Source organism: Triturus cristatus, chromosome 5_2 (assembly GCF_964204655.1).
Source record: "Triturus cristatus chromosome 5_2, aTriCri1.1, whole genome shotgun sequence".
NCBI lineage: Eukaryota > Metazoa > Chordata > Amphibia > Caudata > Salamandridae > Triturus > Triturus cristatus.
This window is the reverse complement of record NC_140588.1, coordinates 1,128,121,888-1,128,266,066: the sequence shown is the minus strand read 5'-3', so window position 1 is coordinate 1,128,266,066 and position 144,179 is coordinate 1,128,121,888. Positions and strand designations below refer to the sequence as shown.

Here is a 144,179-nt window from a genome sequence, read left to right as displayed (position 1 = left end):
TAATAAACACAACGGCTCTTTTTAGAGCCCCCTAATATCTAAACACTTAAACCTGAATTTCATTTTTTTTTTTTTTTTTTTTTTACCGTACGCTTACCGTAAGCTTACCGTACGCGTACCCCACGATTTTTTTTTTAAATCAATAAATGTTTTCTTTGTACTTTTCTGTCCTTCTTTGACCCCCTTACAAATGTTAGGGGGTCTGTAACTCTCTCCCTTGCCCCCTTTTCAAGATATCACTCTTTTTTACCGGAGTGAAATACACAAAATGGCGGCCGCCGCTTCCTGGTTTCGGCCGATTCGAATGTTTACTAAGATCTAACAGCCAATCAGAATCGCGCTCGCGCACGCCACCGTACGCGTACGGTAAGCTTACGGTAAGCGTACCGTAAGCTGGCTCAGATATATATATTGATTTAAAGGCTATTTTCTCAGAATCTACTGAACAGATTTACACCAAACCTACAAAAGGCACTTCCTTGACCTGAGGACTACCTCTCTGCCAAATTTCTAGTAATTCTGTTCAGCCGTTCGGGCTGTAGCCCTGTCTAAAGGTCCTATGGAAAAATGCATGGGAAAAACGCGTTTTGGGACCCCCCTTTTATCTCAGCCCCCGCTTGACGAATCCCCCCGAGACTTTCAGGGTAGGAGCGGAGCGTAGCGCCCCACCTATTTTGAGAAATTCGCGAGGATTCGTCGACCGGCGCCAAAGTTATTCAAAATAGAATGTTGCGGATTTCCTATGGAAACAGGGTCCTAACTATAACTACCTACTGGCAACCGCCAGTAGCTAATATATATATATATATATATATATATATATATATATATATATATATATATATACACACACACACACACACGCACACGCACACGCACACACACACACCCCCCCCCCCACACACACACACACACACACAATCCTTTGGTGAATATGTAGTGTTGGAAGGGGTCCACAGGGGGCACAGCGGTGGGGAAACGAGTGGGACAGAGGGCAAAAGGGAAAAAAACGAGTGGCGCAGAAGGGCACAGAAACACGAACGGAACAGAGGGCAGAAAGGCACAAAAAACGAGGAAAAACGAGTGGCACAGAGGGCAGAAGGGCACAAAAAAACGAGTGGAACAGAGGGCAGAAAGGCACAAAAAAAAAAGAGGGAAACGAGTGGAACAAAGGACAGAAAGGCACAAAAAAAGAGTGGAAAACGAGTGGCACAGAGGGCAGAAAGGCACAAAAAAGAGTGGCGCAGAATGTGGTAAATAAAATATTACGCTCTCAGAATTTTAAAATATAAATAAGATCATGCATAAAGCAAGAGGCTGAGTCTGTGGTATCAGGTTCATAAAGGGCTTTATTCCAATAACTCGAGTCAAAGGGAGAATATTACCATCACCAAAAAGGATCTGGAAAGGGACTCAAAAGTATTCTCAATATTCTCAAAACATTATTCACAGAGTACAGTATATATACATTTCTCAATTGTACGTAAGCAAAAGAGCAAGAGAGAATGAGATAAGAGCATGTGGGCGTGTAAGTAGGCGTGAAGGTGGGCGTCCATGTGGGCGTCCACTTGATGATAATGGGTAATTTGTCATGTGTGGGTGGATACCTGGAGGGGGTTGCGTGATCTGCTGGAATTGTACTGGAACTTTGCCTTACTTGTGCTCAACTCGAGCATGACGTGTAACTGACGTGGGAAGGGTTGCTATGCAACCGGACAAGTCTGGAAGTGAGGCCTTCAGTGAGTGAGGCCTTCAGTGTCAGGACGACCAGCACATCTTGTATTATCCGATATCCGATGTCTGGAGCAGGGACTGATTTGTGACATAGGTTGCTCATCACCAAGAGCCGATGTGGCATCTATTTCTTCATTTACTTCATTTACTGCAGAGGCCTTACATGGGGGCTATGGGCTTTTTACTGACGTGAGCTTTGCAATCTCACAAAGAGAGACAGTAGGGCTGGGCTCCCTCCTTGCAGATGGGTCGCGTTCATTCCTCCTTCACCAGGCAAGAATGTGGTTTCAGTAAGAGTAAGCAGATAACCGTGCTCAATACTGTCTCGGCACCTCGGTCGGGGCCCCTTTGGCTGAGGCCCAAGTGTGCAAGGCCAAGGATACGTAGCTGTAGCTTTCAGAGCGTTCTGAGGCATGAAACCTCTTTTCGGCTCTGGCTGAGCCATAAACATGGGCTTCATGAAAATGCAGGAAAACATGATGAAAAACGTGTAGGCCTCAATACAGATTTGTCGTTTCTCTCATGGGAGACTGGATGATGGCAGGCCACGTTATAGCATAAGCATCATGATAGAAAGGCCATGGAGGGGAAATACATAGGTTACATGTATGTGCATATAAGCGTTGGGGGGGCACATGGGGACACATAGGCCTCATAGATTTTTATTTTCCTCATTCCCTCCTTGTACCCTAGTGAACCCCCTATGTAACGTCTATTTTCATGAGACAGTCGATCTGTTCTTGCAGCATTATTTTTCCATTTTCAATGCTTTGTAAATAGGGATGTGGAACACATGCAGTAGCACACAGGCCACAAATGACCGGGCCACACTGCAGACATAGGCAACAACTGAATATCATTAATAGTATCAACCCACAGACGGTCAACACTTTCCATCCCCAAGCCGATATTAATCCCCAGAGCCAACCGGACCATGTCCACGTGCCTGGGTCTTGATGTATGTTTTGGGCAATCTTGTGGAGCCTTGTTATTGCTTTGTATTCTTTGGCATCACCGTTGATGGATGTCATTAAGGCAAACCATGCTCCGCAAGAACCATTATGGGAGAACGGAAAAGGAAAAAGAGGCAACACTCCCTTTACCTTCTGATCAGGGGAAATCGGCCACAGACCCAGCAGTCTGTAGCATTGCTAGTCTGATGTGAATGGTGCAGCATCTGAATAAAGGTATTGTTGCGTAAGGCAAGTCGATATGATAGCTCATGGGAAGGCAGATCACTAAATGTGTGCTTTATGGTATCATTAGTGGAGGAGTATAAGAGTGAGGCAATAGGAGGAAAAATAGCATGTAGTATTAAGCTGATACATATTATCGTGATGCACAGAAGAGATAGAAAAATTACAGTCACTATACATCTACCACGTAATATTTTACAGTATTTGTTTTTTTTATCTTGCTCTTTTTATCAATGTTATTGTCCAAGATCTTATGCAAGCCAGAATACATGTTCAACCGCTTCACCACCTAGTGGACTTAATTGAACAAACGGGTTCTGACTTTTTAGATCTAAGTTTAGCTTTGTGGAAACTGCTGGGGAGTCTCCTCTTAGAAAATGGTGTTCAAAGTCTGAAAAAGGTATTTTCCTTTGTAAAAGAGTGGTGAAGGTGCAACCATCCTTTCCGCCCTTTGACTTTAACGGCCGTCCCCGTGGTCCAGAGCACTGACTTTGGCGCCTTCCATCCAGGAGCGATGGAGTGTTCCTTGACCTGGGTGTTGTCAGGGAAGGCGGCAGCAACCTGCGAACAACAAGAGAGTAGTGCAGACATCAAGGAAGCCAGGTAATCTGTCAGCATGTTACTATCAACATCAGTAATCTTTTAGGCATTGGAGTGCCCCACATATTTGGTGGTCTACCAAAGACCACTTCATAGGGAGATAAGCCTGTTCTAGAATGAGCTACCATTCGCATGTAAAAGAGGGCAACCGGCAGGGCTACCATCCAATCTACACCTTTGTCTGCGCAAATTTTTAATGTCTGATTATGTCTTTCTACAAGGCCTGCTGCTTCAGGATGTCGCACACAATGGAATTTCCAGGTATACCCTAACAGAAGGGACACCTGCTTCATTAGTACCAGGACATATTTGTAACCTCTACATCTGTTTATTTGGATATAATCCATTTGGAGCACTTCAAAAGGGTGGTCAGGTGGATGGAATCCACCTTTTTCCATCGGAATGCCTTTACCTGGATTGAATTGGCAACAGATCATACATGTTCTGACCTTTTGTTTCGCTGCTGCACGCAGGTGCTTGTTGAACCATATATTCTGTAAGCTATCTATCATTGCTTTCTCTCCTAAGTGTGCAGGACTATGTGCGGTATTTATAATCACTTGTACCATCGAATCAGGAAGAAACCATGTGGATTTGCCCTTATTCATCCAACCCTGATCAGTCAGTACCCCTCCTTGTTCCGACCATTTCTTTAATTCGTCCATAATAGCATGTGTCTGTATGTCTTGTACATCCTTGGAAGGATCCCTAACTGTCATGGCTTTGGACAGTGATAGTATCTGTGATTTTGTCATGTCTAGTGGGGTCTGAGCTGTCTGTTTAGCTGTTCGGTCTGCCAGATCATTGCCTTGGGAAATGGTATCTGTGGCTCTAGTATGTGCTTTACATTTTAGGATAGCTATGGCTGTTGGTAAATGTATTGCTTCCAGTAGGGCTTGAATAAGGGGGCCATGCTGTATCTTGGCCCCATGAGAGGTCAAGAAACCTCTTTCTCGCCACAGAATCGGTGTAAATGTTTACTCTCAGGTGCTTAGCTCTTATGCACGCTTGTGTCAGGGCGATGAGCTCTGCTGCTTGTGCTGACAATATGTCTATTCTTTTAGTCTCTATTATTACAGTATCAGTAGTCACTGCATATGCTGCCACTAATTCTCCCGCCCCTGTCCTCATGCATGAGCCGTCAACTTATAGTGTTAGGTCGGGGTCTGGGAGTGCAACGTCTGTCAAGTCTTGTCTTGGTTTAGTCACGGTATGTATTACTTCAACACAGTCGTGTGGTGAAACGCTTTCTGTACTGGAGGGCAAAAGGGTAGCAGGATTCAGTATGTTGCATCGTCTGATCTCTATGTGTGGTTGAAATAACGTTGGCTCATAGCCTGTCAGTCTAGCTACAGTCAGGTGTTGTGTTTGTGTCCGGTTCAAGAGAACCTCTACTGCGTGTGGTACTTGTACTGTCAGAGGGTGGCCCAGCACTATCGAGTCACTTTGTCTTATGGCTAAGGCCGTTGCTGCAACTGATTTTAGGCACGCAGGCAAAGCCTGTGCTACTGGGTCTAATGTACTAGAAAAATAAGCACAGGGCTCGTGTTTTCCTGCATGATCTTGTGTTAGGACAGATAGTGCTGTTCCATCCCGCTCTGTCACAAAAAGCATAAACGATTTGTTGTAATCAGGGTTTGCTAAAACTGGTGCTTGACATAAAGCTCTCTTTAATTCTTCAAATGCCACAGTGTGTTCTTGTGTCCAAGGGAGGACTTTAGTAGAAGCTGTATTAGGGGCTTGGACTAATTCCCCTGAAAGATCACAATAAAACATGAGAAAAAGGAGAAAACACCATACCTATTTCCTCGGCTTAATTTCTAAGGGGGCTAATTTCTAAGGGGCTTAATTTCTTAAGGGGCTAGCGGGAAGCGAACCTCCTCAGGGCCCAGCAGAAAGCCAATATTCTCCTCCTTCCCCCCCTTTTTGACAGGAGGAAATCTGAAACAGATTTCACTGCTGTCAAACACTATCAAACCCTGTGTCTTGTCAACACTATTAATCCCTGTGTGTAGCTACTGGGCGTAAGCAAAATTATAGGAGATACACAGCCTAATAGGAATGCTAAATTACCTAAATATTCGGAAAACCAAGTTTGAGAACAGTTGTTAATGTTGATAATTAATAATTCATCTGCTAAAGAAATCCGTCATTTTGCAATAATTTCCACCTACACAATAAACAGCCTAATTTAAAAACAAGTCAACTTTTGGGGCCACCACTTACAAGAATGAGCTTACTAAAGCAAACTTTAAAAAGGAAATCCCGTCAGATATTTTCTCATTACCCTAAATACCGAGCCTCACTTGTCACTCTGGGGTGGCAGTCCTTATTTAAAACAGGCCTTTCAAGAGTTAAGATGCGAGTGCACAGATCATAATGGTTCCTTAATGTCCAATCTGGAAACATATGACCGAGGCTGCCTGTCTATAAGAGAAAGGCAGTCATGTGATACAAATTGTAGTCTTGCATAACTTTTTTCTTCTTTTATTCATCTCCAATACCAATTAGACATACACTGATAACGTGTTGTCTGCTATTTTGACAGCATGATAAAGGAAATATCATGTCTGTGAAATTTAGTAATTGTGAACAAGTTCCAGCCAAGCGCAGTGCAAAGATTTACGTCGTCACGTCCATCTCTGTAACGCCCAGGAGAACTTGTATTAATGCCAAACATACTGGTCAATACAAAACAAAAACAAAACATATATAAAATACATATGCCAAGCCATCAGTATACCAAGCACAGAAAGCATAGACAATTACACTAACATATATAAATGAGCAGCGATGCGCAATTACAGTACCTACAGCTCAGAGGCGAACATTCTGGCCTGCTTAATTTGTCAGGCTTATAATCAATAACTGATTTACCTGCCCTATACACCCCCATCTGAAATCACCGTGTCAAGTCTGACACCCAGAATCAGCAAGAATAATCAAAAACGAAGAACACACGAACCTGTTTGTTTTTTTTTCATAAAAATGAGCTATGCATCTTCGTCAACACAATGTACCCTAATGTCCCAGACGAAGACGCACCTCTCATCTCTCCTCACAGACTTTTAACCACTGGATCATTTATCCAATGCAACTGGTGGCAGCTTGTGGCCACAATTAAAAAATGTCTGAATTTGAAAATCGTTTTTATATAGGCATATAGCCCTTAAAATTCCAAGCAAGAGCAACATTTTACTTTCTGGCCAGAAGCAATATAACAATTGCTAAAAAATAAAACAAATCTTCTCCATAGACATTTCCTCGGGGCACTGGTTTTGCACAGAATAGAACAAGGGAATCCTTCTCGACTTACATTTCTCAGCTGCCCTGTCTTATCAGAGAAGCTAAAAATAGCCCCTCAGCGCGGCTTGAGCCTGGGCTGCCAGCCATCTTTTTTTTTTTTTCTTACTCCTGGCCCCCAAGGCTCTCCGGCTGCAGGCATTACACAGATGCGATGTCAGAGAAGCTTTCTAAGCAGTGCCTCTGTTCTGCTCCTCTCACCGGCCCCCACCTACACTGGCTACAAGGTCAGAATCTGTCTCCGATTTCTGTATCACATACTGCTCTACACAGCCCCCACCTTCTCCTCACTCTGAAGCTGTCAAAGACAAAAAGACTACTCAATTCCATAAAAACTGCAATAATTCTCCCAATTGAAAAATTATTTTTACATACAATTTGCACTCAGGGGGTCATAATCTTACCGACTTGACCCAGCACATTGGCTCACTGGACCACCAAGAACACAAACTTGTATTCTTGAACAATTTGCAAATTCGAAATACCCACAATTCTTTTTTCAAGCTAAACTTTTCACTAATTTTTTTTCATTAACACTTTGTACATTAGGGGTGTCATCAAATCACAGGTGTTGCTCCTTCTCCAGCTACACCCCTCTCAATTTTCTTTTGACAACGTAATCAAATGTTGGACCATGAAAACACCAGCTATGCGCTGTTCGTTTGGTGGGAGGCTCAAGAACCTTTGGGCTACTATATCATTATTATATGTATCGTGGTACTTGCGGTGGCACTCTAACTGGTCTTTCTACTGGGGCCACTCTTGCTAGGTCCTCTGAAAGGACGGGATAAATACCAGCAACGTCAGTATTTCTTTCTCTGTCAGCCTGCGCTCATTTTACCTGCTCCACTTCCTCCTGTAACATCTTTTCCTTGGCTTTTCCAGACTCCAGTCTACTTCTCTCTGCTTCGTGAAACACTTACTCTGTCCTCCTATGTGACTCCTTGCGCCAAAACTCAATGGCATCCTTCCGAGCTGGTCTACATTTTCTCTTTCATAAGAGTGTTTCGTTGTCTGTCTACTTGTTCTGCTTTTACTCGGATACCTTCCTCAACTAATACGTTTTCTCGGGCTTTGTCTGAATCCTCCCTACTTTTCTCTTCTTTTCTGAGCGCTTTCTCTGTGCGTCTATGCAATTCTTTACGCCATAATTCAATGGCATTTTTCTGTGACTGTCTGGCTGTCTTTTTCCATAACTCTTCTTCTACTCTCATGATGCAATCTGCATCCCAGGTCCCAGCTGCGGGCCACCTCTGACTTTCTGGTAAATCCTTGGTGTAGTCCACCCATAAATCAAGAAATAATACGGCATCTAGGCCATGCTTATGATACATAAAGTACCCTGGAGTGTCCCTAGGTGGAATGGGAACAGCTTCCTCGAGTACCCCTTTTCTAGTTTTGATCTGTCTTAATTTTGAAAAGAACGGCATCTTTAAACTTTGCTACTTGATTTTGAACACAATAAATTACAATAAACACAATAATGAACACTCATTCATACCACAATTTTTAAAACATATTAAAACATTTAACATTTAACGAACGATGATAACTAATAGGAAACTAGTTACTGACATAATACTAACACTAGAGAATACTGAATTATATGCAAGACATACTAGATATACTGCTAAACAGTACAGATACACTGCTGAAACAGTGCAGACCGGATTTGTGTACCCAAACCCGTCTTGACCGGCACAACCTAATGTGCACGTCTAACTGCCTCCCCAGCAACGGTACTCACCGGGTAGCACGGAACGGAAGGCCTCGGAACTGAACTGGACTAGACCAAACTGGACTGGACTGGACTCGACTCGTGACTTGGATACTTCGGAACTTCGGAATCTGGTGGGCCTCTGTATACCTCGGACACAGCTCTCTCGCAGGTGGGCTCTGGGTAGGACAATCTGCGTTCCTCACCGCCTCGTATGGATGCCTGGTCGCAGTCTGTCCCCTTCGTTGGCCTGAGGGAGTTGGCGGGAAGACCCGCGACGTGCGCGCTTGAAGTCCGTCACGGCTATGGAAGGGGGCAAAACTGGACCTTCATCTCCGGCGTGTGGGGAAAGAGATGTCCCTATTCGGGCGCCATTATGTGGTAAATAAAATATTACGCTCTCAGAATTTTAAAATATAAATAAGATCATGCATAAAGCAAGAGGCTGAGTCTGTGGTATCAGGTTCATAAAGGGCTTTATTCCAATAACTCGAGTCAAAGGGAGAATATTACCATCACCAAAAAGGATCTGGAAAGGGACTCAAAAGTATTCTCAATATTCTCAAAACATTATTCACAGAGTACAGTATATATACATTTCTCAATTGTACGTAAGCAAAAGAGCAAGAGAGAATGAGATAAGAGCATGTGGGCGTGTAAGTAGGCGTGAAGGTGGGCGTCCATGTGGGCGTCCACTTGATGATAATGGGTAATTTGTCATGTGTGGGTGGATACCTGGAGGGGGTTGCGTGATCTGCTGGAATTGTACTGGAACTTTGCCTTACTTGTGCTCAACTCGAGCATGACGTGTAACTGACGTGGGGAGGGTTGCTATGCAACCGGACAAGTCTGGAAGTGAGGCCTTCAGTGAGTGAGGCCTTCAGTGTCAGGACGACCAGCACATCTTGTATTATCCGATATCCGATGTCTGGAGCAGGGACTGATTTGTGACATAGGTTGCTCATCACCAAGAGCCGATGTGGCATCTATTTCTTCATTTACTTCATTTACTGCAGAGGCCTTACATGGGGGCTATGGGCTTTTTACTGACATGAGCTTTGCAATCTCACAAAGAGAGACAGTAGGGCTGGGCTCCCTCCTTGCAGATGGGTCGCGTTCATTCCTCCTTCACCAGGCAAGAATGTGGTTTCAGTAAGAGTAAGCAGATAACCGTGCTCAATACTGTCTCGGCACCTCGGTCGGGGCCCCTTTGGCTGAGGCCCAAGTGTGCAAGGCCAAGGATACGTAGCTGTAGCTTTCAGAGCGTTCTGAGGCATGAAACCTCTTTTCGGCTCTGGCTGAGCCATAAACATGGGCTTCATGAAAATGCAGGAAAACATGATGAAAAACGTGTAGGCCTCAATACAGATTTGTCGTTTCTCTCATGGGAGACTGGATGATGGCAGGCCACGTTATAGCATAAGCATCATGATAGAAAGGCCATGGAGGGGAAATACATAGGTTACATGTATGTGCATATAAGCGTTGGGGGGGCACATGGGGACACATAGGCCTCATAGATTTTTATTTTCCTCAAGAAGGGCACAAAAGACGAGAGGAGCAGAGGGCAGAAAGGCACACAAAAAACGAGTGGAACAGAGGGCAGAAGGGCACAAAAAACGAGGAAAAACGAGTGGCACAGAGGGCAGAAGGGCACAAAAAAACGAGTGGAACAGAGGGCAGAAAGGCACAAAAAAAAAAGAGGGAAACGAGTGGAACAAAGGACAGAAAGGCACAAAAAAAGAGTGGAAAACGAGTGGCACAGAGGGCAGAAAGGCACAAAAAAGAGTGGCGCAGAAGGGCACAAAAGACGAGAGGAGCAGAGGGCAGAAAGGCACACAAAAAACGAGTGGAACAGAGGGCAGAAGGGCACAAAAACGAGTGGAACAGAGGGCAGAAGGGCACAAAAACGAGAGGAGCAGAGGGCAGAAAGGAACAAAAAAAGAGGGAAAACGAGTGTAACAGAGGACAGAAAGGCACAAAAAGAGGGAAAACGAGTGGAACAGAGGGCAGAAAGGCACAAAAAACGAGGAAAAACGAGTGGCACAGAACAAGAGCGCACTGAAGCTGACGAGGAGGGAGTGGGAGGGGGGAGTGTGGGAGGGGGGAGTGGGGGCGGGCGCAGTGGTGCGGGCCGCAATTGTAAAAGGCAGGGAGAGGGTGAGATTGAGGAAGGGAAAGATAGGGATCAAAGGAAAAAACAAGGGGGTGGCAAATGGTGTGCACTTTGATGTCCTCAGTGGCCGCGTGGCTCACTGAGGACATCAAAGCAAGTGATCAGGCAGTGCTTTTCAGGCTGCCAAATAGTGCGCGCGCCCAGGGCACATGCACTGTATTTGGAGGCCTGAAAAGCCACTGTTTGCACTTCCAAAACTCGCTTACTATAAGTCTCGCCAGAGCAGCGCTAAAGCGCTGTCTCAGACGAGACCTAAAAAGGCAAAGAGACAGCACAAGGGAAATGAAACGAACCTAAGGCCACCATTGGCCACCAGGGATGAGGCGCAGGTGGAAGCCTGCGGGTGGTGGAGGGCCTCGACTTCTCTGGCGGCAGCGGCGACAGCGGGGGTGCAGGCGGAGTTGCAGCGGGGGGGGCACCTACCAGAATGTCAAGGGTCGCTCTCCTCACCGCGCAGCGGCTGCCATATATGTGGAGGTGGGGAGGGAGGAGCAGCTAGGAGGTGAGAGGCGAGGGACGGGAGTGGCGAATGGGTGCGGAGTGTGCGGGGCCGCAGGGGAGGCAGCGGCAGGGATGGGGGACAGGAGACCGGTGAGGTGGTACAGAAGATAAACGGGGCACAAAACAGGGTCACAGGCACAAATTAAGCACGCGGACAGCGAGGTGGTACAGAAATAAAAAGGGGGCACAGAAGCGGAGCGGCGAGCGAGGGGCAGGGGGCACAGACAGTCACAGGCACAAAATCAGGGTCACAGCGGCAAAAAGCAAAGGAACAGCACAAGGGAAATGGCACAGAGCAGAGCGGCGAGCGGGAGCAGGGGGCACGGCCAGTTACAGGCACAAATCAGGGTCACAGAACCAGAAAGGCAAAGAGACAGCACAAGGGAAATGAAGCGAACCTAAGGCCACCACTGGCCACCAGGGATGAGGCGCAGGTGGAAGCCTGCGGGTGATGGAGGGCCTCGACTTCTCTGGTGGCAGCGGCGACAGCGGGGGTGCAGGCAGAGCTGCAGCGGGGGGGGAGAGACCTACCAGAAGGTCAAGGTTCGCTCTCCTCACCGCGCAGCGGCTGCCATATATGGGGAGGTGGGAGAGAGGAGCAGCTGGGAGGCGGGAGGCGAGGGACAGGAGTGGCGAATGGGTGCGGAGGGTGTGGTGCCGCAGGGGAGGCAGTGGCAGGTACGGGGGACAGGAGACCAGAGAGGTGGTACAGAAGATAAACGGGGCACAAAACAGGGTCACAGGCACAAATAAAGCATGCGTACGGCGAGGTGGTACAGAAATAAAAAGGGGGCACAAAACAGGGTCACAGGCACAAATTAAGCACGCGGATGGCGAGGTGGTACAGAAGTAAAAAGGGGGCACAGAAGCGGAGCGGCAAGCGAGGGGCAGGGGGCACAGACAGTCACAGGCACAAAATCAGGGTAACAGCGGCAAAAGGCAAAGGAACTGCACAAGGGAAATGGCACAGAGCAGAGCGGTGAGTGGGGTCAGGGGGCACGGGCAGTTACAGGCACAAATCAGGGTCACAGAGGCAAAAAGGCAAAGAGACAGCACAAGGGAAATGAAACAAACCTAAGGCCACCACTGGCCACCAGGGATGAGGCGCAAGTGGAAGCCTGCGGGTGGTGGCTGGCCTCGACTTCTCCGGCGGCAGCGGCGACAGCGGGGGTGCAGGCGGAGCTGCAGCAGGGGGGAGCAACCTACCAGAAGGTCAAGGTCAAGGCTACTTTTGTGTAAGTTTACTACTTTTTGGTATTCACAAAAGTAAATCTAGACCAAAAGTCACATTTTTTGGTCTAAGTTTACCTTTGTCACAATTGAAAAGTAGTAAACTTACATAAAAGGGCACGTTTACCTGTGTGTATTGGGCCATAAACTTCTAAGGAACATGAGTCAAAGATAGATTACCTATGATAAGCTTATCAAATGCAAAAATATGGTAATTTACTAAATAAACACTGAAGGGCATATCAGCAAGAGGCCGCAATAGAATTATCACCGCTTTAACGTCCGTTTTCGGGCGAAAAGCAGTAATAATCCAATCAGCAAAGACACGCTAGCGCGTGTTCTCATGCCTCAGCGCCCTGTCCCTTAACGCCCAGCTTTGCATCTCTTATGAGATGCAAAGTGGGCGTTCCTCACCAGAATAATGTGGTAAATGTCGCTAACCGACATTTCTCCTATTATTAATCTGCACGCTAACCTGCACTGCCATAAGAAAAGTAGCGCTAACCGTGCTTATCGCTACTTTCCTTACGCCTGGTTTCAATCTAACTTAGCCATTATATCCAATGGAAGATGTATATTATGGCTAAGTCTGCCCTGCCCTATCATCAGGCTATCGCCTTTCGCTGTGTGATTATCGCTGGATTTCCTGCGATAATTGCAGGTTTAGCAGCTATCGCTTGGATTTTTATCGCTTTGGAGATAAGCGTCGCTGATAGCACCCTATCTCAGCGATAAAATCCAGCGATAGCCGGCGATAATTATCCTTGCGCTAAGCGCGCTCAGCGGTAATCATCGCCGGCTGTTACTGATATGCCCCTGAGTGCTTTAACCATGTATACAAGAATTGGTTTATTACTGAATTTGTCAGTAAACAGTTAATGAGTTACAAAATCTTTTGTGTATGAGGGTTTCCTTACATATCTTTGACTTTTCCTCTTATCATGCACTTCTGCCTCATTTTATCCTACATCCTTTCCATCTGTTGGTTCATTTCTCTCATCACCTAACATGGATTTATGATGAAGAACTGCAACTCTATTTTTATTTGCAATCCTGCATTTTTGTGTGTTACAGTATTGTTCAAAAGCTTGACAACTTTCAAATCACAGCATTCTTCAAATTATTCCACTTGTCATAATTTTCTTTTCCTTTTCTTTGTAAGTCAGTCTGTGTCTCTCTCCTCACTGGGAAAATTACCTACACCTTATGTTCCATGCCATCCACCCAGTGCAAACCTTGGGACATGGGGTCCTCCCCTCGAACATTTTTACAGGAAGAGTTCCCTGATATAGAATGAGCAATATCCTGCAATTCTTTGGAACAATCAATTCTCTAAAATGGACCTTTTGCTCTGGCTAGTTGTATGCCTTCCTCAGATATTGTAATCACTCTCTCAATAGCACCAGGGGGTTGCAGATGATATAAAGCTAATTTCTTGTGAATTATACATACCCACTCAGATATTCTTCTATCTCCCCAGAACAGAACTGCATCCTGTTGTTGGTAAGTAAAAATCCGGGGTAGTTTTCTTACTTGAATATATGTTCTACAAATCAAATCACTGCTGCTGAGGAAATGTCCCTTATAGATGACATTCTTTCGCTCTAAAATACAAATCAATTTGAACAAGAACATAGTTTTCCTTGTATATGTCTCAAAAGATCCCTGGGGCCTTCTTTCCATGGGTAGGAAGGGGGTACTCAAGCTGTTCCTCTCAAAAGAAACTTATTGTCAACTGCAAACTTCTGTCTCAACAACCACCGTAAACTCTCCTTCCCAGAAAACAATATCATAACTGCCTTTAATATATAATCCTTTTCAACTTCCTGTCTCCATTCATCTTCTTTTATGACTACTTGAGTGACTACATACACACTGATGTTTTCTTTTTCAAACACTCCATCATCCACATCAACTGTACCATACGTGTCCACAAATCTTTTCAAACAATCTGCTGAAAAGTTTCCAGCACCTGGGACGCACCTCACTCTAAATTAGTATACCTATAAACCTACTACCATCTACATATATGTGAAGAGATGCCATCAAGACCTATTCTCGTCAAATCACTGCTGCTGAGGAAATGTCCCTTATAGATGACATTCTTTCGCTCTAAAATACAAATCAATTTGAACAAGAACATAGTTTTCCTTGTATATGTCTCAAAAGATCCCTGGGGCCTTCTTTCCATGGGTAGGAAGGGGGTACTCAAGCTGTTCCTCTCAAAAGAAACTTATTGTCAACTGCAAACTTCTGTCTCAACAACCACCGTAAACTCTCCTTCCCAGAAAACAATATCATAACTGCCTTTAATATATAATCCTTTTCAACTTCCTGTCTCCATTCATCTTCTTTTATGACTACTTGAGTGACTACATACACACTGATGTTTTCTTTTTCAAACACTCCATCATCCACATCAACTGTACCACACGTGTCCACAAATCTTTTCAAACAATCTGCTGAAAAGTTTCCAGCACCTGGGACGCACCTCACTCTAAATTAGTATACCTATAAACCTACTACCATCTACATATATGTGAAGAGATGCCATCAAGACCTATTCTCGTGAAAACTTCAACTAAAGGTGTGTAATTCCATTTTTACTGAACTCCACTCACCACACAAAATGTTTGAGTGTGCAGTACTCTGCAAGTGACTCAAGCTCAATAAGTGATTAGTCATACTCAAATCGCTTGGTAGCACTTCCACAATTAACTGGTTTCAGACAAGGTGCACGGCTGAGTTCATCTTTAAATGAATGAATGAATGAAGCAGTATTTGTAGAGCGCATAGCTACCCGTAGGCATCCCAGCACTGGCAAATGACAGAAGCTTCAGGGAATCACTTAGGAAAGAGCCATGTTTTCAGCGGCTTGCAGAAGACCAGGTGATTGGGTTCCCTTCATAGCTAAAGGGGAAGGGAGTTCCAAAGTTTGGCAGCATTATGTGAGAATAGCCGACCACCACTTCTGACTCTCTGAATTCTGGGGACGACTGCCAGGTGGTGCTCATTTTAGCATAGTCGCCTGTTAGCTCGATAGGGCTTGACCATAGAGGAGATAATCTCTGGTCCTTTCCCTCCTATCAGTTTGTGGGTAATGCATAAGGCCTTAAAGTGGATGGGCGGGGAGCCAATGGAGAGCCTTCATGGCAGGTTTTGCAGACTGCCGGTTCTCAGTCACCATAAGGATCCTTCAAGCGCAGTTCTGTACTGTTTGTAGTTTGGCGAGGACCGAACTCAGGGCTCCAAGGTATAGGACGTTGCCGTAGTCCAGGCATGAAAGAAGAAGTGCCTGGACCATGAGCTTTCTTGCATGAAAGGGGAGAAGGGGGAGCACTTTACGAAGCATCCTTATGATGCCAAAGAAAGAGGCCACCACCTTTCTTGCCTGGACTTGAAAGCTAAGGTCGGATTCCAGCCAGAAGCCCAGGCTTTTTATCTCTGACTTGGAGACAGGTACCGCGCCCATCGAGGCTGGCCTCTAGTGTCTGCCTTAAAAAGAGAGGGGTTGCCAAGGAGCATAGGTTCGGTTTTATCGCCATTCAATTTCAGATAAGAGTGTTTCATCCACTTGTCTACTTCTTCAAGGCAGGTACAGAGGCAGGTGGAGGCCCTGTCTGAGTGGTTAAGTTCAACAACCAACTGGGTGTCATCGGCATAGGCCACAATGTGCATCCCATAGGGAAGAACAATGTCCGCAACTGGCCTCATGTAGGCATTAAAAAGTGTGGGACTCAAGGAAGATCCCTGAGGAACTCCTCAGTGGAGGGGCCAGGATCTAGAAGTGGCCTCACCCTCAAACACCTGAAAAGATCTTCCCTCCAGGAAGGATTGCAGCCACGTTAAAGCTACTCCGGACACACCCAGGTTTCTAAGTCAGTGAACCAGAATGAGATGGTTGACCATGTCAAAGGCCATGCTGCGATCTGAAAGGATCACGGCAGAGGAGCCTCCTGCATGAAGTATCTTTCTGGATTCTTCCACGACTGCTAATAGAGCCGTTTCTGTGCCTTGGCGGGGGCGAAAGCCAGTCTGAGAGGGATGAAGAAGATTATTAGATTCAAGATGAGCTGAGGGCGCCAAGTGGGCATGTTTCTCCAGTATTTTGCTAATTCCTGGGAGGAGCGAGATAGGTCGGTAGTTGCTCAGACAGTCTGAGTCCAGGCCAGGTTACTTCAGAAGGGATTTGACCATGGCTTTTTTCCATAGTGCAGGGACTAGAATGACCAAACCAACTGATTCTGCCACCTGGTTCAGGATCTTAGGCGGAGCTGGGTCTCTGGGAGATCTGCTCTTATTGAGTGCAGAGGTGGTCTGAAGTGATTCATAGTTCATTAAGGGAAATGTCTGTAGAGAGTGTTCCTTACTCCCTGTGTGTGAGTCCTCTGGGTGAGGGATCGTGTGGCTATCGGTTGGGGCGAAGGATTCGTAGATAAATTGAATTTTGTTATAAAAATATTCAGCAAGTTCGTTGCAACGTTGGTGCCGTGGCTGAGGGAGTATCGGGGAGAGAAGGAGCTCTCAGTAATTTCTTTGCAATTTGGAATGCTTCACGGGGGGAGTTGGCTGCTAAATAAATTTTTTCCTTGAAGTAAGAGGCCTTGGCTTTTTTTAGTTTTGAGCTTGTAGGTTTTGATAGCCTCCCTGTATTCCTTTTTCTTGTTCGGGGAGAAGTCCTTTCTTGAGACTCTTTCAATTTTTTACAGGCTTGTTTTAATTCTCGGAGTTTGGGGGTGTACCAGGCCGTTCTGTTGGGCCCTTAATGTGAATGATTGGTTGTTTTTGGAAGAACCTGGTGTAGCGTCCCCTCAATCCAATTGTTGAATCTCTCATTAGCCACCACCGGATCGGTGTCAGAGAAAGGCTTCTATGGGAGGTTTTGACCAGCGGTGAGACTTAATTTGCATTGGCCGAGTTGGGGGGACAGCATGGGTTGGAGACCAGCTGACCGGAATGAGGAAGTGATCCGACCAGGGAATAGGGGTTGGTTTCTGACAGGAAAGCTCCTCCAGATTAGAAAAAATGGGTTCAATGAGGTGCCCTTTTGAATGTGTTACATGTAGCATCTTCTGAGTGAGCTGAAAGCCTGCTAGGTCCAGGGACAGCTCAGATGCAACTTTCAATGTTGGATCATCAAAGTGGACATTGAAGTCGCCCAAAATAGTAAAATTTGCGGCGGTGCTAGTCAGTTTGGGGACCATTTCAGAAAGTGATTCGCAGAATTGGCCTGTAGGTCCAGGGGAGCAATAAATGAGGATGCCCGATAGGGAGAGCGTAGGCGTAAATCCTATTGTGAAATGGAGGTTCTCCCAACCAAGGAAGGGGCTCCCAAGAGATCGACAAGTGAGGTGGCTTTTCCAGATGATGGCAATGCCACCACCTTTGCCAGTTGCTTTAGCCAGCCTCTGTATTGTGTAATCAAGGGGGAGGGCCTGGACGATGTCAGGCTCTGAGCCCGCGTTCATCCAGGTTTCAGTGAGGAATAAAACATCAGGGCATTCATCCATAAGCAAAAAAGACAATTCTGCTGAATGTTTAGGCAAAGATCTGCAATTTAATAGGAGCAATTTAAAAACTTTTTCAGACGATGCTGCAGCACAGGCGGTGGAGGAAGGGGACCAGGATCTTTAACTCAAGTGAACCCTTTCACACATTTTGTTCCCTATATTATTTTATTTTATAAGGTTTCCTCACCTTGTGGGTTTTACTTGTGAATTATTTCACAAATGTGCTGTAGTATTCTATCATGTCCAGAAAGGACAGCAATTCATCTTCATTTGCTGGTTCCTTCAATGATGTGATTCCGTCAAACATTTCTTTTTTGGATGTTGCACCATCGCCGTTATTTTGTACCCACATAATTCACTTTATTGTCTCTGAACACACATATTTTTTTTACAAAGCTAGACTTTGCTCTTGCAATTTTTTGAGTACCTCACATACTGACTCATAATGCTCCTCCACATTCGAGCCATTATTAGAATATCATCCTGGTAGCACTTGACCCCAGGAATACCCTTCAATACTGATATCATTACTCTTTGAATGCAGCTCAAATCAAATAAAATCATACCAAGGGACATCCCTTGGATCTCACACTCTCCCATGGAGATTGCAAACGCTGTGAGATCTTGAGACCCCTAGTCTAGTTCCACATTATGCTACACAGATACGAAATACAAAGTTGTAAAACATTTGGCTTCAGAAAAGGTAGATATAACACCTTTGATAGTCTTTGTTGGGTGTAGAAGTCGAATATTACAGCTCCCTTTACGAGCTACAGCTGTGCAAGGCAACCTGTTTGCCGCTTTCACTAGTTCAGTGTCACCAAAATTGCTCAACTCTTCTGGTTCACTGGTGCCTGCGCTCTCTACGTTTAGAGAAACCCACCTTGCCTGAGCCACAACTGCTGCTGCATGTTTTACTTCTTATTTTGTGCTTAGATCCTAAATGTTTACGAAGTTGTTTTCTGAAAAAGACTCTCAAACCCCCTCAGAAATAAGCTGTTGTTTGATACTACTGTGAAAAGGAACAAGGGGAACATGTAAGTCGGAATAGACCAAGGGCAGCAGGGTACTACTAGAGACAGCGGTCCCTTTCAAGGAAAAAATATAATCATAACCACAAAACTGCAATCAGCGTTGGGTGTCTTATTGTCCAAATGGGACATATTGCATTTATTTACATATTCAATAAACATTAGACAACATACGAAAAAACATAGCGAGCAAAAAGTGACGGGTTCTGGAAATCAAAAGATTTCCTGACCTCAGGCATGTAGCTGTAAAGTGACTTTTCAGTGATATCGAAATTACAGTCAGGATAGAAAGAACATCTAGTGCTCCACATCGATCTTAGGGATAAAATGGAGTTAAGATGTATTGGTCGAAGACGTTTCGATCCCCAACAATGCTTATAGGGTCATCATCAGTTGTAAGAACCATCTAGTTAACTCTACTTCTTGTAAAACTGAAAGATATTTGTGAGGAGACTTCTTGACTTCCACAATGTTAACCAGCACCACTGATTTATTAGACCAGTTACCATGGTTACTTAGAGTACTCTCTCTTTGTATGTTTTATTCACCTACACAAGTAAATTGCTGGGCCCTTTATAATGTAGGCCGCCACTTCTCCTTGAGTCACACTGTGACCAATCCTCAAATGATAACTGAGAACAAGGCTGTTGCTGTTTTGATGTTTTTCTTTGACATTCTAAAATATGAGTTCCCTTGTTGTCCACGGATAGTCTGTGAAACATACAAAAAGGCTGAAATGTCATCAATATTGCACAACTAAATCCTTCCTATTTTGTTACTGATCTTCATAATGAAGCATATATAAAGAAACTCTCCTCTCTTTCCAAACATCAGCCACTCAGTATTGGTTGGTATTTTCTCTGTGAGAGATGTTTCTGAAAAATTACTGTAACAGGCACCACTCTGTCCTTTTCAATAGGAATCAGTCCTTACTCCATAGAAAGAAACATCATCCTGTCTCAAGATGGCTGCCACGTATTCTAGTGTGATGATGTGTACCCAACAAATCAAGAGCTGCAGTGAACACACAACTGAAAACTCAGCAGGTCTGGCACATACACAGCCACGGCTAGCATGTGTTAACTCTCATTTTGCTTTAATATTTATTTAACTCTGACAGGCACACTACACATCAGATGTGAGTGTGTTGATTCTTCCTCCCTCCCTGCAGCCTGGAATTTTCCTGCAGCTCAACCTTCTGTAAGACGTCGGCTTGGAAGAACATGGGCGGTTGAGAGACTCTTCTTTTGTGTTGAAGTGTCCACATAGATACAAAGAGAACAGGAGTCCAGGTCATTTCATTTATCATTTATTCAGATACCATAACCGCTTCAAGTGGCAGCTATTTCTCTTCTCCTCACACAGTTTTGCATCGCTCTACATGAGGAACACTCCTATTGCTATGCCCGTGCATTGGTATATCATGCCTCAGACACCAGTGGCGTCAGCGGGCAGATATAATGCAGTGTCTGCCTGCTTATTGCGGTATATGCCTAGTGTTTTGTTTTTACGAGTAAACCATAATATTATGTCTCAGAAAGAGATGGAATATCGTCATTGCCTGCTGTGTTCCAGATAGGTACCCCAATATAGGCTCAGGTAATCACCTAACCTTTCACCTATATTCTCACTACCACTACACTACATAACGGATCTTAGTACTGACCTTTTGCCTAGTTACGGTAATGTCCAAAGATGCCATGGGGTATTTCCTCTGAAAAGCTTAAGCCTCATTCATTATGCATGAGGATTCTTGGAATCACAGTAGAACAGCAGGCCTACCATCTCCTGCATAATACGTATGTATAAGGGTCATTCCTTCCGTCATCCTAGTCCGACATGACAGAGCAAGGTATATCCCCAGGGGGTACCACTTTAGGTATATAAACACCATATCCTTCTGAGGTAGTCAGAGGAGAAAAGGACTTCCTTGCCGACACAGTGACGCGGGACTCTAAGGCTCCTGCAGGCAGACACTCCAGCTCGCAGTGGTCTGACATCCCTTGCAGGGTATCCACCTCGAGGCCAAGACAGGGTCCCACAGTCTCTCACTTCAGGTAATGGGGTTCAATTTATCCTAGAGGGATTCTTGGCTACACACCCATATACATGCTAAGTACACTTAGGTACATCTAGTTAGGATTGCACCGTAGCAGTACGTATTCTACTGTCATGCATTTCATATACTTGCCTGTATTCATTGTTTTAGCATGTTGGTAGAAATCTAACATCCTTTTACTCTGTTAGGGGCACATTATCAAGGGCCGGAGATAAATATCGCAAAAGCGCTTAGTGCTTGCATATTTATCGCCGGCTATCTCTGGAATTTATCGCCCAGTTAGCGCGTTATCAACAACGCGCATCGCCGAGGCGATTAAAATTCCAGAGATAGTGGGGATATTGCCATTTTCCGTGGTGGAAAACGGCGATATCCAAGATGATAGGGCCTGTGGTCTTAGCCACACGATTCACCCCCCATGTTAGGTATGCCTTAGTCAGGAATTCAACAAACGTTAAATTCCTGCGTTAAGGCATACTTAACGTGATTTTAAATATCGCTAACCCTCGTTGCCAATATGACGAAGCTGGGTTAGTGATATTTTCCCACGCCTCCTTTGCATCTAATTAGCGATGCGATGGGAGGCATGCTGACAAGGGCGCTATTGCCAGTAAACTGTTGCTAACAGCTGTTAGTGACAGCTTGCTGATAGGGAGATAAAAATATCGCCGCTTTAGTGGCAAAAAGGGCCGCTAAAGCAGTGATATAGCCCTTGATGATATGCCCCTTAGTGCTTATAATCATTTATATCTGTTACTGTCCAATGTTTGTTTCAGCACCCCTATTTTTCACTAGAATGACGCTGGTTCAATAAATTCTTATTGAAAAACGTCCCCACCGTTTATGCTGAGTATCTCTCTGAGACTAGGTGAGCACGAGTGACTGAGCGAAATGTGTCCAGACACCTATCCTAAAGTGTATGTTGTCTAAACGTGCAGATCTTATACATGTTTATAGGAAATACATGACATGGTGCCGCCAACGTTGGTTTGGTACTTATTTAGCAGTCAAATCTGAGTAGTTCAGTCGTGCTATTCTCAGAGACCCCGACTCACATTTCCCCACAGGCGTCTGGAGTGGGAAGGGAACCTTCCTCCACAGCTGAGGAGGCATATCCTATGTATGGACAACAGGTCCTATTGTGCATAAAACCTTATCTCAGTTCCCTTGAAATTTCTTCTTTAAAAAAACAATGGCTGACTAAAACGCTGCTTGTCTAGCACAGTGTGCTTTAGTCAGGAAGAAAGAAATAGAAGGGGAAATAACATTTCAGAAAATGTTAGAAATGCCCTTACTCAAAAGCTAACAGACTATGGAGTCAAAGCTAGGGGTGGGACAGTAACTTTCGTGATTGAGGCTCACGAATCATATAGAACAGAGGTATTCTATTCATGGGTTCAATTCCATCCAGCAGATGCACAAAGACATTTCATTCTTACACTGAAGATGAAACACCAAATGAATACTGTCTGGTTGAGGACATTGGAATTCCGTAGGGGTGTCTAGAATCAGTCCGGACACAAACCCCAAAGTGTATGCTGTCTAAACGTGCAGATCTTATATATGTTTATAGGAACTACACGATACATCCATCTCTAATTCGCCCTAAACAATGCATGTGAAAAGATAGTGTTTTTCTTTGTAGCTGCAAGTTTACATGCATCGAAGAAAGTACAGGGAAACACACAACTGGTGATTAATTCCCCATGACTGTGGCCCTGTAAACTGAAAGATTATTTATCATCATCTGAACTGCGCACCTGCAGTATGCTGTTGCAAAAATAAAGATTCGCTAGGCCGCCTTGAGGACTACTTTGCACTATACGTGAAAGGCACGGCTGTGATCCATGGAATGACTGTTGGAAAGACATTGCATGGAGAATGGGGCTGGATAAAGGGAGCATTTCCTGGGTGCCATGTAATAGTGGTATATGCTGCTTGACCCTGCGCTGTCACCGCATCCTTTTTAGGTCTAGCTAGACCGCAAATCTGCTGAAATCAGAGTGTGTGCTATAAGTGCATCCTTTTTCTTGACAATGCTTTTTATTTGTCTATGTCAGTTTCCTTTTAAAATCCCTGCTTGCTAGTGGTCATTCCTGCCTCTTTGTCCCTCCTTTCTCTTCTCTGTTCTTCCCACAGTGCGGGGACTTAGTACTGTCTCATTCCACTATACTTCTTTATCTGTTTCTTGCATTGCTGCTCTGTTACTGTTTGTCTGTTTTCAGCTTCAGCTTGCTTACATTTAAATATAGCACTGTTTCTACTGTTGCCTGAGATTTATTTATTTAATTTTATTTGCTTGACCCAGGGAATGAGATTAAGGGCAATATGTAGGTAATTTCTATTTACCGATTCCTAAATACCGAATTTTACCGATTCGGTATTTAAGAATCGGTAAATAGACTGTAGGTAAACAATACATTTTACCGATTCGGTAATATTCGTTATTACCGATTCGGTATTTACCGAATCGGTAATAAGGAATACCTTCCCATTCATTCCTATGGGCCTGGAGGCCCATAGGAATGAATGGGAAGCCATTCACTATTACCGATTCGGTAATAGGGGGAGCATATTCAAGGGTGGCAGGGTGTCACATTGACACCCTGTTGCACCCCTGAATCGTGCATGTGTGCACATGTGGCGCACATACATTCCCTAAGGGCATGTATGTCTGCCACATGGCACTTTTAAAAAAAGCACAAAATTGCTTCTGAAAAGGTATTCGGTATTTACCACCAACTTGCAGGTGGTGGTAAATAACAAATCCTTAAACCAAAAATGCACTCACTTGAGTGCTTCCTACATAGGATTTAAGGATTCGGTAATTTACCGATTCATTAAATTAAGGAATCGGTATTTTACCCATTCCTTAAAATATTGAATCGGTAAATTACCGAATCCTTAAATCCAGCCTCCTACATCGCAAAGGGCTAAATACCGGTCGGTAACGGGAAATTTACCGATTTTTGGCCGTTACCGACCGGTATTAGCCCACCTACATATGGCCCTAAGTGTTTTTTTACAGAATGTTGAAAAAACGCTGAGGCTGGAACCCTGTTTCCAAGCTCCAAAGTCGGCAGCTTTGGATGCTTACCCAAGAACTTCAAGATAATTTGCTTTTTTAGAGGGTTTATTTCCCACCATGCATTCACCCTTAACCCCTTCCTTCTTTTTGCTTCTGTGAGCTCCCTGTGAGCACATGGGTAGTGTGTTTCCTTCATAACACAAAAGTGTAGCAGCAGCGCTTTCATTTTAAATGTAAAGAGCCTCAGACCTGGAGTCTCTCTTCCAGAGCCCCTCCCTGCCAGTCATCACAACCTCCACATGCTGCGCATTAGACAAGATACATTTTGCTTGATCTTTGCCCTGGTATCAGATTGCTTTACATGAGCACCAGATGCATTACAGATGGACACATTCATTTTTTTAGGCACCAGGAGATTAAATGATTGGCTCTCCCAAAGCTGTCACCAGGCTACAGCATCGTGATTCAAGGCCATCCTCACGTGTACAGGGTAGAGAGAAAACTGCCATTGGTGACTCCGTCCCTAAACAAAGCAGGCACCAGGACGCATTGTTGACATCTCTGGACAGATAACAAATGCACTGTTCCACACCAGCACCAACCTGACACTGAGTATCTGGGTGGCTACCCACCCCCTAAACTTGCCTTCTTCCTCCCTGTGAGGGTGGCTATCTCCCCCACTGTCAGGGCTGTCAGACCTCTAGTCAGGAAAAGGCTGTCAGTGAACACTGTTGTGGTTAAAACCAGAGGAAGAATCAGGAAGGCTAAGGGGCAATACAAATTACAGGCAAATACAGATTCAAAGATGGCCGCCGATAGTCAACAGTCAGGTCAGCGGGTTAGCGCTCTAGCGCTCGCTACCAATTATGAAGATCCAGGTGAAGCGCCCGTGCTGTGGCGCACTTCACCTGAGAACTGAGGAGGAGAGAAGCTGCATTTGAGGAGCGCCGCGAAAGTTAGTTAGGGAAAAATACTTCGTTGAGCGTAATTACCGTGTTATTGGGCAAGTCTGGAATTCCAGTGCAGACGTCTGTGTAGCACGGTAAGACTGTTCCGAAAGAAGCATTGGGAAGCATGCGCAAGGATTGTTAGAAGGGTCGCTCGTGCGGTCATGCGCATTTGGTAAAAAGAACACTGAGAGGCTTAGAGCGAACACTAGTTGAACCGCGTAGTCATTCTGAGAGAGAGCAAAAGCAGAGTCAGCACAAGTTGCGAGTTTACCTTTGGCCGCGCTTGCAGTTTACATTTGCCAAAAGAGACTCTATGCTGACAGAATATTATAGAAAAAAATACCGGCTGGTAGAAGATACATAGGTAGGAGTTTAGCAACAGTTTAAAACAAGTTATAGTTAGAAATACAGAGAAAAAGAACTAACAAAAAACATTGAAATATAATACCTCAAGTAAGGTGAAGCAAGACTAAATTAAAGAGATACTTACCAACACAGAATCCAATTATATGCCACTGCTGTAGCCCAGAATAGGTGAGGAAGCTGTAAAAGAAAAGATACAATTAAGAAAGGGAGCAAACAACCATCAATAATTAACACATTTTTAACCTTTAGTTACAGCACACAGAAGCAAGAAAAAACTACAAATAGAAGAGAGGCAAGGGTCACACCAAGACGGGGTAGGTGTACACATTAGATTAAGTTAGAAAGGAAGGCTAGCAGATAGGGTATAAATTAATTAGTGTCTTTTATCTTACAGTCTAAAAGAACTTGTGTTAGCCAGAAGAAGACAAGAAGGAAGTTCGAGAAGCTGAGGAAAAGATTAGCAGCAGTGTGACTGTCTCTTCTCTGTCCCATCCCCTTTCCCTCCTGGGGTTTGTTTGGCATACACTCTACAACTTGCGGGTTGCTGAAGAACCCTGGTGAGGCATTGGGAACTTGCGACATTCTGCTCCTGTGCATTGAATCGAGCGTGGTTTGACACCCACCCTGTTAGGGTGGCAGCCCGACCCCTGAGCTTGCCTCCCCTCTTCCTGTGAGGGTGGCTACCTCTCCCTCCCTGTGAGCACTGCTGCCTGCCCCCTAAGCTTGCCTCCCTCTTCCCTGTGAGGGTGGCTGCCTCCCCCTCCCTGTGAGGTTGTTGCCTCCCCCTCCCTGTGAGGGTGGCTGCCTCCCTCTCCCTGTGACGGTGGCAGCCGCCTCCTCCCTCTGAGCATAGCTGCCTCCCTTCTCTCTGTGAGTGTGGCTGCCTCCCCCTCCCTGTGAGCATGGCTCCTTCCTCCTCCCTGTGAGGGTGGCTGAAGAATGCCACCAGTAATGCTTGCAGGTATTCACAGAGGTGTTCCAGGACATCCCCTGCTAGCCATTAACGGCTGACTGGCGCTACCCCTTCACGGCTGGAGCTTTAATATTCTTTCATTTAATAGATCCTGTTCCCCTACTTGTTTATTTTACATATGAGTCCCAGATGGCAGAAATAGCCATGGCTTATAGATAAGGCTTGGGCGTTCGTGGCCGTTCAGGGAAGGGCGCGGTGGGCAGAGAAGGAAAAGGACTCTCTCTTACTTCGTGCTCAAAAGGCAAGAGTATCATCCACTTCTCAGGGCCGGACTGGGAACCGAAATTGGCACTGGCAAACCGCTGCCTGAATACGTCCGGACGTCGCGTACAAGCTGTTCCGGATCAGAATCGTAGGTATTTTTTCCACGTACGGTCTTTTGTACGATTCGTACGGAAATAGGCTTTCTGTACGAATCGTACTTCCTAGGTTGTAGGGTGCGAGTCGAAAACGCTCTGTATGACGATTCGTAGGGCATTTTTACAGGATCGGAATCGACCCCTAGGTGTGATGAAGACATATTCATGCTTTGCTGTTTGCTTATCCAAGTCTTTACTTTTAGAGTTGAATGATTTGTTATCATATGCCATAATAGATATGCTTCCCCCCCTGATTTATGCCTTAAATATATCCGAATGGTTCACAAATGATGGATTAAGAAAAAAATAATCATGTAGTGCTGGCAAAAGTATTGGTTTATTTTGATTGTTAAGGACAGCAAGACCTCTGACCTCCTGGTCAGGGACCTGCTCTCGCCCCGCAGCTCTGCTGGTAAGTGACACCGCTCCAGGTACTGTGACCTGATCGCTCAGGCAGGTGTTTGAGGCCCTTTTTCACCCGCAAGCTCCTGCCTGCATCTCATCCCTGGTGGTCCAGTGGGAGAGCATTGCTCTTCTGCTGGCCAATGTTGTTTGGTTCTGTCTCTGTGCCACTTTGCTGTTTCTGACTCTTTTCATGCCCGTGTCTGTCTCTGTGCCACTTTGCTGTTTCTGACTCTTTTCATGCCCGTGTCTGTCTCTATGCCTTACTCTGTTTTTGTGTCTGTGTCTGTCTCTGTGCCCTTTCCTATTTATTCTGTCTCCCTTCTTCCCGTTTTCTGCCTCCTCTCTGTCATCCTTCCCACTGCTGCTGCCCAATGGCCCCTCCCCCCACCGGTTCCAGCTTCCCACCTCCCAGCTGCGCTTCCCTCCCCCTCCCCACTTAATGGTGGCTGCTGCGTGGCCGTGCTGCTGACGCGCCAATGGCACTAAAGGCAAGCCCATCTGCACCCGACCTTCACCAGTGCCAGGGACCCTGGTTCTCAGTCTCAGACCATCCACTGCTACAACTCGGCTGCCCTCCTCACACTTAACACCGGAACAACTGCCAGAGATTTACACCAAATACCATCCATGGCCAGTTCTCCTGTTGACTCTGCCGACAAACCTTCACCATCAACAGCCCCCCAACAACCTCTGAACCCATGATGTGCATCCGCACCCCAAAGCCCAGACTGGCATACTCCTCAATATGTGGTCCCTTCACAGACAAATGCAAAAACAAAAGTTGATGGACAGAATGCAGAACAATGTCATACATTCACCCCAGTACAGAGATCTGGGCCTAAATCCATCATTTTGTTTGCTCACCATGCCATTCCAGTTTGAACCCAGCCATATGCATATCAGTCTTGACTCTGTGCCTCATGGGAACAGTGCAGCCCGAACTGCCAAGCCAGATCCTCCCTGGACTGGAAACAAGCATCCTAGGACCGGTTTCGGGGTTTCACCCCTCTTCAGCCAGGATAGCTTGATTCCAGTGGCATGGAGAGCACGGGACCCACGTCTGGGCATACCCGTCCCACTCGGGGTGACAAATGCAAAAACAACAGTTGATGGACAGAATGCAGAACAATGTTATACATTCACCTCAGTACAGAGATCTGGGCCTAAATCCATCGTTTTTTTGCTCACCATGCCATTCCAGTTTGAACCCAGCCATATGCAAATCAGTCATGACCCTGTGCCTCATGGGAACAGTCGAGACCGAACTGTCAAGCCAGGTCCTCCCTGGACTGGAAACAAGCATCTGTAGAACAAGAGCGGGCAGAAGAGCCTTCTCCTACAGCACAGCAAAGACCTGGAATGAGCTCCCAGAATGAGCTCCCAGTCGACATCAGACGGTCCCTCACTCTGCACACCTTCAGGAAGAGCCTCAAGACCTTGCTCTTCGACTGATCCGGAGCTGTACCCCCTCAGCACCTTGAGACCCTCATGGGTGAGTAGCGCGATTTATAAACCACTCATTGATTGATTGATTGATTTGTATTTATGCACCACTGACATAATGATTGCTGGGTGGAGTTAAGTTGTAAAGCACATGGAATTAGCTCATGATCGGAGATATCAATACTATGGATAGTTGGATCAGAAATTGATTGGATGGGATATTAACAAATAATCTATTCGAGGTCGGAATTATGAGGATTAGAGAGACATGTAAAATGTTTCTTAGTTGGGTGGTGCAAGCACCAAATATCTACCAGTTTGGTACTTCCCCAAAAGGATTCATAAGTGAAAAATCACCTCCAATATTAAATTGAACATTACTTAATTTCAGCACCTCAGAGGTGAAAAGAGTCTAAAAATGAGGTTCATCGTTTGTTAATCAGGCGTGAAAAGGTATTATATAGATTTAATTTTTTTGTAAAGAGAATAGTAATTCAATTTTGTTTGTTAACCATAGGAGAAAAAACAACATTAGCAACCCATTTTTTGTTGATGTAGGAGAATAATCAATATCAGCATCTTGCTAGGTAATCTAAAACTTTAGTATGTTTAACAGGGTGTTGTAAACCTTTGACACTGAAAGAAACAATTTTAATACCTTTAATGTTATATATTTTCATAAAAAAAGAAGGAAAAATATAGTCTGGAAGTCAAAATGCCAGCTCTAAAATAGATGAAAGGGGGACAAGACAAACATAAAAAGGACAACAGAGTAACATAAATAATAGTCTGGAATCGCACACACGCATTTATAAAAAGGACCTGCCAAGACAATGCCCTCATGAAGACACTCAGAATAATAGGCTAGTTGGAAATAAAATTATAGCAAAGGAATCAAGTGTCAGTCTCATTCGTTTCTAAGGAGAGTGGAGAATGTTGATCCAAAAAGACACAAAGATCATCAGGGTGTTGAAAGGGTTTGGAGAATTCATCTTTCCCAATCCTCATAGAACACAGGTCAAACATAGCTTCTTAATCTTGGTCTTAGATCAGTGAACTCTTTGCAGATTTTAACAGTGTCCTTGGCAAAATCGTGATGAATGAAAATGTGCTTGCCTTTAAAGACAGAATCTCTCTTGCTGGTTCCGTATCCTCACTAAATGATGATGACGCAGAACTTTCAAGATATGTTGACGAGGTTTGTTATGACTTAAACTATGATTTGATGGAATTCTGTGCACCTTGTTAATTTTTTATTTTACTGGAATTTTAGATGCAAAGGACCAGGTAACAATTTTTCCAAATCCTTCCTGCAGTCATTGCTTTCTACGTCTTCTTGTAAATTAATGGTACACAGGTTGTACTGTTGAGTACAATTTTCAAACCAAATAAAAGGTTACTCATTGGTAAAATATGTGCTTTCATCATCATCAGACTTGCAATTTTTGATTTGTTATCCTGAATTTTTATTGCATTGTCAGATACTTGCATAGAAAGACTAGCCAGGTCTTTGAGTATATTTTTAACTTCTAAAGCAATATTATTTGTATTAGAACAAAGTGTTTGCTGTTCTTCCAGTAGTGTGGATAAAAAAGGCTCATTAGAATCCACAATGTGTTACTTGACTGGTGGAGGAGAAGTTGTTTGTTTGCATTTGGTATTCATGACATGTATATGGTTCCTTTCCATAGTAATAAATAAACTGCATTAAAGACAAGCACAATGAAAATTGAGACTATAGGCAGGTATACACGAAAGTCACCACGACAGTGGACTGTGCAACTGCTAAAACCTGGTGAGGGAGCGATTTAAGCGTCAGTCACCCCCTTTCCTTAGAGAAGCTCCGCCCTCCTGACAGGAGGAAGTACCTGGCTTGAGAGGCTTGAGGAGAGATCCTCTACCACAACTGCAAGATGAGTCCCAGCAAGGGTATCTCTAGGAAGCAGTGGCCAGAGATCACTAGCTAGGAGTATTTAAGTATTCCTTCACAGAGGAGCAGCAGGAGGTGGCCGTCTTGTTTTGCTCAATCAACTCTGCAAATGCTAATTTTAAAGGCGCATTAAAATGTGTTTTCTGAATTGAAAAGAACTAGTATTTTGAATGTGCAAAGAAACGAATGCCTTCAAGCGTCCTAGCAAACACACTGGACCCTAGGTATGATAAAGTACTTGTTGACACTTACAGTATGGGCAATGTTTGTCAGGAATGGGCCAGTGCTCATCCATTAGACACTTTAGTACAACATATAAATATATTACAGGAAGGAATAGATTTTTTCTAAGAAGTATAAAGCAAAAGAAGAGCACACAATTAGAATTGAAATCACTAACTGTGATGGGTGTAATGTAAAGCTTCACTTGAGTTGCAGTCTATGGAACTCTAGTGATGATTTTGTATATACTGAGCAATGTTGAGCAAAATGACTGTACATATGGTTTGGAGGCAGTTCTGGAATTATTTATTGGAATACCAATCAATGTGAGGAAGTTGACTCTGGCCTTAAAGGAACATGGCCCAGGAGAGGAGCCAGCGCAAGATGGACTTGAAGTCCCGCAGGCTCTAAGGTTAAACAAAGCCCCGGCGCCCAGTTTTGTGGTGGGAGATGGCATAGATGAATGGTTTGCGGCCTCTGAGGTGACTCTGCATAGATCACGTTTAAAGGGAGAGCACAGGCACTGTACTACTAGTTAGCAAGGGTGCAGTGCACAGAGCTCCTCAGCCAGCACATCTCTGTGTGACCACACAAAGGATGGTCATTTCCTACACTGTCGCACACCCGAATACAGCACGGGGTCAAAGAGGAGTCAATAAGTGTTGACTCTCATTCATTTAAGGGGGACAGACTGAACATGGGGCATTTACCCATAAACCATCAGTTAGTGTCTGCCTAGTCCATGTTTGGGGTTGGGAGACATGTATTTTCTTCTCTCCAAGCAGCATTTCCCAAACTGTGGGTCACAAGCTACTATTGCGTCACCAGCCATATTCCCAAGGGGCACGAAAGAGAAATAAATAAAGATACCTTTATATTTTATATTTCTTTTGTAACATGTGTTATGCTTTGAGGAGGTCAAATGTCAAGCTATGTCTTCTGGTTATTTTAGGGACTGGTGTTTTCTTTCTCTGACTACAAAGTAATAGGAGCTTTATAGTGAATTATCTGCCACCCTTGCTGGAGTAGAGGAGTACAGGAGTATGGGGACTGTGGAAGTAAAATGGGCATGGTGTGATTTTTTGTTTGTAAACACACAATGTAGCCATAATGAGGGGGGAGTAAGAAGACACACTGGGTTCATTGCAAAAACGTTGACACCAGCCTAGCAAATGAAGGCGAACCCTTCCTTGGGAAAGAAATACGTTTTCTTATAAAACCCTCCCCCCCTTGGTGGCATGCTTCACATTCGGGTCCATCCAGTTCTGCTGCAAAGGGGGGCGTGCTGCGACCTACAAATATATTCATAAAGAAGATGGTGTTAAATAGGATGTGAAGGTTTCTACAGAGTGTATCTAAAAATACCTGGTTAGTTGATGTATCCCATTTACAGACCACTAATCAGTATAGTTAACAAGGGAAAGATTTAGGAGACCACATTAATATGTACCTAGTACCCTAAATGGTCAACATGCTTCAAGCTGTGCCACTCTTGGCTGATCAAGAGGACCTATTGAGGTAAGCTCCCTGGTACCACTCCTGTAATGTCACTACAGACGCATACTAGTTAAGGGGAAAAGGTGTAAATACAGTTACCACCCACTTTAGAGATCACTGTCTCTGTTTATGCCAAATGTTTTAATATCTCATTATGGTTCCTCCAGGGGAGAGGAAAACCTGTAGTCAGACTCAATCCAAGCTTTTTTCCTCTGCCGCCACAGAACACACCTTAAATACCTGTCAATTAACTGTATACACATTTCCACTGAAGCCAAAATCCCTTAAAAAATTGAGGGTAAGTGAACATTCCACTTGGAACCTGAACCCCTAAAATGTAGGGAAAGTAACTACATCACTTAGATGTTCACACAATCGTAACATGTGGTATGTGCTTTTGATGCCATTTGTGGAAAAACACATTTCATTGAATGGTTTATATCCTTCCTCCAAAACCGCTCACAGAGAGTCCTCATCAACGGTGATCTATCTGCCCCCTCTCCGGTTTCTTTTGGAGTCTCCCAAGGATCAACCCTCTACCCTACCCTCTTCAACCTTTACCTTGAACCTCTCACTGAGGTGCTTTGGGCCGCCAACAACTCCTACCTTATGTACACTGACGATACACAGGTCTACATAAAAATCTCTTCCCCTGAGGACATTTTCTCCCTAAACAAGGCCCTGAAGCTGACAGTCCGTTGGCTCACCGCCAACGTCATCACCGCGCCTGGAGGCGCATATATTCACGGACTTCCCCGGCAGAGCGGGTGTCCGTGTTAGTTGCCAGCAGTGTATTTCGGGAGCCACTACCTGTCCAGCCCTCGTCCAACTCCAGAGCAGAACCAGGGGAACGCGACTCCTCCCTGCCACCGCCGCAAAGGACAATCCTTCGTGTGGCCGCAGTGCGCAGGGGGGATAACAACTACAGTCCCCAAGCTCCTCCGCGGCGGAAGGCCGCCAACGTCATCACCGCGCCTGGAGGAGCATATATTCATGGACTTCCCCCGCGACGCGGGACGCGCGCGGGCGTCGCCGGGCTAAGCCCGGGCCAAGGGCGTGCCCGTTTGAGCCCGTTCGAGGCCGGACGAGGCTGGGATGGGACACCCCCCTGTCAACACACAATAAGGTCAGTGCCATTACAAACTTCATGTGCGAATACATGCTGCATTGGTCTGTTCGCGATTGCTAAAAGTGTGCTGGATTGTATTAGCACCGTGTATGATAATGGCGAGCACAAAATCTATCATGGGAACGCTTGACCAATTTCTGGTGAGAGTATCCTCGATTCTCGACAAAGAAATAGTCCAAACTGAGAAAAGACTATCCCTGGGTTCTGTGATAGAAAAGCGCTCCTCCCTGGGCCGTATATCTAACGTGAAATCCCCGGTACCAGTTGTAAGAGCGAGACCTGGCCATGAGGCTTCTTCGGCGTCTTGCGAGATTATAAATAACCTTGCCTCCGATGAAGAGCATTCTCGTTGCCAACCCTATTCAGAAGGACTAGATTTGAACTCAAGACTAAGAGAAAGCCAAGTTAACTGCCATGAAAAGGATAGTGTCTCTGCTTGTGTCAAAACTCGATCCGCCAAAGAACTCTAAAGATAAAACTATAACGCCGACTAATAGGGGAATCAGCAAGACCCAGAGACCCAAAAGGAAACGCGGCGACCCACCAAATGGCGGACAAAAAGCAAAGACCAGACGAACTATCCCAGATGAGAGCTGTAAGGAGAGCCAAGCTCCCACTGGGAAATCCATTCCCGCTTTGCAAGATGTTGCAATAGCGCACCCCCCTCGAGTCCCATCTCCATCTTTGCTGCAAGTTCACGACAATGAGTTCTGGGGAAAGATAGAATCGATCTTCTATAAAACGTGTCTCCCAATATATGATAGACTAGACGCTATAGAGAATAGATTGGCTTGTCTAGAGCTTTCTTATGCTTCTGTATTGTCAAAGTATAAAAATGCAAGTAATGGTCTAGAGCCCACGATCGCACTTGTTAAATTGCCAACTAGAAGTTCTCCTACAGTGAGTACTATCCCTATCCCCACTTCTACTCCAACTATTTCCAACTCATTAACATCAGGTCAGATAGCTCGAGGAGCAACAAAGGATATAACCTGTAATACGACGGATACAAGGGGGTCAATAGTAAAAAAAGTTCTTGTAGAGAAGGCAATGAGGAGAGACCTTCCTAATAAGACAGTTATAAAATTCCCTAGATTACATCTTCCCCCAGAATCCACTCCCTATGTGGTGATTCTGGCAGGGGTTAAACCTTTAAGTGGTGATAAGCGAGAAGACTATTGGGAACTGAAAAACAAGTGCATCTACTGGCTAAATCAAAATCGCCCCTTACCTCTGAATGTCTCAACTGAGATACTTTTTGCCAGAAGAGTGGACTGGGTAGGCCCCAAGAACAAATCAATAAAGGGAGATTGTGTCGTAATAAACTTTAGAGACAAGAATGCAGTTGAACATATTTGTAATTGGCAGAGATCCAATTTTAATTCACCTATTCTCTCATTACCTCTGTCTTTCTTTTATTACGGCCATCCACAACCTATCCTGCATGCTTCCGGTTTATTAGACCCAGCTAACGAAGTTAGGACCCACTGCCACCCAAATGTACAGGGTGGGTTCGATAAGCCCTCTGGTTTAGAGGATTGCGATTGACGTCAACCCCGGGCTAGGAAAGTACCACATAACATAGACCAAGACTCCCCTACGAATGCCCATAGACGCAAATTCATTAATTTGAGTGCTAATATCAGTGATTTCCGCCCTGGTAGCGAAATTAATTCACAGACTGCCGCATTACTACCGTATGCGAACCAGATAGGGGCAGTACATGGAAAAGCATCAGGGGGAAAAATGGGATGCCCAATACACTCCACAAGCAGTTTAAGTGGTCTGCCCAATATGGGTACATGCTTGGAAGATAGCTTGGACTACTCTGAGAGAGGCAGCCAAAATACCCCATTAGGGAATACTGCACCCAATAAGGGGGGAAGGAAAGGAAAGAGCATTTTGTCTATTTTGTCGTGGAACATTGCAGGCCTGGGTTCCAAAATTGCAAGCCCAGATTGGATGGCCTTCACGACAAGATATGACATCTGCCTCTTTCAAGAGACTTGGGCAATTGACCCTATACATTGCAACGGTTATCTTAATTTTTATGTACCAGCCAAAAAAAGCAAAAGAGGCCGCCCCTCTGGTGGCTTAACTGTATGGGTAAAGCAGGATATGGGGAACCACATAAAAGTAGGTCTCAAGTCTAGCAATGATATTATTTCAATAAGATTGACCCTTCAGTCTGGTCATAAAGTGGAACTCTTCAAGGTATATGCACGTGGTCTTCCGGGGGGGAAAAAATCTCCTGTTGTACAAGAACTTGAAGATATTCTAGACCTCCTGCCACCCAACACGCTGCCCCTAGTAGCAGGTGACTTTAACACTTCTTTTGAGCCTCTTGGCCATGATATATTACAACTTACTGAAGAGGAAGACTCTAGATGGGGAATCCCGTCCTTAGAAATTGCTCCCATAAAAAAATGGACAGAGGCTGCAATCCAGCTAAAAGGTTTGTGCCTAGGAAATCACCTGAGGGCCGCCAATGGCAGAAGTAAATCAGATAAATGCGCTAAGAATACCTTTGTCAGCGGCCGTAGGGAGAGTCGTATAGACTACTTTCTTATTCATGTAAAGCTTTGGGCAAATCTTATCGATATGATTGTTACTGACCGTATCGAGAGTGACCATCAACCACTTGCGGTGCTGTTTGACCAACCTCCTAAAGGTGGACCTCCAGCACGTCAGATGAATCCTGTGCCAAATCAATTTTTGGCCAACAACCTGCGTTATCTAAAATGGGATAGGATTATAGAAGATCCAACTTCATTGGTTGCAATTAAGAAAGAAGTAACTAATGTTTTACAATTCCCCGAAACTCTGGCAGAAGACATGTGTCCCCATCAGTCTGTCGTAGTAGCACATAACAAACTCTTTGAGGGATTGAAGAAATACCTTATCAAACCCACTTCCAAAAGACATCCCAAACACCATAATACTGTGGGTTGGTACAACGCTGATTGTAAGGAAGCCCGAGCCAAACTTGGGAGAGCTTCTTCAGTAAAATTGGCAAGGACGAAATACAGGAGAACAATATATAAAGCAAAAAGAATGTGGGATAATGGAAAGTGGAAAGATCTCCTCGAAGCCTGTAGATCTAGGAACAATAAGCAATTCTGGGATATCTATAAGTGGGACAGGGGGGGTCTCCCTGAGCGGCCCCAGAACAATGTGGCTAAGAATTCCTGGATTGATTATTTTAAACCACAGTATGCAGCTCCTAGAGAAGAAGTATACTGTGGCGATACCCATTGCCATCTGTACTATGCAGAAGAAATATTTATTTTAAGTGACATAGAACAGGCCTTAGACAAAGTGATTAAGTGGAAAGCCCCCGGGATGGATGGAATTCCTGCTGACGTGTTCATCAGTGATAGGCACCTATGGTGCAGATATATTCTGCGCCTTGCTAATGCAATTGCTCAGGGTGCCGACATCCCTGCCTCTTGGAAAGGAGCTGAAATAGTCCCTGTATTTAAAAAGGGGGACAAGTCTATTGCAGCTAATTATAGGCCAATTAGCCTTATAGACTCAATCCAGAAGATAGTGGCCCGCCTATTTCTACACAAGGTCCTATTATGGGTCTGAGAACAGGACATTTTAAGTCCCGCACAGGCGGGTTTTCGCAAGCGGACAAGCACAATCGATCAAATCTTCCGTTTTGTCATCTTATATTGGAAGACAGTGATCTTAGGCAAGGGTGCATTATACGCCGTTTTCGTGGACCTAAAAGCAGCATTTGATTTGGTTCCACGAACCAAACTCTGGGCTGTTATGAGGGAGATGGGTTTTGCACCTGAACTCCTTTCTGTAGTCATCCACTTGCATGAGGGTAACGTGGCCCGGGTCCGATGGGGGGAAGTGGGAGAGGTGACGGAAGACTTCCCGGTTGACAGGGGTGTGAGGCAGGGGTGCGTTTTGGCGCCTACCCTGTTCTCGCTCTTTGTCAACGGTGTGGTCGACTTTCTCTCACGGACCCCCACCGATGCACCTGTTTTGGCTGGATCACGAGTTCCCATCCTCATGTTTGCGGATGACACGCTGATTATCTCCAAGACCCCAAGCGGCCTGCAGAAGGCACTTGGACGTTTCGAAGAGTTCTGCAAACAGAGGGGTTTGTTAGTAAACACCGAAAAGACTAAATTCATGTCCTTCAACGCACATAAATCATTTGGGGGGAAAATATTTATGAATGATTTACCCCTGGAGGAGGTAATCTCCTTCACATATCTAGGTATCACACTACAGAAGGAAATGCGTTGGGACTCCCAAATGGACCGAGTGATACCAACACATAAACAAAAATCAGGTGCCCTTCTAACTAGATTTAATAGATCATATACAAAACCAATTTCCCCAGCTCTGGAAGCATACGGTGCAATGGTACTGAGTTCATGTTTATATGGGTCTGAACTTTGGGGCTTTAGCAACTTGAACAAACTGACAGTGCTTGAAAATGCATTTTTGCGTAAAATCACAAGCCTCCCTGCTAGTACACCACTGCGTCCTCTATTGCTAGACCTAGGGAAAAAACCATTGGCACACCCTGTCAAGCTTCGTCCACTGCTATATTGGCGTCGCCTTTGGTGCACAGATGAACTTGAGCACTATAAGTGCGGCTTCATGGATATAATTAAATCTAACTCATCACATAATATCCACTGGTTGTGCAGCATCAAATCCCTCCTGAGCAGCATAGGCCTGACCGAACTATGGAACGATCCAGAAAATGCTACCTTCCCTTCTAAGAACAAACTGAAAGCTATCTATTGGGAATGGGTCTATATGATAGAAACCACGCAAGGCCTTTCCTCCCATTTAACAGGCCGCTTTCTCGATCTCAAAAACAGCCCACTACTCGAAAGTTACTGGGATATAATAGAGAGGCCCTTTGACCACAAGCTATACTTCCAGCTACGGGTGGGTGCCCTACCGGTTGCAGAATTTACCGCTAATTGGCAAAACACCCAAAATAAAATCAATAAATGTTATAACTGCACAGAGGAATGCGAATCTGTAGAACATTTGCTATTTTTTTGCCCAATGTACACACAACCCCGTAAAACTTGGATGAAACCTGTATGTAAATCGTTGGGCATTAGGAACTATCGAATAGCTCTTCGCATTTTGAGCACTGACCCTGCTCCTCTTATCTGTATAGCAGTGGCCAAGTTCCTAGGGTGGGCTTGGGGTCTACGATCTAAAGCATTGAGACACGATGGCAACCTGTAGAAATTGATCGTATTAGTGCAAAATTTAATCAAATATTTATTTTTATGATGGAAACACATACATAGGTTTTTATATACGTGTTATTTTATTCTGTGAATATTTGTATATGGTTTTAAATCGATTTTAGCTTATTGATGGTTGAAATATTGGATTTAATGCTTGTCTTAAATATTTTTAGGTAATTTATATGTTATTTGTGTGATGTTTGTTTGTGCTTTTATGACTCAACTGTCGGATAAAGCTTGATTGAAGTAAAAAATCTCTTCCCCTGAGGACATTTTCTCCCTAAACAAGGCCCTGAAGCTGACAGTCCGTTGGCTCACCGCCAACCAGCTTAAATTCAAATCAAACAAAACGGAATTCCTTCTGATCTACCCACCCAAACCCAATCCAGACATCCAGGAATGGATCAAGACCATCACTGCACTAATCTGCCCTCCTACCATTGTTGATTCGATGGCCAAAATGGGCTAGATTCCACCTGAACTACCTAAGAAACCTAAAACCCTTCCTTGATGTGTCCAACTTTAAAACTGCAACACAGGCCCTAGTCATTTCCAGACTTGAATATGGATGCTCTACTCTCGCAGGGCTACACAAGAACTCTCTGGCCCCATTGAAAGCCTGCCTCAACACCGTCGCCAGACTCATATGGGTTCAAAACAATTTGACCACATCTCTCCCCACCTCAAAGCTCTGAACTGGCTTCCCCTGGAGGCCAGAATACAATTTAAACTGGCCTGCATTACTCACAAAGCTGTGTACTCAAATTCACCTATATTTCTCGCACAAAAACTTGTAATATCCGGACTTGCCAGAAACTCCGGATCTGCCAAAAACCTACTGCTGCAGCCAGTACTCTTCCAGAAGATTAAAAACCTACAATCGAGCCTTCTCTGGGGCCGCTCCAAGAATCTGGAACTCTCTCCCACCCCCCATCAGAAGACTTCCGTCCTTGGCACACTTTAAGAAGGAGACCAAAACTTTCTTAATGGGAAAATATCTCATCTAATGACTACTTTACAATCACCTCATAGACTTGTTCCACCCTCCACCTTGGCATTATCCACGGCCTCCACGGATGATACATTTTTCTGCACTCCTGGGCATACCTCCAAGAGCTGAGACTGCGTGCCTTCTTCTATATTATAACTACCTGCTTTAATTTTTATTACATATGCAGCTTGGAACTTAGACGGCTTGTACCCCCTGTATAAGGTGGCCTCCTTGTGTTTTTTATCTACCTGCTTTAATTTTCTCCCTCATGTAGCTTAGACTTTAGACTGCTTGCTCCTCCCGTATAATGTATGCTAATCTCTCTCAATCTGATCCCTCCCATCCTTATGTTTGTATTCCTTCGCCTAAATCCTTTAAAGCGCTCTGATACCCTCACGGGTCTGGTTTGCGCTCTATAAAACTATGAAATAAATAAATAAAATAAATACATTTGGACACAATGTAACAAGGAGAAAATATTAGGGCACTCTGTCTTAATTTGTAGTGCTTTTGTGGTTTGTAAACCTACCCCTGTTTTTCTCCACAAACAGCTTATATTGGACAGACTGAAGAGGTACAACCTTCCTACGTACAGCACAAGTCTGGTTAGGAACCTGACACACATGGGATGCTGGTTATTCGGATGAAGGTCCAAGACCCTTGTTGGGCAACAGATAGGGGCCAAACATGCTGGAAGAACGTATGACAGAGATATGATCTACCTGATTCATTTATTATGTGCTTTTAATCCTGCCTGGTATACCCATCAAATAAAGGGATATCTACCGTTTTTACACAAGGCAGTTTTAACATTTATATGGATCCTAATTATATTCAGTATTGATCTCTTGATTTCCCTCACCTTGAAGTAGAGACCATCTTGGTGGTATTATCCAGCCAAGATGGGGTGGGTCATCTATGATTAAGCATGCCAAAAAGATGTGGGTGAGACCTTCCCATCTATTCTTCTCATCTGATCGTGTTAGGATAGTGGCACTCCTGTCAATTCATACAAGCTTTATTTGATTTTATAGAAGAATCTTAAAAGCATTACAGGCATTATAAAACTATCACCAAAAAACATCAATATTACGATTAGTACAATTCATAAAACAGTTGTCCCTTATGGTATATTAAAACATTAAGAAACAAACTCTCCCCCTTATTCAGACCTCATTCTAATTGCAATTTAATAGAAAAGACTGGGCAATGGGTCCTCAATAGAGATAACAGAAATGTTGAAGTGTTTTCTTATTGGTGTGATGTTATAGGGCAGAAAATAAAACAAATACATCTATGTATTAATGAACTATTTTGTTTGTAAATATTTTTGAGTTTAAAATAATTATTTATTATAAATGTATTTATTATTTCATTTTATATATTGTTTGTAGGTTTTTGTTATATGTAATTACTATTATACTATGTTTAATTTGTATATATTTAATATTATTTGATTTTTCATTTTTCATATATTTTTATTTATATCTTATGATTTTTTTAAAGAAATTATATTTTTTATTTTTATTTTAATTGTTTGAGTGTGATTAGTAATTTTTGTCTCTCCGCTATCCAACACTTTCCCTATGGTTGCACTCACTGGAGTGGAAACAGTAATTTTTACCCCTCCGCTACCTAGCACTTTCCCTACTATTGTAGTCTTTGGAGTGGAAATAGTAAATTTTTCCGCTCTGCTATCCAATACTTTCCCTACTGTTGCTCATACTGGAGTGGGAATAGTAATTTTTACACCTCAACTATCCAACACTTTCCCTACTGTTGCACTCACTGGAGTTGGAATAGTAAATGTAATTCCTCCGCTATCCAACACTTACCCTACTTTGCACTCTCTAGAGTTGGAATAGTTTTTTTTACCCCTTTGCTTTCCAACACTTTACCTACCGTTGCACTGATTGTATTGTGAAATGTAAGTTTAAATATTTTTTAATAGTTTTATATTTTAATTTATAATAGATTTTTGTTTTTTATATTTTAAATTATTAATATATATTGTAATGTTTTATATTATTTTAAACATAAATTAAAAATTATAGTTTATTAATTGTTTTCAAGTAAATAGTTGTATATGAATTAATGTGTTTGCATGTTTAAGTTTATTTGTTATATTTTATCAAAATGTACATGAAATGTATTTTAGTTGGTTAAAATTATATTTAATATTTAATATATATTATTTTATTTTATATTACATAAAAGTTGATGTGTTATACATCAATATTTTTTACATTGATATTTTTTAGTCGATATTTTTGTAATCACTTGTTTAAGTATAGGAGTCGATATTTTTGTTGTCTATAATTTTTTACTCAATAATTTTCACATCAATATTTTTTACTTCGGTCAGTGCACCCATTTGCTCTATTGTCATAAACTGGTTTCATTGCTTGCTGGGGGAAATTAGAAGGATTAAGATCAAAATCAGTTAAGTTCAATCCCTGAAATGTAAGTTTAAGATAACTGAAATAAGAAATGGAATCAATTGAATAAAAGAAGACAATTTAGTATAATGGATGTTTTAAATTCTAATTTTGAGGTAACTCAGATCTTTGCCCATAATAATAAGTAACCCAAACAAAGCCTGTCTTCAATGTGCCCTAAACTCAGGGACATAGATTAGTTTTTGGGTACCAATAGAATCTATCGTATTGGAGTGGTCTCTCCAACCTGGAACTTGGTGCTGTTGCTATAGCACCAAACTCCTGCCCCATAAGAAGCAATCATAAGGCATTTTGTTTAATATAAGGTAATCATCTCTTTGACGGAATTCTGACCCAAATGGGCGGTGAAATGAAAAAAGAGCCTCAAAAGGTCTAGTGCCCGTATAGTTCTTAGTACCACTGGAGGATCCCAAAAGAGCTGGAAGTTAAAAACAATTCCCAAATAGGAGAAATGTGGAACATTCCCAACCACTGTGCCCTGTACCTTTACTATTTTGGGCTTAGCTCTCTTAGGACCACACACCAAATATATAAATTTTTATAATTTACTTTTAAATCCAATGATTCCATCAAAAAAATACAAATGCATCAAGGGATTTCTGTAAGCTATTTGCTGTCCTAGCTATTAGGACAGCATCATTCACATATAGTAATGTAGGGATAAAATCACTCCTAACTTTGGGATGGTCAAGTTTTTCCTTCAACAAGTGGCACAGTAAACCGTTTGTATAATTAAAAAAGGGGGCAAAATACAGCCTTGCCGAACTCCTTAGTGGCACTTCTGTAGTTGAGATAGTGCTAATTCTACTACCATATTACTTTAGGAACTTTCTGTTGGACCTGGCCATCTTTGCAGGGATCTCCCTAAACCATGTGCTTTCAGTTGTCTTAATATTTTTGCTGCATTTGAATTCTGTGCACTTCGCCACTGCTAACCAGTGCTAAAATGCTTGTTCTCCTTCCACTAAACATGGTAGAAATTTGGCGCATCAAATTTGCTTGTAAGTTCCTGGTAAAGTGGCCCCCCATGTACCCAGGGCCTGTAAATTAAATGCTACTAGTAGGCCTGCAGCAGTGACTGTCCCACCCACTTAAGTAGTCCTGTAAAAAATGCCCCAGGCCTGCCATTGCAGCCTGTCTATGCATTTCGAAACTGCCATTTTGACCTGGAAAAAAACTTCCTTTTTAGTTGCCGATTCCGATCCGGGTCGGAAAGCACTCCGACTGAGTCAGATCCGGAGTGTTTTCCAACCGAGCCGGACCCCTACAGTCCGAACAAGCGAGTACGATGCGCACGTATGCTGTCGGACTCGGTTCGGTTGGACTCCCATAGAAGTCAATGGGAGCCGGTCGTACGATGCGTACATGGGCTCCCATTGACTGAATGGGTACGTCTCGAACAAGTGCACCCCCTACAGTGGGTATGCGTCGGTGCCACCCGCGCCATACATGCCTGTGTTGGGGAGACCCATAGATCTCCCCCTGTGTCCGAGTCATAGGGCTGCGGGTGTCAGGGGGTCCGAAGCAGACCCCCAAAGTCCGACTCCGGGAGCTTTTGCGAGCCGGACACTCTGGCTCGCACAGGCTGTCCAACGCATGCATCGTACTGGCTCGGTTGTAAATTGCATCCATTGCACGCCACGGTTAGCTTCCGACCGGTACGTACGGAGCGGTTTGGACCCGGAAACGACTCGGTCGGTGAAATTCATGTAGCTCGCATCGTACTTGCTCGCTCATACAGCTGTACGAGTCGGCCGGAAAACACGCGTACGGCTCGTAGTTTTTCCGGCCGAACCCGATTCGGTGCCCTTCCGACCGAGATCGGAATCAGCCCCTTAGTAGAAATAAGTCACCCCTATGGTAAGCCCTGAACTGCTCAGTGGGCAGAGTGCACTGTATTTAAAATATTAGGCATGTGAGTTTAAGTTTTACACACCTTGGTAGCAAAATACTCTTGAATGTGTTTTTTACTACTGCAAGGCCTAACTATCCCATGGGTTAACATTCGACTCCCTCATTACATTTAATAGTTGTTAACTTTCAATTAGGATGAGATTGGCCGTGCATATTTGTGGTATAAAGAATTGTAATTTAATGCCCTCGTTAATGGTGAGTTCAGATTTCTTTTTTTTTTTTTATTGGGTATTTATTAAGCGTGCAGCTACTCCAAAGAGTGTCCCGGCGCTGATTTAACCCCTGCACAGAAAGCAAACTGTCATCTACTCCCATTCTAGTTCTGAAAGAGCCAGGTTTTCACACCCTTACGAAAGTTTAAAAGGTCGCATTCCTGTCGCAGCTTAAAAGGGAGGCTATTCCAAAGCTTTGCTGCGACCACCTGGAAGGAGCGACCACCTTTACGGGAAAGGAGAAATTTGGGCACATAGAGTAAATGTTGTGAGGATGAACGAAGTGTTTCTAGTCACAATCTTGAAAATTCCACTTTTAGAAAGTTGATATTTTCTTGTTCTAACCATTTGGTGTCTGCAGTCTGTTCCAGGATCACATGACTAGGTGTAGCTGGCAGTTGTTCTTTGTGTATTGATTACAGACAGTGAGAGAAAGGGAAGCTAGGTGTTAGCAGGAAGAGCCACTCTGAATTAACTAGGTTGAGGAGCTGTCTCCTACCACACTTGCAGATCACAAAGGCTGTGCCTGAGCATCCTCACAAAGAGTTTGTCACTAGTTTTGATTGCCCCAGGCAAGCTGGGTCCAAACTGGGCAAGAAGGGGATTCCTGACACCTCAGAGGGTGTAAACCTCTAGGAACCTCTCCTACTTCAACATGGGCACCAGGTATCAAAATGTGACAGTAGACCCCAACTCTTCAGATACCCATCTGGACCCATGGAAGACTCAGATAAAGGACTGCTATGCTGCAAGAAGGACTGCCACTCCGCTGGCCAGCGGTGATGCTCTGCTGCCTTACTGCCATAGTAGGATAGACTAAATCTACATCTTGAACCCAGGACGACCAGAGTGACTCCAAAAGTTTGTTGGCTGGCCTTCTGATCTGAAACCTCAGGGACAGAACAGCCTTTTTCCATCTTGAACTCAGCAATTGGACTCTGCCAGCTGTGAGTCCTTTTTTTATCAAGTTGTGCCATCCCAGACCTGGACATTTGGAAGTGGGCCTGAAGGTGCTCTGCCACCCCAACTGTGGTGCTAGTGAAACTGACCTATCGCTACATCAACCTCCACATTGGGACCACTGCTTGATGCATCCCCAGCACAGGATTTTGCAATGATTCCAGCAACATCCTGGGAACCACTGTTGCACAATGCATTCTCATTGCAGGCTTTCTGATCGTAAGCCCCTCAGCAGCGACCTCCCCTATGCATTGCAGCAAGCCCCGCAACTTCTTCAGATCCAGCCATTTCATGACATATCTTCAACATAAGACTCAGCACCGTAAGCCCCTCAACAACAGCATCCTTGACAACTACACAAATCCTTGCATTATAGCCTCACAGCTCCTAGGAACCGCTGCTGGGCAACGCACCCTTGACACGGAACTCAGCATTGCAGCACAGCTAACCGAGTTTCTTTAGCTGACCCATGCTCCAACATGGTCATCCTGAACGTATGTGACTTTATCCTGGTCCAGTTCAACTAGATAACCACAAGTAGCAGTTTGTGCTTTTTGGCACTATTTCCACTTAAATCGTTATAATTGCATATCTCCGGTTCTGGTGATAGGATTCACTTTATTACTGTTTTTAGTGGTGGTTAAATACTTTACACATTGCTTCAAAGGTAAATCTGACTGCTGAAGGGTTAAGCTCTGATTTATTTGGGGTTTGCTTGCAACTTATCTCTGACAAGGTTTGCAGATGTTGCTTGAGTAAGGTTTTACCCCCTCAAACAGGACCCAAATTCCAATCGTGAAAGAACTTTGTTCACAAATCTTTGGAAGGTGGGAGGTGCATTTTTTACTCAAAGGACATTAAATACTTTGAACTGAAAGTGGACTGCAGGAGTTGAAAAGGTTGACCTCTCCTTAGCTCCTTGGGTGAGGGCTATCTGCCAGTAACCTGAAGTCAAGTAAATTGTATTTAGGCACCCCAACCTGTCTAGAAAGTTATCAACTCTGTGCATGGGGTGAACATCAGTCTTGGTGACTTTATTTAGACTTCTGTAATCCACACATAACCTCATAACAGATGTAACTCCCTTGGGGTTTAGATTGGGCCCAAGTACTCCTGGACTGGCCTATGGACTAGTACAGAGCTTCACCCCATCGCTAGCATCTTAGCTACCTCAGACTTGATGTTAGCTTTGACCTGATCTGAGAATCTCTACATTTTCCTTTTGACAGGGAAGATGTTACCTGTTTTCACCTAATGGGTATACCACGTTATAAGACTTGGGGTCCATGAAAACAGACCTGCAAACATGGCCACAAGTTGTGATGGTTACGAGCAATTAATATTCGAGAGGAATGCAAAAATGCACACAGGAAACATTAGTTCCGAATTAAAACTCGCATTTAGGAACTCGAAGAAAGCCATAGTTTGTCAGTCCCAAAGCATGTCTCAATTGACGAGCCTCATCAATATACACGAGGCAGGTTGCAATTTGTGACCCATTGGGAATGACCTCTTATCCCAGTGATGGTAGCCTACTGGGGTCAGCTGGCCACCATGTCTGTTATTGCTTTTTAAATAGAGCAATTTCTTAAAATGTAAATGCATCCTGTTTTGCTTAAAGGAAAACGGGATGCGGTTCAAAAATAAAAATGGAAAGCTGCCATGGGACAACTTTTTGTTCTTAAAGAATGTTGGCACCCACATTCACAAAGCAGCGGGAAGGTGTCCCTTGGGAACCCCTTCCTGTTTAAAAATGGGCTACGACCTCCTTCATGGAGTCGGTGAAGTATGAGTCTGCTCACAAAACACTCATACATGCCCCTGCGACCCGCTATTAGGGAGGTACACCCTTGAAACATCCCTTACTAATACTGTCTCGCAATCCCTATTTTGTGAGTTGATAATAGGTTACGACTTCAAAAATAGGGTGAGCACATGCCAAACGACTCTTTAGCATTTGCATTTGCAAACTGCCTGATTCTCCATTTGCAACCACTAATACGTCTTGTAGATGTGGCCATAAGTTATTTTGGTAATTTACAGCATTTTGAAAGTATATTTACTATTATATTACAAAATACCCTATCTTATGTCTGCTAAGGTTAGGTGGGTCACAAATGTTTGTCGTTCTAAAAAGTGGGTTGTGGTTTTAAAATGTGTGTGAAAGACTGCTCTAGAGACATCCACAACAACCAATCAATCAATCAATCATAGCATTTGTAAAGCGCACTCCATACCCGCGAGGGTCTCAAGGTGGTAGGGGGGGTAAGGAACGCTGCTACTGTTCAAAGAGCCAGGTCTTGAGGAGTCTCCTGAAGGTTAGGAGGTCTTCGGTCTGCCGTAGGCGGATGGGGAGGGTGTTCCATGTCTTGGCAGCGAGGTGGGAGAATGATCTGCCACTGGCAGTCGCTCTTCGGATGCGGGGTACGGTGGCGAGGGCGCGGTCTGCGGAGCAGAGCTGGTGGGTGGGGATGTAGAGGCTGAGTCGGCTGTTGAGGTATGCTGGTCCAGTGTCTTGGAGTGCCTTGTGTGCGTGGGTGAGGAGCTTGAAGGTTATCCTCTTGTTGATGGGGAGCCAGTGCAGGTCTCTCAGGTGGGGTGTGATGTGGCTGCAGCAGGGGATGTCGAGGACCAGGCATGCAGAGGCGTTCTGGATGCGTTGGAGCCGTTTCAGGAGTTTGGACGGGGCTCCTGCGTAGAGTGTGTTGCCGTAGTCCAGTCTACTGCTGATGAGGACCTGGGTGACCACCCTTCTAGTTTCGGTGGGGATCCACTTGAAGATCCTGCGAAGCATGCGGAGGGTGCTGAAGCAAGCGAAGGAGACGGCGTTGACCTGCTTCGTCATGGAGAGGGTGGAGTTGAGGATAACCCCTAAGTTGCGTGCGTGGTAGGTGGGTGTAGGGTGTGCTCCTAGTGCAGTCAGCCACCAAGAGTCGTCCCAGGCCGAGGAGGTGGATGATGGCCTTCATTCCTTCGTGGAGGTTGGTTTTGGTGGTGTGGGGGTCGTTGGTGAGGGAGAGGATCAGCTGGGTGTCGTCGGCATAGGAGATGATGTTGAGGTCGTGCCGATGGGCGATGGGGGCGAGCGGAGCCATGTAGACATTGAACAATGTGGGGCTGAGGAATGAGCCTTGGGGTACGCCGCAGATGATTTTGGTGGCTTCGGAGCGGAAGGGGGGGGAGGGGGACGCTCTGAGTTCTGCCGGAGAGGAAGGAGGTGGTCCAGTCCAGGGCCTTTTCTTGGATTCCGGCGTCGTGGAGGCGTGCTCTTAGTGTGCGGTGGCAGACCATGTCAAAGGAGGATGACAGGTCCAGGAGGATGAGGGCCGCGGTTTCTCCGTTGTCGAGCAGGGGCCTGATGTCGTCGGTGGCGGCGATGGGAGCAGTTTTGGTGCTGTGGTTGCTGCGGAACACGGACTGGGACGGGTCCAGGATGTTGTTCTCTTTGAGGAAGCTGGTCAGTTGTTTGTTGACGGCCTTTTCGATGACCTTCACTGGGAACGGGAGCAGGGAGATGGGTCGGAAGTTCTTGAGGTCCTTGGGGTCCGCATTGGGTTTCTTGAGTAAGGCATTGATCTCTGCGTGCTTCCAGCTCTCCGGGAAGGTCGCTGTTTTGAAGGAGATGTTGATGGTTTTCCGGAGGTGGGGTGCGATGGTGCTGCTGGCTTTGTTGAACATGTGGTGTGGGCAGGGGTGTTCCGGAGATCCGGAGTGGACGGTGTTCATGATCTTGATGGTGTCGTCATTGTTGATGTTGGTCCAGGCGAGTAGGTGGTTGGTGCGTGTGGTGGTCGTGGGAGTGGGGGTATCGGCAGTTGCCGGGGTGGTGACGGCGTCGAAGCTTTCATGGATGTCTGCGATCTTGCGATAGAAGAAGGTGGCCAGCAAGTCGCACAGGTCTTGTGACGGTGGAATGTCGTTGGTGTTGGAGAGTTCCTTCACGATGCTGAAGAGCTCTTTGCTGTTGTGTGCGTTGTTGTCTAGGCGGTCTTTGAAGGCGGACCTTTTGGCGGATCTGATGAGGTGGTGGTTTCGGCGGGTGGCATTCCTGTGGGCTGTGTGGCTTTCCGGTGTTCTTTCGCGGGTCCGGATTTTTTCTAGTTTCCGGCAGGTTCGCTTGGATTCCTGGAGGTCTTTGGTGAACCAGCTGGCTCTCTTGCTGGTGTGGGTGTTGGGGGGTTTCTTGAGCGGGACAAGGGTGTTGGTGCAGTCGTCAACCCATAGTCTGAGGCTGCGGGCTGCGGTCTCGGGGTCGGTCGGGTCTGCGGGTGGGCTGCGTGCGAGGGCGGTAGTTAGCTGGTCCTCGGTGACCTTGCTCCAGCTGTGGTAAGGCATCTGCTGGGTGTGATGGTGTGTGGTGGGTTTCCGTAAGGTGAAGTGGATGCAGCGGTGGTCAGTCCAGTGGAGTTTGATGGTGCGGTTGAAGAAGACGTGGGTGCTTGCTGAGAAAATGGGGTCAAGCCTGTGGCCGGCGGAGTGGGTGGGTGTTGTGACAAGTTGTCTGAGTCCGAGGTTGGTGAGATTGTCGATCAGGGTGGAGGAGTTGGAGTCATTGTTGTTCTCGAGGTGGAAGTTCAGGTCCCCGAGGAGGATGTAGTCCGTGGAGGCGAGGGCGTGTGTGCTGATGAAGTCGGCGATAGAATCGCTGAACTGCGGTCAGGGTCCGGGGGGTCTGTAGATGAGGGTGCCTCTGAGGGTGGTGTTGGGGTCAGTGTGGATCTGGAAGTGCAGGTGTTCGGCGGTGCTGAGGGTGTCGTCAGCGTTTGAGAGTGTTTCTGTGGACGATGGCAATTCCTCCTCCTGCTCCGTTGGTGCAGTCCTTGCAGGTGATTTTGTAGCCTTCCGGGATGGCTATGGCGATGTCGGGTGCCGAGGAGGGGGTCAGCCAGGTTTCCGTCAGGAAGGCGACGTCTGGGGTGTTGGTGTCGAGTAGGTCCCAGAGTTCGACGGCTTGTTTGCAGGCGGAGCGGGTGTTGATGTTGAGCAGGATGCATCTGAGGAAGTTGGGTTCTTCGGTGGGTGGGTTGGCGGGCCAGGTGCTGGTGAAGCTGCAGTTCCGGCAGGAGAAGGGTCCTTGGGTGCGCTTCGGGGTGGCCAGGCAGCAGGTGCGTGATCATCCGGCTTTGAGTGCATGAAGGGTGCTGGAGTCGTAGTGGAGGCGGGCATCGTGGCGTTCGTGGGGCCAGTGGTCCTGGCGCTGTGTGCGGTAGAGGTGCGTACGGGCGCAGACGGACCGCTGGCACGCCGAAGGCATGCCCGCTGCACGTGGCTGCTGTGCGGCCGCTGCGCGGCCTCCATATGAGGGGCTGTGGGAGGGAGGAGCAGCTGGGAGGTGGGAGGGGGGTGGCGAATGGGCTAGCAGGGGGTGGGGCCGCAGGGGACGTAGCGGTGGGAATACTGAAGTGGGAGCGGGCAGGGGTCACGGAAGGCAAGGGGACACAAGGAAAATGGGGGTACAAGAAAGAAAAGGGCACACAAGGGTGGAAAACAGGAAGAGAAAACAGAGGAAGCACAATAGTACAATTACAGCAAAAATGCAGGCTGTAGACACAAACCAATAATGAGTGGCAGCAGCACAGGGGGGCTCGGGTCACACAGGGGGCTGCGTGGCAGTAAGGGGAGCGACCTGCTTGGTGACAGGGTCAAGGGTCACTCTCTCTACCGCTGCGCGGCATCCATATGAGGGGCTGTGGGAGGGAGGAACAGCTGGGAGGCGGGAGCGGGGTGGCGAATAGGCTTGCAGGGGCGGGGCCATAGGGGATGCAGTGGCAGGAATCCTGAAGGGGGGAGTGGGCGGGGGTCATGGAAGGCAAGGGGACACAAGGAAAATGGGGGCACGAGAACAAAAGGGGGCACAAGGGTGGAAAACAGGAAGAGAAAACAGAAGGAGCACAGTAATACAGTTATGGCAAAATGCAGGCAGTAGACACAAACCGAAAACGAGTGGTAGCAGCACAAGGGGGCAAGGGGGGACAAGGGTGGAAAACAGGAAGAGAAAAGAGAAGGAGCACAGTAATACAGTTACAGCAATAATGCAGGCAGTAGACACAAACCAATAACGAGTGGCAGCAGCACAGGGGGGCTTGGGTCACACAGGGGGCTGCGTGGCGGTGAGGGGAGTGACCTGGCTGGTGACAGGGTCAAAGGTCACTCTCTCTACCCCTGCGCGGCCTCCATATGAGGTGCTGTGGGAGGGAGGTGCAGCTGGGAGGCGGGAGCGGGGTGGCGAATGGGTTTGCAGGGGTGCGGGGCTGCAGGGGACGCAGAGGCGGGAATCCTGAAGGGGTAGCGGGCGTGGGTCACGGAAGGCAAGGGGACACAAGGAAAATGGTGGCACAAGAAAAAAAAGTGGACAGAAGGGTGGAAAACAGAAAGAGAAATACAGAGGGAGCACAATAGTACAGTTACAGCACAAATGCAGGCAGTAGACACAAACCAATAACGAGTGGCAGCAGCACAGGGGGGCTCGGGTCACTCAGGGGGCTGCGTGGCAGTGATGGGAGTGACCTGCCTGGTGACAGGGTCAAAGAGACATCCACAACGGCCAAGAGAGTTGAGGCATTCACCCCCAAACTGCCTTGCCGAAAAGCTATTAGGGTCTTAAAAAAATCTAAGCCTTGGCCAATGATAATGTGCAGGGTAGTGTGGTCATAAAATGGTAATACGTAAGTGCAGACAGATGCTTTACACATCCCATCCCACTTGTTTTACCAACATGCAGGGCAGGGTTTCATGGCTTACCTGAGCTCCATGTCCCACACTCTCCTAGCACTCGAGATTGCACATTGTGATCTTAGTACTGCCAGCTCCTCAAAGTGATCCTAATACTCAGATAACAATGTGTCATGTGAGCCCTGTGAGAGCTGTGACCCACTGACAGCACACACCTTTCAAACTGCTGAGATCCCACTCTGTGATGTAAGTGCTGGAAGAATTGTGACAAGATGACAGCTCACAACCCTACAGCACTCAAAGCACAGATTGTGATCTGAGTGTTCAGAGAGACAGGATCCCTTCTCAGAATCAGTGCGTCACTACAGCACAATGTAAAGAGCTGCCATGGAGGTGAGTATGGGCGGACATGATAAGCCCTCCTAACCATCTCAACTTTCCATCAAAATGCAGTGAATAGCTGACAGTGCATCAGACATTGCTGTACTTGCTGCACATGCCTGTATCTGAAGCTAATTGCAGGGCAACACACTTTTTATGATTAGATAATGGTTTCCTGACACAAATTGCACAGCTTCTTCACTCAGATGTGTGCCTTTTACAAATGCCATTTATTTAACCTACTCCAAATGCATAAAACATCTCATGCAATGGTTCGCATCCATTTGCATTTCTGTGTCATAGCATTTGTATAGATCTGAATTCCCAGGTGTGCAATTGGGAGGCGTGTAAGTATTTGTGTGTGTGTGGGTGCCTGCTTGTTTGTGTGTATGGTGTATTTATCTTTATATGTATGTGTAGGTCCATGTGTGTGTGTGGGTGTGTGTGTGTGGGTGTGTTTGTGTTGGGGCCTGTGTGTGTGTGTGTGTGTATAGGGCGTCTTTGTCTTTATGTGTCTGTGTGGTTGTGTGTGCATGTGTGGGTGTGTGTGTATATGTGTTTAAGCAGCAGGTGTCTTTGTCTTTATTAATATGTGCATGTATCTTTGTTTCTTTACTCTCCCTGTTTCTGAGTTGGGGTTTATGTTTCTGAACTTGCTTCTGCTTTGACACCAGGTTCCCAGCTCCTTCTGCAGCGAGAGCTGCCCTCCTGGGTTCAGACAGGCTGCGAGGAAAGGGGAGCCCATCTGCTGCTTCGACTGTGTCCCCTGTCCTGCTGGAGAGATTTCTAATGAGACAGGTGAGAATAAGGTCTTACTAGTAGTATATGTCTATCACACAGTTAGGCCAGCATTGACATCTTGATAAGCTGATAGCATGGTGGTATAATGCTGAGTCCATGCAAGCAACATAATGCCCCTGCCTTGTCTAGGCTTGGAACTGTCAACTCAGCAGAAGGAGAATGACAGGTCTGGGAGCATCAGATAAACTGGACTGGAGATGTTTCTTGTGCTCTTTACACATAACACTTGTCTGGAATCAGCTCCATTTATAGACACATGATGAAGAAGACCCCACCCACCCCCTTCCTTTACCCTTCCCAGGGTTTCACTTACTGCTAATATTACTACTTTATCCTACTCCTGTGCTCATACAGAGCTGGGTACACACTCAATAAGGCAATACAAAGATAAAAAACCTGCATTAATAGAAGTTGGATGATACAACCATAAATATTGATACGCTGATAACCTGGCTGCATGGCGCTGAGTCCATGCAAGAAACATAGTGCCCCTGCCTTGACTAGGCTTGGAACAGACAACTCAGCAGAAGGAGAATGATAGCTTTGGGAGAGTCAGATAAACTGGACTGGAGATGTTTCTTGTGCTCTTTACACATAACACTTGTCTGGAAGCAGCTCCATTTCATGGACACCTGAAGTAGAAAACCCCTGACTCCTTTCTTTACTCTTCCCCGGGTTTCATTTACTGCCAATATTACTATTTTATCAGACCCTTGCATTTTAAGCAGAGCTCCACTGATTGCCAGGTCAGTTCACACTCTATACGTCAATACACAGATATAAAACCTGCAATAACAGAGGGCGAGCCACCGTCTCCGCAGAACGACCATACATCAACATGTAATGTTAATGAAGATGTACTGCTTGGAGTGCTGGAAGGAACAATGGAAGCAAGCTCCCATGAGAAGAATGTGAGAAGTCTGTCGGAGTGGGGTGTGTACAGATATTACCAGTGGCACAGCAAGGGTGTCATGGGCCTCAGTGCAAGCAAGGATAATGCCCACTCCCAACTCTTGGGAAGGTAATGAGCATTATTCCGTGGGTCAATGTGCCCCTCAGGACTCTGGGCCCCATCGCAGTTGCACCTGCTCCATCACTGGTAGCTCCACCCTGGACATCACATGGAGGATTCAGGCCAGTGGGTCACATTTATTTATTTATTTATGGATTGTTTGTAAAGCAGAGTTTCACTTATGTAAGAGTCTCTTGGTGCTAAAGGTTACATAGTACTTGATGCTGCTGCAGAACATCAGTTCACACCTCATAAGGCGTACAGACAGGTCACACTCAGTAAGTTCTGCAGGGAGGGTCTTAGCACCTCCAAGGATCTTCTTTCCTAGCTGAAAGATTTTAATTTTAGAACATAGGGAGGACAATAAAAGAAATTTCATAGAAATGGCAACAAGGTGCTCCATCTGTCACTGGGAAACAGATTTGTAAGAAATGGATAAAAGAAAATATGTGAATGGGACATAGCCATGAGCACAAAGGAGCAGGTCACACTTCAAGGGTGCTCTGGCTTGGCCAGCCCCAAAGAGTGGCTAACATATTTACAGTGACTCCACAGTGGACACAGAGGGGCCCAGGAGGGTCCTGCATTGAGTGAATTTGTAAAAGCTGCCCTGGGGACCTAACAGGCCCCCCACAACAGGCAGTCTTATACAAAGTGGGTAGAGGAGTAAAGAGGCCATGGACCGCTGCGACGACCTCTTGTCTTGGAGACTGGGAGTGACAATGGACCTGTGATGCAATTGGGAATGATCAAGTGAGTGCCCACTGGTCTCCTCTCTTTCACCCAGTCTTTAGAAAGTGGAGCAGAGAACAAAGGAGAAAGGCAGCATGCCAACATGGCAGCTACCAGGCAGAGCAATAGGCGGCCATGCTGTGATGAGCATCTGCAACAGAGTCGTGGGGCACAGCAGTAGTCTGAAGTTTCAGAATTGAACAGGAGCCTGCTGGCACCCTCACTGCCTGGACAGCTGAAGGCCCCACACATGGACAGAATTACCTCCAGGTTAAGAACAGGTAGAGCTAGAGGAGGGATGCCCAGTCAAGAAGAGTTACAGGCCAAATTACTGCCACATAATAATGTTTGAACACAGAGGTACGGTGGCCAGACTGTGCTCCAAAGGTTGACAACAATAGGAAATTATTACCTCAAAAAAGCCAGTCCTTTTGCAATGATAAGTATTTTGGGCGGGAGCTGATCAAATGTGATTCATTGATTAATTAACAGACAGAGAAAGCATACATATGGAGGCCGCACCTGGGGAAACATCTGAATGGAACAGCAACTTCAGTAGATACTGACTGAACAGTGGCTGGGCTTACAGGGAAACTGAGATTGTGAAGGCTGCCCTAGGGATGCATAGTTCTTGTTGGCACATGGGCCATGGAAAACAAGCCACAGAGCAGGAAGCTTGTTCGCCTAATTGTTCAGCAATAATAAGACCAGCAATGAACACTCACCAAGTGGCTGCCTAGACAAAGACAAAATGGTAAGTAACTAGGTAGGGAAGGCCAAGGTTGGCCACAAATAAGCTAAGGTGAAGCAAATCAATTAATATATGATGGCTAGGGCCCTATAGTCCAGGGTTGTTGTGCTGAAAGGACACAATGGCACATTTGAGGTCAAACTACTGTTGTAAATTGAAACAGCAATATGATTAAGCATTTACTAAAGACATTAATGCTTTCCCTTTAGATCATGTTTTCTCCGTTATGTTGACCGAAGTTCGGAATCCATTTTGTATTATCATGTGCCACGTGTTCGCCACGAGGAGAGTCCGACCTTTGTGTTAGTTGCTCTTGTAATCTGCCTAGTAACAGTTTATAAATAGCTCTCTCTTGTCCATCTGGCGCATGTCCAGACTTGACCACATCTGTTATAATTAGCCTTGCTTGACCATGTGTTTCGCGGGCTCAAGGAGTGTGCTGGCTCCGCCCATGTATTGATTCAGTATCGAGAATGACCATAAATGGTAATGTTCTTCGGCCTCATGTTGTATCCACCCACTTATGAGCCCCTCTGTTGTGTATAAAAGGGGACTGTGTACGCAAGTTCTGTGTGCTACTCCATGCAATACTGAAGGGTGTTGTGTGGATTGTAGGACCACCCTTAAGGGTTAATAAATACTGTTTTTGTACTTTGCAGTTTCCGTGCCAACTTCCTTATAGATTCCGTTACAGGAGAGCGAACCCTTGTGCCTTGCGGGCCTAGCTGGGGCCTGTATTCATCAATTGGCGCCCGTCACGTGGGGCTCATCGGCGACTCGGATGCTCGAAGGACTGGTCGCGACGAAGGTGAGGAGTTTGGCCGGGGACGTGATCACTGCCAGCGGCGTCTTAGCCCTGGCATCCCGAGGTTTTTCTTCCTTCCCTTCCGAGCTGACCGTCTGGGTGGCGCCGGTCATCGACTGAGACCTCTTCTGTCGGTCCTGCCGTGAGAGCCGTTTGGGCGATTGTGGAGCTTGGCAGTTGGAACCTGGACTCTTGATTGGTAAGAACCGTTGTACGGTACTTGCTCCGAGTTTTTGAAGCCTGGGTTGGCTATTTGAGTTTGATTGATGATGACTAGTCATATTTTGTATTTGTCTTTGTGAAAATATATGCGTTGCAACACATATAGGCAGGTAATGTGGAGAGATTTCTCCAGAGCTGTGTAACTTTGAACGGCGCGACGATTAGGCGCCATTTTTTATAATATTGCATATTTTGCATTTTTTCTGAGCATGCCTGCTTTCAGCGCACTCCGTAAGTGGTGCTGCTGTTTTGGAAACCGGTTGAACCTCGAGGAATCTGCTCCAGCTCCCCCAGAGGGGACGCCTAATAGGGATATGTATGTGAAGCATGGTCTTTCTTCCATAATGTACAGCACAGTATGGAGGAAATACACGAAGAAGGATCCTGAGTTGCGATGGCCTTTGTATGGATCGTTTGATATACGTAAGATTGAGTATGTGGAACAGTGTATGTGTAAGCGACGTGCTCATCAGGATATGTTTGAGTGTGTGCGATTATGGGTGAAGGAAGTGCGTGAGCGAGAGAAGCGTGAGAAAGCGCTGTATGATAAAGACCAACGGAAGAATGATCATGTGCGAGCACAGGAAGCGAAGCGTCGGGAGGACAAAGAGCAGGCGGACAGACAAGAGAAAGAGCGTAGGCTACAAGTTTCGGGTCAATATGTTGTTCGCCAGCCACTTTATCCTGTCCTTAATAATCCTGATGATGATTTTTATTTACTAGATCGCTCTCCGCCCCCTTATGTTGGCGCATCTGCTCCGCGGCCGCAAGATTCTGGCCCGGCTTCGGGTAAGGTAGACACACGGTCCATGTTATCGGCCGAGCATATGGCTGAGCTTCGGAAACTTTCCCTCCGTGCACTTAAGGGCAAGATGTCTAAGGAGGAGTTGTTCCATACTTGGGGGTCGTGGCAAGATAGAGAGAGGGGGTATTTTCTGTCTCATTTCGCGGATGAAGTAATTGCTGCTTTCCGAAAATATTCTAGTGTCCTTGAGCCTGACGAAGTGTCTTCGGATGCCGGAGCATTACGTAATGGTGTTTTTTCTCCCCCTAAGGCTCCTGAGGCGGCTCGGCGGTTGTTCGCTTTGCGGGACGAGGTGCTGGCCCTTAGAGAGAAAGCACGCCAACAAACGGAGGAGGAGAAGCAGTCGGATTCTTTTGCAGCAGGGGGCCACCCATCCACCTTCCAGTCAGATAAGGATGACGTAGTGCATGCTAAACCAATGCGAGAGGCGGCGCCTTTGTATGTTCCTCCTAAAGGAGCGGGGACTAGCTCGGACATTAACTCCGCCGATGCTAGGGGATATTTTGTGTATAATTGGGTTTATACTCCATGGCATAGGGCCGATGTGATGGCGTTAAAGAATGCATTGCCTGACCCCCGCAAGAATCCAGCGGCCTTCTATGAAGAAGTCGAGGGGGCCTTGAATTCTTGCATTATGACCTTAGCGGATATAGACCTGTTCTTTGGTCTTATTCTACCACCGGACACGTGGCGGTCTGTCCGAAAGGTAGATGATGCGGTTGCCTTCAAGGCCCGGTGGTCTGAGCTTGAGGATGAAGACAGGGAGAGGAAGCCCGCACAGAAACCACCCCAGAATATTTTAGATCTCCCTGCTGCTATTGTGGCTAAGTTGAAAACAATTATTCCCCCTAAAAAGATTGACTGGAATATGTTAGCTGCATGTAAACAGAAAGTTGACGAGTCAGTGGCAGATTTCTTCACGCGCTTTGAGGAAACGTTTCATGATTTTAGTGGCCAGTCGCTTACTGACGACACGGGCCGCCACCTTTTCGCGGACAAATATGTGGCTAATCTGCTACCGGCAGTTGCGGCCCGTTTAAAAGCGAGCGAGAGTTCCTGGTCCTCCGCGACGCCGACGGCCCTTCTGACTATCGCTCAGTATTATGAGCGTCAGGAGCACGAGGCGAAGGGCAAGGAGGAAAAGAAATCGAAAGATCTTAAGACTAAGGTAATGTTGGCACAAGTATATGGCCCGCCCCGACGGGGTAATAATAGAGGAAGGGGAGGATCTTATGGTCCCCCTTCGGGCCGATCTGATTTGAATAGGAACCAGTGTACGTATTGTAAGCAATTGGGCCATTGGGCCAGGGATTGCCCAGTGTTGCGTGCTTCACGTCAGGGGCATACTCCGGGTGGCCCGAGAGGTAGAGGGGGTTCCTCGAACTTTAGAGGGAATTCTAACGATCATGTTCGTTTCGATACCGCTGGGCAGCACCGAGATAGCTCAAATGTTTTCGATCGCCAGCATCAGTATCACGTATCGGAGATTGATCGATCAGGATATCATGATTCTCAGCATGCATAGGAATGCGTTGGATGGGGGTCTGAATCAGTTGAGGTGCCGGTCGATCAGACGGGTCCTTATGTATCGGCTGAGGTTTTAGGTTCTACTGATCAGTTCCTAGTAGATACAGGAGCGACACGTAGTGCATTGTCTAGGTACTTGGTTCCGGGGGCTCCCCCATCCGGCTCAGTGGTTACATCGGTAGGGTTTGACGGTACACTCTCCCGAAGCCCTCTTTCACAGCCCCTTACATTTAAGGTTGATTCTTTTTCTGCGCCCTGTCCCTTTCTGCTTGCTCCGTATACACCGGATAACATTATGGGCCTTGATATGTTAAAGCACTTTAGGGCTACGATCCGCTGCTCCCCTGAGGGTGTGAGGGTGATCTTAAATGACAACTACCCCCGGTCAGGGCGGATGTGTACGATATCAGAGGATGCGTTGTTGGCCACCCTCCCTCGAGCTTTATGGGCGACTTCGGACACAGATGTGGGACAAATGGTGATTCCTCCGGTCCACATTAGTGTCCAGGAGGGGGCGGTGTTACCGCGCCTCCCGCAGTATCGTATTTCCCAGGAGGGCGAGGAGGCTCTCATACAGATTGTGCAAGATTTGATCGCAGTGGGAGTAGTGGAAGAAGTTCCCTATAATATCTGTAACAGTCCGATTCTCCCTATTCTGAAAAAGGACACGGATGCAAAGGTCTATCGGATCATAATTGATTTGAGGGAGGTAAACAAGATCGTGATACCTCAGTACCCGGTGGTTTCCGATATCACGACGTTGCTTACCTTGGTCCCGCCTACGGCGACCATGTTCTCAGTGATTGATTTGAAAAATGCCTTCTTCTCTATTCCCATTCACCCCGATAGCCGATTTCTTTTTGGGTTCACATTAAACAATAGATCTTATCGTTTTTGTAGAATTCCCCAGGGCTACACAGAAAGCCCTAGTATTTACAGTCAGGCTTTGAAACGACAGTTGGATTCCTTTGTTTTACTCGAGGGGGTCGCCCTCATTCAATATGTCGATGACATCTTGTTGGCGGCTGACACCCTGGAGTTGTGTGAGAAAAGCACGTTATCCTTACTTTCCTTTTTAGCCTCCCACAATCATAAGGTATCTAGGAAGAAATTGCAATTCTGTAGACCAAAGGTGACTTATTTGGGTCACCTTTTGTCTAAGGAGGGACGTGCACTCACACCAGATCGTATCAAAGTAATTTTGGACACACCGAGACCATCCACGCAGAAGGATGTGCGTGCATTTTTGGGCCTTGTTTCTTTTTGTAGACAGTGGATATTGGGGTTTTCACACATAGCTAAGCCATTGTTAGCCCTTTTGACAAAGGATACGCCTATCCCAATCCCTTGGTCAGATGAGTGTGATGCTGCTTTTCAGCAACTGCGACAGGCCCTTTGTTCAGCACCAGTGTTAGGGACCCCTGATTATGCAAAACCCTTTTCGTTGTATGTGCATGAGAAAGATGGATGTGCATTGTCAGTTTTAGTGCAGATGCACGGCGACAAGCAGCGCCCCTGTGCATATTTTTCGGCTGTACTTGATCCTGTCGCCCGAGCATTACCAGGGTGTTTTCGCTCGGTTGCGGCGACAGCTGTGTCAATACGCCAAAGCGAGGGAATTGTGTTATCTCATAAGCTGTTGGTATTAGTCCCCCATGCTGTTGATGCCCTGCTTAATCAAACAAAGACGCAGCATTTGACCAGTGCCCGTTTGACGGGATATGAGTTGATGCTTTTGGCTCCTCATATTACGTTGAAAAGGTGCGTAACACTAAACCCGGCAACATTGTTGCCATACCCCGAAACTCAGCCTGAGGCGCGGAAAGCGCATGATTGTCTTCTTGTGACTGAGGAACAAACAAAGGGTCGTATTGATCTCCAGGATACGCCCTTTCCAGATGTAGATGGAGAACTGTGGGTGGATGGATCCTGTCTGAAGCTACCAGATGGTACGACTTCAGCAGCGTATGCAATTACCACGTTGCAAACGATAGTGGAGACAGCACGCATACCACAGAAATCAGCTCAAGCAGCGGAACTGATAGCATTAACACGAGCATGTGAGCTCAGTACAGGATTATGTGTGAATGTTTATACAGATAGCCGCTATGCCTTCGGAGTAGCGCACGACTTCGGCCTACTCTGGAAGGAGAGAGGGTTTCTAACGTCACATGGGGTGCAGATAATGCATGGAGAGTTAGTTCACAATCTTTTAACCGCATTGACATACCCAAAGAAAATTGCCATTGTTAAGTGTAGCGCCCATAGGAAAGTAGTTGATAAAGTTGGAGAAGGGAATGCGTTAGCAGACCGAGTAGCGCGGGAGACTGCGATGCAGCCCGGTGCTACTGCCATGTATGTAGTAAAGTCACAGGTGGAGAGATGGCGTGATGCGAAGGAGGAAGTGCGAGAAATGCAAAGGACCGCTTCTGACAAAGAGCGGGAACAATGGGCTAGCGAAGGAGAACTGGATGATGAGGGCTGCTGGAGAAATAAGCAGATGGATAGATGGAAATTACCCACGGCCTTTGTACAACCTATGGTTCAGATGGCACATGGGCTAGCACATGTTGGAGCTTCCGCAATTGTGAAATTGCTTACCCAAGTCTGGGAGCATCCAGAGATTGCTAGCACGGCAAAGAGGGTGGTGCAGACCTGTATGATCTGTCTGAAGTATAACCCAGGAAAGGGTACTCGAACTCCAGCAGGAGGATTTGCGACGCCCACTGCACCCTTTGAGGTTCTACAGATGGACTATATCCAGCTTGAGCGCTGTAACAATTTGAAGTATGTTCTAGTAGTGGTTTGCGCCTTCAGTAAATGGGTTGAGGCGTACCCTACGAAAGACAATACTGCAATGACCACGGCGAAGCTACTGCTAAAAGAGTTTTTCCCTCGATACGGCGTCTGCATACTTCTGTGGAGTGATAATGGGCCTCACTTTGTAGCGGATGTTATAAAGTATGTCTTGAAGGGCCTAGGCATCACTCAGAAGTTCCACGCCGTGTTCCACCCTCAGTCTGCAGGATTAGTCGAGAAGTATAATGGTACACTGAAGCTTAAGATAGCCAAAATCCAAGCTTCAACGTCTTTGACTTGGCCAGACGCCCTGCCACTGGCGTTATTGTCAATTAGATCAGTGCCACACTCTCGAACCGGCCTTACGCCGTATGAAATAGTATTTGGACGCCCAATGAACATTTGGGGTCCACCAAGGCCTAAGGATGTGTATGATGTACCTTGTGTAATGATGAGCGATTATCTGGCACAGTTAACGGATAACTTGGTTTCTATTCATCAACAGGTCCGAGAGGCGCTCCCTGATCGGTCTACCGGTGAAGGACATGGTCTCCGGCCTGGTGACCATGTCATGGTGAAAGTCTTCGACAGAACGAACAGTTTGGAGCCGAGATGGGTGGGCCCTGAGCAAGTCCTCCTTGCAACGAGGACGGCTGTGCGAGTCTCGAACAGGAAGAATTGGATCCATTCCTTGCACTGTCGAAAGATACCGCCCGGATTGGTGGAGTCTGCCGTGCTGACCGATCAACGAGAAATCCTGGCAGCAGAGACAGGCCGTGCTGCGGAGCCGGGTGACACTGAGGAGCTCTTTCCGGACCACGCGACTTCTGGAGGAAGGCGATATCATCTTCGACCGAGGAAGTGAGGTTTCCAGTACCGGGACATACTGTCAGAACGGCCCTTGGGTTAGTGAAACGGAGAGCCGATGAGGCAAGGGGGGGGGATCAGCCCTGCATTAGTGTAGTGACACCCGTCTTGGCCCGCTGGTGAAGAAATCAACCGCTGCCCAAGGGGAAGAGTTCTGACAGACTTTTTAGTTTCAGGAAGATATCAGGGTATTGTTTCCTTTGACATGGAGAAGAAGAAAATCCTTTGTGCGTTGGGGTTCATGCTAACAGTAGCTATTGTTGGAATAACAACATGGTTTGTAGAAGAGGTAACTCCTGCTCGGAAAACACTTGTGTTGACGACTCCGGTGCCTGCGGAGCACTACTTCTATACATTGCCGTATCAAGAGTTGAAGCATCGACAGTCTTATTTGAATAACACTTTTATTCAGATGCTGCATCATACCCACGTTGCTACGAACGCTACGAACTGTTGGATATGTGGGATGATGCCGGCCCATCAGAAGAAAGGAGGTACGCCATTCATACCACTTCCTTTCTCTCATAATGGCTCTTGTAGAGCATGGTACACCTTACTGTTTGCCACTCGGAAACCGACAGTGGGACGATTGCTTTTCAGACTTAATAAAGAATGTCATCAGGATAAAAATGGATATCCGCAAGCGAATGGGACAATTTGGGAATGGGAAGAGTACTGACCAGACAATGAATCCATTCCCTATATCTTCACGAACACCAGAGACACTGTGGGGAAGGACAAATTCGTGATCCAAGTGGCACAGGCTCAAGCGGACCTGTGTGTCCAGAGTGTGGGTTTTATCCCTGTTGGTGTCAGTGATTGCCTAACTGTCTTGAACATTGATGGATTGAATAACAGTACCTTCCTAGCGTCCCATAATACCTATTTTGTGTGCGGAAATAAAGGTTATTACCGTTTGCCGGCTGGGTGGTCTGGGGTATGTTATGTATCCTTCCTATTACCTCCTGTATTCCTAGCACCAGCATCTTATCATAAGGATTTGAAATTGTTGAATAATGTGACTGTAAATAGGTATAAACGTACTTTATCGATTGATGATGTGGATCAGACTGATACCAGCCTGCAGCAGTATATTGATTTTAACTTAGGACTGTTTTTCTTTGTTGGAGCCGCTTTGAATAGTAGGAAGATCCGAAGATTAACAAGAGTGGTAGAAGCTGTGACAAATCAGACTGCTGCTGCTCTTGGGAATTGTAGTGAGTTCTCTCTGAATACATACAGGCATTGTTAAGTTAGCATAACCACGTTAGATGTTAGAAAGCCATCTTTTTGCTTTTGCACACGGCACTGCGTTTACATGTTATTTCTTAAAACAGACTGTTGACTCGAGACTTGCTTCACACAAGCGCGATCTGTTGCTACTATCCCAAGCTCTGCGCAGCGACCTTGGCCTGTACATGGTGTGACAAACAGTCTGAGGTATTACACAATGCATGTTTTTCACTCTAGGTTGATCGGCCCACTATTTAGCCATAACACACGCGCAGCTGCAAATGCCTGAAAATTAGTGCTTTTAGTATCACAGACATCATGTTTATTATTCAGACCGAAGACGAGCCTTCCTGCGAGAAGTCTCCTGATGCTCCTGTGATGTGATTTCACTAAGCTGATCATTGAGGTATGGGGTCCCCTATTCAAGCCTAAGAGACCTTCTATTAGCATAATAATAATATTAGCTTCTTAGTAAAGGGAAGGTGGTAGTATCCACTGTCATTATAATATGATCACCCCTTTTATATTCTATGGTATTGTAACTATGTTGCTGGTTTTGATATTAATCATTTGTCTGCTTGTATTAGCCAAAGTACTGCATCTTAGGACACGTGGTCTATAAAAATAAACCCCTTTTTATTTACAACGTGTCTCTGTTGATTATTGTTGTGGACTGATGTGAGAATAATATACGAACAGGTATTTCCGATTCCCACCATTCCTGAGTATGTACTGAGTCGCTTGTTCTGGGTTGTCTACACATTGGGACCGCCGAGCTAAATCTCGGATAACGAATGGGACACTTATGCTAGCCGGATACTGGGTTCTGGGTTCTGAGGTGAGTTTCTGGTACACCACAATTCACTGAGGTCCTGGGGTTCTTCGCATAGTTCTGTGTATCAGCAGAATCCCTGCAACATGGCGCCCAACGTTTGGTCTATGAGTTGAAACGCCTTAGTAGTGCTTACATTTAGTCCACAGCACCCTCATTCTTGTTTCCGGATAACAAGTCTGACGGATTTTAAACCTACCTAGTTCTATTGATATAGGTTCCTTCAAGCTTGATTATTAAAAAGGTTATTGAACCCTTGTGCTACTGAATACTTGAAGTGTAGCTTGTCCTTATGGCAATTAATATTGCGGCGCATAGCCGTGCGGCCCTGAAACGTCACTTGACGCAGTATGGGGTGCCGGACGCGGGCATGGACGTCATCTTTGTGGTGGGAGCCGATGCGGCTCACCCCTTTGAGTTGTTCTACTCTTGGGTGACGATTCCGGCAGTCAGTGGTAATGATAATACATTTCATTCTTACACTGCCACTGCCGTGCCTGCCGCCTATGCGCCTTATAGGACACAGGAGATACCAATATCTGCTTGGCAACATCAGATTTGGTTTAATGGCGCCCTCCCCCATGTGGTTATACCGCCGAGAATGGGCCCTTTATCAATTGCGGGGGCCACTTGGCCGGTACTAGCCGGATTTACGCCTCATCCCCGTTACCTCACGGTGACGGTGGATGAATTGCGTGTACTACACACTGCCCTTATAACAGTATATAGGGCGTTAGTGTAGTATGTGTCGCGCACTGTACAGGCGGGGGCGCCTGTTAGTGCGGGACAACCTAGTGATCGTCACGCGGTGGTCATTAGTCCTGTTATGGTCAATTCTGTTGTGGGCAAGCGCCCCCTCACAAGGGATGATTATCCTTTTTGGCTTGCTGAAAAATTTGACCAAATAGAGGCGGTTTATCCGCATACAACTCCTGTGGAAAAACACAGGATCCTCACCATTAGTTTGCCTAAAGACTTAGTTCCCCATATAGATGACTGTGTATCCTGGGGTAAGATTTTTGCTGCGACGTACGCGCAGTGCTTCGGCACCCCGTCTATGTTACAGCTGCCCTCCATCATTAAACAGGTTCAAGAGGACCATGGAGCGGAGTCTGCGATAGAATTGGGGATGCGGCTCCTCGGAGATTTTGGCCTGGTGGCTACCATGATAATGGGAAACCTTAAGGGTGATGCGTTGCACTTTCAGGTTCGTAATGAACTGAAGAAGGTTGCTGAAGAGGACAAGCCGCAGGAATTTGCTAAAATAATCGCAGAAGCATATCGTGATTTGGGTCGTAGCTCTTTAGGAGTTAAGCCTGTGATCAAGAATCCCGATTCTAAGCAGCAGGGTAAGGCAGGAACTTCTGGTAAGGATGAACGTCCCTTTTTTCCAAAACAAAAGTGGCCGTTTAAACAACAGGGCAAGCAGCAGCAGAAACAGGGCTCTCGGCCTGCCTCTCCCGTACAGTCAAGTAGTGAACGCACTTATGATCTGCGTGATCGTGCTACTATTAAGTCTCCTGATAGATTTCAGGTTTCTGAACCGCGTTCTCCTCGTTCTTCACAGGAAACATCGGCTACGCAGTCTGGTGGCGGAGGCGGTGGCAAAGGTCGGGGTGCTCCACAACAGCGTGACCAACCCCGACAGACTGAGGGTAAAGGCAAGCAGGACGAGTTTGCTCGACAAAGACCCCCGTTTCAGAAGAAGAAAGTGGCGGCTCTGACGGCAACATATGCCTCAGATAGTGCGGACACAGCTTCAGAACCGGACATGGGCGCTGACGCTACTAGACAGCGCAGCGGAAATTACCATAGTCCGTCAAGCTCTGCGTCCATTTCTGGCGGCGACAGCAACTGATGTATTGGTTACTGTTGAAACAGCTGACACCAGAGTGGCTCCCCCTGATAGACTTTATGAAATAGTCTTATTAATAGAGGGTGACATACAACGTACTATAAAAGGGATTTTTTGGGATAATCTGACCACCACCTATGATATCCTCCTAGCGGAGGCAGATTGGCCCCCGGCCTTCATTTTGGAAGCTCCTAGAGGGGAGGAGAAAATCCTCCCGTCCTTTGCGCACACGGTGCCTAAGGACCAAGCTGAAATGTACGCTGGTGAGTGGGCGCTGGCGCTTGCGCCAGCGGTATATCGTACTCAGGTGGGTTGGGACCGGTTGTCCCCCTGCCATGAGATTCCATTGCGGTCTATGCCCCAGCCTCAGCCCCAATATCCCATGCGTCGTGAGGCTAGACCTCACGTCGCGGCAATCCTTGAACAATTGGAATATCAGGGTGTAATTGAAACATGTGTGTCCCCTATGAATAACCCTTTATTCACTGTGACGAAGCCTGACGGCTCGTACCGTTTAGTTTTGGATTACCGGCACCTAAACTCCCATTGCCGGACCTGCGCGGTACAAAATACACATAGCTCGGCTCTAGTCGACAGTCTCGTGCGTAAACGATTTAAAACGACACTTGACATTTCCAATGGCTTTTTTAGCCATAACCTGTCCACACTGAGTAGCCAGTGGACAGCGTTTACTTCGGGCGGTAAACAAAAACAGTTTACGAGATTAGCCATGGGCTACAAAAATAGCCCTGGCGTCTTTTCCGCTCGCGTGGTTTCCCTCTTAGAAAGAATAGACCCCGAGGCATACTCCTATGTTGACGATATCTACCTCACGGATGACGAGCTGTTGCCGCATCTGTCTCGAGTCGACAATATTGTAGTGAGTTTTGCTGACTATGGCTACAAATTTAATTTTGCGAAGTCTCACATAGCGGAATATACAGTGTTGTTTTTGGGCTACGAGCTCAATAATGAAGGAAAGGGGTTAGCTCCCCACTTTCTGGAGAAGTGCGCATGCTTGAGTGCGCCAACGACACTAAAGAAATTACAATCTCTACTGGGCTTTCTGAATTTCGGCCGTACGTACATTCCTGATTATGCCCAGCGTATCAAGCCGCTTTACGCCTTGGTACAACCCACATTTTCGAAGTCTAGCTGGCAGCTGGAACATTCTAAAATTTTACAGTCTTTACAGGCTGACCTTCTTGCTTCACAATATTTGCTGACACGTGATAACCACACCAACCTGGTAATAAGAATAGTGCCAGGCGCCGTGGGTTTCACGTATTTGACGTTTAATGAGGGCGATACAGTCCCCATTGCGTACAAATCCCACTTGTACACCTCTGCTGAATTACGTTTTTCCGCGGTCGAAAAAGTTCTGACTGCTGTACAGATGGCGATCCTTAAAGAACGCGCACTGTCACATGGGAAACAGATTCTGGTTGTAACACCCTATCCCGCCTTAGAAGCGGTGACAAAGGCAAGTGTACCAAATTCTAAAGCTTTGCATCCTCGGTGGATACAATGGGCCACAACACTGACGTCGCCAGACGTCACCTACATCTTTGATGCCTCATTACAGACTCAAGAGTTCTTGCAGTATGAATTCGTTCATCCGGCTCCTCTGTCTTTGCGCCCGCTCGAAGAATACCATTGTGTCATATACACTGACGGGTCTGCGCAGCCCGCAATTGGATCAAAGCACGCCTATTCAGCGGCTTGCGCAATTGTCGTAGGTACTTTCGTAAATGGTGAATTCCAATCTGATGCAGTGCATACGCAGTCATTGGGCGATTGTACCGCGCAATTGGCGGAGCTTCGGGCTCTAGTGCTTGCACTGGAGTTTGCCGATCCCCGAGTCACTACTCTAATTGTGAGTGATTCTTTCTACTGTGTCCAGTCCTATAATGACAATTTACACTTCTGGTCTCAGAATGATTATCGAGACACAAAAGGTGGCACAATTAAGCATAAAACGCTTTGGGTTCGAGTGGCAGACTTTAAAGAACGTCTCCCACTCGTGAATGTAATTCACACTCTTGGTCACCAACGACTTGGTGTCCATGCTGTCGGCAACGGCTTGGCTGACGAGGCAGCAAAAACAGCAGTGGCTACATACTTAGTGGCAGCAGTAACCAGATCAAAGAGTAAGATTGATGATGACATCTTGGCAGCTATTGCTGCTACAGAAAAGGGAGGCGATTACCCGAAGGGTTTTCCTTCTCGTTACATTTACCATTTAAGTCCTGACAATGTCCCATTAGTGAGGATTAACGACGTTGGTGACAGAATTATTCCCAACGCGGACTGCAGACCCGCACTGATTCTGGCTGCTCATGAGGGGTTGGCGTCAGCCCACGCCGGAGTGTCAGCCACTATATCTCTGCTACAACAACGTTACTGGTGGTTCGGTTTATATAAACAAGCGCGCGCTTATGTTCTCGATTGTGACATTTGCCAACAGATTAAACCTTCTACTGTTGCGCGCCCATCACAAACACAATTGTACATATCCAATAAACCATTTGGTTGTGTTTATTTGGATCACTGCTGTCCTTTTTCTTCTGATACTGCGTACAAGTACATCTTGGTTGCAGTGGATTCGTGCACACGTTTTCTGTGGGTATGGCCACAAGGGAGTGCTGACTCGCGGACTGTCATCAGAGATTTGCGTGTCTTTGTGGGAACTTTTGCGTGTGGTACCTTCCATTCTGATCAGGGCCCTGCGTTCGCCTCTAAGGCTTACAAGGAGGCTATGAGAAATTTGGGGGTCCTAGTCAAATTTTCGTCCCCCTACCGACCTGAGGGTAATAGTGTGGTGGAGCGAATGAACCGTGACTTAAAGCAATCATTGACAGCCCGTGTTTTAGGCACAGGCCGAAACTGGCTAGCCCATTTGTATAACGTCCAACGTGCACTTAATAATCTCCCTAGAAGGTCTCTGGGTGGGCGGACCCCGTACATGATGCTCTTCGGAATCAGAATGTTTGTACCAGACCTTGATGGTCTAGACATGGCGGCGTCAACCGCACCCTTTGACGTAGATGATCACTGTGCTGTTTTACAGACTCTGCAAGAAGCCAGAGACACTCTATCGAAGGAACACATGCCCTCCACATCTGAAGCTGAAGTTCAGATTCCGGTAGTCGGCTGGCTACCCCGAGTTGGTGATCTGGTCCGTGAGAAGGTGGAGAACAAGAAGGAGTTCGGCCCCTCTTATCGTGCACCAGTTCCAGTGCTTGGAGTGCAGGGTACAAGAACAGTCATTTTACCTCCACTTCCTGGTCGCAAAGAAAACAGGTACATCTCTATTGACAATGTCAAACTTCAGCGAGTGGCCGATACTTCTTAGTGTGACTCCAGCAGTTTCATGCCAGACGATGCAAAGAAATTCGATGTTGACTCTTGCTTCTAACACCTTGCCTGATGTTGCCATCGAGATGCACTCGGTTACTGATCCCTTGTTGATACCATCGGCTGGTGGTTTGCCCGAAGAGACTGAGTATGCTTATCCTACACGTGGTCCCTCACCTGTTTTACAATCTACGGCGCTTGGACAGTCCCGTTTCTCCTTTGACACTAACTCATTGCCCTCAAGCCCCCCATCGAACATTGCAGTTTTTTTCAGCTGGTTTAAGAGACATTTTTTGATTGCCCCTTGGACATACATTTGGCTGTTGCTTTTCAGTGTTTTTTTGTTTATGTCCGTTGGATTTGTAATAGTTTTTTTCCGTCTTGTGGATGGCCACTATCTGAGTGAGAGATCGACAATTAGACTTATCAATGGAACTTTGGCCCCCCACTCCTCGTCCCACATCATGAAGAGGGACCAGACTTTTGTGAATATTACTGCCTGGCCCGTCTTGGATGGAATCGCATGGGATGCTGTTAAATTCCAAATTCATGGGCCTACAGAGGTCATTAATGTACCTAATGTATTTCGTGTTTCTATGGGTGATGTGGTTAGGCAGAACATACGTTCTGATGATTGGGATGTACACGCCATTGAATCACTGTTTTCTGATTTGAAATATTATGCCGCTTTTGATGCTGAAGATTTATACGAAAATGCGGCTAATTATGCGGAACAGTATTGTTTTCAACATTATGGCAATCATTTCCTGCATAAAGCAAATACATTTAGAAATTTTGTAAATTTTACCCAATGGGAACACTGTCCTACTCCCGAATTCGGAAGTTCACAAACACTAGTTAACAAGTATTCATATTTTACCGATTTCAGTGTTTCCAACCCGGCAGCGTTTTATTTTAAGGTGCTGCCTGAGTCTGCCGCAAAGGTTAGACTCACACACACGAAGCTACTTTATTCTAAGTCCTTTATGGACGAGTTGTCAATCAAAGGTTATGATGTATGGAAGGCTACTATTGATCTAAAGTCGGTTTGGGGTTCCAAGCCGTGGCAGGTACAGGGTACAGAGGCTTTACATCGTGCCTGTCTTATACCAAATCATATTTTATTTTTAAATTCATCCATCTTCCAAACCACCTGTTTCGGATTGGCTACTTCTAAACAATTAAAGTCACCTTCTGTGCCAGATCTGGGCGCTTATCCCAATTGGGATAACCACACAGATCTGTCCCGCGCTGCTTTGCAATCCTTAGTTTCAAATACATCTTTCAATATTTCGAAAGTTAATAGTGAGGGTTGGTTAGTTTGGCAAAGCAGTTCAGATATCTGTCAACGACGTTTTCTGGGACTGAAACCGGGGTATACTCAAGAACGTGTAGACCCTCGGTTTGAGTCGTCACATACTGTCACTACATACTCTGTGGGCAAGTTATGTCAATCTTGGCTACGACATTCCACTTTGGCGTCTGTCAAGGATCACTTATCACAATTACATGACAGAATAGATTTGAATGATTTTGTTAAGGGTCCTGTGGGCGGCAGAACCAAAAGATGGGCGTATGCTATTTACAACGAAGTCTGGAAGTTGTCACAGATTGAGGCGGCTTCCAGATTGAGAGCTATTGACCAAGCAAACATGGAGAAGGTTTTAGCCGTTATAGATAATAGCATTAGCACTCTCTCTTCTAGGATTTATACATTAGATAATATTGTTTCGTCAGTTGTTGATATTGTGCATGATGATATGTCTGTGTTATATCATGGTCAAAACCAGTTGCGTTCTGTTATGCAGTTTGCGTGGACATTGCAGACGTTAAAGGCAGGGAGGGTCCCTTGGGACTATTTGAACACTACATCGTTATTCCTTCCCTTTAACCTTACTGACAAGCAGCGCTTTATGTCCATGAAGGATGCTACATATTCATTGTTACATATTGAAAAATTAGAGCCATTGCCCTTCTCAGTAGCGGAGATCAATTCGGCTACGTGGCTAGCACACGGATTGATAACTCTCCCTTTTGCGCTTTTTAAGTTTACGTCTTGTATGAAACATTATGCTTTAGGAAGTTATGAACCGCTAGGCACCGCTTTCATACACGAGGTTTGGTCCCTCCCCTTTACGTATAGATGTACTAGGGACGGAACTGAGGTTTATTTGAAAGGCGAGGAATGCACCACGTCACCAGACCATTCCTTGGTTTGTAGGCACATTCAATTACACGGCGCGTGCAATGTACAAGCCCCGAATTTAGCCTGCGTTCTGCGAGGTATCCCAGTGCCTGTGATTACCCCATCTTTCACGCTGCTTGCTAACGGTAGTTATTTGATTTTGAATAATGAAGCTTGCTGTGGGATGTTAGTGGGAATCCCATACATAGTAACTGTCTCGCAGAAAGTTGTCTGCTGCAATAATGTTCTCTTTCCACCCCCGCATGGGCGGCTGGATGTTTCTATCTGGCCTTCGATTCCAACCTTGAAAGCAGAGTTCAACAAGTTGAGCAGAATAAGAGCCTTATTGTCCCAAAAAGAGGTGTCTTTGACTTCCTCTCGTGAAACATTCGACCTTCACGTTGCTAATACGCGCACAGAGGTACAGGCGCTTCTGAATACTGACCTCCCCCTACATTTCGGCTCTTTGATCAAAACTATTTTCAATGCCTCGTCCACGACCGGCCTGGCTCATTTTTTTAAACTTGTGGGCTCGGGTCTCGTGACCTCCTTCCAAACTATTTTTGGTGTGGTTCCGGGCTTTTTTCATTCCCTTTTTTCGAGCATCTTTGGAGGTGTTCCGCTACTTCTGGCGCTAGTGGCAGGTGTGCTGCTTTTCCTTTTCATACTACGAAATGGCTGCTCCATCTGTGCCACTCGTGCACCTGTCCCGCCTGCAGCTTCTTCGGGATAGGATGCTTGACTTTTATGGAACCCTGCCGTTGGCGACATTAAGCCTGGCGTATGGATTGTCCTTCCGGTATTGCTACTTCACCTGCGTACAGCCTGTGCTACACTGCCTGGACTGCCCCTTTGAATGGCCTTTGGATTTGTGCTTGACCAGCCTGGTGTCTCCGGTGCCGGAGTTCGATCGACTAATGAGGCCCTTAGTGTCTCACGAGTTGACCTGTTCTGGTGTCCGGATAATGGCTTGTGGAGCAGCACATGGGATCCTGGGTAATTGGGACATCTCTACAGCTGCCTACAACTTCTTGGCTATGAGCTATTTGGAGGAACATTCCGGGTGCCCTCTGATCGTGCTGGAAGCTCCGCTGATTGAAGAACACGTGTGTTCCTTCTCGTTGATGGATTGGATGGCTGAGACTTTCGCTGGCCCTGCAAATGATTTTTTGTTGGAAGCAGTTGCCACATATGCTGCCTATACATTCATGGATTGACTGAACTATCGTCCTTGGCGCCTGTCGCTCCTGGACAGCACCCTGCCGCGGCATATACACTTTTTTATTTTCTCCCTGATGGTTGTTTTGAGTTTTTTTTTTTAATTGATTATATTTTTTTTCCCGGACTCCACAGTTGCCCCTGTTGCTTTTCAATTTTTTTCGTTTCAGACTTTAACTCATTCTGAACCTTTGAATTGGTTACGCCTTGTTCTGCTCTGACGAAACTGAACTCTGCGTTCTCTCTTTTCTTGCCTACTAAATAGTGCTTCGATCAAGGGGGCGTGTAGTGAGTTCTCTCTGAATACGTACAGGCATTGTTAAGTTAGCATAACCACGTTAGATGTTAGAAAGCCATCTTTTTGCTTTTGCACACGGCACTGCGTTTACATGTTATTTCTTAAAACAGACTGTTGACTCGAGACTTGCTTCACACAAGCGCGATCTGTTGCTACTATCCCAAGCTCTGCGCAGCGACCTTGGTCTGTACATGGTGTGACAAACAGTCTGAGGTATTACACAATGCATGTTTTTCACTCTAGGTTGATCGGCCCACTATTTAGCCATAACACACGCGCAGCTGCAAATGCCTGAAAATTAGTGCTTTTAGTATCACAGACATCATGTTTATTATTCAGACCGAAGACGAGCCTTCCTGCGAGAAGTCTCCTGATGCTCCTGTGATGTGATTTCACTAAGCTGATCATTGAGGTATGGGGTCCCCTATTCAAGCCTAAGAGACCTTCTATTAGCATAATAATAATATTAGCTTCTTAGTAAAGGGAAGGTGGTAGTATCCACTGTCATTATAATATGATCACCCCTTTTATATTCTATGGTATTGTAACTATGTTGCTGGTTTTGATATTAATCATTTGTCTGCTTGTATTAGCCAAAGTACTGCATCTTAGGACACGTGGTCTATAAAAATAAACCCCTTTTTATTTACAACGTGTCTCTGTTGATTATTGTTGTGGACTGATGTGAGAATAATATACGAACAGGTATTTCCGATTCCCACCATTCCTGAGTATGTACTGAGTCGCTTGTTCTGGGTTGTCTACACATTGGGACCGCCGAGCTAAATCTCGGATAACGAATGGGACACTTATGCTAGCCGGATACTGGGTTCTGGGTTCTGAGGTGAGTTTCTGGTACACCACAATTCACTGAGGTCCTGGGGTTCTTCGCATAGTTCTGTGTATCAGCAGAATCCCTGCAACAGAATCTTACGGAAGAGTTACAAATAACTAGGATTGTTGCATTGCAGAATCGTATGGTATTAGATGTAATGCTAGCTGATCGAGGTGGAGCCTGTAAAATTATTGGAAGTAGTTGCTGTGTGTTCATCCCTGATCATACGCCATCCGTTTATAATGCCATTAACAAGCTGCATAAAATAGCAGCTGAAATCCACACAGAAAACGGCACTTGGTCCTTTTCTGGATGGTTTTGGGCATTGGTTACTGCCTGGGGATGGAAGGTCTTAACTGGTCTCTGTATTATTATGGCAATTCTGTTCTCTTTCTGTATGTGTGTTCAATGTGGACCATTGTTCTGTTCCGTATGCATTTCGTTCTGCATCCCGGATAAGAAAGCTATTGCCGATGTTGCTCATCAGAAGCGTCTAGCCAAAGAGGTTAAAGGAATGATGATAATTGACATATATGATAATTTTTGGAAACCGGATGTCTTCAGTAAATGCTGAAAGGGTCGTCTGTTGTAAATTGAAACAGCAATATGATTAAGCATTTACTAAAGACATTAATGCTTTCCCTTTAGATCATGTTTTCTCCGTTATGTTGACCGAAGTTCGGAATCCATTTTGTATTATCATGTGCCACGTGTTCGCCACGAGGAGAGTCCGACCTTTGTGTTAGTTGCTCTTGTAATCTGCCTAGTAACAGTTTATAAATAGCTCTCTCTTGTCCATCTGGCGCATGTCCAGACTTGACCACATCTGTTATAATTAGCCTTGCTTGACCATGTGTTTCGCGGGCTCAAGGAGTGTGCTGGCTCCGCCCATGTATTGATTCAGTATCGAGAATGACCATAAATGGTAATGTTCTTCGGCCTCATGTTGTATCCACCCACTTATGAGCCCCTCTGTTGTGTATAAAAGGGGACTGTGTACGCAAGTTCTGTGTGCTACTCCATGCAATACTGAAGGGTGTTGTGTGGATTGTAGGACCACCCTTAAGGGTTAATAAATGCTGTTTTTGTACTTTGCAGTTTCCGTGCCAACTTCCTTATAGATTCCGTTACAGGAGAGCGAACCCTTGTGCCTTGCGGGCCTAGCTGGGGCCTGTATTCATCACTACAAGTGATTCTTGACACCAAAACATAATTGGAGACCGAGTTTGAAGTGATAATTGTGAAGTAACCCAACTCCAAGAAGACTACAAGAAGCTGATTGAGAGGGTCCCAATTAACATATCTACACTGTCAGCGCTTTGATCTATGATATGATAGCTACAGAACCAAAGGAAATGTCTTATTGAATGAATTGAGGCATTGAGAAAAAGAGTGGCTGTTACAGAGGCTCATTAGCATAGCAACAATGTGTGTCTTGTGGGTGTCCCTGAAGCTGTAGAAGGCTGAGATGCAGAGGAGTATTCAGAGAAATGCGACACACAAAAAATCTTTACCAGTACAACTGAAAGAGCCCACAGGGTGCCAGGCAGGCGTCCGTTACAGGGGGCCCACAGAGACATTTATTTGCAAATTCGTGAATGATTGAGATTGCAAACAAAGATTATAACTAGCCAGACAACATTGCCTGTAACTGATTGAAAATGTCTCAATACATATATTTTCAGATTGCATAGCATAGGGCAGTGGCAAAGGAGCGCTAGTCTGATTATTAAGCAATGCCCGCAGGTGCTGAATATTTGCTTTGGCCCAACATAACATGCAAGGCTACAAACTGAAGTTAAGGTTTACAAACCTGTGAAAGAGACACAGACCTGGCTTGAGAGCAAAGGAGTGACTCACATTGATTGGGTGATGGAGCGAGTAGGCAACAATCGACAAAGAAAAGGCATAGGCAGAGAGATATCAAAAGTCTGATGAACACTAAAAAAAATGCAATAGAAAGGGCCAAATTTGTTGAGGATGGGAACGTCCAAAGAGGCAAGAGCTCATTGGATTCAGGGTCAGAGCATGAGATACAGCCTTAGAAGACAACAGGGATGGTCAGCACATGTAAAAAGCATGTTAGAACTTCTTGATCAATGGATTGCACAACAATTGTTGAATGGATAGTGAGACGACCTGGAATGTGCATGCTATGTGTATAGTTGTTCCTGAGGACAAGCTCTAACTGAATGTCAAGGAGGAAAATTTGCATAATGGGTTGAAGGAGCAGTTCCACAAACTGCAGCCAGGGGAAGGGAAATACAACTGAAGGCATTATTCAAAAACTTTTCTGCTAATCTTTGAGCAATTGGCATATGTATGATGGAAGTAGATACTAATACACTTATCAGAATCAATGCTGTCGGCTGAAGCTGGTGAATTGGGGTGAGGGTAAACAACAGCTAACTAATATATGAGCATGTCCAGGGGTAATGGTTCATTGAGGCAAAATAGATGGCACAATGAGGAGGATATAATTGTCTCAATCGGAATGTCAGAGGGCTAGATGCCCCAGCAAAGAGACTTACACAGCACAGAAACCCTTGAATCAGACACAATATTTAACTGAACTGAATTCAAAACTATCCTCAATGAGAGATAACACGAAGGTCAGATCCTTGCAGATGTAGGGGGCCCCTTGCAGATTGCATGCCAAGCTTTTTTTGATTTGGCAGAAGCAGTGGAATCTGATTGATATATGGAGGGAGGGACACCCAGGACTCACTGTGTTTTCTTTCTAATCACTGATACACAATGTATGCACTAAGCTATATAGTCTGGGAAAGGTCAATTTTGCTCACTTTACTAATTGAAAAAGATTAATTTTGTTGGGAATTTGGGGGGAATGCTTTGCCTGTAAACTGTTGCATCCAAGATACAAAAAACTGTAGGAATTGTTTTTATTTCCTGAGACTTTCGTAAATTTTTAAATTTGAGAGCACTTTACTCCTCGTTCTCTTGGATGTATTTTCTCTGCGAGGCTATTGCGGGATAGCGACCATCTTGGACACGGCTCGTGCTCATCGCGGGCAGTGTTCCAGTTGATGTACGCTGCACACCGGCTTCACTCACACCCTATGTAAATGGCGTCTGCTCGGACGCGCAGCGGGCGAGCGCAGCGGGTGCATCTAAGGCAAGCCCGTCTGCGCCCGTCAGCGCCAAGTCAGCGCTCAGGGCGAGCCATTCTGCCCAATTTGAATCAGGGAGCAGGAGTGTTATTAGTTTTTTCCAGCGAGTTATTAAAATCTCACAGATCTCTTCCGTGCTTGTCACATAACAGCAAGTTGGTAGAGCTCACAAGGGACTATGTTTGTGTGGACTGAGGGTTCAGATTCATACCGGAGCCACCTCCGAATGTTATGTCTGTTGATACATCTAGGCCTGGGAGCATTAGTGCTTGCCTCATCAATGCTAGATCATTGAAGAAGCACTATGTAGACATTGCTGATTGGATTCTTGACAACTGCTTAGACCTATTGTTTATTACTGAGACTTGGCTTGATGTCTTCTCAAATCCTATCATGGCCTTGGCTACACCTGCTGGCTTTAAAATCCACCGGGTGGATCGCCCAGTAGGTAGAGGTGGCGGCTTGGCTATTGTGTATAGGGAATGTTAGACTCTATATAGTGAACTACCCACCCGTGGGGGAGACAGTGGGGCCCTGGATTTTAGCCTACAACTTTCTGCCCATTTTACCTTGGGGGGGGTCCCTGATTTATTGGCCACCTGGTTCAGCCAGTGTCTTCTTGGATACCTGTAGGGGATGCGTTGGCAGAGAGTGCTCTGCGTTTTTCGAATTATGTGCTTCTTGGGGATGTTAATCTCCACTTTGACCATACTGAGACGAATGACTCTGCAGCTTTTATGGACTCCTTGCACTTGGCCAACCTTTCACAATGGGCCAGGTACCCTACCCATCAAGGAGGCCATACCTTGGATACCATTTGTTCAAATGTCCCCATATCGGTGGTGAGGCCGAGGCCGGTCGCTTGGTCGGATCATTTTCCCATATTTTTCTCATGGGATATTAAGCACTCTTCATGACCTGTTAATTGCCACCGCCCCCCTTCCACTAGGAAATTGGACCCCGGGCAGGTTAGTAGCTCCCTGACAGCCTCCTGGCCCTCCCTTCTGGGGGACCTGGAGGAAAATCTGTCACAATTCGCTGACTGGATTTCAAGTTCGGTTGCTACCCTGTCGGCACCATGTCAGCCTAGGCTGAGGAGAGAGTCCCCCTGTAAGCCTTGGTTCACTCCTGAGCTGAGGACTCTGAAACATGCGTGCAAAATATTGGAGAGAGTATGGCGCTCCAGTGGCTACGGCTCTACTGATAAACACACCCTTAGAGCCAAACAAAAACTCTACTCTGCGGCTATTAGAGTGGCCAGAGGCCAGTATTACTCCGCTTGCATTGATCAGGCCAACAACAATTCAAAATAATACTTTGCTTTTGTGCAGAGCTTCTTAGCCCCTAGCACCCAGGTGGCGGGAGCTCCTATCTCGGAGACTTGGTGCAATATTTTGGCGAAATTCTTCAAGGACAAAATAACTAGCATCCCAGAGAAATTTTCGACTTCTCCCAGGAAGCTTATAGGTGGTTTGTTGGCGTGACTGATGGTAGCATCTGCCTCCACCTTTTCCGCATTTAGATTGGTCGATCTGCCCAGCTCTCTCAGAATCCTTAGGGCATTAAAGTCGGGTTCACCTAACGACCCCGTGTGCTGCCAGGCTTCTGTCTGATGTGACAGATACTATTAATTCAGAAGTGAATTTAATGGTCAGCCAATCGCTTCGCGAGGCGCATGTCCTCTCTCATGGAAGCAGGCGCTGATTCTTCCCCTCCTCAAAAAGCCGTCACTTGACCCTCTGCTGCCTGAGAATCACCGCCCTATCTCGGTTTGCCTTTTACACGCCGGGAGACAGCTGCGCTCGTCTGCTCAGCTGTTGATACAGACCCCTAGGTTTAATCGCCAAAGACTTGGCGGGAATTCCTTTGTGCAAAAAGCCAGTCTGGCTTGGAACAGGCTGCCTTTGGCTCTTCGGGGCACCCAGGACCCACTGCTGTTTCTGAAGATAGCGCCGGGACACTTTTGAGTAGCCGTGCGCTGTATAAATTAAATATAACATAACATAACATATGTTCTATGTCATATGGGCATTCAAAGTTCACCATCAAAAAATAATTCACTGATATTGTCCATTAAGTTGGTGAGCTCAGATCCCAGAGGTCTACTTGGAGACTGCAAAGTTGAAGCCCTGGAAGATGCTGCTCTCAGGGTGGACGTGGGATCCCACATTGACAATTATTTTAATTAAACTGAGGGTTTTGTCTTGAATGCATTGATAGTGTGGGATGCCTTCAAACTGATAACACGGGGGGTGCAATATAGGGAATGTTTAGCTAGGCAGCACTCAGAAGGAGAGACATTGGGACAACTGCTTGCATGGTTGGTACACACTGAAGCAAATGAAATCCCAAAAAGTGCCATTCATTCCTCTTCTGGGCACGTAATTCATACGCAGCAACAAATAGATGACACATTTGCTACCTACTACTAAACCCTATAAGGGAAGGTGGTAGGTACCAATGGACATGACTTTATATCATATCTGAGATTGATCTCGCAGCCCACAGTGTCAATAGCTCAACTAAAAAAACTAGGCTCACCTATATCAGCACGAGAGAACAATGTGGCTATGAATGAGCTAGAAAAAGGGAAAACACTGAGGCCAGATGAGTTACTGGTGGAGTTCTACGCAACATATAAATGGAAGACTGATCTCAAACTCTTAGCCATGCATAACAATGCTAGGGAAAGGGGAAGACTCCATTGCACAGTAAGCGAGACAACTGCAGTGATATTACCCAACCGTGATGGGGATCCTATCGATGTGAAATCTTACAGGGCATTGTCATTATTGAGAGTGGAGTCAAAAGTACTATGTAGCGTATTGGCCATTTAATTGGCACCACTGATGGGTGATCTGATCCAAACAGACCAGAGCGGTGTTATACTAGAGGAGCACACATGACATGTGTGTTTGTAAAGCACATGTATGATTCAAGCTAGGGTCTCAGGGCACTGAATAACAGATGTTTATTGCTACCCAACTCAATGGTACTCATTTTATCGACCTCATATGGATGAAAGGCCAGAGTGGACCCACCAGGATTTTTACCTGTGACCATTAGGTGGAACACAGGCCCATAGAGTGGACACATTAGTCCACTAAGCCACCAGACCCGACATGAACTTACAACAGCTTTTCTGTATCTTTTTACGTTTAGAAAGCTTTATTGGAAATGATAATCATAGTAAAACATCAGTACAAAAACATGTGGCAATAAATGAAAAATGAAATGGTATTAGAAAAACAGACATGTGAGTCTGTCCCAAAAAAGAAGTAATAAAAATGTACTAAGGTAAAGAAGCCTTTTAATGTTTGGTTTTTTTAAACGAGGATGGGGAAAGAAATAGAAAAGGATAGGGGGCAGAGAGGGGGGTGTCAATAAATACATAATCAATAACAGATACTATTATAGACGCTCAAGAAAATACAAGTGAAAAAATATCAGTGGGTACTTTAGAAAAGAAAATGGGTGACTCAAGAAGCATATCTGGAAAGAAAAACGGTTAAAGGTGACCATAACAAATCCTTTTTAATTAATAGGGGTGTTGAGGTGGCATAGGCATGATCCAGTCTGTGATGATGGCATAACAGGTTCCACCAAGCTTGGTGGGAAATCTTTGAAGTGTCTTTCCAGTTGGTTATAAGGATCTGAAAAGAAATAGCTAGGTAAAGATCTATACATTTACGCACATTACATGGAACAATCCATAGAGGTGAGGAACCTCCCAAAAATATATGTACAATCTCAAAGGGGAATTCAGTGGATAGAATATCATTTCATTTTGACCAAATATGAGACCATAGGGATTTAACCAATGGACAATGAAAAAACATATGGAGAAAATCACTAATGTTGCAAGAGCAGGACCAACACTTCTTGGACTCTAGAAAACTATATTTGTGCAGTTCAGAGGGAGTGAAAAAGAGTCTGTTGTAAATATAATATAAAGTCTGTGTTGTACTAGCAGAGCGAGACGAGGTATGCATTTTGGACCATATAGAATCCCAAGTCTGAATTGAAAACTCCTGGACTAGATCTTTTTCCCACAAAAGTTCCAAGTTAGATTTAGGTCTATCTTCAACAGGACGGGAGAGTAATCTGTATACGGTAGCAGCCTTGAGGGGGATTAGAAAAGTCTAATGAAGGGGAAGAAGCATGGACAGGAGCGAGAGACGAACAATCCAGGGAAAGGGCATGAGTCAGCGAGGACTTCAATAAAGGATATTGGGAAGAGTACATGTTAGAGATGCCAAACGAGTCACGAGTATCTAAAAATTCCTTCGTTGTTTTATCCTTCAGTATATGGTGAAATGCGATAATACCTTTATCAATCCATTCCTTCCAAAACAGGGCCCTGTTATTGATCCTTAAGGATTTGTTATACCAGATTGGTGTTTGAGCCAAAAAATCATCATAGGAGAGATATGATCGGTATATGGAAAGAGCACGGGCTTTGGAATGATTTAAAATGGGAGTGGAAAAACGTTTCAGGGGCTGAGACAGGCGAGTGGCTATGAAGAATGAAAAGGGAAAAGTTGCACGAGCTCTGAAGAACTCCAAGCAGTTAAAGGAGGTGAGGAGGAGTCAGTTAAAAAAGGCCATATCTGTTTTAACGTAAAGGCAGAGTGATATCGATTGAGGTTAGGAAAATTTACTCATTCCTAAATCTTTGGATTGTTGAAGGTGGGAAAGAGAGATCCTGGCTTTGCAATTGTTCCATAAAAATTTAGTAAGGGAGCGATTTATGGTGCTAAAAAAAGAGAGCTGAAGGGAAACCGGGAGCATTGAGAGATAAACAATGATAATGGGGAGAAGCATCATTTTGATAGTGGCTAATCTCCCCCACCAGGATAAGAAAAGAGGGGACCATCTTTCAATAAGGGCAGAGAGTTTAGTAAGTATATCTGCATGGTTAATTTTGATTGTTTCTTTAATAGTGCTGGCATAGAGAATGCCTAAAAATGTAATGCTCCTGGGATTCCATTCGAAACCAGAACCATGGAACATATGAGAGAGACGGAATTTATTTAAGGGTAAAACTTCAGATTTATCAATATTTAATTTGTAACCGAAAACTAAGGAATATTCATGTAATAAAGAGAAGAGAGAAGGCAGGGAAGTGGATGGATTAGAGATCAATATTCTGAAATTGAAAGCCTGTATAGGAAGGGGAACGTCTTATTTTTTCCAAGAAGGACTCTAAAGCGAGAATAAAAAGAAGTGGGGAGAGGGGTCATCCTTGCCTAGTACCTCTACGGAGAGGGAAAAATTTAGATTGACAACCATTTGTCCAGATAGAGGTAGCAGGAGCGGAATATAACAATTGAATATATTGAATAATAGGGGGGCTAAAGCTGTGCCATCTCAGTGCTCCGAACATAAAATCCCAGCTTACTCGGTCAAATGCTTTCTCGGCGTCCAATGTGATGGCAGCAACCGGTGCATCCATTTTAGAGGCAAGGTGGATAATGTTGAGGAGAGTTCTCGAATTATCAGTGATTGATCTACCTTTAACAAACCCAGATTGATAGATGTTGACAAGGTCAGGGATGACTTTGTTGATACGGATGGCAAGTAGTTTAGCGAAGATTTTGCAATCGGTAATATTTAGGGAGATAGGCCTATGATTCTTGCATAGGGAGGGGTCTTTATCCTTTTTAGGGATTAAGCATGGCATTGCCTGGGTAAAGGATCCCTTTGATTCTCCTATGTGAAGAAAATGATTGATCAATGCAAATAAGTGAGGTATTAAAATGTTTTTAAAACAGAGGAAAAATCGGACAGTGAAGCCATCCGGACCAGGTGTTTTATCTTTAGGTAAGAGGTTAACAGCATTGATTATTTCCTTTTCTGAGATAGGGACATCTACGGTGTTAGATCTGTAGAATTATCAGGAGATTTAGGGATAGTATTGAAAAAGGAGTCTATTTGTGCCGAAGAGGGAGTAGACTCTGGGTTGTAGAGAGAGGTGTAATATTGGACAAAGCAATCAAGAATTTTATCCTTAGTGGTGTGGCGGAGTTCGGAGTGGTCTGTAATAGCTGCAATTTTGGATTTCTGCCTTTTGATTTTGAGATAAATGGCGAGAGACTTGCCTGCTTTATTGCGTCCACCATACATTTTAGCATTAAATTTGAGGAGATTATTACATGCGGAGTCCCAGGAGTGTTTATTATATTGCATTTTTGCTTTGATAAGCAACAACAGGGTATCTGTAGGAAATATTGATGTTTGAAGCCTCTGGCGGTAGCCTTAAAAGCATCCCAGATGAAATGGAATTGAGAAGTAGAGGGAAGATTGTTATGAAAAAATTCCTCCATAAAGGTTTTAAATTGCTCAACAAATTGGGGATCTAAAAGAAGGGAATTGTTAAAGCACCAACGGTGGGATATAGGAGAAGGTGAAGGGAAATCCATATCAAAGATAACTGGGGCTTGATCTGAAATAAGAATAGAACCAATTTCTGAGTTCGTCATGAATTGCAGGGCGTGCTGAGTGAAAAAAATGTAATCAATACGTGAATGAGAGCTGTGGACAAGAGAAAAAAAAGAAAATTCCAGTGTGTCAGGTTGAGTGGTTCTCCATGTGTCTATGAGACCCCTGGAAGAAATAGCTTTGTAAAATGTTTTCTGCATCTTGTTCGGGACATATTTGGTTTGTGATTTCTGGTCCAAAAAAGGGTCCAAGAGTTGGTTGCAGTCTCCACCAACAATCAAATCATCAGCTGCATACGAGGAAAGAAGGATAGAAAAGTAATTCCAAAAACTTAAGATCAATGCCATTTGGACCATATACATTACAAAAGGAAAGTGGGGTAGTATTAACAATAACATTCAAAAACAACCATCTACCATTCTCATTGTGAAACTCATTAAGTAATTGAACATTTATAGACTTATTAAACAGAATAACAACGCCCTTTTTGTTATTCACTGACTGAGAACAATAAACATCCCCTACCCATTGTTCACCCAGTGAAGACAAATCTTGCAGTTTAAGGTGTGTTTCTTGTAACAGTGCAACATGACATTTCAGTCTCGCTAATTGAGATAAAACTCGCTGTTTTTTAACAGGATTATGGATACCTTTAACGTTCCATGAGATAACACGAAAACCAGTCATCAAATGGGTTTAAGTAATGATAAGCATGAAGATAGAAACAAGTTAGAAAGAGGATAAGAAGGAGGAGATAAAAACAGAAATGGATGAAAGATAGAAGGTAGCAAGGGGTATAGGAAATGGAAAAAATTGTGCGATGTAGCAATAAAAAAACAGATAGGATAAATAGGAAAGTACCATCGGCTGGAAGTGAAAAGATGGAGAGGTAGACGGAAAAAGAGCGGGAGAATAGTGCGAGAGAGAGAAAAAGGAAGGAAAGGAAGAGGAGGGGACAATAGACGCCTGAGAAAAGTTAGAAAAGAATAGATGACAGAAAGCCGGATGGCTTTAGCCATAATAATAAAAAAAAAACATTCATGTGGGAGGGGGGACGGTAAGAACCAGGACGACCACTCCACTGAGAAGAGCACCGAGAGGAAATGATATCATATACTAAGACATTAAATAAGGAAGGGAGAAAGACTCCAAGAATAAAAAATAATAGACAAATGAAACAAGGAGGAAGGGAACTTACCAGACATTAGGGGACAAATCAACGGGATGACTCATAGACAACAGGTGGTATAGGCAAAAATCTGCAACATCAGATCAGCAAGGTAACCTAAAAGATATGAATAAGACACATACAAGAGGATTAACATAGAATACAACTAGCAATAATCCTAAGGGAAAAAGCGAACAAGGATAACAAATAACGAGACATTCAATGTTTGCTAAGTTCCATAAGTTCTTCTCGATGAGTATGAATGAACTTCCGATGGTCAGCTGGATCCTCAAAGGAAATTGTTCTGTCTTTATAAGTCACTTTGAAGAAGCAGGGATGTATGAGGCCATAACAAGCCTTCATGGATTTCAAGGCTGGTCTGAGATCGAGGAATTTCTTGTGTCTGCTGGCTGTTGGTTTAGAAACATCTTGACTAAAAAAGATTTTGTGACCGGACCATAGCATCTGTTTATGTTGTTTGGCAGCATTGAGGATCGCCATAAGGTCAGAATACAACAGAAAATAGACAATGATACCTCCGGGTTTGGTGGAGGAAGATGCATTCTGAGGCCCTAATCTGTGTGCTCTTTGGATATTAAATCCATTGATTTTGGAAGGCCAACAAAGTGCAAGACTTGACATTTCAGGAAAGAGATCATGACGGAACCTTCGGAACCCTCCAGAATTCCGTAAATGCATAGATCGTTGCACCGGTTGCCATTTTCTAAGTCCTCTGTAGTCTTACGTTTGATAACTTCTTTGGTGAGGCTGTCAACTCTAGCAATAACGTCTTGTGCATCACTTATCTTCTGCACGACATCGGAAAGTCTTACATCAAGACCGGACCATTTCACTCAATTCTTTGAACGGTAACGTTGGTGTCCGACATAAAGGGGCGAATGAGACGCAGTTCATCCATGATATCCTCCAGCGTAAGAGGAAGAGGCGATTTAGAAGGAGAGGAGGGGTCCTTCTTAAGTCACTTGCTGTTGTTAGCTGTTGAGTCTTTACGACCTCCAGAAGAAGCCCCTGAAGCCCCATGAAATTTGTTAGACTGCGGTTGATCCATGGTACACACGGGAATGAAGCAAACACAAAACACAACTTGTGTAAGCAAGGAAAATCCAACAAGTCACCATAAACACAGTCAATGAAGAGCAGAGGCAAAATTGCGCAGAGCCAGCAGCCCAAAGGAATATTGCACAAAAGGGGGACCCCACAGCAGAGAAGATGGCCACAATGTAATAGGTACTAAAGGGCGAAGCAACCAGCAGGAACATTAATAATTTGCAGTCCCAGTGCAATACAGGATGGTTAGTTGCAACCAATATTTAGTGGGTCCAGATTATGCACGTTAACAGAGCATTGTAGAGAACCCAAGAAGACATGTCTTAAATGAAGCAACTCCAACACAAAAAAAACGAGGAAAATTCACCAGCTGACAGGAAATGATGAAAATAAAGAAGCAGCGCCCTCATTCTGTCCAGAAAAAAGAGTTCCATATTGTGACCAAAAGCAAGAAATCATTAAAATGCTGAGAGGTTGCTCTTTGTCATGAACTTGGTGGAGGCTGAAGCAGGAGCAATACCAAAAAAAAGCTCAACATGGGAACACTGAGGAGGACAGAATAACGATTAATTGCGCGCCTCAGCGAAAATGCACAAAATGGCCGCCGCAATACTGATGGCACTGAGGCAGAGAAAAGAAGAGTCACAAAAGGGGTCTAAACGATCATAAATGCAGTCGGAAACTTGCCCATGCACTCCTGGCAGCTTCCGACGTGCTGACACCCCTTCATGAGCAGCAGCGTTGTTGGAGAAGGGTCCCTTCCAAAGGAAACGTAGCTCGGCGCTACGGAGCTTCTCAGGTCGTGACCATCTTTTCGCCGCCGCTGCGCGCTCCTCCCCTTTTCTGTATCTTGAACACAACTCTGAGATCTCTGGAATGCCGATGGTAGTGTCCTTGGATATAGAGAAGATGTTTGGCACATCACTAAAACATTGTCTGTTTGAAATATCTAGAAAGATGGGGTTGGAAAGGGTTATTTATGATGGGTGATACTGTTGTACACAGACCTGATAGCCAAGGTAAGGATAGGATATATCTTTTCTAAAGAGTGGAAGATATCCAGGACTTTGAGGCGAGCTGCCTTCTCTCACCATATTTGTTAACCATGGCAATTGAACCTTTTGTGTCTCCGTTTTGTGGTAGGGTGGGGGTCGATTTCAAAGATGTTCTGCATGTGTGTTCGTTGTATGAAAATTTAGAGGACCCCTAATATCTCACTGTGCTAATCGAACTGTTGACGGGACACAGGGAAATATTAAACCTGGGAGCGAATTGGGGCTAGTCTGGATTGTGGGGGTGGGTGGACTCCATTGATCCGGTTCTCCCCACAGAAGTAATTGGGGTTCTGGATATATCATGATAACGAACAAACGATTAGGAGAAATCTCAGAGGAGTGGTTTCTGGAATTCGAGCCTTTCTATCCTTCTGGAGCAAGTCCTCACTGTTTCTGAGTGGAAAAGGGGGAATACCCAAGATCATAAACCTGCCACGACTGCTGTACTTTTTACAGGTGCTCCCACAATTGATCCATGGATGGATTTCAATAAGGAATTGAATTTGGCAGACCTTCTCTAGGCTGGGGCTAGGAAACGGACACCTGCAGGTAGATTTCATAATCAAACTGGAAGACACTATGGATGACTGGCAACTTGGCACACCCGATTGTGAAATCAACAGCTTTATCAAATACCCATTATGTGTTATGTAGTAGTTGACCCACAACTGCGAAAGTTTTTAGGAATGCTGAAATATAAAATTTTAACACCTGAGGTTAGAGTGGTTTTGGAGAAGGTTCAAACTGTAGGTCCTGTATGACTAAGCATGTAGTCAGCACCCTTAAGGTAAGTTTTCATCTTGATAAAACAAATCAACACATTTTTATGAAGGTTCCTGTTGTGTACCTATGTGAAAACAAGAGGTGAGCCCTGTTTTTGGATGTCAGGGAGAGTTTTCAAATACAGGATGTAGGGTTATGTGATACCAATCATTCAGATTCCCTTTTTGTCATGCACCCAGCAGTGACACAATCTGAGACACATGGGCTCATTATGTTGGCAGGAGGATCGTCACCGCCGGGCCGGTGGTGGCGATCCTCCCGCCATCACAATGTGAATCACCCACCACCAAATTAGGATGGTGGTGGGAATCAAATGTTTTCCCCGGCAGACGAAAAGTTCATCCGCCATGGTCCCACAAGGCGGTCCTATACCACCCACTTTGCGATCCCAGAACCGGGGCATCTTTGCAGCAGTGCTGTGCAGGCACCGACATAGTGATCAGGATGAGCCCTTCCGCCTGTCTTTTTGTGGTGGAAATCCTGCCACAAAAAGACAGACGGAGACTGGCTTTGGGGGCCTGTTGCGGGCCCCCTCTGTGTGGGCATGGGGGGTGCACTGGGGGGTACCCATGGTAACCCCCTACATTTACATACACACAGTGCCAGGTGCTTGCCACATTGTGCATGGAAATGCACATCGTGGCATTTTCACATTGCGAATGGTACTGCAGCCAGCAGCTCAATCCGCAATCTAAAAAGGGCAGGATGCGCCAGCCAGTGTGGCGGGTACATCGTAATTGGGCTGATAGGACCGCCGCACGTCTGGTGAGCGGTCCCATCACAGTTATGATGGCGAACAGACTGATGTCTGCCCGCCATCATAATGAACCCCGAGGTTCTGCATGCGTAATGCAGATGGCAACAGTTAATGATGCCTACATATCCTGATGGCTTGAATCATCAAATGTGTCTAGGCAGGAGTTCGACATTTGCTCTTTGCTATATATGGGCATACATTGACACATTTCTTGCTCAAAAAGTATGGTAGCAACTTGTTATGGGAACGGTACAGTTTGAGACATTTTATTGTGTAAGCAAAAAGGACACAAATTGAACCTTGTTACTTGTTCCACTCACTCTACAGGCCAAGCCTTATCATCACTGAGTACCATAGGAAAACACTAAAGAACAGAAGGGACTCTACATATAGAGGATGTTCCCATGTTCAACTTACTGGTGACTGGGGCAAGGGAGACAGTTTTTCTAATGTTGCATGCCACTAATAGGCTACTACTCCATCAGCTAATGTCACATCTATCACTTGAGTACTTATTTACTGGTCGTTACCAGCTCTACTTGACTACCTCTCCCAGAAGCTAATATATATTAAAAAAAAGTGTAGGTGGTCCACACACTTTATCTGTGGCCCATTAAAATAAACTTCCAGAGGAATCGCTGTCTGGTGACTGCTGTACCTCTGCCAGACTTCTGTGAGTTGCACCCACCACCACAATGATTTGTTCTCTGTGTGGTGGTTGTCCCACATGCAGTGTTCTAGTGTGTTTTCATCTTATGAGAAAATGACAAGCACAGCAACATATGCTGTCTTTAAATACAACGCAGCAGCATGCAGAGACTATCACGCTGAATCCAGATGAGGTGAGCCATACTCCCTAAATGGCAGGAATTTTATACTGGGGGCTACGGGACCCAGGTATAGTTTCAAGGACCGATTTGGTGTTTTACTAACAGCTGTGAGTGTGGCATAGTAAGAACATCCATCATAGCAAAGTACATAGAGATTGGGATTGTGTTAGTACTGTTTTGACATTCCTGGGTGGGTTATTAGTAGTGGTAAGTGTACACCTACCACTGACAATAAGTCCACTGATGCAGTTGTGGGTCCTGAAAAGGGCCTCTATAAATTAGTCACTTGCTCTGCTGGTATCTGACATGGAGCAATCAGGCTTAATTTAGGAAACAAGCATGCAGAGCATTTAAAAATACCAATACAAAAAATAGGTAAGACACAACACACAATAAACATCCCACACCAATTTATAGAAATAGAAAACATGTTTATCTGTAAAATGACAGCAAAAACAACCAAACTCCAATATAAGGAACCGGAGATATGAATTTTTAACGAATAAACACTTTCTTGTGCTTAGAAACCAATAGCGCCACTCTGAGACATCTGATAGCTCTTGACCAGGAAGAAGTAAAAGTGTCAGGCTGACCATGATTGGGCCCTGTGCAGATAAACTAAGCGGAAGGCACTGTCAAAATGTTGCCTTCACACTTAAAAACTTTTCTAGAGCTTTTCTTCTGAGGGCCCCTGCTGCTCTTTAGGAGGGTTCAGCGGCTTGACTTTCAGAGGGCTCCCAGTCAAATCATGAAAGTCGGACCCCAGAGCTCTTTAGCGTGACAAACCTATAATCCAGGCAGGGTTAGGTTGGAAGGTGGCCGGCTTGGCCCTCGTGCTCGGGTCGGTTACCTTATAGAGTTTTTTTCTAAAAGTTCCCAAAACCTTCTCGAACTTCAGAAGGTCCTTCCAGAAGGTCTCATTGTATGTTACAAGGGTCCAAAACACTAGTCCAAGGGTTGGGAATCTCCTAGATATTCCCAGACAGGCCTGGACTACACTTCCCACTGTGCACTTTGTCAACCCCTTAAAAGTCCACTAGACACACTCCAGGATGGGGACTCTCACTGGAGAAGGTTCAGTCAAGCTCAACCTGTAGTTGCAGGGACTCTACTAATCACTCCTTTTTGAAGTAAGGAAAAGTCCTCAGAGCTGTGGTACCAGATAGTGCATCAGGCGCAGTCTTCACCAGGCAGGCCATTGGGTCCAACACTGGATTCCGGCAGGACAGTCCTCCTTCTTTTTGTAGTTTCAGGCAGCAGAACTGAGGGGCAATGCAGCTCTCACATATTTATTGAGAGTTTTCTGGCGACAAGCAGGGAAGCACCCTTATCCAATGAGGTGCATTGCAACATCCCAAAGAATAGCAACTTCCTCCGAAGTGTGGCATAGTCTTGTCTCAGAAAGCAGTGTTCTCCCATAATTTATGATGGCTAAAATTTCAGCAGAGCAGTAAGAGCTAACTAAGCCAACTCCCAGTGTGGCTCATTTCCACAGCTCTCCCCCTGAATATCTGCAAATTATTTCCTTAAGCCTCCCATCTGGCAGGAAGAGTGGGTGGGCGTGGCTGACAATCTTGTTTGTCCTGAACTCCTTGGGGCCGATCACCCCGGCTCTGGCATTCCTGTGCACCACAGAACTTTCTTTCCTTAGATAGCCCCTCACCAGTAAGGCTACTTATCACACAATCAAGGAAGTTTAGCAAATTCCCTCAGAGCTGACCAATCAGGGAAGTGTGCTAGTGACTGGAATTTGGCTTACAGAAAAGAAAGTCTTATAACATAATTCCTGAACAAGTTAGGAAATATTTGATTGTGGAGTCACGTTGTGCTCCCGTCATGCTTGGCGGCTGAGCTCTTTCCGACATGGAAGCAACGGGATGGCAAATATTAACTAGTTTGGAGCCTTTTTCTGTTTTTTTGGCTCTTCCGGGTTTGATGGCCAGGAAAAGACACAAAGCCCCAAGAGAATGAATGTGTGGAGGAATGTAGAGAGACTGTGAAGTTCTGCTGAGCTTTTCCTGATGCCGATGTGGCCGGTAGGATAGACATACAACCAGGAGACTCACTGAGCAGATCGGCGGCAACCCGGTAGGGAAACAGCAGCCTGGTTTGTTTGTTCAACATGGTGGCAGCTTGGTAGCAGTGTGAACGGACTGGTCCTCCTGCACTTTGTGAGCAATGGGGGTGGCTATCCCGGGGAGGCTCCTAGACAAAGGAGGAGAAATGAGAGGAAAGAGGAGAGACTTACTGAAACTTATTGAGAGTCACATTGAGACACATTGTGATAACTAGGGGAGTGGAGGCGCTTCTCCTGAGCGAGGTGCCTTCCTGGAAGATGTGACTGGGAAGCGGGAAGGTGAGGAGATCATAAGTCAGCTGAACCTGAGCAAGAAGGAAACGGAGAAGGAGAAGGAAGACGTGATTTTCAGAAGGGGGAAAAAAAGGGGGAGAAATAGTAGGCTATATGCAACCTGAGGTTGGGCATTAGGTCCTACCCCAGGCGGAGGGGATAAAGGATGGTTGCGGAGGCATTCCCTTTAGTACTTGTGGGCTTGCCGCAACCCTGCAATACCTCCAGCTACAGTCTTGGCCGTTTTGTTTCACTTTTGAGTTAAAAAAAGAGAAGGGGCGCAAAGAGAGGCTCAAACACAAGTTATAAAAGAGGAATTCATATGTCTATAAATATCTGCATATATATTCATATCCGTCCTATTACTAGTTTTTTGCTACCTCAATGAAACATATCTCAAGAGACTCAAGAGACTCCTCTATGAAAAAGCGCACTGCCAAGCAAAACACCGCTATTTTGTCTGCCTTCCCCAACTACTACTACATCCTCCAGGCAAATCGCCCAGCTGGAAAAATTGGTGGAGGGGTAGCTGCCATAATATGCCAGGAATTAAAAGTTACCACACTAACCATGTTAGACATAACATTGATGGATAATTTAGTTATCACATTAGACTTGGTCAAGACACCCTTAATTTATGTACTACTATACAGGCCCCCTCAGAACATGCCCCTTTTCCACCAATCATTGGGTGAGCAGGTAGCCCACTTAATAATCAACCACACTGACATTTTGTTGATTGGAGATTTCATCTATTGGGCCAACGATGCACTGTGTGACCCCCACTCCCCAGAATTGACCGATCTACTTAATGGGTTGAACTGTACTCAACATGTAACATCCCCCACACACATCGAGAGACACACATGTTTGGACATCCAATCTTACAGTATCTACTTTGACAGTGTCTACTTGCACATGGTCTGATCACTTCTTATTAAAGTTTGCAATCAACAACACAACCTTGGACAAACCCTCAGTCAACATTAATCAGTCTTCAGTCAACCTAAGGGAGGAAAACATCACAGCTTGGCTAACAGTAGCTAGCAACAAACGCTCCCCCTCAGAACATGAAGATCAGGTAGGCATCATGAGGCTCAGAGATGGTTCTCTACAGATCTAAAAACTCAAAAACTAGCCCTGCGCCAAAATGAAAGGAAATGGAAATGTACCTATTCCGGTGAGATCTATTTAGCTCAACTTAAGGAATACAAAAAATTCATTTCAACAACCAAGGCCATCTATTTTTCTTCAAAGATGCTGAGCTTTACTAATAGATCAAAGGAAATATTCCCTATTGTCAATGAACTGTCCAACCCTGAGAGAGTCACAATAAAATCCATACCTTTTCAATCACTTTGCAATTCCCTGAATACCTTCTTCATCGATAAAATTATCATGATTAATACTAGCATTCCTACCAGTCGCACTTACGAGGCACTACCATTGACACAGAGAAATCCCTGTTCCCACTATCAGATTCTGACAATAAGTAGACAAGCGTTTTTAGACCTCCTGGCCAAAGTAAAATCTGTATCTCCCATTGACAGCTGCCCGTCTCCTATCTTAAAAGAAGTTTTTTCTGTATACCCCAAGCCTGCCCTCTCTCTCATGAACAAGTCCTTGTCAAAGGGCTGTGTCCCTAGACCCTTCAAAAAAGCGATCATCACCCCCCTTCTAATAAAAACTGGGGCCAACGCCCTGACCCTGACCAAATACCACCCAATCTCTTTGCTTCCCTACCTAGGGTTTTGCCCTTCCAACTCAACGGAGGCAGTAATATTGACCGTGCTGGACAAGCTATGGAAGCAAGCTGATAAAGGCCTCTCCCATGCCCCGGAGCTGTAGACCGTGTCAGGGACACATGACATCAGGGCTCAGCTCTCAGCCTAATTACATCATTCCTGGAAGACCATTCCCAGTCTGTTCACAATGCCAAATAAGAAAACAACGTGCTAAATACCACATGCATACTCATTATCCCCTCACTAGTTCAACTTGTACCTACTCCCACTGAACCTGTCTCTTAAAGAAAGAAGGATGTGCACATTTAATTATGCAGAAGACCTGCAATTAATATTCAATTAATAAAACACACCCGACTCCTTGTCTGTATTCCAAGCCACTATGCTGCACATCCATAACTGGATGAACAGCAACCATTTCAAATTAAACCCGGACAAGACCGAACTGATATTGACAGGGGGTACTCAAAATCCGTTGAGCTCACACTTCTGGGCATCTGAGTTCGGTTCTCCCCCTACCCTGTTCCCTTCAACCAAGAGTCTCCTGGTCACAATCAATTGTGACCTTACTATGATATCTCAGATCGGGTAAGCAATTTCTACCTGTTTCTTTCAGTTGCGTAATATATGGAAAATCAGCAGACTTCTTACTAGGGAAGTGCTGGTGCAGGTTGTTCTAGCCATGGTCATGTCCCACATAGACTATGCCAACGCTCTATAATCTGATTTACCATTATATCTAATCAAATTCTGCAAAATGTTTCCCCCCTTATGAAAAAGCTACACTGGCTCCCATAACACAACGATGTGGCTTCAAAGTCGGTTGCCTTATTTTTAAATTCTTGCATGGCACCAGCCCAAAGTTTGTCTTCAGTCTTCTTCAGAGACATATACCCACTCGCAATCTGCGCCCAGCCAACATTAACCTTCTGGTCACACCTTCCTACAAACTGAAGTGACTAGGCGGCTGTAGTTTTACAGTGCTGGCACCTAGATACTGGAACACCCTTCCACTCGACATTAGATCCTACACTGACCTCCCAAGATTCAGGAGACACCTTAAGCGATGGCTGTCCACTCAGGCATACAATTAACTCCCCAGGGCTCAGGACACTCCTAGACACAGTGCCAAGAAACCAATCTGTGTATATGCACTCTACAAGTTATTTTAACTTAGCATAACTGCACCAAGGGACACCAGCAGTCTGCAAGCAGTACACCAAACTCAAAAAAATCTGCCTCAAATTTCAGATCAACAGTCCAACTCACCCGAAAGATTTTACCATAATCCATGGGGAAGCTGTGCAGGTTATTAGAGACCCCAGTGCTAGGTGGATTATGGAAAGCTGGAAGGTAGAGAAACAGATTTTACAAATAGTCAGCTTTTACGGTCCAATAGATGACGACATAGTGGCTCTCGAAGAACTGAAGGATGTCCTTTGGAAGCTCCCCAGCTATATTATCCTAGGGGGGCGACTTTAATTCTTTATAGAATTTGAAATTCGATTCTTCTTGCAAGAATAGAGCTCCAAATAAGCCGTGAGTTGCCAGGTGTCTCACTACTTTGATGCAAGACTTTGCCGTAATTGATCCTTGGCAAATCCAACATCCCTAGGTACGCAAATCCACCTGTGTCTCCAAGAGGTTCAACTCTGCTTCTAGAATTTACTTTATTCTCTCAAATCCATTCTCTGATCATTCAATTCCAGTCTTAAAAAATTAAGATCGAAGCTACTAGGCAGGAATATCCTCGTTGGGCTTTAGATGGGTCTTTATTAACAGAAGAAGACTGGGTCTCTGGCACGCAGGGGAGGATTAAGGAATTTCTTGAAATAAATAAGAGGTCTGCCTCCTATTTCTCTATCTCGGAAGCTTGTAAAGCGTATATTAGGGGAGGGAAATTATCATATAAAGCTAAATTATTGAAGTTAAAGAAAATTACAGTTACGATCCTGCAGCGCAAATTAGGTCAAGCAACCCATAGATGTGTAATAGCTCATTCTCAAGCAACTAACATTTGAGTAGAAAAACCAGACAGGACCTAAAGGATGACTACACTTCTCATACAATAGTGAGTCAGAACACATGCTTTCAAACATTCTTTGAGTGAGCATGCCAGGAAGCTTTTGACTTGCTCAATAAAAAAGAGAAGCAATAATGCTACTATCAAATCCATCTATGATGAAAATTGGAATCAATTTGTCAATCAAGGGTCAGAAATCAACGTGGTTTTTCTCTCCCATTAGAAGAGATTATATACGTTTCCATCTCCGTGTCCATCTTCGTCTTCTTTGACCTCCATAGATGAGTTTCTGACTTATATCAACATATGAAAACTTAATCCAGATCAACAACCTCATTTAGGAGTCCCCATTACAAATGACAAAATCATAGGGGCCATTAAAGGCTCCTCCAGCTGTAAGGCTTGTGGCTGCAATGGATGTCCAGCCAAATTTGATAAGGTATTTATGCCCCAACTCGTAGACATTTTAACACAGCTATCGAATGCACTTCTATAAGGATGCCCAGTCCCTAAGTCTGTGTCAGAGGCACCAATAGTAAGCTTTGTTTAAAAAGACAAACCTTCCTAAAAGCCGGGATCATATAATAAGTCTACCTAACTGCCGCTATACATTATTTGCGAAGATTATGGCAGTCATATTAACCGCCTCTCCCCAAGAAGAGGTCCAAAGAGACCAGGCAGGTTTTCTGTCAGGAAGGACATTGGCACCTAACACTATTACAGGCAATTGACTTTTACACAAACAAAAATATAAAAGCAGCACTTATGATGATCAATCCTGAAAAAGCCTTCAATTTTGTTCATCAGAAAATGTTGGGCCAGATGTACGACCCATGTAAACTGCGCCTTGCATTTGTGTTCGATTGTGAGGCGCAATTTACAATGTCAGAAACACTTATTGCGATTCCCAATGGGGTCGCAAAAATCAAGGCTCGTGAATATTAATGATCCATTCACAATTTGCAACCACATTGGCAATGGCTGGCCCTCCCAGGGATGGTGGCCTGATAGGCTCAGCAGACCACCATGTCTGGGACTGCTTCTCATAAAGCAGGTTATTTTTTTTAAATGCAGCCATTTTCCTTAAAGGAAAATGAGCTGGCATCAGATCCTCCAGGAACAGCTGCAAAAGAAGTTCCTCCGGCATTGCAAAAGATCCAGAACTGCATAGGCTGTAGGATAGCTAGGCAATCATGGAGATCATACAATATCTGGGCACACAAAGCCATTAGAGAGGCCAATTTTAAATGTATGCCATTTTTTTGTAAGAGGCATCTTTATTTCACACCATCTCACCTTCATAAGATTTACCCTTCTATTTCAGATACATGTTTTAGATGCGATTGTCCCAATGGGGATTGGCTCCATATTTGCTTCTCTTGTGTGGCTTTAGTAGAATTCTGGAAGCAAATTTTCTGTTGGCTTAGCGACAAGCTGCAAATAGACTTAGTCCCCGAAACAAAAACTGTCTTTCTAGGTATCAACTTATCTATTCAAAAGCATCAGTATATTTTTATTGTACTTCTTGTCGCCAAGTCCTGGATTCTAGAAAAGTAGAAAGAGGCTGAGACCCCAACTTTATTTCTTTGGCAGTTGAAGATGAGTTGAATTAAAATGAAAATACATTTCATTCACAAAGAGTAGAATATCAGATCATTTGGGGTTGAAAGTAGGATTGCACTAACTCATGGATATTTCCAAGGCTCAGTTTTTCCTTCCTTGAATGTGGTCATTGTTAGGTTATGAACTAAATATTTCTATATTTGTACTCAAACTATATTTATTATGTATATGAATGATATTAGTATCTTGATGAATTTTGGGTTTTACTAACTGCGATAATATTTTTTTAAAGAATTTAAAAAAAAGTTAGGATAAATTCAACAATGTCAAGTTGTTGGTTTACCAATCCCATTCTATTCAGACCTTGAATGATATTTTCATCATTTCCTAACAATAGTTATGCGTCCATAAAACATTGCCTTGTTAGCCTATGAGGCCAAGCATCTACAACGGGGAACTGACATATACAAGTCATCCCTCATCAGGGTTTATAAAACATCTTTTATGAAGACCCTGCTTATTGGTACAGGACCCATTTACCCATGGGACCTCTAGGGGAGACCGGGGGATACTGATATGTAAAAATGATGTTGATTTATCTTCATTGTGTCCACAGCACCAAAGTCGAGTTTGGAGGGAAGTTTTTTACGCTGCGGACAAATAAAATGGGCTGCTTTTACTCTTAGGGTTTATAAAATATCTTTAATAGGGACCCTGCTCATAGTTACATTACCCTGACTCCTGGAACACAAAGGGATGCCTTGGGGGTGTTCAATATGTAAAAACAAGGTAGATTATCACTTTAAAAGTGCCCACACCCCCAAGGTGGAGTTTGCAGTGACTGCAGGATTGCTTCACGCATGCAACTGCAGAAAGGCTGCTGGCCTCTAAACTGCCATGCCCTATTATCTACTATGGACTTAAAGGTAGTATTCATCCCCATGTCATATTATCTACTAGGGGCCTACACGTTAGGTCTTGCCAATTATGGTTGTACCTCAATGCATCCCTGTGAATTCAAAATAGCACTGGCCCTGGGCATGGTGAGTAGAACCCATGGCACAGTCAGAGACAGCTACTGCCTGTACCAGTCAGCACAACACAATGGGGGTGAGCAGGCTAAAAGGGTGACTTGCTAACACTGGGTGCCTAAGCAGCATACATGATGTAAAATCATTTTTTTATGGCCTCAATTAAAAGTGAAACCTACTGTGGTGGGGGTTTTTATTAGTTATGAGGTTCTAACTAAAAAGTAGCAAACCTATTTATTTATTTCTTTGTGGATTTCTCGAGAAAACAATGTGGCTCAAATATGTTGGAGTGCTTTACAATTAGAGGGCAAGGTTACAAGTGGAAAGAAAAGTATCATAGAAACCAATCAGCAATCACGGTACACAAAGGTGAGATCGATGTGGGACACAATAGCTGCACAGCTCAATGTCTAAAGGAAATTAGAAGCATATTACAAGTAGGTGAAGACTTGGCACAGAAGTGTGGCAGAAGCAATAGCTACAAGTGTGTTGTAGAGATCACAAAGGTATCAAGACAAAGAAATGGTATAATTGGATTCAGTGGCAAAACAAAGAAAATGAATATTTAAGAAAGGGGACCTAATGGTTTTAGCAAAATGAGAGGGGAGCGGATTAAAGAGACTGTGAGCAGTTTAAAGAAGACACACACCGGTGAGCCAAGGTGCCCAGGTAAGTAATTATTATTCATTGTTTTATTGATAAAATCATTACATCACATGACGAACACTCGTATCATGTCAAATATAAATAAAACATAAATAGAAATACTATGTCCTAAAAAGGGTGGAATGAGCATTAATGCAACATTACTATGTGCAAGATTGATGAATTAAATGTGTTTTTTTAGTGTCCCATACTGGTGCCAGCCAAAACAATTTGGATGTTGGAGAATAGAGTGTCAATAACCCAAGATTTGAGCAACCTCCTTGCCTAATAAATTAGAATTGCTTGGACACTGCGAGATCCCCTTTCATGTACAAAGCTGCCGTACATTGTCCACACAATGGAAATAACTTTTGTGAATGAGAATTCCTGTCTAAACAATTTTGATTAAAATGAAGACTTTATACAAATTGTAAATTGGTTTGAATCTACAATATAAAATATCTAATGGCTTTTTGGCTCCCTTACGGATAGTACTTCTCGACAGCGACTGGGTTATGGTTGTTTGGTCCTTTAAGGCCTCTGCTTATTTAATCCAACAGTCCAAGAGTCCTTTCAGTTTGTCAATCATTTTTTGATCAATTATTTTCAGATGTGCGTCTTCCCTGGAGAAGCATATGATTACCTCGGAAATTGACTCACATTGGGGAATTTGTTCAAATACAGGTTTCAATAAGTCTGCTCAAAAGTCCTGGTCTAATTTGAGCATGAGTGGAGGTATCCTATTTGGTCCTTTCTTCTGCCCTTAGAAATTCTTTCAGTAATTTGTTTGGAAGTGATGGTAAATGGCGTTATGTCCATTCTCACCAGCGCTGAATGAACCTTTTTAGTAATAAGATTGATGTATCCACAAAGTTCCTTCTTGAATTGAGCTTTAAGGAAAGTTTTCCAATCTTTTTCTGTTAGCTGAGTATTGATCCCTAGATTTGTTGGGTTCAATAGTTTGTTTTTATTATTTCAGAATCGAGCCCGGTTGTTAGTTTTGATGTTAAATAATATTTTGACCAACAGACTCTCTTCAGATTCTTTTTTTTGAGTCACCAGATTATTTTCTGACCCCTTGTTTTTACTTGCCTGAGTTCTCTTTGGGTCTCTAAGACCTGACCCTCTCTCTGGAGTTTCCACACTGCTTGATTTATTGCTTTTTTGAGATGCTGACAGAATCATTCTTGTAGAATGCCAGACTCCCTTCTTGCTGATTTTTTTGGCATGAGGATTTTTTTCCCAGGTGCAGAGAAACAAGATTACAAAAAAATAGAGGTAGGGCATACACTTAAGGACCGAGATACAGGGCAGAGAGATTAAGGCAATAGTCAAACAAGCAAGTAGTATAAAAGCTGTTATGTGTAATAAAGTCAATTTCTACATCAATCCAACTTCATCGTGAAGTCACTGGAACTTTACTAGAATTGTGTTATTTTGCCTCTTGTGAGAATGAGCCATTGGAAGAAGATCTCCTTTTACTAGATCCTGGAGCACGGTTCAGTGGCCAGTTAGAGGGACATGTAGTCTTGTGTTTAGTGAACAAAGAATTGTTCTAACATCTTGAGGTTCTCCTGTCATAAAAACTATGGGGCATATTAACAAGGAACAGGGAAAATTACCGCTAAGGGCACTCAGCATTAATTTTTTTAACGCCCGCTATCGCTGGATAATATCGCCTGGTTATCTTGTTATTAACAACGCTAACCGCCTAGGCGATAATTAATCCAGCGATAGCGGCATTTTGGGAGGTTATCGCTGGTAATGCAGCGATAAAACTACAAGGATAGGGATATCCTTGTTGATAGCCCATGGTGGATTTAGACATGTAATCCACCTCCCATTGGATTACATGGCTAAGTCTGAAAATTAGCAGACGTAAAAAAGCAGCGTTAACCGTGGGTAGCGCCGCTTTTTTTTGTCTCTAACAGGGTTAGTGTGAAGCTTGATAATAGGAGAAATGTCACTTAGCGACATTTCTCCTATTATTTTGCTCTGGAACTCCCACTTTGCACTTTGGAAGCGTAGTGAAAAAGGGTGCTAACATGCGATTTTGCCTGTTAGCACCCTGTTGTTGATAGGGTGATATTTTTATCTCGGCTTCTTTGGCTTTTAAAGCCCTTGTTAATATGCCCCTGTGTGATTAACCCACTGGAGTCTCACCCAAAATGTCAATCTGTGATCGAAAGTGATGCCCCTTGTCAAGAGTCAGAACTGAAAATATTGAGCTATAAATAATCCTAAGAATTTAATATAGGGTTTTAAAAAGTCTACTACCACCAAACACAATATGCTTCCTTAGACCCCTCGCATTCACTAGATCATTCCTGCATCATAAACACTAGTTGTACAAACCTCCATGCCTTCAACAAGACCCCAACACTTTCTACATTTATCAGAAAATCAAATTAATTGTTATTGTAAACATTATTGTTGTTATCATTGTACTTTATTAGCCTATTACTTGTGCTAAACTCAACCTGAGTGATGGTTCACTTATTAGTTCATTTGCCGCAAGCTTCTTATCCACAGCCTCAATCTTTCCTTTCAGATTCAGTTGACTGTTGGCCGTGTCCTGAAGACCAGTGGCCAAATGAAGGACAGACGCAATGTTTCTCCACGACTCTGCAGTTCCTCTCCTTTGAAGAGCCTTTGGGGACAGCTCTTTCATTTTTGACAAGCCTTCTTTTCATAATGACCCTGTTTGTTCTCGGTGCCTTCAGAAGGCACCAAGACACACCAATCGTCAAAGCAAATAACCGAGTCCTCAGCTATGTGCTTCTTTTCGCCATCATGCTCTGTTTCCTCTCCTCCTTTGCCTTCATTGGCTATCCATCGATGGTGACCTGTATGCTCCGACAAAACTCTTTTGGTATTAGCTTTGCCATCAGTATCTCTACCGTCCTTGTAAAGACCATCACTGTGATTATAGCATTCAATACTCGTGATCCCACAAGCCGTTCTTCAAGGTGGCTTGGGACCAGAATGCCCAGTGGAGTCGTCCTTCTGTGTTCATTTACTCCAGTCCTGATTTGCGCAGTCTGGCTGCTAATTGAACCTTCATTCCCAGTGAAGATACAGATACAGGACACGACCATCATCCAGTGTGACGAGGGCTCCGTTCTCTTCTTCTATCTGATGTTGGGATATCTGGGCTTGTTGGCCAGTGTCAGCTTCGTGGTTGCATTTTATGCCCGTAATTTGCCGCAGAGTTTTAATGAAGCCAAGTTCCTCACCTTCAGTATGCTTGTGTTTCTGGCCGTCTGGATCTCCTTCATACCCGCATATCTCAGCACACAGGGGAAGTATATGGTGGCCGTGGAGATCTTCGCTATCTTGTCTTCAGCTGCCGGGTTACTGGGATGTATCTTCATTCCCAAGTGTTATATCATCCTCTGGAGGCCGGACTTGAATACCAAGCAACACTTAATGCAAAGGACCATCTCTAGCAACAACCAATAAAGTGCACATCTGATTCATCAGTTTCTGCAAATGTGGATTTTGTGTTTTCATAGCCCAGCACTGCTATTCAAGACCTCTGCATCGGACCATTGTATATTTTACAATGACCAGCAGAGAGACTACAATCCTAGGATATTTAGATGTGTTTGTAAGTCCTATCTAGGATTGTAAATGTAACATCACTTATTTAATACTGAATAATGTACACTTTTTCTTTTGATCTCTTTTTTAGTGTTATATGGACTCAAAGGGTCAACACAGGTAACACATGTATTGAGCTGATGCATGGGGTTGAATCTTTATTAAAACAGTTGTGGGGTACACATACCGATATATTCACAGGGTAGTCATACTCCTCTTTTTAGTGGAGATTATAAGATTATGAGTGCTGAGGAGAAACAGGCTTCTAAACTGTATCTTCCTGTTGGTTATTACTTAAGGCACATGGGTAATATTTGCCACAATGAAAGGAACAGAAGGGAAATGACTGCAATGGACTCTAAATCAGGCAACTCTCCATATAGTTCTTTACTGGATTCTTCTTTCAACCATTGATGTTGTACAGAGACTCAGCTATGGATCAGTGAGGAAGACGTGAAGTAATATCATTGGGCAGTGTGGAGGGATACAATGAGGGACCTGGTAACAAGGGTAAAGGGTATCCCCAGCTCTGCTGGAAACCTCTGCTGCTGGCAAGGTACACTGCACCTTTGGGACAACTGTGATGGCATCACTAGGCCTGACCACAGGTAATGTTGGCGTGTGCACAGCAGTAGGACCAGCTCTGTCGGGCCAGCGGCCTTTAGAATAAAACATCCCCAGCATGAACTATATCTCACATTTAAGGACCCGATTCTTGCCAAGGTCTATAAATCAGCCTTGCCTGCTTTTCTTATGTCTGCCCCCCATGCAATGGAAGAATGCTATTGTAGGAAAGTAGATTAACAGGAAGTGAGACTGGTTACACCTCACTATGCAATAATATCACAATACTCCAAACAGGTCCTTTGGTTTCACACTCAATAAATCACTAGCTCAGACCTGGTAGTGTGGCACAGAGAAGTCAGGCTTCACTAGAAGAAAATGTGTTAAACACTTCAGAGAGGCAACATTAACAATATGTTTTTGCAACAACTAGAAAGGACACAAATCATAAAAATAAAGCAGATTTTTATGTACATTTTGACACCAAAACAGAGACAATCAGATGAGTATAACCAGAGTTAGGCATTTAAATCTTGCAAAAAAATAATATTGCGGTCAATGGGGAAATATGATTTGAAAAGACAATCATTCACTTGCAGGTTGAGTTCAGTGGAAACCACCGGGGGGTGTAAGGTGAGATGGGTCCCAGAACCAGGCTCAGATAGTCCGTTGATTTTCACCTGGCTCAGAGTGCCCAGGCACAGAGTAGTCCTGGCTGTCCCTGGTGCTGAGGAACGGGAGCTGCGGTTGCTGGTTTCAACGCTTAGACAGAAAAGGATGAGGAAGGCAGAAGCTGGTGAGGAAGGATATACAAAATCTTGATAATGGGGCCACAGGGCTGGCAGGTTGAGAAAGCTGCAGGGTTCCTTCAAGGCACAACGTGGTTAAAGCCCTCCTCCTGGCGATTATATAGCTCGTAGACCTAGAGAAGACAGAAAGCATGGAAGGCTTGCAATCATATTGAAGTCCTCCCTTCCTTACACCACCGAAATCCTCCCACTGTGCCTTTGTGACAATCTTTCATTCTCCAGCACCCTGTCCCATACAGCTACTTTTTCTGTAGTTCTAATCTATCATCTTCCTGGCTCTGCAGGCCACTTCACCCAGACACTCCCAGAGGCCCTCACCAATTTGCCAATAAAGAAACACTTTTTTACGGTTTTATGGGAGGTTTAAATGTAAACTTTGATGTACACGCCCTCTTACATGTCAGCAACTAGTTTTATGTCAGATATTGCTGCTATTCAACTAGGTCAAAAAGTAAGGGGCCTCAACCATGCTAAGGAGTATCTACTAGACCTTGTTTTTACCAATAGCCCTCTGCCACATTTTTTGGATTCAATACCCATTCCCAGGACCAAGCATTTTTTTATTCCAATGGGCCTTATGATCCCTGGTCCAACGTCTTCTACTAAACCTTCGGCTCTGGATACGTTGGGCGCAACAAAATTGTGATAACAGGACATACATTTTAAGCAAGATCAAACCTTCATTGGGCCCCACTCCAATAGTAACCAATATCCAAGCCCTCAGAATGGTTAACACACTCCCTAGATCTAACCATCGCTAGGAAGGGAGTAATTGATAAAAATAACAGTAAGTTGGCCCCCTACTACTTAGCTAATCTTAGAACTCTTAAAAACACGGTGAGATTTCAGAAAGGGAATGGAAGAAGGACTATATGGAACACAAAACAATGATTGGGAAACTGTTAGAACCTACAATCTGCCAATGCCTCCTTTTATGAAGCAAGAATGAATGAAGCTGCCAACTACCCCAGGGAGATGTTTAAAATTACCAAAACTTTGCTGGAACCTATTTCCAACGGGGCTCCCTCTGAACCCTCCAACAACAGATGTAATGCTCTGGCCCCCTTCTTTGAAAGTAAAATCTCGGAGATCCCCCTCTCCTTTCAAATATTGAATGGAAGTTCTAACCCCACCCTCCCTAGCACCCCTAGCAACGCTAAGGAGAAAACCACATCCCTCCTGTCAGAATTACCCCCGTTCAAACTTGATACTTTTGCTGCCCTTTCCAGGAAAATTTAATTTTGATCCCTACTTGAACCCACTCTGCCAAGAATCCTTGCTCTTGGAGCAGACATAATCTTCCCCACATTGCTTGAGATGGTCAACCTTTCCTTAGAGGACGGTTGCATGCCTCAGCCATGGAAACACACCATGGTTAAAGCCATCCTAAAATAACCTAACCTCGATCCAAAATTTACATCCAATTTTCCTGCTTCCAGGCATAAATAAAGTGCTAGAAAAATATGTCACCGTATTTATTTTATTTATTTATAAGGTTTTATATAGTGCGAACGTGACCCACGAGGGTATCAGAGCGCTTTATAGTATAAAGTTATAGAGACATAAGAAATAAAGTAATATACACGCATTAGATATTCGTCATTACTTACAGGAGAGGCAAAAGGTATAAGATAACATAGGTATAAGATGACATAGTAGACCAGTGGACGAAAACATGATAAAAACATCCATCCTTCCTTTATGGGCAAGAATTGTAAACGTTTCTCTGAGGCAAGGCTCCATACCAGACTGTCTTAAAATTGGACAGGTTACGCCTATACTAAAGAAATCGGACACAATCCCATCAGATCTCAACAATTACCGATAATCCCAGAGGGCAACTGCAGACAATAAAGTTATTGGGCCTTAGGTCTGCATTGGGATATAAACAGACCAATAGTGTTCTCTTTCAATCCACACAGGGTATCCAGTGATATGCGGATCATATCGGTGGCTCGAAGCCAGTATAGGGTCAGGACTTAGGACGTAAATTTGTTCATTAGGAGGATTTTTACCTCTTTTTTGATGGCAGTAAAGGAAGAGATTCCCCGAATCAATGGAGGTAAGGAGTTCCATATCTTTGGAGCGATCCCTGAGAAGGCTCTGCAACCAGTTCTCTTTTTGTGAAAGGTTTGTGGTTTCAGAAGTAGAGAACTCGCGCTTCTTAATTGTCTGCATCCTCCGGATCGTTCTAGCTTTAGAGCTAGGTAGCTGGGTGTGTTGTTGTGTAGTGCTTCATGGGTCATGCAGGCAACTTTTAGATTAATTCTTGCCTCATATGGCAGCCAGTTCAGCGTTTTCAAGGTCAGAGAAATGTGGCTATTTCTTTAAGCTCCTGATACCAATCTTGCTGCAGCGTTAAGTGAAGCCCTCAACGGAGCCAGCTTGTATCTGGGGAGGCCACAGAGAGTGGTGTTTCCATAGTCTTGATAACACTAAGGCTTGTACTGCCCTTTTTAAGTCGCTCTGCGGGAGGAAGGGTTTAAGTTTCCTTAGTAAACCCATCTGGTGATTGGCTCCCTTGGTGGCCTTACTAATGTGCGACTTCATATCCAGGTGTTTGTCTATGGTGACTCCCAGGGATTTCACGGAATCGATGATGAGGGGAGCACATTCAAAGACGGATAGGTATTTCAGCCACTGCTCTATCTTTGGGGTGTGATTAGGTGGGGAGATTAGAATTAATTCTGTTATTTTTGTATTGAGCATGAGGTGGTTGTTCCTGAGCCAGCTTTGCGTGTTCTGTAGAATGGAGTTGAGGGAGATTAAGTCTTCTGGTGTGGAGATTTTCAAATATAGTTGGGTGTCATCCGCATATAGGTGGTAAAGGATATTCGCTGATTTCAATGCATTCGCTAGGGGTTCCATTAGAAGGTTAAAGAGAATAGGGGATAGGGCTGAGCCCTGAGGAACGCCTATGTCGACCACGGATGGTTGAGAGACTGTAGTCTTCTTCTTGATTCTTTGTGTCCTGTTATTAAGGAAGGAGGAGAACCATTGAAGTACTGTGCCCGAGAGGCCCATCCTTCCTTCCAATAGGGACAGTAGGTTGTCATGTTTAACCGTGTCGAAGGCGGAGGATAGGTCAAGCAGTATCAATAGGCAAGATTCGTTGCAGTCAAGCATAATTAGTATGCTATCAAATAAGTGTGTGAGTGCAGATTCTGTGCTGTGACCTTGACGGAAACCAGATTGGTGATTGTCTAGGAGGTTGTAGTTCTCGATATGGTTACATAATTGTATTTGTACACATTTCTCCAGCAATTTAGCCAGGGTGGGGATGTTAGATATAGGGCGGTAATTGTTGAGTTCTGATGGGATTGTGCCCGATTTCTTTAGTATAGGCGTAACCTGCCCAATTTTAAGACAGTCTGGTATGGAGCCTTGCCTCAGAGAAGCGTTTACAATTCTTGCCCATAAAGGAAGGATGGATGTTTTTATCATTTTGAATAGGGCAGGAGGAAGGGGGTCAGAGAAGTGATTGGAGGGATTGATTGCTAGAAGAATGTTATAGATTTTTAGATCAGATATTGTCTCGAAGGTGTTCCATGTGGCATTGTTTTTAGTGACTTCCCCTGGAGTATTGGAAAGGGACTTGAATTTTGAATAAGCTTTAGCATCCTGTGCCACAGGTTGTGGGAGGACCTTCTTAGATTGGATGTCGAGCTCGATGGCCTGTATCTTTTCACGGAAGAAATTGGCAAGCTCATCGCAAGAAGGTGTAGCTAGGTCGTTTAGATCAGTAGAGTTAGCCGTGTTGCGAGCTTGTTGCTTGACGATTTCGAAGAGTTTTTTTGGGCGGTTGATTGCTTGGTTCAACTGGGATCTGAAAAAGTCTGCCTTGGTCTTAAGAATCTTTCTGTTGTATGAGTTTCTTAATGTTCTAAGGTGATGTAGGTGGGCGTCTGTGGGTGTAGATTTCCATAGTCGTTCAGCAGCTCTTAGTTTGCGACGCTCCAAGTTTAGGGAGTCATTGTACCACGGTTTGGAAATTATGGCGGAAACATTTTTTTCTTGGAGGGGTGCTGTTGCTTCTAAGATTTCAAGCATCGTGGAATTGTGGAAGGCTGTGAGGTCATGGACGTCCTCCATGCCCGTTGCGGGGGTCAGGGCGGAGTTGCATCGGTTTACCAGGGTGATGGGGTTGATATTCTGTATGTTCCTTTCCATTGTTTTGTTTTTGGAAGTTGACTCCTTTTTGGAATTACTTCGATATTGATGAAGAGGAGAATGCTGTGATGGTCAGTCCAGTCACAAGGGGTGATGGATTCTAATGAGATGAGGCTTGATTTAGCTATGATGAGGTCCAGTGTCTCTCCCTTGTTGTGTGTCGGACTGTCACAGAATTGGGATAAGTCGTGATCTGCCAGAAACTTTTTAAGACATCCTGCACCTTGATCGTTTGCATTGTTCCAGTGGAGATTAAAGTCACCCAGGAAAATTTGTGGTACTGGTACCGTAGATCTTTCAAGTTTCCTTGCGGCCAACTCCCTCACCACACGCAAACCAGTTTTTGGCCTAAGCACCGCACCTAAACTACTCTTTTAGCAGGGACGGAGGACGTGCAAAGGAGATTGGATCAAGGGGCCACAGTTGCTATTATACTTCTTGACCTTTGTGCAGCCTTTGACACCGTTGATCACCTTACTCTTCTAGATAGTATTCATAAGGCTGGTGTTGTAGGGACAGTCCTGGAATGGCTTAGTTCCTTCCGGGATGGATGGATCCTTTAAGGTCTTTGACAAGGCCTGCTCCTCTATTATTCTCCCAGTCAGCTGTGGAGTGCCATTGGGGTTATCGCTTAGTCCTAGATTGTTTAACGTTACAGGCAACCCCTGGTGGAGATCATAACTCCTTTTGGGAGCTCCATAGTCCCTTATGTTGATGACATGCAGCTGGTTTTGTCACTTGCCCCTGATGTGGGCCCCCTGTGACCACATTGGATCCTTGTCTGAAGCAAATAGTCAGCAGGATGAATAAATCCTGCCTCAAGCAGAACAGACCCAAAACAGAACTTATGATTCCTAGGAATAATCTCCCTCATCCATAGGACTCAGGGTTGGCGGGTCTGTCTCAGCCCTCAAACCCGCTATAAAAAGTTTGGGAGAGTTACTGGAGAATGCTCCGTCTATGGGGACTCAGGCCACTATACTTTCTGCCATATGTTTTGGAATCCTGCACATGTTGTGCAAGATTTTGCCTCTGCTTCCCCACACCTCAAGGAGACTGGTAGTCCCGGCTCTGATTCCCTCGCAACTGAATTACGGCAACTCGCTCCACCTGGGTACCTCCAAGGCAGTTATTTGTCAACTAGCGGTCATGCAAAATGCTGCTGCACTGACACTGTTAGGAATCCCTAGGTATGCATCCGCCAAACAGGGTTTGAGGGAGCTCCATTGGCTTCCTGTTGCTCAAAATATTTAATTTAATTCCCGTTGTATAGAACACAGAGTCCTCCGTGTATGTGGTCCCTCTATCTCATGCCAGCTAGTTGCCCCCTACTGTTCCAAGAGGCTTTTTAGATCTACCCGTTCACACATGGCCTCCATTCCCACTATTTGATGGGCTAGAAGTGGAGGACTGACTTTCTGTTTTGATGTGGCTAAGCTCTGGAGTGCCCTTCCCTTGGCTATTCAAACCACAAATAATGACCTTTGTGTCCGAAGACCCCTTAAGACCCTGCGTTTCAAGAACTGATTTTCAAGGTTATTCCTCTGTTCTCTGTGAAGCGGTTCTCGTCCCTGTTATCACTGGAATGTCCTTGGGTCGCCATGCAATCCACTAGGCTAGCCAAGCATCGAACAAAGGTAGTGGTAGGTGGACTGGCCACCAGCAAGCCTCAGCAGCGGAAAGCTCAGCCCTTGGTCACTGCGATGTTCTGGAGCACAGGGAAACTTGCTGGAGGTCAGGGCTACATTTCCCACAATGCACTAGACAACTTAATTTGGGCGATTCCCTCGGTGGTCCTGATGGCTAGTGATTCTTTGGATTCAAGTGCGGTTTTGCCTGCAGGCTGCAGGCTGCAGGCTGCATAGGACAAGTATCTCTAGTCCAAGGGAGTTCCAGAGTTGTCTTTCAGAGGGGCTTTCTCTTTCCTTTGGAAATGGTCTCTGATCCAGGATGAGTCGTAGTAGTGCAGTTGCAGGGTGGTAGCTACAAGCGCAGTATTTCATGCCTTATTTTAGAAGCTGCAGACTCAGGTCTCTTATTTGTTGTTTAGTTGTAAATCCATCAGATCTAAGGTTCTGGTGCAGGAAGTGCGCCTCAAATCCTAGATTTAGGGGTTTTAGGGCTGTGAGAGCTAATAGCCAATAGGCCACTATCCCCAGCAGTTCAATTGCCCCTGAGGTCACCTTTTCTACTTGAAAGCCTCTGTTTTGCCACTTTAAAAAATGGAAGAACCCTTCTTCGGCTGTAGAAACCAGGTTACATACCCTAGGGGTACGGCTAGCCTTCTGCACGTATACATTTCCAGACTACCTAATTTTCCCGCCTGCCCATGTTGCAAATGTGCCTGAGGCAGGAAGCCTGGTTGCACATCAGAGGTAGTGGGATCTTTAAAGTTCACCACCTTGTTATACTACTTCACTAGCCATCCTCTCAGGGAGGGAGGTGACACCTCCCACATAGGCAGGCCTTTGTTTCTTACTCCTGGGACTGCTCGCACCTCTGTGCAGGGGGCAGATTTCTGTCTAGGGGAAACGGCTTCAGGCTGTCAGTCAGGGCACAGGAAATGTTGGGGCAACCAGGTGGGCAATCTCACAGGTAGCCACCTGGGTGCATGCCACATTAAACCAACTTTGGGAAAAAGTCAGATTTGATAAGGCAAGTTGTTTGATTCTAAACAGGATACTTTTCAGTGGGACATTAATGGAGCTGGCAACCTGGGGGTGCCCAGGTGCCAGCCCATGTAATACTATGGTCCCCAGAACACTTATAGTAGCCCCTAAGGAAGAGAGGTGACTATAGCGACATATAAGCTTGCATTTATATATCCACCCCTTTAATATAATATACCCTGCCTCCTGGGCTTAGTAGGCCTACCTTAATAGTGACTGACATATTAAAAAGAGTGTTGTGATCTTGCCAATCATGGTGAGGGCAAAGTTGAGTTTGAGCAGTTGGCATTGGTCCTGCATTCTGCAATGATGGGCCTGCTGTTATCTGTTTACCTGGGTCATTCAGGGTGGCACAATCAGTGTAGCAGGCCCTGTTGACCCCTTTAACTCTAATGCCACCGGTACCACTGATTCAATTTACCAGGGACTTATTAGGGGGTTAAAGTCCTTGTCAATTACAGTTACCAATTCACATGCATCATGCTTTAGGGAGATAGCACAGGGACTGCGGCCTGGTAAATAGGCTTCTATACACATTCACAAGCAAAATCATCAGCATTGTAGAAAAAAGTGTAGGGGTGACCATACATAAAGGGTACTTTCCTACAGCGAATAATGCACCTGCATCTGTCCTTGTAATCAGTGTATGGTGTGCTTCCTTCAGTTTCGTGCATTACATATAGGCAATCCTGTTTTAGTTTTAGGCCTATAATAACTGTTAAAACCCCACCAAAAGGGAAGCAACCCGCATCGGTGAAAACGTGTAAACATGGATAAATACCTCCACAACAACAAACTAAAATGTCATTAAAAGAATGGAAAGTAAGAGAAAATGAGATATTTGTCTTTCTTTTCAAAAGGGCCAACACAATGTAACTTTCTCATAGAAGGTAGCAGGAAGAAAGGCTTTTCTAAAATTATTCTGTTAAGGTTTGTGGTTTAGGGATTTTACTAAGATATTGTTCCGTCTTCCTTTTGTTCCTTCAAGTTGTGTGTGCTTAGATTAGAGCTGCAGGATTTAGAAGCATGTTTTATGCCTGGTCTAAATATTTTATACACTGTAGAAAATCTTACAATATTATATTCACATTCGATTATTTTGCGGTTTATAATAATTGTATTGATTTGGTGATAAGGCTGTCTCATAAGAAAATTGGCCAATGTTTCCCAGATTCCCCCATAGACACAGAATGGATAAAAACCTTTGACACGTGTGGTGTTCTGTATATTACGGTTCTGGTTGAATGTGTGCAGAGTACGCTCAGTAGCAATGGTGATTGTGAGACTGCGGTGAGAAACATGATTTGGGCGTATAGGACCACTCCCCACTCTGTTTCTGGTGCGATTCCCTATGAATTCCCTATGAATTGATGAGAGGCAGCAATGTTTCCTCTTCTCTGTGCACCTTGCCATCAAGGGTGATTGTTCTGCATCCTCTGACGTTTCTAGAGCCAAGATTGCCTCCGATGACTACAGTCGCTCCAAATATGAAAAGCTCTGTCATTTTGGATAGAGGAGAGTAATTACGTTTGTGGAAGGAGACTTGGTCAGGGTCAAAGACCCTTTGTTACTCCAAAAAGGAAAGTCCAAATTCAGAGAACCTTGCTACATTGTTGAGATTAAAAAACATGCAGTTAGCCTTGACAGTGGTCAATGATGGAATGTTTCATGCCTAGCTAGGATCTCACAATGTGGTAATTTACCAGGCTTGTTGTCTATGACTTCTGCTGAATCAACTTTAAGGAGAAGTTGCAGAGCTAGAAAAGTTCCATACAAACTTCAAGATTAGTATTTTTTTCTCTTTTCTTTTTCGTTCATTTTGTTTTCTTGTGCGGGGTTTCCTGTTTTTTTTTTTTAAGGGGGGAGATATGTGGTGTTCTGCATAATAATGTTTTCCCTCATCCTGTTCTTTATGGTATAGAATGCTGAATTTGTTATGTCCTTCTACCAAGTGTAATTCTGTTCTGGAATCTATGGGAACAGAGGATTAGGACACCTTGTCTTGCAGTTGGTCATGATCCTTTGGGCCCGTTAGACCTGTGTACCTGCTTTTCCAATAAAGCTCCTACTCAAGTATTTATGCTGTGGACCACATCTTTTCAATGCTTCAATTCCCTTTTCCAACAAGTCCGTATTGATAGCAGGTCACCTGTCAAACATCCCAGGCTATAAATATTCAATGAAAGGTGTAGTGACAGATATCTATGAAATTTACTGTCATCATGCACATGAATAATGGTGAGGAGATGATAGAAGACTGTTCACAATCCCTGCCAATCTACCCAGTTACATTTGTGATGTACCGCTCCAGCCCAAGGTTTTTTTCTTTTAATTTTGTACTTCTAGTCTTGTTTATTCCATTATAAAACAGGACTACAATTCCCAGAAATCAAAGGCCAAAATGTGGAATGGAGCAGCATATATCTCTTGGACCTGGAAAATGTGGCAGCCATGCTTTCCACATACTAACAAAAATCAGAGTTACTAAGGTCCCCAATTGTTATGTGTGATACCTACAGTCCATTCTGTCGTTCTACAACAAGGATTTTGTCTCAGTTAAACTTAAGTTTGTCTTAAGTTTAACTTAAGACCAAAGCTTAAGATTGACTGAGACAAAATCGTAACTTTAGTACTCCTAAATGCCTTCTGTGAATACCGAAAGTCGTAAAGTTAGGATTTTGTCTCAGATTACTTTTGTGAATCGGACCCTGTGAGTTGCAATTGATTAACAGGCCATGTCGCTCTTGTCAGGCCATGCCATGTCTTTAAAGTATTTCTGAAAGAAGAGTGGTTCAATTCTGATCTCAGTTCCAATGACATCCAATTCCAAAGTTTGCAAGTAACAAAGAGAAATTTCTCACTCCTCATCTTACTTTTTTATTGTCCAAACAGAGAGCACTCTTGCGGAACTAGATCTAAGTGATCGAGAAGATGCATGACAGGCAAAGTACTCTTGGAAGTATGAGTCCCCCTTCTGTGCACTGCTTAATGCGCTATACACAAAGATTTTATTTTCTTTATTTCACTGACAGGTAGCCAGGTTCCTAATGCTCTTTGAAACAGAAGTACATTTAAGAATGCCAATTAGCAGACGAGCAGTAGCATTTTGGAGGGTTTCAAGTTTCCGAAGCAAATGTTTTTGGTACCTTGGTACAATGAGTTAAAATAATCCTCATCATATCATATTCAACTTTATTCAGTGCATTTAAGACCATCAGAATAGAATAAGATCCATATTTAAAATATTAAAATGTACAATAAAAAATGTGTCTAAACTCTAAAAAGACTAATATGTGCTAGCATAACATACAAAGTGAGATCCAGAGAAGTCATACAATTTTAAAAATGTATCTCCTAAAAGAATATTACTATAGATCAGGTATACAATTAATTCAGTTAACCACAGTTTCTAACCTTACATAATTAAAATACAACAGTTCAAATTCAAATTCAAAGAGACTTTATTTGATTGCTTTTGAGTCAATCATAAAAGTGCATAAAAACAATTCATTTGTTAAATACTATAAAATTTGATATACAATACATAATCAAATTTCATATTGAACATAAGTCATACAAACAATCATACTAGTGTCCTTAATTACAAAATAATAAATTTACTGTGGCTAAATACTTTTTTAAAGAACATGCCTATCCGCCAGGCTCTCTGTACATCATCCAGGAGCTGCAGTACAAGCAAAGCAGGGCGACTTTGTCTCGGGCTCAGCTCCTTCAGAATTGGGTCGATCTAAACTTTCCTCAAATTACTATAAAATCTACAGAATAGAAGGACGTGTATTGTCTATTATTCCGAGCTATTATCACATGGACACAGTCCTAATATTCAAGACCAATCATTCATACTAGGAAAGCTCACAAGTCTGTGAAAAATACTACACCTAAAACGAGTTAATAAAAACCTATCATAGCCACCAGGTACATATAATAAATAAAGCTGAATGCTAAAAGAAGATAAAATCAGTTGATTATACTGGACAGTGGGTTTTAAACTCTCTGTTGTTAATCTTATAGTGGCCAGAAGCAAAAGGCCCTGTTTTTTTAATTCCTTTATGCTAATCAATTGCATAGTACTCGGGTTGTTATAATATTCTTAGTGACCACGATCAAACATAACGTTTCTAATGAGCCTCAGTCACGGAATCAATAAAGCTCCTTCAAGTTTTAAGCTGTCTGCTAAAATATCCAAAAATAGATCTGAAATATATGGCAGACCCAACTCCGAGTGGCAGACATACGAAGATAAGCTGCTAGGAGCAGCTAAAATGTACCTCAAATAGATATTTTCCACCGTTTGTAGCGGCCGTGTATCCGCAAAGCCCCACACAGCCGCTCCATACATGGCTGCAGAGATACATTTCGCCTTGTATGTCTGTATTAATTCCAAAGGCGGTCTTCTCCCAAGTTTCCTTACAAAATTAGCAAGGGCCATGGTTGATCTAGCAAATAGAAGTTTTTTTGCCTTAATGGCTCGTGTCCAAGAATCGCTTCGGTCAAATAATATTCCCAAGTATGCAAAGGATTTAGTGTGCTCTATTTTCTGACCCTCTAAAAACATATCCCTACACTTATGGCTCCCCGTTCCACACCTCATTATGTAGGTTTTTGTAGTATTCACCTTAAGGTCCAGGTGGCCCATGAACTTAGTAAAGCTATCTAAAACCCGTTGTTGGCCTATTTGGGTCCTGGACATTAAAACCGCATCATCTGCGTACAGAAGTGCAGGAAAGGGACGTGCAGCTATTTGTGGGAAGTCTTGGTTATCTTTAAGTAGTGCCTTACATAAACTGTTCATATAAAGGTTAAAAAGAAAAGGGGCCAAGACACATCTTTGCCTGACCCCGTTCCTAATGGGAAATGAGGCTGTGCGTTCTCCACTCAAGCCAAAACGTACTAACGCCTTGGCATCACAGAATAGGCATGTAAGAAAATTAATTATTTGTGTATCTAACCCTATCTTCTCAAGGATAACCCGCAGTTCCTCATGTCTCACAGAGTCAAAGGCGGCAGTGAGATCAACAAAAGCTAAAAACAGCCTGCCTTTCTTCCCTCGTGTGAATTTACCAACTAAAATAGCTAAATTAAGACTCTGTTCCACTGTCCCCAGTCCTGCACGAAAACCATATTGTATGTCGGACAGAACATTGTTTTCCTCAGCCCATTCATTTAGACCTTCCAATATGATACGTCCAGCCACCTTTGTCAAGGCATCTAATAGAGAAATGGGTCTGTAACACTTTGGCTCCTGACGGTCCCCCTTTTTGAAAATTGGAACTATGGTAGATTCTACCCAAGTTATTGGAAAGGGGGCACGACAACTAGCCATTAAAAGCTGAGTAATAATGGGTCCCCATAGTTTGGTTACTAAATTTAAGAAGATCTATGGGGATCCCATCCGGTCCCGGGGCCTTCCCCCCAGAACTCGCAGAAAGTGCACGTGTCACCTCCTCCAGTGTAAACTGATGTTCAGCATACTGGGCCTCGGGGTTGTTGATGGCTTCCATGAGATAACTCTCAGTGTGGATGACAGAATGTCCATCTCTATTGTACACCCCGAGAAGCAGTCGATCCACTGCTTCTCGAATATAGCAACTTCCACTGACAGCCCTTCCCTGGAGTTCAGGTAAGGTGCTTTTACTACTCTCCAGAAGGCCAAACTATCTCCCCTTATAGATGCTTCTTGAAGAGATTCCCAGGCTTCATTTCTTATTGTGGCTTTTCTATCTTTAATTGGCCACTCTATATTCCCCTCTTACCTTTCTTATATTTTCAACATTTTTAGGAATCTTTAGTAATTCCCTTTTTAAATTAGAATAGGCTGGGAACACTTTGAATCAAACCAGCACCGAGGGTTTATTTTATTCTTTCGTAACACAGATAACGATTCTCTTACAGCCTCTGAAATTAACTGAAAGGAGGAAAGGATATTAACGGAGTAGCCGTCTCACTCAGGCATATGTCAGTAGCTGATCTGCACTTATCTATCACTTTTCTGGTGATCACTGCAGGATCCACCATCAACCAGCATAAAGTATAGCCCTTTATCTTATTGAGAGAAATGTCAGATAAAGCCTGGTCTGTTATGTCTTGGCTATGCAACTTCATAGACGGAATTATAACTGAGCGACATAATGGAAAATGATCGCTCAGTGGGTTATCGTCCACATGAAATGAATTCAGTCTATGGCTATTCGATATGAGAATATATTCTATGGTGGAGAAACAGCCTCCACCATTAAAAGTATGGGGCATAGATATAGGTTTGTTAATTATCTCGTTAGCATGACCCAAGTCCATACTAAAAATCAAGTTGTTAAGCAGCTCCCCCAATAGAGAATGACGGAAGTGGGTAATACCTTCTTCTGTTACAACTCCACAGGTTTTACCTTCCTCGCTTAAACACAAGGCGCAATTAAAATTGCCTATCATAATTAACATCATGTCTCTATAATTTGTACTATAGAGGGTCTGCAAATTATTAAATAGTTGCGTTAAGACATCTCTTATTTTGGCTGATGGTATATTATTAAATAAATTTATCAGTAATATACAATAATTACCATCAAAACGAATTAAAATTAGTTGATAGTAAGGTTCCTCTGCATAAAGCTCTAACTTTTTCGCTTCCAACCTATTTGATATATATGTCCCAATTCCCCCTTTTGCTCTTCCACTCAGACCTTCAATTGTTGGAGTGTGGAATGTTTTAAATCCAATAATATGGATTGCCTCCTTTGCTCATGTCTCTTGGAAGCATAGAATATTATGAGTCCTAATAAATTTCCCAAAAAAAGGGTTTGACTGTTTTGACAGCAAGCCAGCGACATTCCAAGATACTATTTTGCAATATGTTCTCTATCAGGTGAAGCCTGTTTACATGAGGGGCTCGCTAATCCGCCTTCTCTACTAGATGGAAACTGTTCTAGGATGGTAACGGACATAGAGTTATGAGTGACCTTTCTGCTCGAGTTTGTAAGAGTCATATCCTGTGCCTAATAAATATAGGGAGTTGGTTGATCCTGGACCACAGGGTTTTTATCTTTAAGATCCTTACCTCCACAACATCTATTTTTTAAGAAAGATCCTGAAGAAGGGGCAAGTCAATCTTGATCGTCTCATGAGTTAAAAATGCCACAGCGAATACTCACTGGAATAGAATATCTGGGCCAATCACCCCTTGAAGATGGTCCCCCCACAGGATTGTATCTCAAGGCTCGAGGGTGTTGATAGAAACACCCCAGGGGCAGTATATTCGTGCCACGAGGAAAGATAAACTGATTCTCTGCAATGTCAATAATAGACTGCACTAGTCTGGGTGATCTAAAGTTTAAAACCACAGAACCTTCCAAAGATTTGGTCAATTTTCCTACCCAAGGTATTCGACGAGACATTTTAAACTCTGAAAAGTGAAGAATGTCGGTCAGCCCAGTTCGGACGGTCAGTAGATGTAGCGACTTATTCCTTAGAGTTGACCAATGCTCAACAGTGTTATGAGAAAGAGGCGGAACATTTGCCAGCACTATCGTGTAAACAGTGGCTTCAGGTGGAAGATGTAGGTTTAAATTATTAATGTTATTACTTCTCTGATTATAACCAGGGGTGTGCTGGTATGCGGATGCTCTGAGCCCATCTATCGGTACATTGCCACCCGTTACTGTAGGTGCCGTCTCAGGGGATTTAAAGCCTTGGTTATTCCCAGGATTTAGGCCATCAGGTTGTAACAGTGGTCTCAGCTGATCAAGTAGGGGAGGCAAGGATCTTTGACTAGGAGGATGATTGGGAGGATGACCTTGAACTTGATCTCCAGTCCTACTAACGGGCAAGCTAGGGCATTGTGTTTGTCGCTGATCTCTAGATGGTACAGCTGCATGATTACTTGTTACTAAATTATTTTTCCTATTTTCCCTAATTGTTGTGCCTGCTCGTTCCTCTTGTCCTCGCGGCACAAAGGGCCTACATTTCCCGGCATTCCCAGCATTCCCCCGTGAGGGGCACTGTTATGTGCGTCATGAGGAAGCGACAGGAGGAGACTCAAAAGCCGTTGCTTGTTTGCGGTCCTTGCTTGGCAGTTCAGGCTGGACTGTTCCCAGGTGGGGTGCAGGCTGATTTGCATATGGCTAGGTCTAAACTGCGGGGGCGAAGTGAGCTAAAGAACGATAGATCTATTGACTGGCGATGAGTGTTTGATTTGCTCTGCATTGCGTCCATCATCTGTATGTCTTTCACCTGCAATTCAAACACTCTCTAGCCATCTGACAAGTGTAGGATGGAACACCATCTCAAGAGATGTCAGAAGTATCAATGCAGTCCGATCTCCCTGACCCAACAATTTGTGTATCTTCTCTGTTCACTAATGCTGACTGTGTTGAAAAGAATCTAGATCCTAATGTGCATCCAGGTAGACCTAAGTTCTTCATGAGTGGCTTTTTCTAATATGCTTGCAAGGAGAGAAAGCCTTGAGGTCTGCAATGTTTGGAATCACCTGGGTCACTTTATTAAGAAGGGGGTCAAATGCATTGAACTAGTACTAGAAACCATACGTAAAACCAATGGGTGCCAAAAGTCCATTGGGCAGCTTCTAATAACCTACTGACCATATTTTGTTAATGGGGGAACATTTTCCAAAAGCATTGCCTCCCTGCCTTCCTCCTTCCAAGAGGATCAGTGCTATTTGTTGTGATTCGCAGGAAATTCTTTGAATACATCAGTGCCTTGGAGCTGTAATATTTCAGCGAGTTCTGTGCAAAATTGTGTGGTCAGTGTAAACGTGTGAATGTTATTGAATTTAGATAGAGGCCTCACTGTATTAAAGAGCTCACTGGAAGAAAGTTTAGCTGTGCTAGCTTTATATTGTTATTGATATCTTAATCAATACTTTATATGAATCAACCATGGTTTCATTGTTTCCTTTCTCGTCATCTCCATAGTCCAGGCTCCACCCCCGCTCTTGAGCTCTGCTTTTTTGTTTCTGCATTTCTATTTCTAGACAGAACCATGGAGCTGGGGGGTTTTTCCTATAAGTTTTTCAAGTTTTCACAGGAGTTGGTTTAGATGCCTCTTTGTGTGTCCAGCATTATCCACCTCAGTATTTCATTCTCCTTCAGCGAAGCCTCCAACTCGCCTCTGTCAATGTTATGCATCTGTAGCGCCTTCCAGTCGCAGCACATTTGGAGGGCTGGCTATTCATGAGCACTGTTACTTTAAATACAACTGCTCTGTGATCTGTCCAAGTGGTGGTAATATGTCAAGAATTCCTGTCATGCGAGGGGAGGAAAACGGTAACCAGCGAAAACGGACTACATCTCCCAGGATGCTTAGCGGTTGAGAGGTTATGTAAACAGGAGAGCTGTTACATAACTCAAGGAAAACACGCCCTTATGTAAACAGGAGAGCTGTTACATAACTCAAGGAAAACACGCCCTTATGTAAACAGGAGAGCTGTTACATAACTCAAGGAAAACACGCCCTTATGTAAACAGGAGAGCTGTTACATAACTCAAGGAAAACACGCCCTTATGTAAACAGGAGAGCTGTTACATAACTCAAGGAAAACACGCCCTATAAAGGGAGGAACCGGGAGGTACAACGCTGTCGCATATTGTGTTTACACCGACGTACCTGCTTAGTGAAGAGCAGTGTTCCGTAGTGGTGCTCCAGTAAGGCAAGAACGGAGGTAGGTCGAGTCGTTACTCCCTGGGCCGTGTCTTGCCCCATCGTCACCTGTGAAGGACCCGGAAGCTCTACCGGATAACCATTGAGCTTCGCTTTTTGACTCGGGTGAGTCAAAGCGCAGTGGCGCTTTTGCTGGTTGGAGTCGTAACTCCCAGCCCGACCAGAGATACAGGGACTGCCAGCTGTAACGCACACCAGGAGGTGTTTGCCGCGTTACAGACTCGGAAGTCCACGGGATCGATCGAGCGGCTGCTCTCGGTTCAGTCTTCTTTGCTTGTGATTGGGGTATCTGTGACGCATCACCAGGAGGTGACTCCGCGTCCCGGTGCAGTCTGAGGAAGAGGTTGAGCAGCTGCTCCCTTCAGGTAGAGACCCCGGCTGGGTGTTTCCCTGACTCCTCGATTCTCCCCAACACTCTTCGTGCCCCTCACAGCCTACCGATTGGCATTGTCGGCCATTTCATTTCTGCCCTCTGTTGGCATACGCCGGGATCGGCGTATATGCAGAGGACGGTTACGACCATCCGTGCTGTGGGCTGGTAACGTACTTAGCCTGGAGGTTTCCAGTGACTATAACCTTTGTTTATTCCTTGTATTATTTTTGCCTTCATTAAAATAACTAAACCTTCACAAGTGGTTGCGTTCTCATTATCGTGTCTGTTAAACGATCCTGAGACGTTCAGGGCGTTACAAAATATCCGACCGTAATAAACACTAACTGTCTCCCGGTCGATAACAGACATGGCAACACTTGATGATGTGCTGGCTGCTTTAGCGACCGTGCAAATTGAATTGGCTGCCTCCAGGCAAGAGACAGCCGATGTAAAAGCCAGACTGGATGCTATCCAATTGGACCCGCTCACGCCCAGCACCTCCCTCACGAACCAGACCCCTGCGGTAGTAGTGGAAATGCCGGTAGCCGTCCCCTTGGCAACACCAGAGAGGTACAGTGGGGATCCTAACACAGTGCAGGTATTCCTCACACAAGTGGCGCTACATTTATCGTGCAAACCAAGGGCGTTCCCCACGAGTCAGGCTCGTGTGGCTTTCCTTATATCCTATTTGGCTGGAAACGCGGCACAATGGGCCGTACCTCTGGTGAGCAGGGACGACCCCATCTTATGTGATTGGGGTGCTTTTCGCGAGGAATTCCTGAAGGTCTTCGACAGAAGGGCTGACTCGTACACGGCGGACCGTGAAATGCTTGAGTTGAGACAGGGATCCAACGACCTGGTGCAGTATCTCAACGCGTTCCGAAGGCTGGTTGCGGAAACCAAGTGGCCTGTTGCTAAACAGACGGCGCTCTTCCATCACGGGCTGTGCGAGGAGCTCAAGGACGCCGTGGCTCATATTGACCCACAACCCAAGACATGTGAGGGCCTTATCAACCTGGTATTACGGCTGGAACATAGGCTAAGTGAAAGAAAGGGGGATCATGGGAGAAAAGGAAAATCCCTTCCATACTATGTGACAGTGGGAAGTCCTGAAACTGCCACCGCATCCAAGGGAGAACCCATGGACATCGGCGCAATACGAGCGAGCCTCACAGCCACGGAGAAAGAGTCACGCCGTAAACAAGGATTGTGCCTATATTGTGGCAAAAAAGGCCACTATGTACGTGAATGCCCTGCCAAACCGAAGACGTCACGTTATCGGGCCAACCGGTCGGTCACAGCCGTGGTGGACGTACCGGCGGAAAACTAGAGGACTCCCAGACCAAAGAAGGGGCATCTCGGAGTCACTCATCCATCCCTTCACTTTCCAACTCGGTCACTAAGGGACAACGACACCTGTTTCTCACGGTGCACGTGGGAGTGCATGACCAGTGAATACCCGTTGTGGCCATGGTGGATTCAGGGGCCACTGGCATGTTTATGGACCACAAAGAGGCATGCAGGCTAGGGCTAGTGCTTCTTCCCAAAGCTGTACCCAAAGACGTCTATGCTGTAGACGGAAGGCGATTGGTGACGGGGCCCATCAGGCAGCACACGGGGGTCCTTCCGATGAGATGTGGGAGGAACCATTTGGAACAAATCGATTTTAACATCATCCGAGCGCCCCAATATGGCGTCATATTGGGATTGCCGTGGCTACAGAAACACAACCCCTCTGTGGATTGGCCAACACATCGCATCGAAATGACGTCACCGTATTGCATCCTGCATTGTGGAATAAGAACGGAATCCCTTGACGCAGATGAGAGCGGGAGTCAGACGGTGGCTACAGCGGCAGAAAAAGATGTTGCTCTCCCCCAGGCTTATCACAGTTTTGAGGATGTATTTGATGAGGTGAAGGCGGAAGTGCTACCACCACATAGACAGTTTGACTGCCAGATCGACCTGGTGCCAGGGGCCAGCGTTCCCAGCGGCAGGCTGTATGCCCTGACGGAGCCTGAAAACGTGCATCTCCGGGGGTACCTGGATAAACTCCTCAAGCTAGGATTCATCCGCCCGTCCAAGTCTCCGGCCGCCTCGCCACTCTTCTTCATCCCGAAGGCTAATGGGGAGCTGAGAGCCTGTGTGGACTTTAGGGCATTGAATGCGATAACCGTAAAGAATCGGTACCCCTTGCCTCTCATCAGTGTACTTCTGGAACAGGTCAAGAAAGCTCGTATCTACACCAAGTTGGATTTGAAAGGGGCATACCATCTGGTGCGCATGAGGGACGGAGACGAGTGGAAGACCGCCTTTAAGACCAGGTTCGGCCTTTTTGAGTACCTCGTCATGCCGTTCGGTCTGTGCAACGCCCCGGCAGCCTTTCAGTACTTTTTGAATGAGGTATTCAGAGAAGAGTTGGATATCTACGTGGTCGTATATATCGACGACATCCTCATCTATTCGTCCAGTGTGGAGGAGCACGTACACCACGTCAAAGCTGTGCTCCAAAAGCTGAGGGAAAACATGCTGTTTTGTAAACTCAGCAAGTGTGACTTCCACGTCACATCCGTGGAATTCCTCGGAGTGATGCTGAGTCCAGAGGGACAGGAGATGGCAGAACGAAAGATCAAGGCGGTGAAAGACTGGCCGGTGCCCTAAAGCGTGAAGGACGTCCAAAGTTTCATTGGCTTCGCCAACTTTTACAGGCGGTTTATAGATGGATTTTCAGGATTGGTGGCCCCAATCACACAGCTACTGAGGAAGTCCAAGGAGTTTGTCTGGTCCCCTGAAGCGAACACAGCCTTTGAGGCCCTGAAAAGCGCCTTTGGTAAGGCGCCGGTGTTGGTTCACCCCGATACGGATCTCCCCTACGTGGTGGAAGCGGACGCATCGGATGTGGCGCTGGGGGCTATCTTGTCCCAACGCAACCACGACACAGGGGTGCTTCATCCCGTTGCGTACATGTCCGGCAAACTCAACGACGCCGAACGCAACTACCATATTGCGGAGAAGGAGCTTCTCGCAATCAAGGACGCCTTCACCGAATGGAGGCATTGGTTGATGGGGGCAAGACATGTGGTATCAGTGTACACGGACCATCGGAACCTACAGTTTATGACGGCCACAAGACACCTTTCTCCCAGGCAGCTGCGGTGGATGATCTTCTTTGCGGGGTTCAACTTCCGCATCACATATCGGCCGGGTACGGAAAACCGGAAGGCGGACGCCCTGTCCCGTCAATCTGCAGTTAAGGAACCATTGCCTGCGACCGAGCATTCCATCATTTCCCCGAGGATGGTATTGGGGGTTATCCAACCGGATACTTTCCTGAGGGGAATAAAGAGAGGGATCAGGTCATTCGCATGGCGGAGGTGGCTCCTCAGTCACAGAGAATGGCAGCTGAAGGACGGGATACCCCTGAAGGGCAGGTGCCTATTGATACCCACGCCTAGGCTAAGGAAACAAGCATTCATCTGGTGCCATGACTCTCCATGCGCAGGTCATTTGGGCTTTGAAAAAACGGTGGCTAGCATGGGACGGCATTTCTGGTGGCCAACCATGAGAGTGGATGTCAGGAGGTGGGGACAGGAGTGTCCTACGTGTGCTACCATGAAGGCCGACCATGGCCGAACCCAAGGGCTCTTACATCCACTTCCGACCCCGGATAGACCATGGGATAGCATATCTCTGGACTTCGTGGTGGGCCTACCGGTAGACCAGGGGATGACGGCAATACTGGTGGTGGTGGATTACTTGACGAAAATGGGGCACTTCATCCCCTGCAAGAGAGTCCCTACGGCCGGGGAATTGGCGTCACTACTCCTAAAGAATGTGGTACGACTGCATGGATTACCTTGGGTGATCGTGTCGGACCGGGGGTCGCAGTTTACTGCGCAATTCTGGAAGACTTGGTGCACTGCGCTGCATGTTAAGACCGCCCTGTCCACCAGCTACCACCCTCAAACGGACGGCCAAACCGAGCGCCTGAACCAAACGCTCAAACAGTATCTGCGATGTTTTGTGGACCAGGGCAGGGAAGAATGGGTCGACTTGCTATGGGTTGCAGAGATAGCCTATAACAACGCCACTCACAGCTCCACACAGTCATCTCCGTTCTATAGCAACTATGGCCAACATCCCAGGTTCTTGCCATTTCTACATCCGTTCAGAGAGGACCGGATTCCCGCCACAGCGGACAGGGTGGCACACATAAAAGACACGTTGATGCGCTCAAGGGCTGTCCTAATAGAGGCCAAGAGAAGATACAAGGCTGCGGCAGACAGGAAGAGAAGGCCCGGGCCACTGTACCGCACTGGAGACTACGTCTGGATATCCACAAGAAACATGAGGTTTCGAAAGAACAGTGTGTTCCATCCCAAGTACATGGGCCCCTATCGAATTACCAAGTGTATGGGTCCTGTGAACGTGAAGGTGTGCTTGCCCCAGTCATTGCGGATACACCCTGTCTTTCATGTATCATTGCTCAAACCAGCACCCTCCAAGCCGTCTGGGACACCCAGGCCGGTATGCGTGGAGTCGGAGGTGGAGTATGAAGTGTCGGGCATACGGGCATCCAAATGGCGCAGGGGGAAGCTGTGGTACCTGGTTGCGTGGAAAGGCTATGGCCCGGAGGAGCAGTCATGGGAACCGGCTGAAGGGGTTCATGCTCCGCGCTTGGTCTCCTTGTTCCATCGGCGTTTTCCTGCCAGCGCTGGACCCGTGGGGAGCCGCTGAGAGGGAGGATGTACTGTCAAGAATTCCTGTCATGCGAGGGGAGGAAAACGGTAACCAGCGAAAACGGACTACATCTCCCAGGATGCTTAGCGGTTGAGAGGTTATGTAAACAGGAGAGCTGTTACATAACTCAAGGAAAACACGCCCTTATGTAAACAGGAGAGCTGTTACATAACTCAAGGAAAACACGCCCTTATGTAAACAGGAGAGCTGTTACATAACTCAAGGAAAACACGCCCTATAAAGGGAGGAACCGGGAGGTACAACGCTGTCGGATATTGTGTTTACACCGACGTACCTGCTTAGTGATGAGCAGTGTTCCGGAGTGGAGCTCCAGTAAGGCAAGAACGGAGGTAGGTCGAGTCGTTACTCCCTGGGCCGTGTCTTGCCCCATCGTCACCTGTGAAGGACCCGGAAGCTCTACCGGATAACCATTGAGCTTCGCTTTTTGACTCGGCTGAGTCAAAGCGCAGTGGCGCTTTTGCTGGTTGGAGTCGTAACTCCCAGCCCGACCAGAGATACAGGGACTGCCAGCTGTAACGCACACCAGGAGGTGTTTGCCGCGTTACAGACTCGGAAGTCCACGGGATCGATCGAGCGGCTGCTCTCGGTTCAGTCTTCTTTGCTTGTGATTGGGGTATCGGTGACGCATCACCAGGAGGTGACTCCGCGTCCCGGTGCAGTCTGAGGAAGAGGTTGAGCGGCTGCTCCCTTCAGGTAGAGACCCCGGCTGGGTGTTTCCCTGACTCCTCGATTCTCCCCAACACTCTTCGTGCCCCTCACAGCCTACCGATTGGCATTGTCGGCCATTTCATTTCTGCCCTCTGTTGGCATACGCCGGGATCGGCGTATATGCAGAGGACGGTTAGGACCATCCGTGCTGTGGGCTGGTAACGTACTTAGCCTGGAGGATTCCAGTGACTATAACCTTTGTTTATTCCTTGTATTATTTTTGCCTTCATTAAAATAACTAAACCTTCACAAGTGGTTGCGTTCTCATTATCGTGTCTGTTAAACGATCCTGAGACGTTCAGGGCGTTACATAATACTTTGGATTATGTTCCCCTAAAGTGGTGGGTATAACGCTGCTACCCTTCCCCTCCTTCTTCCTTGTCTGTCAACTCTAGCTATGACGTAACCTTTGGGCGCTGTTCAAGTCACGTGCTGATGTGGAATCTGTCCAAGTTTTCATCAGGAACAGCAAATCAGCGTAATAGGACTCAATAAACTCTGCAAATTAACAGCTGTACTTGACTAAGGATTTAGTATTAAGTAATACACAGCAGAGAGACCTAGGTGGATGTTCTGAGAACCTACGCTCGTCTAAGGAGTTTCTCTTCTCCACTTCACTAGGACCTCCTGTGGGCATTTGGTTAAACACACAGCTGCAGTCTATACAGCGGAAAAGGTAAGAGATGTCCTGGCAATTACAATGCTCACACTTCATTCTCTTGCCACTATTGCCGACATTCAAAAGCTGTTGTCTTGTGTTGTGTTGGATATCGAAAAGGCCAGGGTCCCGACACTTGGCGCGGCCGCGTCACAGATGGGCACGGACAGGTGTGCATGCTGTTCAGGCATGTTTATCGTTTTTAGGTCAAGCATCAGCCCGCATGCACTGCCTGCTAGACATGCTGCAATCACTCTATGGAGTGTAATCAAAACTGCTGCTTGCCATTGGCTCGCAACTCCTTCCCTCTGATTTCCTGGATCCGCATTGGCCAGTGCACCTGATACATCACTTCCGTTTTTAAGTCAGGAGCACCAGCCAATCACAGTTTTCTTACACTGTAGGTCATTTTCTATTTCTGTTTGGACTACTTTTTTTTTTGCAAGCGCTGATTCCAGGCTTTGCTTTTAATGGCAACAGTGCTACTCTCTTTGGATGCAGTCCACCTTAAAGAAATGTGCAAGGTCACTTTCTTTAGACGTTGCCCGTCTTAAAGAAAACGAGCTTCCACTATTAAAGAAAGCATTTGTTTGACAACTTAAAGAACTGCTTTTTTTGGTAAAAGTGCCTCATTCTGCACTTTTTTCTCCATCTTGCAGCACATATATATTGCCAATTTATTATAGGGAGAGAGATTACGTGATTTTCCAGGAATCACAGGATGTTGCAGAACAGAGACTCGAACCAGAATATCCCCTTCGCGAGTCAGCAGCCCCATAGCCTCTCCATTAATACTTGCTTTTTATGGAGTTCGCCTGGATCCACCCCGAATTGATGTTGTTCACTTCTGCCCCATATTGACATCACGAAACCGTTAGAGTCTCCTCCATGGCTGCCATTGTCGAATGCTTTAAATGCCCTCTCTCTGATTGGCTGTCTTTAATGCCGGCTTTTTTGCAAATGCTTTTTGCTGGGAGATGCTGCTGCTGGTGCTCAGGGAGAGCCTGAGACAGCAAGTACCAGAGGCCCGAGCAGCAGCAGGGAGGTAGATCCTGAGCCAGAACAGCAGCAACTGCCACCCGGTGCAGCCCCGGCCCCTCCTGCTCAGCACCTGCCAGATTCAGCCCCATAGCGACCCTAGAGCAGTCACCAGGTGAGACTGTCCGCAGGCTAGCCTAGGAGCAGGCCGTGAGAGGTGGTAGGTTCACATGTGTGCATCGGGTCGGGCTTACTCTGGATGCAACCATCTGTGCCTCACTGGGTGTGAGCTGCCTTTTCTCTCTTGGGGTATGAGGAGGGCATCTTTTCCTCTTGGGGGCACTGTCTGCTACCCCCTCGCCAGCCCTGCCAAGTCCCACTAATCTTGCATTAGTATAATGCATTCCGTACATTTTTGCACATCCCGAACGCCCCCAGAATTTTCATACAATCAGAAGTGTCAATACTGCCTCAATCTTATTGATATTCAATGTGAACATCAGGGGGGTAAAATGCACCCCAGCCGGACCCCTCTCTTAACCACCCAGGAGTCCTTCACGTCACCATCCTCATTAAATCTCAATGCTGCTGTGCTGTTATTATGGGCAGCATGTAAGAATGCCAATTCCATGTCCGGGCCCAGAGCCTTAGGAAGTTATAGAGCTAGCACCCACGGGATCACCGGAGTACTCATGTTACCTCACCCAGGGAAGCCAGGTGCATAGGTGTCTTTTGGTGGCGGGTCGCGTCGTCGATTATAATGGGAGCTGGCGAAGAAGTGCTGCTGCCGTGAAGATGCAAAGTGTCCGAAGAGATCCAAGCCTGAATCGAAGATGAGAAGAACCTGAAAGCAGAGGGGACAGAGTCTGGGTCACTTGCCAGTGACCAGGAATGCGATGAGCAGATGCCCACCGATGTCGGGTGATTTCAGGTGAAAGAGGTGAAGCTTGACTCTTCAGCCACGAGGACCAGGAGGCATTAAGGATGACCAGGAGCTGGATTCATGCTCTCCCACAAAGGATGTCAAGTGCTGCAGCATCGGTGCCCAGATTGGACACAACAAGGCTTGGCAACAGCAACCCACTCAGAAAGAGAAGAAATGCTTTGGTGCAGACCAGCAAGGTCTGAGGGACTCACCACTTAGTTGGGAGTCAGGGCATGACTGGAGCAACCAGGAAAGCCCAATGAAATACAAAGATACCCCCACAGGGACCCACCAGTCAACGGAGAAGGGATCGCGAAGGGACCTCAAGACGAAAAACACAATGGCGGCCCACGGGTCACTGGGAATGACCAGGCCAACAATCTTCGGAAGATTCAGTGCTCGAGGTAGGGGCTACAAGTCAGCCCAAGCACGACTTCAAGAGATGTCGAGAAGTCAATGCACTTGCAGAAATGCACGGTGACCAGGAGTTCTGGTTCCACGCTACTTACGAGGGCTGCGGGTCTCAGCTTTGCTATGGACTCGGGTCGGCCTCTGAGATGTCTGGAAATCCTCTTCCTGGGCTGCAAATACTTTGAAGTCTGATAGGAGCTTCAATGATGCAGACTGGAAAAATGCTTTGTTGGTGCCTGCCAAGCAGGGGAGTCACTCCTTGACCACAAGGGAGATTTCTTCAGTCCTTTGGTCTTGAGCAGAGTGTCAAAGGTACAGGATTCAGCTTCGGAGTTTCATCCAGGGTAATCTAAAGTCCTAAGGACTGGGGTCCCATACTTATACTAAGGTAGGAAGTTGGACATACTCTGGGGACCCACCTAAGGGAGGGTTTGGAAAGAGGGGTGGTTACACCCATTTCCTTTGTCCAGTTTCACGCCAGAGCAGGGGCTGGAACCCCCTAAACCGGTTTGAGTTGGACTATGCACAGGGACACCAAATGTGCCCCAGTGCATGACTTTAAAGCACTCAGAGAGTGCTCCCACCCAGCCCCAATACACATAAGCATGTCTGGAAGGTGGTTACACCTCCCTGTGACAGGAAACCTATTGTCCAGGCCTCCCCTGCCGGAGTTTTGGTCAGCAGCAGGAGGTCAGACCCGTGTCTGTGGCTGCAGCATCCATTTTGTGATGCCAGGGCTCTAATAGGTTTCTACCGGGTAGACCAGTACAGTCATGTCTCTCCATCTAGAAGGGTGGGATCATACTCCCACACCAGTTACTGGTGTGGGGGTATGACTGCAAGGTGTTTGACACCAAACACAGCATGTTTCCGTGCAGCCAGTCCAAAGTTAGCATTAACCGTTTGGTTATAATGCACTTAAGAGTATATGGTCAGGCTGCACTGCTGACGACCCCGGAGAAGAGATTCCGAAGGCTGCAGAGGGGCTCAGCTCATGCCTGGGAACCCCCTCACATATACCCAAGCACCCTGACTTCAGGATTGATAAGGCCTGCCATAGGGGTGACTGATGTGTGTATGTGGTGAGATATAGTGAACCTATATCTCGGTAAAGGGTGCATGCACTACCTTACCCAGGCTGCAGTAGCAGACCTGTGGTGTCATTTTGGGTGGCTTTCCAGGGGTGGCATAATACATGCTTCAGCCCCTGGTTGGCCACTGTGGTACCTATGCCCTGGGGACATAGTATAACATATACTAGGGACTTATAAGGGCACCTCAGATCCAATCTGTAAAGTACATGGAATCATTTTAGAGAGGAAGCAGCTAGGCTGGGGCCCTGAATAGCAGGTTCCCATCCAAACTAAAGTCGAAAAACAGTGAAACACCAACGGCAAAAAGGGGGGGGGGTAAACATGTGAAGCAGATCCTATTCTCCTACAAGTAGCATGCTTAAAATCTCCTTGATTGATTTATTGAAATGTTGATTGATTGATTGATTGATTGATTGATTGATTGATTGATTGATTGATTGAAAGTGTAGTTATGAGATTATAGCTGATAATGAAATAGGTAGCTGGTTATTCAGTATAATCCCAGAAGTTCATAAAAGACTTTGAGATAACAATGCTGAGTACCTCACACATTTCTTTATTTATTGATAATTGTTTTCAAATGAAATGCACTAAGGAAATTCAAGTTATTGTGATTTGTCAACCTGGACACAATTAGATGGAAAGGAATAAATATTAAAAGGCAGTCGGGCACCCTAAAAGGCACTGTACGTCTCAGTCAGCAGATGAAGAAATATCACATCACCCCGATCCTGATAAAACTCCGTTAACTCCATTTGCTGGGCCACTAAGTCATCAAAACCAGTTGCACAATTTAGAAACATTGCACATGATGCAGCTGTTTTTTATAAGGTAGTGGCCCAGCAAAGCCATGATGACCTGCTGCAGCATCCCTCATATCTTGACAGGAAGAACAAAGTTATCAAGAAATAAATAGGGGTTTTGGATCAGATAGCAAGTGCAAAATGCTTTATGAACCCACACAACATATTGAGAGAGGTGATGCTAAAACACAATTATAAAGTAAAGGACTCTGCAATGTCAGTGATATCAGCAACTCCAAAATTTTTGCAATTTAGCAGGTTACAAACTACCAACATTCCCTTTTTTAGACAAAATCTGCACGTCTGTCTTTAATAGCTGCAAATTTCTCAATGACTTGAACATCAAAGTCTGGGATTCTCTTACCACGGTCTCTTTCCACGGTCTTTCCTTATATCCTTATGGAGAGCATTGATAAAGATTAAGGGCCTTGTTTAGATTTTGGCAAACAAAGCAGATGATCTGGGCAGGTTTGGTCGATTTACTATGGATTCTCCAATCGCCAATGAGGCGGTCCGGCTGCTCTCTTTAGATGCTGATGGGTCCGTTTATAAAAGACCGTCGACATGCCACCATCTTGCCAGAATGTTCTACTGGCCTTGAAAGCAGCTGTTGCAGGGAGTACAGCCAGTTTGTCCACCAGACCAAACATTAGGACCCTTCCCTCCAACGCAACTGTGTTGGGGAAACCTCCACAGCTGGGTTGTCAGATTGGAAGTGATATCAGGCAGAAACTTAACTTCCCTCAGTGTCACAATCCTCTTCCTTCATGAAGCCAAATGTACAAGTCCTGACGCTGCTGCTGGTACTTGACTATGATGCAAATCAACTCCGTCGTCGCCAGAATTGAATGTAGCTGCTACTTTTAATTTGTTCCATTTTGACTTGTATGTTAGCATTTTCTCAGGACTCTAGCATGTTTAAATCTCTCCTACAAGCAATAACATAGCAATGTGCAATGCATATGTGTGTAATGTTGATGTTTACGAAATTTAAAGAAACACAGGTATGAATGTATTGCCACATTTTGTGCAAGCTGCCTTTGTGAAAATGTAAACACACAAAATGGACAGCAATCAGAAAAACAAAAAGTGACCATACAAGTGTCTTTAATTAATGTAACAAGACCCCATTTCTAGTGCATTTCCTGTATTTTATTAAATTTCAATTCTCATATTATATTTTTAGGTGTAATGCATGTGTTTATTATTATCAATTATCACGTTCAAATAAACACACCTGTATTAACATATAAAAATACATTTTAAACCATCTATGTGTTGGTGTAGGCTTCCATTACAATGATGAATGTTTGCTCCAAAATGTAAATGTCCATCACATACTATTTAAACTAGTGTTTAGACTTTACAAAGTAGACTATTAACAAAATGGTGTATTTCCTGTCTTAATGGCAAGTAACAATAAATGCTTCACATTTTAATCAGTAATATTTCTTGGAATCAAAGATTGCAAATGAAGAAAAATGACAGGACAAACTTGTTGGCACGAAAATCATTGTTTTATTGCAAAATGAGATACCCCAGGGGCCGATTCCGATGGCCGGTCGGACAGCTGTCCGTAGCCTTACCCTGCGACCGACACGTACCCGGATCCGGTCCGTCCTGTATAGGAAGTACGATGCGCATAAATGCCAAAAACACGACCGACACGTAGGCTGTGAATTAAGACCTATTCTCCGTCCGAGCCGTAACTCCCAAAGAGGAACTGTGTCGCCCGGAAGCAGTATCCATAGCAGTTTCCGGCATGACAAGTACGATGCGTACTTTCTACGCGCCGGATGGGTCGTCACGTATGGCACGTCACAGCATCAGCTACGATTCGCGCCACAAATCAATACACGGCTATGAGACGGAACAGCTTGAGGTGGGTACGAGACGGAGCAACAAGCAGCGTGTACGACACGAACACATCATGAATCCCGTCGCGCAGGTCATACCAGTACTCTACATCTATGACCGGATAAGGGACCGACGCCGACGGCGCAGATGGTAAGTCAGACACCTACCACATAAACAAACGACACGCACCCGCAAAATGGCACACACACACAGGGGATCCATATCCTGGCCACTAACTAAGATTTGGAAGAGTCGAAGTTGGCGCTCTCTTCAAAGAAGTTTGTCAGCTGGGCGTTGACGATTTTCTCTGTGACTTTGACTACGAAGGGAAGGAGAGTAATGGGTTGGTAGTTCTTCAGGTCCATCGGGTCTGTCGAGAATTTCTGGAGGAGGGGCTTGACTTCGGCATGTTTCCAGTCATCGGGGATTCAAAGGAGGCGTTGATGGTGCATCGTAGTTCGGGCGCTATGGTGGCGGCCACTCTGTGGAAGATATGCGACGGGCAGGGGTCCATGGGGGCTCCGGAGTGAGTGGTCTTCATGGTCTAGATAGTATCTTTGGTGGTGACTGGGGTCGAGGCAGGGATGGTGGGATGGCTGTCATCGCTGGAGGGTAGGGTGGTTTCTGGAGTCTGTTTGCTAACATTGTCGTAGAGGGCCTTGATTTTCAGGTGAAAGTAGGAGCCGAGCTTGTTACAGAGGTTCTGGGAGGGTGTGGTGTCTATGCCTCGCTTGGGGGTTTGGTGAATTGCTGGATGATGCTTAAGAGTACTTTTGAGCTGCTGGAGTTGGTGAGGATTTTGATCCGGAGAAAGGTCTTCTAGATGGATCTTATGAGTTGGTGGTATTCTGTCATGGCATTCTTGTAGGTGGTCAGGTCATCAGTGGGTCTGCTACTTCTCCATCAGTATTTGAGACATCTGCAGGAGAGTCTGGCATCTTGAGGGTGAGTGGTGTACCAGGTGGCCTTCAAAGGGCATTGTCTGTTGGGGGTGCGGATGTGGGCAAGCTTTTCTGCGCAGTTGGTGATCCATTGGTGTTGGCCCTTGGCTGCAGAGTTGGCGTAGATCGATGCAAGAGCGTGGATGAGGGTGGAGTTGATGTGGTCCTCTGTGACCTTGCTCCAGTTCCTTCACAGAGGGTGTGGAGTGGGTTTGTGAGCGGTGGCAGTGTTGAAAGAGTAGTGTAGGCAGTGGTGGTCGATCCAGATGGGCTGAGTGGTGTGGCAGAAGCGGATGTTGTTCCCTTCTGCGAAGATGGGGTCAAGGGTTTGTCCTACCTTGTGGGTAGGGGTGGTAACAATCTGTTTCAGTCCGATGTTGGCAAGGTTGTCCAGGAGGGCAGTGGAGTTGGGGTCACTGAGATTGTCGAGGTGGAAGTTCAGGTCTACGATGAATATGTAGTTCATGGAGGCAATGGGGTGGGGTGCGATGAGGTCAGCAATAGTAGTGGTGAATAAAGTGCAAATCCTGAGGGGTCTAAAGGCGAGGGTGCCGCGAAGCATAGTTCTAGGGATGGTCTGGATCTAGAAGCAAAGGTGTTCAGTGGTGAAGGGAGAGTCACTCGTGCTGGAAGTGGAGAGTCGGAGGGAGCTCTTGTGTGTGATGGTGAGTCCTCCTCCTGGGCAGTTGGGGCAGTCATTCCACTCGATCTTGTATCAGTCAGGGAAGGAGGTGGTGATGTAGGGGGCAGAGGAGGCATTGGTTCAGGTTTCTGTGAACAAGGCAGAATGCTGGTAGGTGTAGGGTCACAGACGGGCTTGCCTTTGGCGCACCAGTGGCACAGCCACACAGCAGCCACCATTAAATAGGGAAGGGGGTAGGGAGGTGCAGCTGGGAGGCAGGAGCGGAAACCTGCAGGGGGGAGGGAGCATGAGGGGAGCAGCGGCAGGAAAGGGAACCCGGCAGAATAACAGGCAGAAAATGACAAAACAGTAGAGAAACAACAAAAACTGAACAGAAAATAATAAAACAACAATAACAGATCACAAAGAAAAATACAGAGGTACAATAGAAGCAAGACAGAAAAACTAGCACAAGACAATACAGAATGGACACAACACAATACAGCACAACAGCGGAACCAGTAGAAGAGCAAGACTCTTCCTCTAGACCACCAGGGATAAGGTGCAGGAAGAGCTGTCAGGGGAAGTGGCAGGCAGCGCTACAGTAGAGTTGCTGGGCCAGAGAATGGGACTCTGGCCAGGTGGTCAGAGGACCTGCTCAGTCGTCCTCGCAGCTGCCACAAATAAATAGGAAAGGCTGATGGAGGTGGAAGCTGGGTGGTGGGGACAGCAGCAGCGGGAAAGGGAACCGGGCAGAATAACTGGCAGAAAATGACAAAACAGAACAGAAACTTAACAAAACAGAACAGAAAATAACAAAACAACAATAACAGATCAGATTGTGATCAGATTGAGGAAGGGTACATCCAATATGTTGGATCTTGGTTCTGTGTACAATTCAGTAACATTTACAGTCATGATCAAAATAAATTTCAGTGTCTCCCTCTGGGGTTGGGAAAAGAGAAGCTGAGTTTAGTGTGTTACATCCCCTAATAGAGACATTTATGGATGCCAGGATGATTCTCTCATATCGGGTTTAGCATCTGTTGGTCAGATGCTGTGTATGGGTATGTGTGGGGGTCGTCAACATTTAAAACAATGGGTGGGTAAACTATTACTATCTTTTCAGTTTGCTGAATGCTAAGCCTCAACACTGCAATCACTTTGAGACAACCAGGCAATGCTGCTAGTACAGAATCAAGAGTGGCTGAGAAGTGCTCAGTGAGGCCCTTCACTACAGTACAGACAGAGCACACCCTTCACTTTCATGGCAAAGGAACACTTTTAGTTTAGTCTGGCATTCCAAGAGTGGGTGAGCTGCAAAGTAATTTTGTTAGCTCCTGAAGGTTCCATGCTTTCATCGCCTCATTGTTCCCAGACATTGACATCAGTGTGTATCAGCCTCAGAAAGAAAAGGTTTCGATCCCATTGTCGGCAATAGCCAACCATGCCCAAGAACATTCACACTTCTCTCTCTTTATGACGATTCTTAGCCAGGTGCTGGAGCAGAGCATCGTGTCTTGTTTACAGGCTCATCAATGCAATCAGGAGATCTTTGATGTACTGAATTTGAGTCAAACTGCATGGTAAGTGCCGAGTATCTAATTAAAATAAGATGGACGTTCAGTACACCCTAGAAACAGTTTTTCTTCATGTGAGGGAACCAGGAAGAAGTCTGAACAGAGGTCAATGACCGTGAAGCATTGACCTCTGAGGGACTTTGGAATAAAATCACCACAGAGTTCAGAACCACATCATAGCATAGAACGACAGTTTGGTAGATGTTCTGGAGATCCTGAACTATACTCCACTTTTGATTTGCTTTTTGTAAAGCCGTGATTGGGGAGTTACTTGAACTCCTGATGAGTTCCTTTAGAGTACCCTGCTCTATCATGCGCTCAATGACCGGGGGATTCCTGCAATGGCTTCTGGGGGCATGGTGCAAGGACATGTTTGAGGGAAAACAGTGTTGGGTCAAAGAGTGATCTTTAGGGGCTTGGCACTGCTAAACCTAATTTCTTTCCCAGTGAGCTCATGGAGGTAGACCAATCTATGAGGGGGGAGAGTCCCGCTTGCAGCGGGACCTGGAGCTGATGATCCTGCAGGGAGAGTGCAGCTCTGGAGTCATACCAACAACTTCTGACCAACATCCTGGAGAATTACGAAAATTATTCCTTCGTAATACTGTACTGATCAGAGCCTTCCGCACCGCAATCTATAATGCCAACATAGAACGCTAAGTGCAGGCCCTTGTCTGTCCTCCTACAAGGCTCAGGAGAAAGGGACCTTCTCCTGGACCACACTCATTGCTTCTTCTCCTCCTAGCAGCACCTAACGTGCTTACCAGGGTCCATTTCTACCAAGGCAAGGAAGAAATACTCAAAACTGCCGGGAAGTTTACTTCATTTACTTTTGAGGAAACAACATTATGCATTTCCATGACATTTCATCCCATGTGCTGGCCAAGTGACTTAAATTCAAATATTTCCTGGCATGACTGTGTGACCGGAGCATCCTCTAGTGCCAGGGATTTCTGCTGAGCCTTATATTCACAATTGACAACAAGCAGGTCACTGCACTGATGTCAGATGAGGCCTCGGCCCTGCTGCGTTTAGCTCCCCCTACCAACAATGATGAGAGTCCATTGAACACCTCAGGTGCTCCAAAGGTGGCTAGGTGCCAACAGACTTCCAAAAAGAAAGCACGCAGGATATCCAAGAAAGATGCTGGTTGGCACAACCAAAGATCGGGCTTCCCTTTGGATGACAGTGACTCATGAGACTGTGGGCTTTCGCCTCTTCTGGGACTCACTCCTGCCCTTCTGCTCATAGGCCAAAGAGCTGAACTGATTCCACAGCAGGGTAGACTAGGTGTCCCCCAAGCATTTCCCACAGTGGCTGTCCCATGACCTGTACTAACTTGCCTCCGTATCCCTTGCCATGTTTGCCCAGTAAAAAAGGTTGCTTAATGAGCTGCCACCCTTCTCCTGGCTGATGTGTGCCAGTCAATCACTGTGCCTTTGTTTATTTATTTGCTTAAGGTTGTGCTCTTTTACAGTTCTAAGATCTCATTCTGTTGCTTTCTTTTATTATGCTAGGATGTGCACAATTATCCTTGGCAGAGCTGGGTGGGTCCCAGGCTCCTTCAATGCGACAGCAGTCTCGTTGTTTAGTGGTGGGCTGGTCCCCAACAAACACCATTAGTGACTACCCTTCACCCATAAAAGAGACAGCAACTTAACACAGTTTCCCTAAACATTCAGGGGATGAACTCTACAATGAAAAGGAAAGCACATCTGAAATGGCTGCAAACTAAAGAAGCAGACTCAAGAGACACACCTCCTCTCGTCTGACAGGAAGAGGCTTCACTCAGTTTGATTCCTGCTCCAATTCCAATTGTACCAAGACCGAAAGAGTAGCCCTTATGTTCAAGTGGGGTCTGGCCACAACCAAAAACAAGATATACACAGATAGGAGAGGAGAGAATATGGCGGCCGTGAGCTAAGCGGTCGCTTGCTGTGCCAGTAACTCTCCTGCGATGCCTCGCTAGAAACCTCGCTAGAAAGTGCTGAATCTGCTGATATGTTTTGAGAATCTAATGAATCTCGTCTCAGGAGTTGTAGCAGGACCTACACCGACAATCCTAAGTATTGTATAGTATTTTACAAGTTGTTAAATATTGCTGCCTCATTGCTGATCTGTTTACCCGGGGACGTGTTTGGCCGCGTCAGTGGACCTGCCGCGTTGTCTCGTTGCCGCCTCGGAGTTGAGGAAGGGGCGGAGGTTTGCAGTTTGTCGGTTGTTTTGCAGTAACCTTTCCCGAGGTGTATCCCGGAATAGAGTGGGTCGAGTCAGCACTAGGCGGGCGGCAGGAGCTGCCATACTCACCACACTCACGCTGGAGAGGGAATATGAGGTGCCAGGGAGGCTGGAGGGAGAAGTATCTGTTACGACGGTGAGCAGCAGCGAAAGCGGTTTGTGCCAGACAGATGGTGGGACTGAAGAGACAGAGCTAGTAAAGGTACCGGGAGACCAAGAGCTCCAAGATAAGGGCAGTAACATCAAAGGGCCTCAAGCTGGTAAACTTCTGGTGTCTCACGCTGCACCTTATTGCTTGAGGTGAAAGGGGGTCTCTGCATCAAACAAACTAGCCCACAGTAGTAACGTTCCGCCGGAAGCAAAACAGGTTGAATTGGAGAAAGCTGGCAAAATAGCAAAAACCTCAAGAACCCTAAAAGCTAGGTCTGGTAAAAAAAATAAGATAGGCGGGGGAGCGAATGTGTGCCCGAGATACAGGAGGCACAGGGGGCACAAGAGTTTAGGGCGAGTTGTGTCTATAAAGAAACCAAAGACATTAATAAAGAATCTCCGCAAAGTAAGGGATCACTTGGTGGTAAGCCAGTAGAAGACATTGAAGATAGTTCCCCTCCTTATCAGGTCTATAAAGGGAAGGGCACAAAACACATAAGGAAGAAAGGTGTTCCCTCAGATCCCAAAGTGAGAGTAACGCCATCCTTGAGGTCATATTTTAAAGTTCTTCCTCAAGTGTTGGATGTGGTGAGACAGGGGGAGTCTCTCAGGGAAAGTCTAGGTCAGTCTGGCTTGCAAAAGCCGTTTTCTCACCCTGTAAGCATGTCAACAGAGATTTCCCTGCCCCTGACTGTACCTAATGACTGTTTGGTCACACTGCCTACTGCTGACTGCCCACTGCTTACAGCTGGCTCATTGTTAAAATCAACAAATCTACATGCGATGCCTGATGAGCAATTGGCAGCACAGCCGCTTCAGATAAATGCCTCCTGCTCCCCAGATTTAACAAAAAGCAAAGGGGATGCGAGCTTAGACGGTCCAATAATGAGACCTGATGTGGTGAACCCGAGTGGAGCAGCTTCAATGGGAGCCGCGGGAGCTATGGAGAGTGATAATGAGGTTGGGGGTACGGCTCCTGGCGATCCAGGAGATTAACCCCCCTCAGGAAGCTCACTAGAATTGCTATTTTTCACCATGGCATCTGATATCAAAAAGGGATTTGCAGTTTCGGAGTCAAATCAGGGAGATATCAGACTTTTCTGCGAGTTCTTGGAAAAAAAGTTTCATATCTTAAGCTCCAGGACGGTAGCTTTAGAGAACTCCGTGGAAGAACTTAAAACGGATTTGGGAGCGGTTAAAGCAGATATTTCAACTCTAAAAAAGGAAGAGGCCTCACTCCGGGATTGAGTGGAGATGTTGGAAAACCATTCTAGGCGCATTAATGAAGGTACCGGAAGGAAAAGAGGGAGATGACCTTAAATCTTTTATTGTAACCCTCATTAAGGAAGCAGTGGGGATTGAGGAGTCGGAAGAAGAGCTAAGGTTAGATATACAGAGTATTCATAGAGACCCCTTTAGGAGACATCCTAACAGAATAAAACCGAGAAAAATCCTAAATAACTTTCTTAACTTTGAATTAAAAGAGAAGATATTAACGGCTGCTCTCAAATTGAAATCATTGAAATCGAGAGACTTTACTTTTGAGATTATGTCGGACCTCTCACGAGTCACTTTAGACCGTCAGTGGGAGCTGGGAAAGAGAATGGAAGACTTCAAGAAACTGAGGGCAACTGTCCAACTCAAATATCCGGCCCACTTGAAAATTATGCATAACAATAAGATGCACAATGTACGAACAGTGCAGGAGGCAGACAATCTTATCAAGAATTTAAAAACCTTAAACAACTTAAGAAGTACCAGCTTAAAAAAAATATGGGTATGGTAGTATATCTGTCAGAGTTTGGGCAGGGAGTTAGAAACACTCTCAGGAATTCCACCATTTCAGCAATCTAAGTCAATGGACACATTAGTAGAAGATGAGTTTTTGAAATCTTTAATGACATAATCTTACAGATTTGGCGGGGTGTAGCACTAATGAGGTAGAGCAGGGCTTACCGGCAGGCAGAATCTGGACTTGTCCAGGTAAATAGGGGAAGGGTGGGATGTCAGGGAGGTGTGGGGGTAGCACAGGTGGAGGAGCAGATGGGGAAAAAAGGAAAGAAAAAAAATCCTCATTTGACTTCTAACCCCAGTATGTTTTATATTATGCTGTTTTCGGTTTGGTGCCGATACATTATGGGGTGAGGTAGAGTATAATTGCGGTCCCTTTAACCCTCCATGAGAACGCTTCATTGCTTATCATGGAGCGTAAATGGCCTCCGAGTTAAGAGCAGGAGGGACAAAATATTTCAGTATTTAAAGGACTCGCTTGCACAGATAATCATCCTGCAAGAAACCCACCTTATTTAAGAAGAAATTATGGAAATCTGTGGGAAACTTAGGTGGGTAGAACACTGTCTCTGTTCTGGTCAATCGGCAAATGTTAGGGGGTTGCTAGCCTTTTGAAGGTTTTGACTGATGATAGTGGCAGATGGGTTATAGCTAATATCTCTGTAGAAAGTATACCGATCACAATAGTTGGGTAATATGGCCCAAATCGGGATGACCCCTCAACTTTGAAAATATTTTTCTCTAATTTGCTGGGGCTGCCTGACACGTTAATGTTTGCAGGGGATTTTAATATAGTATTGAATCCTCTACTGGATAAAACCCAAGCAGTAGGGCAAAACTCCCATCTAGAGCCTATTTAAAAACTATGATGATTCAAAATGCGTTAGTCGATATCTGGAGGGAAAGGTCGGGCACCCAAGTGAGGGCGTCTTTTTATAATAAAAAATATAGACATAAATCCAGGATCGACTACTTTTTTAATAAGCAACGATCTTAGAGGCAACATCCAAGATATAGGTTACTTGAACCCCCATCTTTCCGATCACGCTGCAATCTGGATGGACTTGAAATTAGCAGGGAAGGTTCAGCAAAGGGTCCGGTCATTTGACCGCACACTTCTTTTGGATGAGGCTGAAATTGGTTATCTGTCTCAGGAGAATATCAATATTGGCCCAGTGGATCCTATGGTGGTTTGGGATACTTTCAAATCCTTCTCGAGGGGTTTAGTTACAAATAGGATGTCGTATAAAAACAGGCAGTATAGGGAAGAAATGTCATCTATTGAGAGACGAGTGAAGGAGGTTGAAAAGAAGATCATTAAAGAAATCAATCAAGATCAAATTCAGCTATTAATAGCAAATTCGGACTCTGAAAGCCAAACTAGATAGTACAGTTTAGGCTAGAATATCTAATAGGTGGCAGGTGAGCAAACTTGCCCATTTTGAGTACGGCAAGGGAGCAGCAGATTGCTAGCCTGGAAGGCCAAATCAGACAGAGTGAGCAATTTGATAAAACAAATAGACGATCAAAATACTAAAACGAGTAACGAAGAAGAATTAGGAAATGCTTTCCATACCTTTTTTAAGGAACTGTATGATGAGGATAATGGTGTAGACATCACATCGGCAAAGGATTGGTTAGAACCGATCCATCTGCCATTTTTGGAATTAACCAAACGAGAGAAGCTAGAGGTGGATGGCCTTGCTGCCGAAGTGTATAAATCCCTGGGCGAAGAGATGATACCTTTTATGACCATGGTTTTTAATAAAATCTTATAGAAGGGGCTAAACCACCGGCCTTGTGGGGAGAAGCAAATATCACTCTGATTTTAAAACCGGGTAAACCAGCTACGAAGTGTGGGTCGTATAGACCTATTTCGCTTCCTAATTCTGACTTTAAGGTTTTTACCAGGATTTTGGCCGACAGGTTGGGCGCAGTTGCAGGAGACCTATTGCATACTGACCAGAAGGGTTTTATAAAAGGCAGGAATCTTTTTGTTCTAACGCACAACCTAATAGGTGCGATAGATTTTGCCTCAAATTTTACTCTTCCCTTGGAAGTATTGACACAAGATGCAACAAAAGCCTTCGATAGGGTAAATTGGAATTACCTTACTGCCGTATTAGAGAAATTCAATTTTGGCCCAAAATTTCCGCAAACCATAAACCTCATATATAGTGACCCTTCGGCAAGGTTGGTGGTCAATGGTAAATTGACTAAACCCTTCAGTATCAAGAGAGGAACAAGACAGGTCTGCCCCCTCTCTCCACTCCTCTTTGATTTGTACATCGAGCCATTTGCTCGGTGTCTCAGGGAGGAGATAGGTATCTTACCATTTAAGAGTGGCACATGGGAGAGGAAGGTAGCCCTTTATACAGACGATATTCTTATCTTTTCGTCAGATCTAGAGTCATCATTTCCTTCAGTAATCAGTTCAGCTGAAGAATTTAGTTGAGTCTCTGGCTACGAGATCAATGCAGATAAGACCGAGATCATGACCTGGAACCTGCCAAAGGGCAAACACCATGCTAAAGATGAGATGAGGTACTTGGGAGTCAAAATTGTACCTAATATAGACGACATAGCTATGGTAAATCTCCTGAATATTCTAAAAGAAAGTCAAAAACAAATGAGATCTTGGGCTCAGGTGTGGCGCAGCGGCCAGGGCGACTGACTCCGGAATCTGGGGATCACGGTTCGATCCCCTGCGCTGGCGGCAGATTAGCCCAGCACCATGTGACTCTGGGCAATTGCTTGCTTAATCTTCCCGACGGCTCCCAGTGCCTAGAGACCCTTACGGGTGATTGTTCGCGCTTTACAAATGTGGATTATTATTATTTTAGGTATAGTCAATTTGATTAAAAGGACAATTCTCCCAAGGGCAACATTCCTTTTTAATACTATAACACTACATGTTGACAAATCAATAATTAACAGTTTCCAGCAGTCAATTAATTCATTTCTGTGGGTGTATAAGTCAACGAGGATTTCCTGGAAAAAATTAAGACGTAAAAGGGAAAAGGGAGGTCTCGCACTTCCAGATATTCAGTATTATGGATGGGCGTTCCAACTGACCCACTCGAGAATCTCCAGATTTATCAGTTAGAGGGAAGATGTTTAAAGCCATGTTAGATCAGGCGGGGCTTCCGCATGAAGGCTTCCTTTCTAAATATGGGGACAACATTTTTTTTAAGAAAGTAAGGCTGAAGGTTTTATGGGGTGCGGTCCAAATATGGGCACGAGTTAGAGCAGTAACGGATATCGAATACTACTCAAGATTAACTCCATTGTGTGACAGCCCGGCAAAACAGAATTGTCTAAAAGATGCGCTAGCCATACCCTTAAAAACAGCAGGGCTATTAACATGGGGTGAATTAACGGAAGATGGCTCTCTCCTTTCTTGGGCAAGTCTTAATGAGAAACTGAATGAAAGAATGTCCAGATTTAAATATTTACAGTTAAAGAGTTGGTTGCAGAATCAAAAAACACCGATAGGGCGGGGAAATACCCTAGAAGAACATCTGGCAATAAAGCTAGTAGAAAAAAAAGGAGGTATCATCTTTCTATTGGGCAATCGAGGAAGCCATAGATGGGGATTTTAGATTGGCGGCAGAATTTTGGGAGGAATTAATTCCGGATGTAGATTGGGCTGAGCTCTGGCAGACTTTGTATGGGACTCTGTTTTCAACTGTAAGCCAGCATGGCTGAGAAGAAACCACTATTTCACCACTCACAGGGCCTATTTATCCCCGGCGAGGCTTTCTAAGATGTCTGACGGCCCACCATCTAAATGTAAAAAATGCAACATGGAAAGAGCCCCAGACACACATATGTTTTGGACCTGCCCTGCCATTTCGGAATACTGGGAAAAA

The 144,179-nt window shown here is 45.1% G+C and overlaps 1 protein-coding gene across 1 annotated transcript; it reads left to right on the top strand.

Annotated features, from left to right (window-relative positions):
• The first annotated feature begins 35,477 nt into the window (after positions 1–35,477).
• LOC146829889 (vomeronasal type-2 receptor 26-like) lies at positions 35,478–102,374 on the top strand. The gene is made up of 3 exons (XM_085606565.1): positions 35,478–36,152; positions 52,863–52,986; positions 101,464–102,374. Exons 1-3 carry the CDS (start codon positions 35,478–35,480, stop codon positions 102,372–102,374), a joined length of 1,710 nt encoding a protein of 569 aa, XP_085462691.1.
• Positions 102,375–144,179: the final 41,805 nt, after the last annotated feature.

What these genes read in the sequence shown, in the direction of transcription:
- LOC146829889 (XM_085606565.1), top strand. Translation starts at nt 35,478, where the DNA reads ATGGGGAACCACATAAAAGTAGGTCTCAAGTCTAGCAATGATATTATT. An exon ending in TGGTTGCAATTAAGAAAGAA is followed by an intron (nt 36,153 to 52,862) that starts GTAACTAATGTT and finishes CTTTGACACCAG; the next exon opens with GTTCCCAGCTCCTTCTGCAG. An exon ending in AGAGATTTCTAATGAGACAG is followed by an intron (nt 52,987 to 101,463) that starts GTGAGAATAAGG and finishes CTTTCCTTTCAG; the next exon opens with ATTCAGTTGACTGTTGGCCG.